The sequence below is a fragment of the Nerophis lumbriciformis genome, linkage group LG25 (assembly GCF_033978685.3).
Source record: "Nerophis lumbriciformis linkage group LG25, RoL_Nlum_v2.1, whole genome shotgun sequence".
Classification (NCBI taxonomy): domain Eukaryota; kingdom Metazoa; phylum Chordata; class Actinopteri; order Syngnathiformes; family Syngnathidae; genus Nerophis; species Nerophis lumbriciformis.
This window is the reverse complement of record NC_084572.2, coordinates 28,824,713-28,952,720: the sequence shown is the minus strand read 5'-3', so window position 1 is coordinate 28,952,720 and position 128,008 is coordinate 28,824,713. Positions and strand designations below refer to the sequence as shown.

At 39.4% G+C, this 128,008-nt stretch overlaps 3 protein-coding genes across 7 annotated transcripts; 1 reads left to right on the top strand and 2 right to left on the bottom strand.

Moving 5' to 3' along the window:
* Positions 1-23,620: 23,620 nt before the first annotated feature.
* arfip1 (ADP-ribosylation factor interacting protein 1 (arfaptin 1)) lies at positions 23,621-49,071 on the bottom strand. Of its 3 annotated transcripts, XM_061984132.2 has the most exons (10): positions 48,744-49,062; positions 40,664-40,941; positions 38,146-38,250; positions 35,252-35,360; positions 34,693-34,794; positions 31,572-31,684; positions 31,237-31,458; positions 31,018-31,175; positions 24,494-24,668; positions 23,621-24,392 (listed from the first exon to the last, which is right to left on the bottom strand). In XM_061984132.2, the coding sequence occupies exons 2-10, from the start codon at positions 40,937-40,939 to the stop codon at positions 24,237-24,239; spliced, it is 1,416 nt and encodes a 471-aa protein (XP_061840116.1). In that variant the 5' UTR covers positions 40,940-40,941; positions 48,744-49,062; the 3' UTR covers positions 23,621-24,236. The 3 variants fall into 3 exon arrangements, with proteins under 3 accessions (XP_061840116.1, XP_061840117.1, XP_061840118.1); XM_061984133.2 differs by lacking the exon at positions 34,693-34,794 and having other exon boundaries at positions 48,744-49,071; XM_061984134.2 differs by lacking the exon at positions 40,664-40,941 and having other exon boundaries at positions 48,744-49,061.
* An 8-nt stretch (positions 49,072-49,079) lies between these two features.
* Positions 49,080-92,686, top strand: fam193a (family with sequence similarity 193 member A). 2 transcript variants are annotated; one of them, XM_061984130.1, is made up of 23 exons: positions 49,080-49,639; positions 52,886-52,957; positions 57,003-57,248; positions 65,144-65,319; positions 65,391-65,558; positions 65,814-66,060; positions 66,144-66,268; positions 69,009-69,156; positions 70,330-70,404; positions 70,482-70,556; positions 70,629-70,738; positions 70,810-71,052; positions 71,141-71,297; positions 74,672-74,791; positions 74,892-75,173; positions 75,291-75,522; positions 78,597-78,944; positions 79,381-79,666; positions 79,751-79,937; positions 82,483-82,722; positions 82,794-83,661; positions 88,561-88,642; positions 92,324-92,686. In XM_061984130.1, the coding sequence occupies exons 1-23, from the start codon at positions 49,430-49,432 to the stop codon at positions 92,415-92,417; spliced, it is 4,791 nt and encodes a 1,596-aa protein (XP_061840114.1). In that variant the 5' UTR covers positions 49,080-49,429; the 3' UTR covers positions 92,418-92,686. The 2 variants fall into 2 exon arrangements, with proteins under 2 accessions (XP_061840114.1, XP_061840115.1); XM_061984131.2 differs by having other exon boundaries at positions 49,081-49,639; positions 78,597-78,896.
* A 17,589-nt stretch (positions 92,687-110,275) lies between these two features.
* On the bottom strand, positions 110,276-125,072 carry tnip2 (TNFAIP3 interacting protein 2). Of its 2 annotated transcripts, none has more exons than XM_061984124.1 (6): positions 124,409-125,072; positions 116,414-116,713; positions 115,044-115,130; positions 114,708-114,971; positions 110,963-111,073; positions 110,276-110,890 (listed from the first exon to the last, which is right to left on the bottom strand). In XM_061984124.1, exons 1-6 carry the CDS (start codon positions 124,700-124,702, stop codon positions 110,627-110,629), a joined length of 1,320 nt encoding a protein of 439 aa, XP_061840108.1. In that variant the 5' UTR covers positions 124,703-125,072; the 3' UTR covers positions 110,276-110,626. The 2 variants fall into 2 exon arrangements, with proteins under 2 accessions (XP_061840108.1, XP_061840110.1); XM_061984126.1 differs by having other exon boundaries at positions 110,276-110,887; positions 124,409-125,071.
* Positions 125,073-128,008: the final 2,936 nt, after the last annotated feature.

Genomic DNA, 128,008 nt, shown 5'->3' with positions numbered 1-128,008 from the left:
CTCCTGATGAGTAGAAAAGGGTCTTAGCTCAAATTAGGACAGACGGTTGATCGGATTCAAAACAAACAAATGCGTGGCCTTCTTTTCATTATTTGTCGACCTGGAAAAAACTCATATGTACAATTCAAAAATTGACCTAAAATGTGTTAGCATTCTTAGGAATTATCTGATATACCTGACATAAAGAACAAGAACCATCGAAGCAGCACATCACTATTACAGACCTCTTTTTGGGACAGGCTGTTTCTTTTCAGTCCTTTTGGACATTTAATAATTTCAGAAAAAGTGTGTCAATATGACTTTCTTATATATTCCCAAAAAAAAACAACGTATTCATTGAAAAACTAGCTAACGAAAAGGCCACACCTCAACAGTATGGCCTCATAAGAACCAGCGTCCTCTATAGTGTACATTTGTTTGTGGTCCATTTCTTTTGTCAGAAACAAATTATTTAAAAAAATAAACCTACTATTAATTTTCACGAATGTCCACAGCAGAGGACACTGGATCTTCAGAGGATATGCAGGCTCCATAACGTAAACATGTGATTAATCCAATACTTGTAATGATGGGTAGTTCGACCAAAAATATTGGTACTGATACCAAGGTTCCTGATACTAGTAGTGATTAAATATTGACAAATTTTGGGCGAGATATAGATTTGACAAAGTCTTAATATTGACATTGTGTTGGCAGAAACTACTCCTTCCTTCCGCCTGTCATTATGAATTTCAAATTTAGTTTTTACTAAACTGGCATTTTTGTTGCTTTATCTACAAACTCATGAGGAACAGCGTCCTCTGCAGTTGACATTTATTTTAGAAAAAGCCTTGTCCTTTGCAGAAAACGCTGGGTCTAGGGATGGGTACTGTTCACATTTAAATCGATATCCCATAATGCACCTGTGTGAACCTGTTTCTATGTTTTATTTATTTATTTATTTATTTTTTATCGTGCTCTGTTTGTGTTGTGTTGTGTTTGCTCGTTTCTCTTGTGTTATCTTTTAACCTGCCTATTGTAAAGCACTTTGGCCACCCCTGTGGTAAATTTTAAATGTGCTTTATAAATAAAGTTGATTTGATTTGATATGGTACCAAATCTTGGTAACTGGGAATCGAAATCCGTACTCAACGTTTTTGACTGGAAAATCTAAGTTTTTCGTAACATTTACCGTAAAAATGAGCTGATTATGATAACTGATGTTCAGTTGTTGTATCTTGTTTTATCACATCTACAGTATTTTAGTGTAAAATCAGTCATTATGGTATTTGATTTAACATTGGTATGTATCTATTATTTCCCTTTAACACAACATCAGTATCATTATTGGTATTGGTGATATCAATCTCTGTTTTCCTTGCTTCATATCATTGAGAAAATCTGAAGAATCTCCAATCACTGATAAATTCTCAAAGACTGATTATTACTCCACCTGAGGGTTTCTCGGGGGCTACCAAAGACCACACTTTGAGAACTAGGTACTCGGTAAAATGTCATTTTTTATGTGTGATATCTATTCCAACAAACTGGAGTCTCATACAAGATTTACGCAGGCAACGTTGACATAAAAAGTGTGGGAAGTAAAAGAAAACCAGACTGAGCGATGAGATGAGACACCGTCTCCAGGACTATGGATCAAAACCAAGCTCCGGTTCTTCTCACCTTTGTTCTTTTGTGACGGCGCCTGATCGGGTGATGTTTTGGGCTCCCGGTTGTCACTCAAGCAATGTGAGCCTGCCGCCCAAAGTTAGCTTCAGACAAATATTCAGGAAGCTAAGTTTTTCTCGGCCCGCACAGCAATAACATAAACACACACCGGGACGCTCAGCTTCAACCTGGCTTAAGGCCTTGTACGCATCCTGAGCTTGTGGTGCAGGTGTGCTTGTAGTCAAAGGTGCTGGCATGGAGCAGGTGTCGCCATGGAGACGAGATCCAGGAAAGGCAAAGGGAATGCAAACATGTTTGTATGGCGGCTTGTTTGCCCCAGGGGACAGAGACACTGACATGGACACACAACTGAACACTGAAAGTATACATACATCACTCATTTTTATCTACACTGATGCTCCTGATGTCTGAGTGCTACTTCCTCTTATCCGTTTTCACTAACAAGTTTTCAACAAAGGGGATGTTTCTTCATGTAACTTGGTAAGCATGTCTGAAACAAATAAACCATACTAAGGATGGAACGGTTTATACTGGTTGACCTGACACCGTAAGGTTTGTGTTTCTGATTATTTTGGAGCGTAGGGCCTGTGACAGAATCACAGATTTGAACCAAAAAAACAGAATGTACTATTAAAAGTAGCGGAAAGTAGCGGGAATTGACTTAATATGGGACTCGTGCACCTCCTCACAAATAATTACGACCAAGCTCCCTGCCTGCCTCCAGGACTTACTCAGTCCTCGAAGTAGCCACCTAAGCGCAAGTGTGTGAAGACTTCAAAGAGCTGAACGGTCCCCAAATTACTTGTACGTATCAGGTGATATGTTTTTTTATTTTTTTCCCCAAAAATGTAATCCCTACTTGTGGTCCAACACCAGAAGTAATAACAATACAAACTATAAAAAAAATTATAATAGTAATCGATATCAGATGATGTGAAAAAAGTATATTGTGATGATTAGGGATGCACTAAAATCCAAACTCTTGGCCGAAATAGAAAACTGAAAATGAGGGAGCCAAGGCGAAAACCCAAACACGGAGAGAAGTTATGCCAATTATTACTACCTTTGCATTATGGCTATGACTGTGTACGGACCTCACTAAAATCAAGGCATTATAATTGCACACATTCATATTCAGCTTTCACTGAATGAAACAATCATAACATTATGAAAACATTTATTTACCACTCGATTCATCATTTTTTAAAATTGATATAGAAAAAAATAAATAATTTTGCCAAAGTATCTATTTGGTTGGATTTAGGGTTGCCATACATTTTCTTTAACTAGATCGATTAACATTCTGTGTTTTTTGTTAGTAACACTTTTTAAATCCTTATTTTAGGCCAACCCTGCAGTCAAGAGAAGCTTTAGTAACCTGTAACCGGTTTTATCATAGTTCATCTACCCAATAATATATTATGAGAATTAGAGATGTCCGATAATGGCTTTTTTGCAGATATCCGATATTCTGATATTGTCCAACTCTTAATTACCGATTCCGATATCAACCGATACCGATATATACAAGGTTTTCCAAAATAAATCAACTCAAGTTATGAAAAAAAATGCCAACATGGCACTGCCATATTTATTATTGAAGTCACAAAGTGCATTATTTTTTTTAACATGCCTCAAAACAGCAGCTTGGAATTTGGGACATGCTCTCCCTGAGAGAGCATGAGGAGGTTGAGGTGGGCGGGGTTGGGGGCGGGGGGTGTATATTGTAGCGTCCCGGAAGAGTTAGTGCTACAAGGGGTTCTGGGTATTTGTTCTGTTGTGTTTATGTTGTGTTACGGTGCGGATGTTCTCCCGAAATGTGTTTGTCATTCTTGTTTGGTGTGGGTTCACAGTGTGGCGCATATTTGTAAGTGTTAAAGTTGTTTATACGGCCACCCTCAGTGTGACCTGTATGGCTGTTGACCAAGTATGAATTGCATTCACTTGTGTGTGTGAAAAGCTGTAGATGTTATGTGATTGGGCCGGCACGCAAAGGCAGTGCCTTTAAGGTTTATTGGCGCTCTGTACTTCTCCTCACGTCCGTGTACCACTCCCTACAGCGGAGTTTTAAAAAGTCAGAAATTTTACTTTTTGAAACTGATACCGATAATTTCCGATAATACATTTTAAAGCATTTATCGGCCGATAATATCGACAGTCCGATATTATCGGACATCTCTCATGAGAATCTATGGAGGTTCATTTGTGTCTTTATCACAAAAGCTTTTTTCGGATACAGAATTTATGTCAATTAATTTTTTGCATTTCAATTTTGTGAACTGAATTTTTTTAACTTTAAATTATGCTGACAATTTCATTGGATACGGAGTTGTGATCAAAACGTGTATTTATAAAAAATAATTTTGTAAAAATGTTTTGGACACTCGGGTGAAGAGAGGGGCGGAGCTTTCTACCGATCACCACCTGGTGGTGAGTTGGCTGCGATGGTGGGGGAGGATGCCGGACAGACCTGGCAGGCCCAAACGCATTGTGAGGGTTTGCTGGGAACGTCTAGCAGAGTCTCCTGTCAGAGAGAGTTTCAATTCCCACCTCCGGAAGAACTTTGAACATGTCACGAGGGAGGCGCTGGACATTGAGTCCGAGTGGACGATGTTCCGTACCTCTGTTGTCGGGGCGGCCGATTGGAGCTGTGGCCGCAGGGTAGTTGGTGCCTGTCGTGGCGGTAATCCTAGAACCCGTTGGTGGACACCGGCGGTGAGGGATGCCGTCAAGCTGAAGAAGGAGTCCTATCGGGTTCTTTTGGCTCATGGGACTCCTGACGCAGCAGACAGGTACCGACAGGCCAAGCGGTGTGCGGCTTCAGCGGTCGCGGAGGCAAAAACTCGGACATGGGAGGAGTTCGGTGAGACCATGGAAAAAGACTTCCGGACGGCTTCGAAGCAATTCTGGACCACCATCCGCCGCCTCAGGAAGGGGAAGCAGTGCAGTGTCAACACCGTGTATGGTGGGGATGGTGCTCTGTTGACCTCGACTGCGGATGTTGTGGATCGGTGGAGAGAATACTTCGAAGACCTCCTCAATCCTACCAGCACGTCTTCCTATGAGGAAGCAGGGCCTGGGGAATCTGTGGTGGGCTCTCCTATTTCTGGGGCTGAGGTTGCCGAGGTAGTTAAAAAGCTCCTCGGTGGCAAGGCCCCGGGGGTGGATGAGATCCGCCCGGAGTTCCTTAAGGCTCTGGATGTTGTGGGGCTGTCTTGGTTGACAAGACTCTGCAACATCGCGTGGACATCGGGGGCGGTACCTCTGGATTGGCAGACCGGGGTGGTGGTTCCTCTCTTTAAGAAGGGGAACCGGAGGGTGTGTTCCAACTATCGTGGGATCACACTCCTCAGCCTTCCCGGTAAGGTCTATTCAGGTGTACTGGAGAGGAGGCTACGCCGGATAGTCGAACCTCGGATTCAGGAGGAACAGTGTGGTTTTCGTCCTGGTCGTGGAACTGTGGACCAGCTCCATACTCTCGGCAGGGTCCTTGAGGGTGCATGGGAGTTTGCCCAACCAGTCTACATGTGCTTTGTGGACTTGGAGAAGGCATTCGACCGTGTACCCCGGGAAGTCCTGTGGGGAGTGCTCAGAGAGTATGGGGTAACGGACTGTCTTATTGTGGCGGTTCGCTCCCTGTATAATCGGTGTCAGAGCTTGGTCCGCATTGCCGGCAGTAAGTCGGACACGTTTCCAGTGAGGGTTGGACTCCGCCAGGGCTGCCCTTTGTCACCGATTCTGTTCATAACCTTTATGGACAGAATTTCTAGGCGCAGTCAGGGCGTTGAGGGTATCTGGTTTGGTGGCTGCAGGATTAGGTCTCTGCTTTTTGCAGATGATGTGGTCCTGATGGCTTCATCTGGCCAAGATCTTCAGCTCTCACTGGATCGGTTCGCAGCCGAGTGTGAAGCGACTGGGATGAGAATCAGCACCTCCAAATCCGAGTCCATGGTTCTCGCCCGGAAAAGGGTGGAGTGCCATCTCCGGGTTGGGGAGGAGATCTTGCCCCAAGTGGAGGAGTTCAAGTACCTCGGAGTCTTGTTCACGAGTGAGGGAAGAGTGGGTCGTGAGATCGACAGGCGGATCGGTGCGGCATCTTCAGTAATGCGGACGCTGTATCGATCCGTTGTGGTGAAGAAGGAGCTGAGCCAGAAGGCAAAGCTCTCGATTTACCGGTCGATCTACGTTCCCATCCTCACCTATGGTCATGAGCTTTGGGTCATGACCGAAAGGACAAGATCACGGGTACAAGCGGCCGAAATGAGTTTCCTCCGCCGGGTGGCGGGGCTCTCCCTTAGAGATAGGGTGAGAAGCTCTGCCATCCGGGGGGAGCTCAAAGTAAAGCCGCTGCTCCTCCATATCGAGAGGAGCCAGATGAGGTGGTTCGGGCATCTGGTCAGGATGCCACCCGAACGCCTCCCTCGGGAGGTGTTTCGGGCACGTCCGACCGGTAGGAGGCCACGGGGAAGACCCAGGACACGTTGGGAAGACTATGTCTCCCGGCTGGCCTGGGAACGCCTCGGGATCCACCGGGAGGAGCTGGACGAAGTGGCTGGGGAGAGGGAAGTCTGGCCTCCCTGCTTAGGCTGCTGCCCCCGCGACCCGACCTCGGATAAGCGGAAGAAGATGGATGGATGGATGGATGGATTTTGTAAAAATAGTGTTTTAAATGAAACACGTGAGCTGTAAAGACTCTGAGTGGTTCCCCATCAACAGCGGGGTCAGGCAAGGCTGTGTTGCCGCACCAGAACTATTTAACTGTGTCATCGACCACCTGATGTCCAGAGTCTGTGTGCGAGTCCCCGGGGTGTCACTTGGAAACTACACCCTAAAGGACCTCGAATACGCCGATGACACCACCCTGTTCAGTGAGACCGCTGACCAGCTCAGGGAGGCCCTCGGTGTGTTTGATGAGGAGACCAAACAGCTCGGCCTGAAAATCAGCTGGTCCAAAACCGAACTCATGCATATCGGCGATGGACCAGACCCACCACTCTTCTTATTTGAGGATACCCCTGTCCACTTTGTCCCTACCTTCAGATACCTCGGCTCGACAGTCACCAACACCGGCGACCTCAAACGAGAGGTGGACCGCCGTCGCGCCCTTGCAGCCTCCGTCATGCAGTCCTTGTGGAGACTGCATGACCGGCACATATCTCGGGACACCAAGTTGAGGGTCTACAATTCCTCTGTCATCTCTGTCCTTCTGTACGGCTCGGAAACATGGCCGCTGAATAACATCCTGGCGGCCAGGCTAGATGGCTTTGATTCCAGAGCCCTCAGGAGGATAGAAGGCATCACGTGGAGCCAGCATGTCACCAACAAGACCCTAAGAGAGCTAACCCAACAGCTCCCAGCCTCTCGCCTCGCAGCAATGCGGCGAGTGCGCTGGTATGGCCATGTCATCCGCCTGCCGGGGGAACACCCCACGCGCAAAATCCTGGACTTCAACCCGCAGCGAGCTGGCTGGAGACGCCCTAGAGGCGCCCCCAGGACTCGCTGGCTGGATGTATTAGCCCAGGACCTTAAGGCCTGCAATGTGACTATGGCACAAGCTCAACACCTTGCCCACAACAGACCCAGATGGAGAGACCTGGTTGCTATGGTCGGCTCTACGCGCCCTGAAGTGCAAGAGGACTAAGTAAGTAAGTAAGTAAGTGTTTTAAAAATCAATGTGTAGAAAAATGTGCAGAAAAAATTAACTGAAAATGTAACATGTAACACATTACTTTAGTCTTAATTTACCATAAATGGGATGGATTGATTGGCAACACTAAATTGGCCCTACTGTGTGAATGTGAGTGTCTGTCTATATGTGTTGGCCCTGCCATGAGGTGGCGACTTGTCCAGGATGTGCCCCGCCTACCGCCCGAATGCAGCTGAGATAGGCTCCAGCACCCCCCGCGATCCCAAAAGGGACAAGCGGTAGAAAAAATGGATGGATGGATGGAGGGTTTTTCAGTTATGAAGCAACAAATATTTCTACATTGAATTTTTCTGCACTGAATTTTTCTGCATTGAATTTTTTACAATCAATTTTAAAACACTGATTTTCTAAACACTGTATTTTAACAAATCAAACTTTTAAACACAGTAATTTTGCGCGACAATTTTTTTCGATTAAACATTTTGTTTTAAATTGAGTTCGCAAAATTCAAACGGAAAAAAATCAGTAACATAAATTCTGTGCAAAAAAAAAAGCTTTTGTAATAAAGACACAAATTAATCACTATAAGAATCATGTTGAAATCTAAAATAGATTATGAATCAAATCGTCACCCCCAAGAATCAGAATCGAATCGGAAGGTGCCCAAAGATCCCCACCTCCATTAAACCCGACATGGGAAAGTCGAAAACTTAACTTTGGGCCATTGTTGTCCAAAACAATTTGGTGGCAGAAAATTCAGTGCATCAATATTTTTTTTGCAAATATCCCCCAGCTCTAATTTGAGCTTGGAGAAATTGGACCATGTGAACAAATTCTGCTAATCAAAAGCTGTTATATCAATTTTTTTCCAAAATGAGTTATAATTTTCAAAAATCGATTTAAAATAAAAAAAATTTAAGAATCCATTTTAAAAAATATGTTTCATAGGCCTTTTCCATGCAACCAGAAGGAGCTTTTCTAACCTGTTACCTGTTTTGAAAACATTTCATTATAATTATTATACTAAATCAGCGGTTCTCAAACGTTTTCACTAGAGATGTTCGATAATATCGGGCTGCCGATATTATCGGCCGATAAATGCTTTAAAATGTAATATCGGAAATTATCGGTATCGGTTTCAAAAAGTAAAATGTATTACTTTTTAAAACGCCGCTGTGTACACGGACGTAGGGAGAAGTACAGAGCGCCAATAAACCTTAAAGGCACTGCCTTTGCGTGCCGGCCCAATCACATAATATCTACGGCTTTTCACACACACAAGTGAATGCAAATCACACTTGGTCAACAGCCATACAGGTCACACTGTGGGTGGCCTTATAAACAACTTTAACACTGTTACAAATATGCGCCACACTGTGAACCCACACCAAACAAGAATGACAAACACATTTCGGGAGAACATCCGCTCCGTAACACAAAATAAACACAACAGAACAAATACCCAGAACCCCTTGCAGCACTAACTCTTCCGGGACGCTACAATATACACCCCCTGCTAACCCCCCCCCCCCCCCCCCCCCAACACACACCTCAACCCCCCCCCCCCCCCCCCCCCCAACCCCGCCCACCTCAACCTCCTCATGCTCTCTCAGGGAGAGCATGTCCCAAATACCAAGCAGCTGTATTGAGGCCTTTTTAAAAAAAATAATGCACTTTGTGACTTCAATAATAAATATGGCAGTGCCATGTTGGCATTTTTTTCCATAACTTGAGTTGATTTATTTTGGAAAACCTTGTTACATTGTTTAATGCATCCAGCGGGGCATCACAACAAAATTAGTGTTAATTCCACGACTGTACATATCGGTATCGGTTGATATCGGAATCGGTAATTATAAGTTGGACAATATCGGAATATCGGATATCGGCAAAAAAGCCATTATCGGACATCTCTAGTTTTCACCAAAAACCACCTCAGAAAACAATTGGCTCTCCAAGTACCGCCATCATGACCAACGTTAAAATACAGTAGGCCTAAGTATTCATTAAAAGCAAGACAGAGATTTTATTTAACAAGTATAGTTAACATTTTTGCCAACTGTAACATTACACACTTTGAACAGTAACACTGAGTTTGAATATAGGAAAATAAAACACTGTGCTTCAATCAAGTGATTCTTTGGCGTACCCCTAGATGGAGACTACGTACAACTTGTGGTACACGTGTCACAGTTTCAGGATCCCACATCGATTCTGAATCGGATCGAATCGTTAGGTGCCCAAAGATTCACACCCCTATTTTTTCTGGACAAGCCTATCACATTTTGTTCACAGAAGAATTTCATTTTCTTTAAGATCCTGACCTACTGTAGATCAGTGTTTTTCAACCTTTTTTGAGCCAAGGCACATTTTTTGCGTTGAAAAAATCCGGAGGCACACCACCAGCAGAAATCATAAACTCAGTTGACAGTTAAAAGTCATTGTCGCAATTGTTGGATATGACTTTAAAGCATAACCAAGCATGCATCAATATAGCTCTTGTCTCAAAGTAGGTGTACTGTCACCACCTGTCACCTGTTTTAGTTCTTGTGTTGCGCTCCTATTTTGGTGGCTTTTCCTCTTTTGTTGGTATTTTCCTGTAGCAGTTTCATGTCTTATATATCCCGCATCTACTTTGTTTTAGCAATCAAGAATATTTCATTTGTTTTTATCCTTCTTTGTGGGGACATTGTTGATTGTCATGTCATGTATCGCAGTGGTCCCCAACCACCGGGCCGCGGCCCAGTACCAATCGGTCCGAGGACCGGTACCGGCACAAGAAAAAAATAAATAAATAAATAAAAAATAAAAAATAAAAAAATGTTTTTATTTTTTTTATTAAATCAACATAAAAACACAATATAGACACTATATATCAATGTATATCAATACAGTCTGCAGGGATACAGTGCGTAAGCACACATGATTGTATTTCTTTATAAAAAAAAAAATTATTAAAAAAATCCCCCCCCCCGGTCCGCGCGACAAATTTTCAAGCGTTGACCGGTCCGCAGCTACAAAAAGGTTGGGGACCACTGATGTATCGGATGTACATTGTGGACGCCGTCTTTGCTCCACAGTAAGTCTTTGCTGTCGTCCAGCATTCTGTTTTTGTTTACTTTGTAGCCAGTTCAGTTTTCCTTTCGTTCTGCATAGCCTTCTCTAAGCTTCAATGCCTTTTCTTAAGGGCACTCACCTTGTGTTTATTTTTGGTTTAAGCATAAGACACCTTTTTACCTGCATTTACAAAGCAATTAGCTACCGGCTGCCAACTACTGATATGGAAGAGTATTACACGGTTACTCTGCCGAGCTCTAGACACTCAACAACAACACATCATTTGCAGACTATAATTCCTGGTTTGCAAAAAAAATTTTTAACCCAAATATGTGGAATTAGATAATCTCCCACGGCACACCAGACTGTATCTCACGGCACACTAGTGTGTCGCGGCACAGTGGTTGAAAAACACTGCTGTAGATGATAGTCGCTCATGTCACCGTTGATAAATGTTTAAGCCATTTTTTATCTACTAGAGTGTTTGGGCGGTAAAAGTGAGTTGGGAGGTCTGAAAGCCACTTGCCTCCTTTGTTACTTTTTTCATTTTGAGCCGTTTGTCCACCAGCACTGGTCAAAACTGTATTCATAAGACTGATTTCCAGGCAATAAAGAACACTCCAGTGGTACCAAGTTGGCAGCGACTATTCAGCCCCCAACCCAGATCCCACACATAAATCAAGCCCCCCCACCCCGGTATCTTCCTCCTTAGGATGACGTCAGAGGATTGAGTTTTCCGTGTTGCTCTCAGCCTCCACAGCAACCGGGCCGACTCCAACCTCCGCCCACTCGTGACCCGACCTACGGAGAAGCTTCTTTTTTTTTTCTTCTACGGAGGTATTGTTCCTCTACGCTTGAATGGGATGCCCTCTAACTCATCTCAGCAGGCGTAAAATAGTGTACAAAAGCCAAAGGGAAGACGGGCTCTGAGGTCCCAAACAGGCACAGAGTCGTAAAAAGCTTAAAGGTTGCATTCGGTGCATTGAGTTCGGCTCGCAGTGACAATATAAAATACAACTTTTTTCGCCAATAGTAACTGCAAGAACATTGGACGACAATAACAAAAGTCGTAATTAAGGCTAATTGCATTCAACAAAAGCCGTGGCCTCGAATGCTGCATCAGACTTTCACCTATTAGTATCTTTAAACGTCCCTATACAGTAGAATTAATATCATACTTTCTACAATTTTTCACTTACCTTGTTTGCGATAATATTTTTAAAATACACAACTTTAAAAAAGCCAATTATTTTAAATTACCAGTAAGACCATCAAAAAAACTGAAGATCGCTAGTAGCGTAGCGTAGAAAGTGCGTAAAAAGGAATTAGTTTCCAAAAAAAATTTAATCTGGTGACTTCTCAAGTAAATAATTACTTTTTTCAGTTGTTTACAAAACAATTTACAGTAAAAAAAAACATACTCTAAAAGTTCGTACACAATCACGATTATCCGATTTAAAAAATACAAAAACCTTTAGTGACACTTTTGAATAAGATATTTGTTCGTTAATATGTTAAGTCGACAGGCCAGGTTTAATGAATGAATTATTATTTAATAAATGTATTTAATTTATTTAAAAATGTAATGAATAAATACGAAAAAAGTTCATACAAATGCATCTATTTGCGATTTATTTATTGATTTTAATGTAGTGAAACCATTTTTATTAGTTGGTTGTTAGTTTGTTTACATAAAAAGTTTACAGAGTAAGTAAAAAAGCCTTCGTACATAAAACTACTTTTTCAAAATGGGATTACGCCTTAATGTTAACTGTCAGGCGATTAGTTAGTTGCTTATGTTTACATGTCACGTAGTAAACAATTGCAATGCAAAAAGTTTAGACAAATACATACATTTGCAATTATTAAAAATTTTTTTTTTACATAATTTTGATAATTGCAAAGTGATTGATTTGTTGCAAGCTGTATGATCACACACAACATTTAAAGAGTAAGTAACAATCATTTTTTAATCAAAAGGTTTGTACAAATGTGTGCTCTGTACCGAGGATGTCGTTGTGGCTTGTGCAGCCCTTTGAGACACTTGTGATTTAGGTCTATATAAATAAACATTGATTGATTGATTGATTGATTGATTGATTGATTGAAATTAATTTGCGATCTTTTAAAAACAAAAATCTGGCTACTTTAATTGTCAAATGATTAGTTGCTCTGTTGTTTGTTTGTTGACATGTAACGTTTGCAGAGGAAGTAGCAAAGCATTTCTACGTAAAAAGTTCGGACTAAATCCTGAACTGAACAATTTTTTTAAAATCTGGCAACTCCTTAATGTTAATTGTCAGGCAATTAGTTAGTTGCTTAGTTCTTTAAATGCAAAGTTTACAGAAAAGGTAGCAAATAGTTGCTCTGCAAAAAGTTCGGACAATACATACATTTACAATTAATTTTTTTCTATATCATTGAATTAATTGTCAAGTGACTGATTCGTAGTTAACTGTTTGTTCACATATAACATCAAATATCAAGTAGCAAAGCATTTCTACGTAAAGGTTCGAACTAAATCCTGAATTGTACATTTTGTTAAAAATCTGATTACGCCTTCATATTTATTGTCAGGCAATTACATTCAAAGAGTACGCAGCAAATAGTTTCAATGGAAATAAATAAATACAGGGTTGTACTTGTATAGCGCTTTTCTACCTTCAAGGTACTCAAAGCGCTTTGACACTACTTCCACATTTACCCATTCACACACACATTCACACACTGATGGAGGGAGCTGCCATGCAAGGCGCTAACCAGCACCCATCAGGAGCAAGGGTGAAGTGTCTTGCTCAGGACACAACGGACATGACGAGGTTGGTACTAGGTGGGGATTGAACCAGGGACCCTCGGGTCGCGCACGGCCACTCTTCCACTGCGCCACGCCGTCCCCAATACTGAATTTAATGCATTTTGGAATTTTTTGTGACGTCTTCATGTTAATTGTCAGGTGATTAGTTAGTTGCTTAGTTGTTTAAATGTGAAGTTTACAAAGCAGTTAGGAAATAGATGCTTTGCAAAAAGTTCGGACAAATACATACCGGTACATTTGCGATTTCTTTTTTTATACAATTTCATTCATTGTCAAGTGATTGATTCGGAGTTAGCTGTTAGTCCATGTAAAACATCAAATATTAAGTAGCAAAACATTTCTACGTAAAAAGTTTGGACTAAATCCCGAATTGTACAATTTTTTTAAAATCTGGTGACACTTTCATGTTAATTGTCAGGCAATTATTTAATTGCTTAGTTGTTTAAATGTAAACATTACAGAGCAGGCAGTAAATAGTTGCTATGCGAAAAGTTCGGACAAATACATTCATTAATTTGCAATTTCTTTTTTTATATCATTGAATTCATTGTCAAGGGATTGATTCGGAGTTAGCGGTTTGTTCACATATAACATCAAATATCAGGTAGCAGAGCATTTCTATGTAAAAAGTTCGGCAACAATCCTGAATTATATATATTTTTTATTCTGGTGACGCTTTCATGTTAAAAGTCAGGCAATTATTTAGCTGTTGTTTACAGAGCAGGCAGCAAATAGTAGCCATGCGAAAAGTTCAGACAAATACATAAATTTGCAATTTTTTTTTCATATCATTTAATTAATTGTCAAGTGATTCATCCATAGTTAGCTGTTTGTTTATATATAATATCAAATATCACGTAGCAAAACATTTCTATGTAAAAAGTTCTGACTAAATCCTGAATTGTACAATTGTTTAAAAATCTGGTGACGCTTTCATATTAATTGTCAGGCAATTATTTAGTTGCTTAGTTGTTCACATGTAAAGTTTACGTAGCAAATGCTTGCTATGTGAAAAGTTCGGACAAATACATTTGAATTTTATTTATTTTTTTAAATATAACTTCCTTAACTGTCAAGTAATTGATTTGTGTTAGCTGTTTTTTTCACATATAACATTCAAAGACTCAGCATTAAATTATTTCTACGTAAAAAGTTCGGACTAAATCCTGAATTGAATGATTTTTTTTAAATTATTTAGTGACGCTGTAATGTTAATTGTCAGGCGATTAGTTGGTTGCTTAGTTGTTTAAATGTAAAGTTTACAGAGCAGGTAGCAAATAGTTGCTATGCGAAAAGTTCAGACGAATACATACATTTGCAATTTCTTATTTTCTCTATCATTTCATTAATTATCAAGTGATTGATTTGTAGTTAGCTGTTTGTTCACGTATAACATCAAATATCAGGTACGTAGCAAATGATTGCTACGCGAAAAGTTCAGACAGATATGTACATTTGCAATTCATTTATTTTTTAAATATAATTTCATTGATGGTCAAGTGATTGATTCGTAGTTAGCTGTTTGTTCACAAATATCATTTAAAGAGTAAGCGGCAAAGAATTTCTACATAAAAAGTTCGGAATAAACTTGAATTGAATGATTTATTTTTAATTTAGTGATGTAATGTTAATTGTCAGGCGATGAGTTAGTTGCTTAGTTGTTTAAATGTAAAGTTTGCAGAGAAGCAAAAAGTTCGGACAAATACATACGTTTGCAATTTAGGTTTTTTATTTAATTGAACTAATTGTCAAGTGATTGATTCGTTGTTGCTTGTTCACGTATAACATCAAATATTAAGTAGCAAAAAATGTATATGTAAAAAGTTTGTACGAAATCCGGAATTGAACTTTTTTTTTATTTATTTATTTAATTTGGACTAAATCCGTAATTGTAATTTCCATGTTAACTGTCAGGCAATTATTTAGTTGCTTAGTTGTTTACATGGGAAGTTTACAGAGCAAGTAGCATATAATTGCTATGCGAAAATTTCGGAAAAATACATACATTTGCGATTTTTTTTATTTTAAATGATAATTGCATTAATTGTCAAGTGATTGATTTATAGTTAGCTGTTTGTTCACGTGTAACATTCAAAGAGTAAGTAGCAAAGCATTTCTATGCAAAAAGTTCAGACTAAATCCTGAATTGTACAATTTTGTTCACATCTGGTGATGCTTTCACGTTAATTGTCAGGCGATTAGTTAGTTGCTTAGTTGTTCACATGTAGCGTTTACAGCGCAATAATTGATATGGGAAAAGTTCGGACAAACAGATACATTTGCAAGTTACTTAAAATAATATATTATTGAATTAATTGCCAATTTATTGATCAGGAGTTAGCTGTTCACATACAACATTTAGAGATTAAGTAACAATCGTTATGATTAAAAAGTTCGTACACAATCATGGCTAATCGTCAGCTCATTCACGAATTGGTTAGTTGTTTTACACGACTTAGTTAGTTGTTTTAGGGGTGTGACTCTTTGGTCACCTAACGATTCCACCCCATTCCAATTCCTGTGGTGACGATTCATTTCAGAACGGATTCTCCAATTAAACAGATTCTTTGACCGTATAATAAATATAATGAAACTTTTTCAAAACAGGTTACAGGTTAAGGAAAGCTCCTTCTGATCACATAGTGATGGCTTAAAACAGGGGTCCCCAAACGGGGGCCGCATTGGATTAAAAAAAAATTGGGCCGGAGGCCAGGCTATATGTATATATAAAAATCTGTGTCATCCTCAAGCTCAGGTCCTCTACCAGAGGCCTGGGAGTTTGAGAGTTCAGCGCAGTATCTTGGCTGTTCCTAGGACTGCGCTCTTCTGGACTGAGGCTTCAGATGCTGTCCCTGGGATCTGTTGTAACCACTCTCTAAGATTGGGGGTTACTGCTCCGAGCGCCCCCACTACCACGGGGACCACGCTAGCCATGACCTTGCACACACACATTATATATATATATATATATATATATATATATATATATATATATATATATATATATATATATATATATATATATATATATATATATATATATTAGAGATGTCCGATAATATCGGACTGCTGATATTATCGACCGATAAATGCTTTAAAATGTAATATCGGAAATTATCGGTATCGGTTTCAAAATTATCGGTATCGGTTTCAAAAAGTAAAATTTATGACTTTTTAAAACGCCGCTGTGTACACGGACGTAGGGAGAAGTACAGAGCGCCAATAAACCTTAAAGGCACTGCCTGTGCATGCCGGCTCAGTCACATAATATCTGCGGCTTTTCACACACACAAGTGAATGCAAGGCATACTTGGTCAACAGCCATACAGGTCACACTGAGGGTGGCCGAATAAACAACTTTAACACTGTTACAAATATGCGCCACACTGTGAACCCACACCAAACAAGAATGAAAAACACATTTCGGGAGAACATCCGCACCGTAACACAACATAAACACAACAGAACAAATACCCAGAACCCCTTGCAGCACTAACTCTTCCGGGACGCTACAATATACACCCCCCAACCCCCCACCCCCACCCAACAAAACCCCGCCCACCTCAACTTCCTCATGTCCCAAATTCTAAGCTGCTGTTTTGAGGCATGTTAAAAAAAAGAATGCACTTTGTGACTTCAATAATAAATATGGCAGTGCCATGTTGGCATTTTTTTCCATAACTTGGGTTGATTTATTTTGGAAAACCTTGTTACATTGTTTAATGCATCCAGCGGGGATAACAACAAAATTAGGCATAATAATGTGCTAATTCCACGACTGTATATATCGGTATCCGTTGATATCGGTATCGGTAATTAAGAGTTGGACAACATCGGATATCGGCAAAAAAGCCATTATCGGACTTTTCTAATATATATATATATATATATATATATATATATATATATATATATATATATATATATATATATATATATATATATAAATATAAATATATATATATATATATATATATATATATATATATATATATATATATATATATACATACATATATATATATATATATATATATGTGTATATATTCCGAGCGCGATGATGTCACATTATCAATGGGAAAGTGCATTTTTAGACAATATGATTTGCCTGAGCGGCTAGGAGACACTGAGAGTAACAAGCGGTAGAAAATGGATAAGAAAGGACAGATTTTAAAAAAAATTAAAAATTAGAAATATATATATATGTATATATATATTTTTTTTTTTTACTTGGGACTTCCCGCGGGCCGGACTTTGGCCGCTGGCAGGCCGGTTCCGGCCCGCGGGCCGTAGTTTGGTGACCACTGGCCTAAAACATCTCTTTAAAAAGTGATTCAGATTTAAAACTTTTTTTTTTTTTTTTCAAATCATTGTTTGAAACTTATGAATCGATTTAGAATCATTTTGTGCACCCCTATTTGTTTACATGTAAAATTTACATTTATATAAGCAAATATTTACCACATACAACAAAAACATTTAGTCACTAGCTTTTTTCATAGTCATGCGATTAGTTAGCTGTTTTTTTTTTTACACGTAGCGTTTGCCGAGCAAGTTGCAAATCATCTACACAAAACAACATATCAAACTAACAAACTTTGTGAGTTAAGAAAAAACAAAAAACAAATAAACAAATGAATACATTCACTTATTTTTCTATGTTGCTATTACGTTTGCGTACAAAACTACCCAAATATGAACCTAAAATCTAGATTTAACATGTCATAAGGAGATTTATATAGTGTACTTATTGTGATAAGTACTTAGTGGACTAATTAAATGTTTTATTAACAACTAATCCATTTTAACGGCAGCATCAAGTCAAATGAGATGGACCTCATCTATTAGTGCAACAGGAACCAATTAAATCATGGTGGACCTCCACTGCATTGCAGAGCCTCGTCTCCGAGGGTCCATACGCAGACAGTGGGACGACTTTCACGGACTCCTGAGAACCGCACATCCCCGGGCCCCTGGCCGGTGACGCAGCCTCACTTACCGGGCAGGATGCGAGGGCTTCAGTCGGGACACGTACTCCGCTCCGACGCCGTTAAGACTAACTATCAGTCCTGGTCCTGGTCTTGGTCCGAGTCGTGGTGGTGGGGTGCCGGTGGCGGCGAGGAGGAGACGCTCTCCCGGCGAAGATGACCTGCGCGCCGCCGCTGTCAGAGTGCGAGTCCTCGCTCAGAAGGCGCGAGAAGGAGACGCAGAAGAGGACGTGCTTGCCTTGCGTGCTCGTTCACGACAGGGCCGGCGTCAGGTGGGGAGGCGCGCTCCCGTTGGAGGTCACGTGGGGTGTTCAGGCACACTCGGGAAAAGGCGTAATGTATGGCTCTTTGAAGGAAGCCGGGTTTTGAGCCGTTCGCCGTTCAAAAATGTTGGTCTTTTTAACAACAAAACAATCTCTAGTAGCCGTTGTAAGATAATATGTGGATCAGTATCATTTAAATGTACACAATTAGAACCGTATTGGTCAGAATTATTGAAAATACTGGCAATAATTGTATTTATTCTTTGTTTTTTGTTTTGTGGTCCACAATCCCCACTATTTATGTAGCATTTTAATAATAGAGATCAAACTGCGGTACATGTGCCACTAGTGGTACCACAAGATTAAAGTACAGTGTTTTGTTTTCCTATGTTCACACACAGTGTTACTGTTCCAACTGTGTGTAGTGTTACAGTGGCCAAAAATATTATAAAATATGTGCCTTGTTTTTAAATGAATACTTTGGCCTACGACACCACCATATTTTAATGTTGGTCATTATGGCGGTACTTGGAGAGCCACGTTTTTTCTGAGGTGGTACTTTAAAACTTTTTTGACAAACCACTGCTATAGATAACAATTATACAAATAACAAGTAAGAATACAATGTTAATGTATGTATAAGTGTAAATAAAATTAGAGTAAAAATTAGGGTTAGATTTTGCCTCCTCCCTCACTTGAAGTGATAGTGAAGAACACACTACTAAGTTCATAGGTCCAAAAAAGAAAGAGATGATAGATTATTATCTGCTCACAGATGCTACCTGGTGGTTGTTTGAGCACACACACCACCTAGTCCTGGATAGTCTCACTCCTTAATGCCTCAGGCACACGCAGGATTCTCACAGGTATGAGGTAAAAAAAAGAAAAATACAACCTTATCTACTGTATGTTGGCTCTCCTGAGTTACTAGCTATACCTACGATGATTTTGTCTGTATGTATCACGGTTTTACCCATTTCCTTCTCCACTGTGCACAAGTCTGCATTTATATGGACAAAACCCAAAACCAGTGAAGTTGGCACATTGTGTAAATCGTAAATAAAAACAGAATACAATTATTTGCAAATCATTTTCAACTTATATTCAATTGATTAAACTGCAAAGACAAGATATTAAATTTTTGAACTGAGAAACTTTTTTTTTTTTTTTTTTTGCAAATAATCATTAACTTAGAATTTAAAGGCAGCAACACATTGCAAACAAGTTGTCACAGGGGCATTTTTACCACTGTGTTACATGGCCTTTCCTTTTAACAACATTCAGTAAACGTTTGTGAACTGAGGAGCCCAATTTTTGAAGCTTTTCAGGTGGAATTCTTTCCCATTCTTGCTTGATGTACAGCTTAAGTTGTTCAACAGTCCGGGGTTCTCCGTAGTGGTATTTTAGGCTTCATAATGCGCCACACATTTTCAATGGGAGACAGGTCTGGACTACAGGCAGGCCAGTCTAGTACCTGCACCCTTTTACAATGAAGCTACGCTGTTGTAACACGTGGCTTGGCATTCTCTTGCTGAAATAAGCAGGGGCGTCCATGATAACGTTGCTTGGATGGCAACATTTGTTGCTCCAAAACCTGTATGTACCTTTCAGCATTAATGGTGCCTTCACAGATGTGTAAGTTACCCATGTCTTGGGCACTAATACACCCCCATACCATCACAGATGCTGGCGTTTGAACTTTGCGCCTATAACAATACGGATGGTTCTTTTCCTCCTTGGTCCGGAGGACACGACGTCCACAGTTTCCAACAATTTGAAACGTGGACTCGTCAGACCACAGAACACTTTTCCACTTTGCATTAGTCCATCTTCGATGAGCTCGGGCCCAGCGTTTTTGGGTGTTGTTGATAAATGGCTTTGGCTTTGCATAGTAAGAGTTTTAACTTGCACTTACAGCTGTAGCGACAAACTGTAGTTGTTGACAGTGGTTTTCTGAAGTGTTCCTGAGCCCATGTGGTGATATCCTTTACACACTGATGCCGGTTTTTGATCGAGGGTCACGGGCATTCAATGTTGGTTTTCAGCCTTGCTGCATACGTGCAGGGATTTCTCCAGATACTCTGAACCTTTTAATATTACGGACCGTCGATGGTGAAATCTCTAAATTCCTTGCAATAGCTGGTTGAGAAATGTTGTTCTTAAACAATTTGCTCATGCATTTGTTGACAAAGTGGTGACCCTCGCCCCATCCTTGTTTGTGAATGACTGAGCATTTCATGGAAGCTGCTTTTATACCCAATCATGGCACCCACCTGTTCCCAATTAGCCTGTTCACCTGTGGGATGTTCCAAATAAGTGTTTGATGAGCATTTTCTCAACTTTCTCAGTTCTTTTTGCCACTTGTTCCACCAAATTCCAAATGTGCTAATATTTACAAAAAATAACAAAGTTTTCTAGTTCAAACGTTAAGTATCTTGTCTTTGCAATCTATTAAATTAAATATAGGTTGAAAAGGATTTGAAAATCATTGTATTGTTTTTATTTACCATTTACACAAGGTGCCAACTTCACTGGTTTTTGGGTTTTGTACATAATTTTTTTTCAAAACAATCACAATAACTGCACACACTACCACCTTTTTTTTTTTTTTTAAAGAGTTTATTTTCCCAAATATGTTGCACAACATTCAGAACATATTTTCCTTTTAAAAATTCAACATTTGTCATATTTCTTTTGCAAAAGTCATACTTGTACATGCCAGCACAATGTAACTCTCAGAAAATGGGAACATTAAACAGAGACTACGGCGCAAACTAGGCAAATAACAAATATATATTGAATACATCATTTTTTTGTAAGAAATTGGGAGTGTCTTGCAAAGGTTCACACTCACAAACTGTAAAAGTTAGCGATATGCAAAGTACAATTCAGCAAGCAAGGTCTGACTTGCAAGTTATAAATACTAATGTCGAATGAGTTTGCTTTAAAAATATACATTATTTAACTAGCCTAATCAATGATCAAGTATTAGCAGCTTAACAAAAGAGGCTGGTTTGTCAAAGTTCCCCAAAAATATCCCTCCATACAATGAATTTGGTGTTTATATAACAACAATAAAAATAAACCTTGTAAAGTTAAGTGTTGTTTGGAGTGTTTCATGACTTCAATCAAGCTTCTCCCCCTCGTATAGCAAATATATCGTCATTTAGTTTGGAGAGGATGGAGAAACTTTGGAAGTCAAGGCACGTTTTGTCAGAATCAAGATCAGTCCTTCATTCACTCGAGATAAATAGGAGAATTCATACTTCCGCCCAGTTTGTTCTATAACAAGATTGTAAACAAACAAGGAGAATGTCATTCCTCTGAACAGCTATTGATTACGAGTGTCACATTTATTATAAACAGCCGGCGATACGACTTTTAATGGATATTTTGTAGAGATTGGTCTTAAAAAAAACAAACAGGTCTGTAAGAAAAAAAACCTGAAGTCCCAGTTTGGTGTCTTAATGACCACGTAAGCATATACAGTACAGGCCAAAAGCCTTTCAATACGTTTTCTTTATTTTCACGACTACTTACATTGTAGATTGTCACTGAAGGCATCAAAACTACGAATGAACACATGTGGAGTTATGTACTTAACAAAAAAAAAAAGGTGAAATAACAGAAAAAATGTTTTATTTTCTAGTTTCTTCAAAAAAAGCCACCTTTTGCTCTGATTACTGCTTTGCACACTCTTAATGAGCTTCAAGCACACCTGTGAAGTGAAAACCCTTTCAGGTGACTACCTCTCGAAGCCCATCGAGAGAATGCCAAGAGTGTGCAAAACAGTAATCAAAGCAAAGGGTGGCGATTTTGAAGAAACTAGAGTATAAAACATGCTTTCAGTTATTTCACCTTTTTTTTGTTAAGTATATAACTCCACATGTGTTCATTCATAGTTTTGATGCCTTCAGTGACAATCTACAATGTAAATAGTCATGAAAATAAAGAAAACGCATTGAATGAGAAGGTGTGTCCAAGCTTTTGGCCTGTACTGAATATTAGCCAAGGAATTTGCTTTGCAGTCGGGGTGTTCTACTTTCTCGATACTACGCTATACCAACAGATCGTAGGGTACACCCTGTATTGAACAACGACAAAAACTGGCCATTTTGAGAGAAGCAAACATCCGTTGTTTGGTCTGTTTATTACAATGTAGGAGTGTTACAGCATAGCATAGCGGAAGCAATTAAACAAGGAAGCTAGCTTTGCATTTGTACATTAATACTTATCAAATAAACTATAAAGAAAATGCATTCAGTGATTTAATTACAGGAGTGCTGGAAGAAGGAGGTGTTAACAGCTCTATTATTTCCTTGTTTACCGTCTCTGTGGTATGCTACACTAACTGGGATATAACCTAGTATTTTGAAAGAAGTATACTGAAAAAAAAAAACCTGTCCTATTTGCATTTACTGAACCCTTAATTGGAATATTACACAGCAGCAAAACTTGCTGTCCATAGCAAGGTTAGCGTAGCTTAGCCTAGCGAAAAAGCTGTAGTCAAATGGCAGCTAGCTTGATATTTGGACAAAGAAAATGTGCAGATTGGCGAGTTTTAGGAGCGATGCCACGTTATTCAGGGGATTTCCTTGACTGAGCTAGGCTAACTGGTAGCCTTGTCGTATGTACAGTGGAGGCCGAAAGTTTGGACACACCTTCACATTCAATTAGTTTTCTTTATTTTTATGACTACCGTATTTTTCGGACTATAAGTCGCAGTTTTTTTCATAGTTTACGCGATTTATATATGTTTTTTTCCTTCTTTATTATGCATTTTCGGCAGGTGCGACTTATACTCCGAAAAATACGGTATTTACATTGTAGATTGTCACTGAAGGCATCAAAACTATGAATGAACACATGTGGAGTTATGTACTTAACAAAAAAAAAAAAAGGTGAAATAACTGAAAACATGCTTTATATTCTAGTTTCTTCAAAATAGCCACCCTTTGCTCTTATTACTGCTTTGCACACTCTTGGCATTCTCTCGATGAGCTTCAAGAGGTAGTCACCTGAAATGGTTTTCTCTTCAAAAGGTGTACTTGAAGCTCATCGAGAGAATGCCAAGAGTGTGCAAAGCAGTAATCAGAGCAAAGGGTGGCTATTTTGAAGAAACTAGAATATAAAACATGTTTTCGGTTATTTCACCTTTTTTTTGTTAAGTACATAACTCCACATGTGTTCATTCATAGTTTTGATGCCTTCAGTGACAATCTACAATGTAAATAGTCATGAAAATAAAGAAAACGTGCATTGAATGAGAAGGCGTGTCCAAACTTTTGGCCTGCACTGTATCTCAAAATATATATTTTCTTTGTATACAGAGATTGTTGTTTTACCGATAAAACTAAACATGAGTGGTTTACTGCCACAATGGACCGTAAATTTAACTGACCGTTTTCCGATGAATTACCGCGAGGGCCAAGAGAGGTCAGGTTGTAGAAGAATTGTGTGGAATGTTAAGAATTGTCTCAACTAAAAGGAGAAATATTTCGATCCAGACACAACTCGTACGCCTTGCTGGGCGATGACATTCATACGCTGGATCGTAAAAAGGCATTTGATGAGGCATTTTCCTGCCGTTCAACCAATTTGTCAAACAAGATCAAAGTGCAATTCCCAAGATTGTATATTAGTGAAATTGATTCGAGCTTTGTTTTTGCTCTCCCCCCACAGGAAAATCTTCCTTAGAAAGATTTACAATTGCCAACGTTTGAAAGGCCATCATGACAGGAGAGTTGAGGGGTGCTGGTCCCTGTAGTTTCAGTTATAGTTTGGACAAATTTGTCGTCTTAGTGTCCCTCGAGCCAAGATGGCTGGTCCCCACCGGGCATTTTCAACTTGATGTGGAACTGCTGGAGTGTTTGTTCCAGCTGCTGCTGGTTGCCAGAGTAGTAGGCGGAGATGGCGTTGTGGAACAGGATCAGCTGGTTGTGCAATACCTTCACCTGAGGGAGATAAAACGAAACAACAACAACAAAAACGGTCAGATCTGATAAGCGATGCTTGAATGGAGAGCGGGGACAAAACGAGTGCTTTCTTCACCGACCTTGTTCTCTTCCAGGAACTTGAGCTTGACGCAGACGTCGTTTCGCATCTTCTCGTACTTCTCGCGGTAGGTCTGGAACATCTGCTGCGACTGTTCGATCTTGGGCATGCTGGTGGTGTCGCGGGGGCCCAAATTGAGCTCTTCCAAGTCCGTGCGGTACGCGTCGTACTCCACCCTGGCGGGAGTTTGCAGAGAAACTTGAAGTTTACGCTGCGAACTCTGACGACAATCTCATCAATTCACAATTTTTAACGTTAGATATTCTTTGTCCTCCTGAAATTTCAATGCCCCTGATAGCCATACTTGCCAACCCTCCCGATTTTATCGGGAGAGTCCCGAATTTCAGTGCCCCTCCCGAAAATCCCCCGGGGCAACCATTCTCCCGATTTCCACCCGGACATCAATATTGGGGGCGTGCCTTAAAAGCACTGCCTTTAGCGTCCTCTCTCACCTGAAAAGGAGACTATTACCGTACAGTGACGTGCGGTCACTGGAGGCAGGTGAGGCAGGGCCTCACCTGACATCATGGAAAGAAAAAAAATGTAAAAAGAAAAAAAATTAAATTGTTATATGTATCCAGTGATTATACTATAAAGTTATTTTCCGTTTAACTTCGCCAGTTTTAGATTATTTTTATTCAAAATCGCTGAATTTTCACATTTGCCGTTCAAATACTGAGAAGAGACGGTGCGGTGATCAGCAGCCAGTTGAGGCACGTCACTCAGTTGTGCCTCAACATGGATTGCGCAACGACTCGGCTAACTGCTGGTCTGCTGTGCAGTGAGATCGTATTGCTATATGAATTATATTATACATTTCCATAGTTTAGTTAGCTGAGGTATATAATGTACAGTGTATTTTGTCAACAACTGTATGTGTGTAACATATTTCTTGTGCTGAGCGATCATAAAACTGCTGCGAAGACGCACTGTGTGAGGCTCGCGTAATCCCGCCTCCTGGTGCCGGTTATTGCACCTCCGCCGCAGACTGCACCCCCCGACGGGAGCGCCACACCAACCAAAGCCCACACCCAAACCCTCCACGTGCAAGACCGAATCCACCCAAAAAAAGTCACTTAACAAGAAGCCAAAAAGTGCAAAAACAACATTGCTCGCGCCGGAGGAGCCGTGAACGACTGCAGGGACACAACATTAGGTACACCTGCAGACTGCAGCACGGATTTCATATTTCATTCATTCACAACTCCTCCAACACGAACACCACTGTTCCCGCACTTATAAGTAAAGGTAAGACCATAATAACGTTTTTTTATTAAATGTGCTTTTTTGTGTGCTACAGTTTGTATGTGTAAAGTTAAAGTTAAGTTAAAGTAGCAATGATTGTCACACACATACTAGGTGTGGTGAAATTTGTCCTCTGCATTTGACCCATCCCCTTGATCACCCCCTGGGATGTGAGGGGAGCAGTGGGCAGCAGCGGCGCCGCGCCCGGGAATAATTTTTGGTGATTAAACCCCCAATTCCAACCCTTGATGCTGAGTGCCAAGCAGGGAAATATGCTGGTTTGAGCTTTTAAACATAACCCGTTAACTGCTGCCAATCAAATGGTGAATAAGATACTCTTTAGGGTTCATATGTTTGTAAATCTGACTGTGATGAAGTCAGTGCCTCACCAGTCATGAACCTCACCGCACGTCACTGGACTATTATATATGTCTCCGTTATCCATAGGTTTATCTATAACCCATAAAGTAGGCATGCACGGAGCTATTTCTCAGCGTGTGTTTATTCAAGCCGGCACGATAATACACTGACACACAACATCCGGATTCCCATCATGCATTGCTTCAAAACTACGGCAAGTAGTAATGTCCAAAAACATAACAGAGAAGAAGCAGAAGAACGAAGAAGAGACAGACATGGCGACGACGAGTAAGAAGAAGAAGTACGCTTGCAAGTTCCAAAATGATTGGAAAAAATAATTTTTGTTCATCCAGGACAGCTCGAAGAGGAAGGGGTATGCTGCCTGCAAATTTTGTAGATCAGACTTTTCCATTGAACACGGTGGCCAAACGGATATACTCATTCATTAAATACTTGAAAATATATACCCCCCCATCTCCCAAATTCGGAGGTCTTAAGGTTGGCAAGTACGCTGATAGCTAAATTCAAGAAAACCTGGTAATATCTCATTAATTATGCAACTTTTACTCTAACTGCATTAGAGATCAAACGATATACAATATTTTCTGGACCATAGGGCGCACCAGGTTAAAAGGCACACTGCCGATGAGCGGGTCTATTTTCATACAAAAGGCGCATTAAAGGGGTCATATTATGATTTTTTTCTAAATGTAAAACATTTCCTTGTGATCTACATAACATGTAATGGTGTTTATTTGGTCAAAATGTTGCCTTGATTATGTTTTACAGATCTTCAAGCCGCTTTCTGACAGTCGCTTCAGGATGCATCGTTTTGTCGGCGGTCTTATTCACGTGGCTCACCTTCGGCAGCGTCTTCACCCCGTCATCTTTGTTGTAGCGGTGTAGCATGCAAGGACGGGAGTGGAAGAAGTGTCAAGAGATGGAGCTAACTGTTTTAATGAGATTCAGAATTTACTTAAATCAACAACGGAGCAGCATCTCCTCATCCGTGGCTCACTAGTGAAAAAACGTTCCGTGGTTGAATTATGTAAACCCACTACACCGGTAGTTTTAAGCGCTTCCATATCGAGATATGAGTTAGAACATTATGCTACTTTATATTATAAATGGCAACAGCAGAGGATGAATGTCCCATAAGAAGATAGCGAAAAAGAAGAAGCTTATTGACTACAGTATCGGCACAGACTACAATGGCGGACGTGCGCAAATTTTCAGGACTTATGCAGATCTCAAATACACATCAGCAGGTACCAGAAGGTAAGAAAAGTTGGTTTTGTATAATATTGTGAAACAAAACTGCAGATATTATGACTGCTAATGCGTGCCATTTTGCGGTCCTTATACACACACACCATAGTAGTACTTGTATCTCTGACTATGGTCGCCGTAATGGGCCGACAATCCATCAAGCGGTGCGAGAGACAGCGAGAGAGAGAGAGACAGAGAGAGAGAGAGAGAGAGAGAGACAGAGACAAAGACAGAGAGAGACACACACACCAATGCGGCGCTATCATATACCGTATTTTTCGGAGTATAAGTCGCACCTTACTATAAGTCGCACCTTCCAAAAATGCATAATAAAGAAGAAAAAAAACATATATAAAGATATAAGTCGCACTGGAGCCCGGCCAAACTATGCAAAAGAAACTGCGACTTATAGTCCGAAAAATACGGTAATTAAATATACAATCTATATATAGCCAACATTTTTAGAAATAATTAAATATAAAACTCAACACATTGAGTCAGTTAAAGTGGTAAATCTGCCAAGAGTTAATCAATAGTCAGTATACAAGTGTGCAGCTTTTTAAATATCACAAAATGCTTTTCTTTTTGAGGAAGCTATATTGTGTGTTTTGTTGATGGTTTTTGCAACAGCTGAATGAGCAGCACAGTTACAGTATACATAAATATTTATAAACGAATTAGACATCTTTGTTGTTCCTATCCAAATCCCTAAAATAACCTAAGCAGCATTTAGAAGTCGAAAAAATTAGAGCCAATAAATATGTGTACGCTTTATTATCTGATTAGCGGACTAATTGTTAAGATAAACGTTTACTAATAGACTATCAAAATAATTGTTAGTTGCAGCCCCAGTTCACATTACTAAAAAAATTTGATTTCTAATGTGAATGCAATCTGACCCTAATGCAGACATGACGTGGCACGCACTGCCCTGTTTACAGGTAAAAATGGCTTTAAATTTAAGTCACTCCGTACAGGCGCATTTTTGGCAATTTCAAGGATTTTGTGCAATCGAAGTCAACATGAACCTGAATCGAATAATTGCGCAAAGACGATTAAGAAAGAAGAGGACAAGTATTTTGACCCCCGCAGTTTTACAGGATATTTTGCTTCAAAGTCTGCTTGAAAAGCGTGTATGTGGGTGAGCAGTCGAAGACAAGAGTGGTGGATGTTTCAGGTGAGTTCCTAAAACATATTATTCTCACCTGTCTGTTGTCAACCATTTATTTTATAACTGTATTTTGGCGAATAAGTTTGACGCTTGTCGCTTTTTTGGTGACATTGTGGTTTGATGAAAGCATTCAAATTGACGATGCATCGCATATATATATATATATATATATACACGATTTATTTCCACATACGAAAGAGTTCTTGGTCGGATATGAAAAATTCTGAATTGCACTGTTCACATGGACATGAAAAAATCCGATACAGGTCGCATATGGACCAAAAAAATCGTAATACAACCTGCAGTGGGAACAAGGCTTAAATCAGATACAGTACAGGCCATAAGTTTGGACACACCTTTTCATTTCAATGCGTTTTCAAAACTATGACACCTGTGAAGTGAAAACCATTTCAGGTGACTACCTCTTGAAGCTCATCGATAGAATGCCAAGAGTGTGCAAAGCAGTAATCATAGCAAAGGGTGGCTATTTTGAAGAAACTAGAATATAAAACATGTTTTAAGTTATTTCACCTTTTTTTGTGAAGTACATAACTCCACATGTGTTCATTCATAGTTTTGATGCCTTCAGTGACAATCTACAATGTAAATAGTCATGAAAATAAAGAAAACCCATTGAATGAGAAGGTGTGTCCAAACTTTTGGCCTGTACTGTATATATGCGATGTGATATCAGTCTGAACGCTCCGGTCGCATTCATACGGCCAAAACGTCATCAAGTAGCGAAAAGCATCATAAACAAATAGTTAACTTATGAGCAGAAAACAAACAAAAATTATATGTTTTAAAGGGGAACATTATCACCAGACCTATGTAAGCGTCAATATATACCTTGATGTTGCAGAAAAAAGACCATATATTTTTTTAACCGATTTCCGAACTCTAAATGGGTGATTTTTGGCGAATTAAACACCTTTCTAATATTCGCTCTCGGAGCGATGACGTCACAACGTGGCGTCACATCGGGAAGCAATCCGCCATTTTCTCAAACACCGAGTCAAATCAGCTCTGTTATTTTCCGTTTTTTCGACTGTTTTCCGTACCTTGGAGACATCATGCCTCGTCGGTGTGTTGTCGGAGGGTGTAACAACACGAACAGGGACGGATTAAAGTTGCACCAGTGGCCCAAAGATGCGAAAGTGGCAAGAAATTGGACGTTTGTTCCGCACACTTTACCGACGAAAGCTATGCTACGACAGAGATGGCAAGAATGTGTGGATATCCTGCGACACTCAAAGCAGATGCATTTCCAACGATAAAGTCAAAGAAATCTGCCGCCAGACCCCCATTGAATCTGCCGGAGTGTGTGAGCAATTCAGGGACAAAGGACCTCGGTAGCACGGCGGCAGTTTGTTCCCGCAGACGAGCGAGCTATCGACCCTAGCTTCCCTGGCCTGCTGACATCAACTCCAAAACTGGACAGATCAGCTTTCAGGAAAAGAGCGCGGATGAGGGTATGTCTACAGAATATATTAATTGATGAAAACTGGGCTGTCTGCACTCTCAAAGTGCATGTTGTTGCCAAATGTATTTCATATGCTGTAAACCTAGTTCATAGTTGTTAGTTTCCTTTAATGCCAAACAAACACATACCAATCGTTGGTTAGAAGGCGATCGCCAAATTCGTCCTCGCTTTCTCCCGTGTCGCTGGCTGTCGTGTCGTCATACGGTTCAAACCGATATGGCTCAATAGCTTCAGTTTCTTCTTCAATTTCGTTTCCGCTACCTGCCTCCACACTACAACCATCCGTTTCAATACATTCGTAATCTGTTGAATCGCTTAAACCGCTGAAATCCGAGTCTGAATCCGAGCTAATGTCGCTATAGCTTGCTGTTCTATGCGCCATGTTTGTTTGAGTTGGCATCACTGTGTGACGTCACAGGAAAATGGACAGGTGTATATAACGATGGTTAAAATCAGGCACGTTGAAGCTTTTTTTAGGGATATTGCGTGATGGGTAAAATTTTGAAAAAAACTTCGAAAAATAAAATAAGCCACTGGGAACTGATTTTTAATGGTTTTAACCCTTCTGAAATTGTGATAATGTTCCCCTTTAAGAACTCACGTCAACGTTCCACCACTCCTGTTACCGACTGCTCACCCACACACTCATCAGAGCAGCAAAAATGCTTGCCCTCTTCCTTCTTAATCTTGATTGAACAAAATCCTTGAAATTGCCACAAATGCACCAGGACTAGGACCTACTAGAATTGAAGCCATGATTACTTCTGTCCGTGCTTCAGTCTACATGCGGGTCAGGTTGCATTCACATTAGACATCGCAGTTTTTTGGTCATGTGAGCGACTACATAAGATCGGATTTGACAAAAACTAAAAAATCTGAAGGAGACATTCTACCCTGCAGTGTGAACGTCGCCTAAATGGAGTTTCTTTTGCTGAAGGACGGAAACATTACACACGGGTCAAAAATAAACTGTACATGCAATATCAGTCGGCGTTACCTTGCAATTTCGTATTGTTTGATGTTGATCATGGTGTCCTCGATGGTTTTTTCGACGAGTGTGTTCACACTGGAGATGAAGAAGTTGATGGCGCCCAGCAAAGTATCCCCGTTTTTGGACAAAAGCTTTTGAGTGTCAGCGTTGTACCCAAACTCTTCCTGAATAATAGAAAATATGACTGAGTACTACCTCACCAATTATTTCAATAAGCACACTTACGTGAAGTTCTGGTGTCTTGAGACTGAGGTCTGCAAAGGCGTCGCCGAGCTGCCTCTGTGTCTGCATGACCTGCGACAGCTGAGTGGCCAGAGTCTGCGCTAGCTTGATTACGTTCTGGTACTTCCTTTTGTTATCGCGGAGGACTTCGATCTGGGCCTCCAGCTCCAGATCCACGGTTCTTGAACCCCGACCCAGCTTCTCTGACAGAATCTGCCTGGTGCACTGAAAGAGGTTCTCCCATATAAGTACTGGCGCGGTCGTAGACGCACACAATGGAACTGAAACTGCAGCTGGCGTAGAAGGACAAAACAATCAATCAGTATCAGTAGTCTTACTTTATATGTGTTGATGCTCCACTTTCGAACAAGGTCCAGTTTCTCCATGGCTGGGTTCTTCATGTCATCTGACAGGACCAAAGCTCCACTGGTTGGCTGCATATTCGGAGGGCCTGGAAGATGAATACAAATCATTCACTTAGGGAGTGACATATAGACAGATTTAGGCAGGTAGAGGGCGCAGGTGAACAAAAAGTATTTAAATCAAGACAGACATTGAAGTACAATGATCAGTAGTAGTAAAAGTCACAATCAAAGCCATAACAGATTACAGAGCCCGGAAACTGACTGGGAAAAAAAAAAATCCCCCTTCCCAAAACTGCCATAAATGTATTTACTGTATGTCTCGTTCAGCTTGATAAGCTCTATGTAACTTTCCTTGGGACCCAGCAAGAAGTACCGTGATGCTACAAGCTATTAATAGCAACGATTGCTGTGCTAAAAAGCTTCTCTATTACTAGTCCGAAACAGTGAGAATAACATTTGTTCATAAATATGCTGAAAACTTGTTGCCATCCAGTTTAAAGCTAACCTTTTTAACCAATACAAATATATCTTGCTAATTTAAGCCAGTGTACCATTACCTCGACACATTTGTCAACTGACTTATTGCTAGTTTATGTTGGATACATATGCAAAAATTAAACAGTACAACATTAAGTATACGTTGTTTACCGCACGTTTCAAGACAAACGTAAGCTTGAGTGAGGATGCTGATGTTAGCATCTCTTTTTAAAAACTACAGTTCCTTCTGTTGATTTTATATTAAAGAGTCTGTTTGCAACTTGTTTGACAGCATTGTTTAAACCTTTGGCTAGCTTATGTTACTATTAGTGGTTTCACAGAACATAAACATTGTGTATTTTTGAAATGTTGATATTTACTAATACTGTATATATTATTAAATTATATCGAATAAAAATTGCTCATTGGGCCGAGAATTTTTTCTGGCGTTTCTGGTCTGTCATATTCACCGCTGGGTTTTCATGGCCGAGCAGCTGTATCTAAGCCATACATCACCAAGTCCAATGCAAAGCGTGAGATGCAGTGGTGTAAAGCACGTTGCCACTGGACTCTAGAGCAGTGGAGACGCGTTCTCTGGACTGATGAATCACGCTTTTCCATCTGGCAATCTGATGGACCAGTCTGGGTTTGGAGGTTGTCAGGAGAACGCTACATTTCGGACTACATTGTGCCGAGTGTGAAATTTGGTAGAGGAGGAATTATGGTGTGGGGTTGGTTTTTCAGGAGTTGGGCTTGGCCCCTAAGTTCCGGTGAAAGGAACTTTGAATGCTCCAGGATACCAAAACATTTTGGACAATTCCATGGGATGGCACTTCCAGTTCATATGTGAGTAAAGGCAGGTGGCCAAATACTTTTGGCAATATAGTGTATGTACAAGCAGGGAACACGTGCACCAACTGTACACAAAAGCAGTCCCAAAGAAACAACTAACAATTTGCAGTTATGTTGTTGGTACGATAGGATATACACTTAAAACCTTTTTTTTCCATATGTGCGGATTATAATTTTTCATTTAAACGGGAAGATATAAACATCCCATCAGTCGGCATCCAAGTAAGAGCAGACATTGTACAGTAAGTGATTGTTGTATTATGTTCGCAGTTTGTATTTCTTGTTTAGCACTTAGCAATAGTGCTACATGATGCTTAGTGTTTCACTAAAGCTGGGTTTGTATAGCATGCATATTCTAAAACTTGTAGATTATCTTCTGTACATTCAGGTCTGTAAAATATAAGTTTCTGGATCATCACATCTCCCAAAGTATTGGCTCTCATGAAGTCTGCCATGATTAGTTGCAGTTGTTATTGTTGAAGGAAATGGCGAACGTTGTGATGCGTCTGTGAAATCCGCGTAAATATTACATGTTATTATGAATGTGCCAGTTACAGTATATATACAAATATATATATATATTTTACAATTCTGGAGGTTTTTGGATGTTTTTTAGAGCGTTTTATAGGCGTAATAGAGCGACTCCTATTGACTCCATTGTTAGCTGACTTTTACTAATGCTTATTTACAATTTAGAATGCTGAAAAAACAAAAAACAAAACATGTGTTTCTTGTTTTACATAGGGATTGTGAATAATAGGCACAATTCCAAAAAACAGTGCAGTTCCCCTTAACTCTAAAGGCCTTAGTGGCCACATGCGTGGACAGCACCTTTTAGCTCTTATTTCCAAAATTGTTTACACTACTGAATTGGGGTCTTATGGCCGCTTATGTGGACACTTATACTGGTGGTGTCAGAAGAGTATAACATAGAATGGAATTTGGGGAAAAAAGTGTAAAAATAAAAATGAGCATGTCTCTACACATAAAGTACACGTTTGTGTACTCATGGACTAAGTACATCATATCAAAAGATGATTCTTAGTTTTTATTCTAGTTAGGGTCCAATAAGCCCAAATAGCAAAGAGAAATAAAAAAAGCATGTAAACAAACAGCTTGGGCCTTAAGAGGTTAAAGTATGTTTAACAACTACTATGACATGACACAAGGAAATGTATCATTCTTAATTATCAATATCCTGCTGAGAACCAAAGTTCAGTGCATCTGTTTTTGGTCCATTTTTTGTCAGAGATGCATGTCTAGGAAAAAAAATACCTTGGTTACGCAAAACATAAATGTCCGATGCAGAGGACGCTCGCCCTAGGGAGATTACGTAGTTTGATCTCTTCAGGGTGATTTCTAGCTACATTTAGTCAGTTTCTGAGCTCACTTTGGCAAGGACAAATAGGCTGCAAGCAAGCCACCAGCACCAAATAAGTTTGAAGGTTGCCTCCCCAAGGTTCACTAAAAGTTACGGCGTCTATCGAGGGAAATTACGCCAAGAGGTAAATACTGATCATTAGCCATTGCAGAGAAGATAACTACTTCAACAAGCCCAGTCTTGTGCAAAGGATCGCGAGCCATTAGGTTGAGGGGAAAAAAGTGAAGTGAATCATATTTATTTTCTCTAGTGAAGGTAAAAGCTTTGATTTGGAATAAAGCCAAGCCTGTGGCGAGAAATAGAAGGGGTAAGAAACCCAAGGGAAGTATGGTAGTAGGTGTTATGTGGGCCTTTATCTGGTCTTGGGTCCGTCGCCGTGGGTACCTGTCTCCGCCTGACTTTCGCTGGAAGAGCGCGCCAGGCGGCCAGCAACAGCCGAGCTGGGAGGTACAGGCGTCACGGGGGACGCGGGGAGGCTTGTTGACCCTGGGAGATAGTCAGAATCAACATTCATCAAAGTTCAGGAGCGCAAGGGATCACTCCTCAAAAACGCCGATAACCCCCCGGGCCCCCACACACAGACACCCCTACGTATGTTTTCTTGTCGTGAGGACGGCGCTGCATTGCGAGAACAAAAGGCGACTTCGGTCACTGACGATAACATGGAAAACAGCCATGGCAACGCCGTCTCACCTCTCCGCAGAGGGATTGTTATTTGCATTTCTAACAGCGGGCACAAGGATGATGAGGAGGATGAAAAGCAGTGGAGGACAACGGAGTAAAGATGAGAAGAGGCTCATTAAATTCAAATGACGTCCGCCTTTAGAAATTGAAACAAAGCAGACTGTGGACTTTTTTTTCTTCATACGGTGTAAGCGACCTGAAAAATGTGTTCTTTGACAATATTAATTTAACAGTGATTTTTTTTTAAATTTTGTTTTACCTTTGTGTGGTCCTGATTCAACAATGCCTTCTGACGTTGAAGCAAAGTTGCTGGCGGGCACGAAAGACTCTGGAAAATCTGTGACTCCCGGATCCCCGGAGTAAGAGTCCTACAAAAATAAATCATAGTAATAGTTACAGTCTTGTAATAAATCTAGTAAAAGAATAGCTGAAAATGCAGCGATCACACTGTTGTATCATACCTGGCTTATTTTGTGATTGCTGCAGCCTTTAGAAAGTTGCAGCAAAAGCTGCAATATTTTGAGGCTTATTCTTCTTCTTTCAATAAAATTTAATGTTTTTGTAAATTAAAAAGCACAGGATTTAAAAACATTTTTTTTATTGATGTTTTGCTTGTTTTACACCACAAAAGGCTAAAAGCAGACAATAAATGACAGTAACAGCACATACTTTGTACTGTTTTAATTAATTCTAACTAATAATTGTAATCATTTATTTTAATTACAGAAAGAAATACCAGTGTTTGTCCATTCTAAACATTCCTTTATGTTCCAACACATTTACCCTGCACGTTAAGAGCATTTGTGAACTGTTGAGAGTGATCAGTAGCACTCATTTTTCTTGGTAAATTTAGACTTAGACTTCCTATTTATTGTTATTATTCAAATTTGAACTTTACAGTACAGATAAGAACAACATTTCATTTCATTAGCTCATGGTAGTGCAGGATAAAAAAGCAATAAGGTGCATATATAAATAAATAAATAGGTTACTGTACAGATAAATACATTGCACTTTTTCACATGATCAAATGAGAGACAATGAGAGCTTATCATCAAACTTCAACATCTCTAACATGTAAATACTGCCTCTTCAATAGATCAGCATTGCAAATGAAAGTCTGTTCTTGTCTCTCCCTGAATATATAAAAGGTTAAATGAATACCCAAATATATGTTAAATAGGAAGTAAATGTTTATACAGTAGGTCAAGTTGTATTTTTGCCTCATTCCTGCAAGAATCCTGCAGGAAGGACAAGCTGCAGTGTGCTCAAACAACCACCAGGTAGCATTTGTGTGCAGATAATACCCTATCATCTTTCTTTTTCGGGTTTATCATCAGGTAGGTAGTGCATTCTTCACTCACCCTTAAAGTGAGAGATGAGGCAAAAACTAACCCAGACCCACTGTATACAGCATTACCCAGAAGGCTTAGCACCGTAGACAGGAACCGAAAGTGGGTCTGAGCTACGCCGAGGATGACAATTGTGGCGTTTGTGCAATAAATAATTGATATATTGTTAAGTTTTTTTGTTCCTGCTTTGTCTACACAACAAACATAAGTGTTCATTAGAGAGTTGATGCGCGCTCAATTGGTGAAAATGTGTCAAAATTGGCCAAAAATATTTGGGGGAAAGTTGCAGGAATGGGATAATTTTATTAATGATCCAGAAGGGACTTTACATGCTAATGTTAATGTATACAATATTTTACCTGCAGGCGGGGGCAGGCCTTTATTTAGACTAATTTTTGGAATAACATTACCAATATACATAGTTTATTTCAGGTTAATAAAATATAAATGAATATACAGTAAAATACCTTTAATGTCCACACCCCTTGGACTGGCTTGCTCACATCGACATGACTGAAGCTGAAAAAATAGCCATTGGTTGCATTTACTTTCGCCAGAGACCGTTAAAGTAAAATGTGCGATAAATAACTTTCCAACCTCTCGAGGCACTGAGTTTCTCAGCTGTCATCCATAAGGGCCGTTGCGGTACTCAGTTGTAATACACTTTTCCACCACTTGTGGCAGTAACGACATCCATCCATTAATTTTCTACCGACCTCAAACAAACAGAATAAGTCTGGAGCTAAAGTCGTACAGAAGTTTCCTAATTTCCTAAGTGCAAAAATTATGACTAAAGTGGTGAAGCTGTCTTTTCATTTGCACTTTAATTTTATTGACAGTTTATTCAAAAAACGTGATATATTACTTATTATTAATTTTGTTAGAATGTATTATTTTTTGCACTGTGTAATTGTATATAAAAAAAATGTTCATCAGTTTTTGAGTCCTTTTTTGCAGTATATTTAATTTTTTTTTCTGTAATCAGTCCTTGAAGATAGTCTTTGTGATTAACACAAGCTTTCATATCATTTGACACGGTGTATCCTGTTAAACTGTAAGTAGGTTAGATAGAATTACGTAATACCATAAAAATCTAAACTAATATGTCTAATTCAGTGTCAGTATTCGATTGGGCCACGGGCCCCTTTGTTGTGGAAAAGTTAGACCCAGAAGTCAAAAAGGTTAAGAACCCATTTAAAACATGCGATAAGACTTTCAATTCATCTTGGAAACCATTTTCCTGCCTCTCTAGCTGCTGATTTGAGTGGCAACAATGTTAAAATGTTTAGCAACCTCGCATCCACAAACCCGCAACAACAAACACTTATGACACTTATGGGCTTTCTGCTCCGCCGCTCCCAGTCTGTGGAACGCTCTCCCTGACCACCTGAGGGCACCACAGACTGTGGATGCTTTTAAAAAAGGCTTAAAAACCCTTCTTTTAAAAAAAGCCTTTTTTAGATCTATGCATACTAGTTTTAACTATTTTGCTGTTCTAGTTTTCATTTATTTTTTATATCTTTGTTTTTCTAATACACTGTAGCACTTTGAGGTTGTTTACTCAATGTAAAGTGCTTTTTACAAATAAAATCTATTATTATTATTATTATTATTATTATTATAAATGTAATATAAAAAATTGCTGTTGACATTGACGGTATTAGATTTTTTTTTTAATCAGTCAACAGTCAGAAATTTTGAATACAAATTATGAAATATTGTTTTTTATTTTATTTAGAAAATACTGTGTGTGATCAAGGGGTGGTAGTGGTAGTGGCAGTAGATGATTTGAGGACCTCACCCTACGGAACACACTCCCTGGGCTCTCATCCAGGTCGCCGTTGCTGGTCACGGCGATCTCGGCGGCGGCTGAACTCCTCTGGGATTCCTCCGCCATGGCGCTCTCCTGAGAAATGGAGAGATTCCAGCCTTTTTAGTTTCAACATCCCAAAGGTGATTACCAGCAGGGAAGGGAGAACTTAAGAGCCACAATCCGATCACAACTGCCTTGGGCTGCCATCTTGTGGACGCTGCAACGACACGGACTGATCGAGAGATCGATATAATTCAAAATATCCATATTTTCTTGAAGACGTAAACAAGAGCATGACTAAAGGACAAACAACGCCCACCTGGAACAAAAGTTAAAGATACGTGTCGCCTTCCACATGTTGATGGTGGCGTGACAGCTTGGGGCATGTTTACTCTGTTAACCAAGGACCCTGAAGACTCAGTCAGGTCCAATGTCAGTTTCTGTGCTTTAGCTAAATAACTCGCAGTGTGTAAACAAAAATGTTTCCCATTTGATTGTCTGGGAGTCAAAGCAAAAGAACCGCAAAGACTTGAGAAGCAAGGCTAGAGTCACTGATAATAAAAAAGGATTCCTATGTGTGAGACAAACACATTAACTGCCGTTGTGGCGTCATGTGAGCAACACATAAATACTTTAAAAGGCAATAAGACGCCTGCATGCCGGCAGGAGGGCAGCAGAGGCGCTGACAGGTTCATTTATCCAACCAGCCCATAGCAGATAAGACGACTTTGTGCACCGTAATCCTCTCAGATGCAAAGTGTTACCTGGTCGTTGCACGCACTCACGCATTAGACTGCAATTAAATTCCTCTGAGCAGCAGCAGCGGTGTATGCTTTACTGACATTCTCTTTCTATTGGCATTGATTTAAGAGCGACAGTGCTTCCTATACATTCAGTTATTTGTGGTGGCTTATCACAAATACATTTGGACTGCTACAAATAGATTTGGGGCTGTAAACACATAAATGGGACTGTCTCTGAATTTAGCTTGTCGTTCTTACTCCATACAGCAGATGGCAATGTAACTGTTTCTTAACACACATCATCTCACCTAATCTGCCAGAGGATAAGAAGACTTAGCACTAGTAGTCTGTTTTGCCAAGTATTGTTTTTCCAAATAGCGAGAAATCTAGCAACGTTTTCTGCTCTTACATTTTTTGCATACGAACATGAATGCGCATACTTGCCAACCTTGAGACCTTCGAATTCGGGAGATTGGGGGGCGGGGGGGGGGGGGGTTTGGGGGGTAGTGGGGGTGTATATTGTAGCCAGGAAGAGTTAGGGATGCAAGGGATTCTGGGTATTTGTTCTGTTGTGTTTATGTCGTGTTACGGTGCGGATGTTCTCCCAAAATGTGTTTGTCATTCTTGTTTGGTGTGGGTTCACAGTGTGGCGCATATTTGTAACAGTGTTAAAGTTGTTTATACGGCCACCCTCAGTGTGACCAATGTTCAGAGTTTACTACACACAAATATTGAAAGATACAACACAAAACTTATGGGTTAAAACATAACCAACTAGTATAATGCACCTGTCATTGTTTTTACATCTATAATTAGCCACAAGAATGTAGAAAGTTCCAGATTTTACAGTATTTGGAATTAACTCAGTTGTCATTTTGATTTAAAAAGAGTAAACACAGTTGTTTGCCAATAAATAGCTTCACACAACCATTAAGCATGAGTGGAAGAAATGTTTTTGTGTTATCCTTCATATTCTCTGAAGAATGGCCAAGAAATCATAAATTCTCCCAGGTTATGTAAACTTTTGAGCACAACTGTACGCCCAGGTCCAACTGTATGTTTTTTTTTGTTTAAATTAAACTGATTTCACGGTGTATAAGTACTTTTGGACCACATTCAACAATACCGTTATTTTGGTCAGAATAACCATGATATGACATTTTCATGTCCTAATTTCTCTAGTTCAAATCATGTTGCTTATATGGCTCTTATTTATTGCTGTTGGAAGCATTTTGTGTCGGAGAGCAGGAAGAAGGGCTTCTTTGCTGCATGACTTGGCTTTGTCTTACACACTCAAACAACACATAACTTTATACGATAAATACAAAACATTGTTGCTAAAAATCAACAATGCCAGATTAGCCGGCAATTACATCATTAAAACCATGGATCATCCCCACATAGAAGCCAAGCATAAGACTGTGTGATAGGACCATGCTGGGTATTTGAGTCATTTTTTTGTAGAAACCATAGTTATGATAATAGTACTACATTGTCATGTCACACAGACTTACCACTGAGAAATACCAGAATACAACAAAAGATCACCAAAAGCGACACTGTCGTACTTCTACAACCACTAGCAAGGTACACCACTACACACTGTCTGAAGCTAGAAACGCCACTGATTGTATGAGGAAAGAGATTATGGCGTCAGAGAGGAGAGACCACCACCACAGCAGCAGGAACAGCAAATAATGCTCAGCAACAGGAAGAGGAAGCGCTCAAACAGGTTGATTGTCCAAAGTGAAGGTAAACGTCACCTTTGCTTCAGTGGCATCATCTCCACCTTCCTCGGGAGAGTCCCCAGTGTCATTGTTATCTACACTGGCGGCTTCACTGCCGCTCTCAACATCCTCACCGTCGCTTATGTCGATTTCGTACAGCCCGTCATCCCTGGACGCGCTATCGTCACTATCGTCAACATTTGGCTGCGGCAAGCCACTGTTCAAACTCTCCTCGGGCTCCTGACAAGCCATCTCTTGAGACTCCTCGGCTGACGTCTTCCCCGATTGTGTGTCAAGACTACCCTCAGACATGCCTGAAAACAAGAGACATGAGATTTATGAATGGGTCCTTGTGCTTGACCATACCCGACTGGGCTCGCCTTGCTCCCAAGTGTCATCTGTACGAGGATCCAAATGTTTTAGTCTGCCACAAAATGTGCATCAACACTCTCAAAGAATACATTTGTCCACAATTACCCACTAAAGTGGAAACCTCTGACATATTAATCTGTTCCAGGGTCAAATTGTAACTCGTATGCAACTTTTATTTTCTGTACAGGTAGTGTTTTAGACCAGTGGCCATTTTTTGGCCCGCAGCTCCAGTTTTGTTGGTTTACAGCAAATTGTCTAATTTAAAATCAAAACACACAACAGTCAAATTTAGAGGTGTACAAAAAAATTGACTCATTTGAATTGTGATTCTTATTCATCCCGATTCATACATTTTAAAAATCTAAGATAAAAAAAATAAATAAAATAAAATAAAATATATATATATATATATATATATATATATATATATATATATATATATATATATATATATATATATATATATATTTTATTTTATTTTATTTATTTTATTATATATATATATATATATATATATATATATATATATATATATATAATATTATATAGATTTTATATATTATATAGATTTTTGAAATGTATGAATCGATTTAGGGGTTACAGGTAAAAAAAATATTTGTATTAAAAAAAATAAATAAATAAAAAAAAATTATATATATATATAATTGTTTTATTTTAATATATATATATATATATTAAAATAAAAAAATTATATATATATATAATTTTTTTTTTTTTACCTGTAACCGTTTTTTTTTTTTAAGTTAAAGTTAAAGTTAAAGTTAAAGTACCAATGATTGTCACACACACACTAGGTGTGGCGAGATTATTCTCTGCATTTGACCCATCACCCTTGATCACCCCCTGGGAGGTGAGGGGAGCAGTGGGCAGCAGCGGTGGCTGCGCCCGGGAATCATTTTGGTGATTTAACCCCCAATTCCAACCCTTGATGCTGAGTGCCAAGCAGGGAGGTAATGGGTCCCATTTTTATAGTCTTTGGTATGACTCGTTAAAGTTAACACATTGCAAGAATCGATTTGAATCGAGAAGCGATTCTGAATCAAATTGACACACCAGGAATCTGATTGAATTATTAGGTACCCAATTATTCACACCACTGGTAAAAACTAAGCAGAAATTTCGCAAGATTTATTAAAAATGAAAAAAACAAAAAAAACACATATTTATATTATATATCTACGTATTCAGACCCTTTGCTCAATACTCAAAACATCCCCGCACCATGATGCCGCCACCACCATGCTTTACTGTAGGGATGGTATTGGCCTGGTGATGAGCGATGCTTGGTTTCCTCCAAACATGATGCTTGGCTTTCATGCCAAAGAGGTTAATCTTTGTCTCATCACACCAGAGAATTTAGTTTATCATTGTCTGACAAGCGGTAGAAAATGCATGGATGGGATTGTCTGAGAGTCTTTCAGGTGCATTTTGTCCAACTTTTTACTAAGAAATGGCTTCCATTTGGCCCCTCATGGTTGTCCTTCTGGAAGGTTCTCCTCTCTCCACAGAGGAATGTTGTAGCTCTGACAGAGTGACCATCGGGTTCTTGGTCACCTCCCCGACTAGACTAAGATGAATGCAGCAAAGAACAGAGACATCCTGGATGAAAACCAATGCTTCCCATCCAACATGATGGAGCTTGAGAAGTGCTGCAAAGAGGAATGTGTGAAACTGCCCAAAAATAGATTCGTATTCAAAAAGACTTGAGGCTGTATTTGCTTCTGAAGGTGCATCAACAAAGTATTGAGCAAAGGGTCTGAATACTTACGCACATGTGATTTTTGAGTTTTTTTATTTTTAATACATTTGCAAAAAATGTCTACATTTCAGTTTTTTTCTGTCAATCATTTCTCATCATTAGCAATAAAATGAGCTTTTTTTATTTTAGAAAATGGCTTCAATGAAACAAAGAGTGTAAGATTTAAAGGGGTGTGAATACTTTTCGTACCCACTGTACAACACAAAACTGACACAAAGTTTTGTCTTTAAATATGTCTGTTTTTAGTACTTTTTTTTAATTTATTTTTTTTACAAAATATCAAAAATGGTACTCACGCACTTAGACCTTTTAGTATTGTGGTGGAAAAAGTTTAGACACCTTTGCCTTACTTATACATCCTGTATAAAATTGTATTTTGCGGTCCTCTCCAAGGTTTCTCATTGTCATCCCACTGGGTTGAGTTTTTCCTTTCCCTGATGTGGTATCTGAACCGAGGATGTCGTTGTGGCTTGTGCAGCCCTTTGAGACACTTGTGATTTAGGGCTATATAAATAAACATTGATTGATTGATTGATTGATTGATATTTGAAATTGAACTTGTCCTAAACGTACCTTGCTTTTGTGCAAGACTAAGATATTCAAATACTACTGAGTAAGACTGCTAATCGCTCGCTGGCAGCTAGCACGCTAATCGCAAGCTGGCCACCAGTGCAATAATCGCTAACCGGCAGCTAGCACTGCTAATCGCTAGCAACTATCTGTGGTTATATTAAATGCTAACATGAATATAATATATTTATTTTTCATGTTTTTATTTCAAGCCTTAAAGGTACAGTGATAGTGTGTTTATAACCTACTATAGTGTTTCAAAAGAATGTTAATGTGTATAATTAATGAAAAAATTGCAGGGGGAATACAAAAAACAATATTAAAAAAAAAAAAATCTTAACCTTTTTACAACCCCCCTGCAGTACCTCTGTGGACCCCCTAGGGGTAGGACACCCTGTTAAAGACCTCTATCCTAGAAATTAAAAAAAATGTTTACAACCTTCTAAATATGTATTTTAACATAATTACAGCCCTCTAAAAGTTAAATAACATCCATATAGTCACATTTACACCCAATTCACCCAATATAGCATCTTAGCGTATGTTCTACTGTACATTACCGTAATTAGGCCCGGAGGATTTTTCAAGCGTTATTGCTACGGCCGTTGCCCAGCAACTAAAACACAACCACTACGTGGAAATATTTTGTCACATCCTGGGTAATTCCTCTAAGTTATAACTGGGCTTCCATGTGCTGAAACCACGGGGTTAAGTCGCTCTTTCAAAAGATGATCATCCTGACGGTCGCAGATGCAACCATTGGCCGTGTTGTTAGCATTGCATGTCATTCCACATTGCTCACACCAAAAGGCTCACCCATGCCATGAGGGATTGCTGCTGCCGAACATGAAGTTTTTCCTTGCCCTTATGTGGGCTTTGTACCGAGTATGTCGTTGTGGCTTGTGCAGCCCTTTGAGACACTTGTGATTTAGGGCTATATAAATAAACATTGATTGATTGATTGATGATGAAGTAACCAAACAGGAGTTCATCTCCACTTAGCATTGCCTGGGCAGCTTCTGATAGCATTACGTCTCGTCTTATGACAACGCCCACGTCAAAGCGCCACCACTCCGGAGATGTGTTATTGATGAGGCAGGGGTCGAAAATGAAGGCCATCAGAAAGTCGCTCTGGCAAAAGTTGCCACAATGAAGTTGTCGCCCAGATTAGCCGCTGTGTTGCTGTTAGCATTGTTAACCTGTTCAGTGAATATCTTTATCGATACACAACATAATTTTAGAAAATAAGACACAAACTTCTATGTATTACATGTAAGACAAACATACTGTATTGGCGAACGTTAAAGGTCATGGGGACCCAAAATAGTCTCAGTCCATAGTGTTACAAAAAGTCACAATTTTGTATTTTATTTCAATGCTTAAATATCTATAGATCAAATTCGTATCCATCTGTTGACCTAAAGTTAGATTTTTAAAAAAAAATGTTTTATGCCCTTTTGTCAAAACCCTCTTTTTTTCATAGGAAACATTCACAATTTGCAATATTCCCCCCCCAAAAATGACCAAAGTGGAAAGCTGTAAAATATGGTAAATAATTCAAAAAAACATTGCTTTTGGTTCTTTATGATTTTTGGAGCAATGACAATTTAAAAAAATCTGACTAAAAAAGGTATCGGGGATCCAAAAAGCCCCCACTCAAAATAGGGTTAAAATAATTCTTACAGCAATATATATTATTTTTTACATTCAACGCTTAAATCTCAAGATCGTGGGTGTCAAACTTGCTTTAAACACTTAACAACGGCGTGGCGAAGTTGGTAGAGTGGCCGTGCCAGCAATCGGAGGGTTGCTGGTTACTGGGGTTCAATCCCCACCTTCTACCATCCTAGTCACGTCCGTTGTGTCCTTGGGCAAGACACTTCACCCCTTGCTCCTGATGGCTGCTGGTTAGCGCCTTGCATGGCAGCTCCCGCCATCAGTGTGTGAATGTGTGTGTGAATGGGTAAATGTGGAAATACTGTCAAAGCGCTTTGAGTACCTTGAAGGTAGAAAAGCGCTATACAAGTATAACCCATTTATCATTTATTTATAACAATAACCTACTAAGTGGCCCCGGCCGAGTCATACCAAAGACTATAAAAATGGGACCCATTGCCTCCCTGCTTGGCACTCAGCATCAAGGGTTGGAATTGGGGGTTAAATCACCAAAAATGAGTCCCGGGCGCGGCCGCAGCTGCTGCCCACTGCTCCCCTCACCTCCCAGGGGGTGAACAAGGGGATGGGTCAAATGCAGAGGATAAATTTCGCCACACCTAGTGTGTGTGTGACAATCATTGGTACTTTAACTTTAACTTAAAAGGAATATGTTACAAATGCTTAATAAAGTGTAACAAAATAGTGCACAGTGCGAGAATGTAAACAGAGAAACCTGAGAATAATTATTTTTGTAGGTTTAGTACCAGGAAGTTATGTGATCTGTGTAACATCTAATTTGGTCTGTTATCTAAGTATGAAAATTAATTTATGTTATACACTAATTAGTTAAATATCATTGGACCAAATTATTATTTAATAATAGCAAATTTGTTATATTTTGTTATTTATTTTATTTATAAAGTCCTGCACTTTAGTTCATACCTGTTTTTTTCTGTACATCCGAATAGGGAACGGACGAGGGTTTAAAAGAAAAGTGGAAAGCAGCGAGGGACCAGGGTCCGTTTGAAAAAATCCGAAAAACTGTCATAATGTCGAGGTGACTTTTCCGGTTTTACACACAATTTATTCGCTTCCTGCAGCACTCTTTTTGCTGTCTCTTCTCACTTTATGCAAAAAATCGACAGCGAGACAGCAAGATAATACTGTTACGCAATTGGCTGTTTACCAGACCGCGAGTGCCTTTGTTCATGCAACAAACCAGGCTTCATTCTTTACGGGCTCTTCCAACCCCCCCTCCAAAAAAAATAAAAAAATAAAATATATATATATATATATATATATATATATATATATATATATATATATATATATATATTGCCAAAAGTATTTGGCCATCCATCCAATGCTAAGCGTCGGATGCAGTGGTGTACAACACGTCGCCACTGGACTCTAGAGCAGTGGAGACGTGTTCTCTGGAGTGATGAATCACGCTTTTCCATCTGGCAATCTGATGGACCAGTCCGGGTTTGGAGGTTGTGAGATTGTGCTGAGTGTGAAATTTGGTGGAGGAGGAATTATGGTGTGGGCCCTTAGTTCCAGTGAAAGGAACTTTGAATGCTCCAGGACACCAAAACATTTTGAACAATTCCATGCTCCCAACCTTGTGGGAACAGTTTGGAGCGGGCCCCTTCCTCTTCCAACATGACTGTGCACCATTGCACAAAGCACGGTTCATAAAGACATGGATGACAGAGTCTGGTGTGGATGAACATGACTGGCCCGCACAGAGTCCTGACCTGAACCCGATAGAATACCTTTGGGATGAATTCGAATGGAGACTGAGAGCCAGGCCTTCTAGACCTCACCAATGCGTTTTTGGAAGACTGGTCGAAAAATCCTATAAACACACTCCGCAACCTAGTGGACAGCCTTCCCAGAAGAGTTGAAGCTGTATTAGCTGCAAAAGGTGGCCCAACATCATATTGAACCCTATGGGTTAGGAATGGGATGGCACTTCAAGTTCATATGAGAGTCAAGGCTAGTGGCCAAATACGTTTGGCAATATATATATATATATATATATATATATATATATACATATATATATATATATATATACATACATATATATATATCTCTCTATTAGGGGTGTAACGGTACACAAAAATGTCGGTTCGGTACGTACCTCGGTTTAGAGGTCACGGTTCGGTTCATTTTCGGTACAGTAAGAAAACAACAAAATATACATTTTTTGGTTATTTATTTACCAAATTTGTAAACAATGGCTTTATCCTTTTAACATTGGGAACACTAATAATTCTGCCCACGTTAATCAACATTAAACTGCCTCAAGTTGTTGCTCAGATTAAGTGAAATTACATAACTTTTCTTCTACATTTAAAAGTGCAACATTAAACAGTTTCAAGTCAACTCATCATACTTAATTTATTACAGCATTTGGGAAGCCTGTAGTTGATTTTTATTATGTAAATGTTATATTTTTATCAACATGTGATAGGAGGGACCCTGCCATTCAAAACTAGGCTGCTACATTACTAATGACTAATGTAACTATAGCTGAAAAAATAGTACAATAGCAATAGGAGACTATTCATCCCTGAACACCATGGAGTTCATGTAGGCTTTATGATGCACTTATATTATTATATCAACTATCAGAGACAGAAACTCTTCATTTAACATAATGTCCTTTTTTTTTTTTTTGCTGCTTCAACACAGCTCAATCAACACAGAAAAAGGTAAAGTGAAATAACAGACAGACAGGGCTTTGCTGTCCGTAACACACAAGAGTGAACATAACACACAAGGGTGAAGTGTCTTGCTCAAGGACACAACGGACGTGACAAGGTTGGTAGAAGGTGGAGATTGAACCAGGAACCCTCAGGTTACTGGCACGGCCACTCTCCCAACTGCGCCACACCGTCCCCGTCCCACATGTCTATCGCGATATATTTTGCTATTGTTTTATCGGCCCAGCTCTAGTCAGTGTCAATAATGCAACATGTTCTCATGACATTACACCGGTTTGCTCTTTTATTACACTTTTTAATGTTTTTTGGGAATTGAAAAAAAAAAGTGACACGGGCCGTTAAAAAGTTAGCAGCTGGCCACAAATGTCCCCCAGGCCGCACTTTAGACACCCCTGGTCTTGATCATCTTTCCACAATTCAGTTTGCATGCTTCGTAATGACATTTTGGAAGAAATCCAAAAATAATATTCCAGCAAAATTAAAAAAACACTAAACGTGGGTTAGGGTTAGGTGTGTGTGTGGGCAGCAACTTCCTGGGTTTGATTTCCAAAGTACAATACGTGCAAGTGATTGTTTACATTGTTTAAGGTGACGTGGCAAAAGCGTACACAATAGCATGTTATTAACGCTTTTCCGTTGTGGTTGCTGAACGTCATCACACACTGCAATGTAACGCACACCGGAAGTAGCTGGCACTCACGTCTGATATTTTATTATCAACGAAATGGGCGAACTTTATTCACGATAGTATAAGTCACCATGTTTTCTCTGGGTTACGTTTTTTGTATTACAAACAGTTTTGTTGTCAAGTGTGTCGTTCACGATCCTGACTTCCGCCGTTGACGCGTAGCTTAGCTAGCCGCCTGCTAAAGCTAGCAAGCTAAACTGCTGCAGCGTCGCAGGCGAGTTTGTCAAAACTTCACCCCAAAAAGGGCATTCATGTCGGTACATTTTTTTTATAAAAATGGAAGGAAATAAATACATAAATAAAAGTAGTTAACAATACCTGTGTGCGGCCGTGGCTAACTTTTTAGCCGATTGTCGTAAAAACGGGCAAAGCAGGCGTCCTTCTTGGGTGTGGCAGCAGTTACTTGGTTTTAATGCAAAAAATCCGCAGTGGATTTGTGGAAACAACGATTGTCCTCCTCAGCAAAATTGCAACACTTTGGCGTTTGCGACCCGGAAAAAGTGATCCAGCACCACCGACCACCAGGGCCCTTCGCTTGACATCATCTGTTGCGTGCGCTCTCCCCCTGCTGTCACAATTGGCCGCTTGCAACTTTTGTCCTCAATTTATCTACTTCGGCGTTTTTTTTTTTCGTCAACTTTACAAACACGAACACATGCGCTATTCTGTCGCCCAAAAAAAAAAAATACAAATACCCAGCCCCGTTCAAGTTCGTTGCGGGTCCCGCGTAAAGAACTACATTACCCAGAACCCTCCTCGTTCCGGACGCACGTTGACGTCATCACGCAAGTGGAAGCCAAGTGGAGGCAGCAACAGCCGGCAGCCATATTGCTCAGTCAAGTCGGCTTCTGCACTTTGCTTGGGTGTCTTTTTTTTCCTCCCCCCTTAAATCGCCTCCTTGCATTTAAAAAAAAAAGAACACCACAAATATTCCACTTGAGAAACCCTCACACTTCTGCCGAGCCTGGACAGCACGTTGTCTCGGATAAAAAAACAACAACATAATGAGTCCAACCGATGCTAAACGAGGGGCTAAACGCAGGAAGAACAAGCGGGGCGGTGGCAGTAGCTGCAGTGCTGTCTGCAATAGCAGCAACGGCGTCGGCAAGGCCGGCCTTCCCTCGGCCCTCGGCTGCGTTGGAGCTCCGACACCTGCCGGCTTCCTAACACCTGCCGGCGGAGGTATCGTCAACGTGGGCTCCATTAACGGAGAGGTAAGCCGGGGGGATGTCAAAGCGGGGGACGTTATCAAGCAATCTGCCGTGGGCCCCAAACTGATGGGAGGAAGGCAGCTAGCTAACTTGCCTCTGGGGCATTTTTTATGTCCACCAAAACCTTCCCTTTAAAGCTTATTTTCTTACGCTTCGTCTGCTAACAAACTGTACCAATTTTGGGCTTAACGCTACCGTAAACATTACAGTGGGACCGACGAGACTACCTTGCCACAGTTAGCTTAAGTTCTTAGCTGCGCCTACATCTACTTATACAACATACAACACATTGTTATACACTCTAGTGTACTTCGTGGGGACTTTGCTACAAAACTACACGTTGAGGAATAAAATAGTGTTTTCTTACCACTACAATCCCTAAGATAAACACCAATGCTAACTAATAATGCTAACTGCTACTCTTGTGTGGGCCTTGGCTCTCTTCTCACTAAGGTTTGACCTGACAATGTTTATTATTGCTACTTTTGAGTTTTTAATGCCTAAAACACATCACCCTCACAATCACAAAGTCATACAAATGTCACACTGACTGCATCTACTATACGTAATGGAAATGAACATTTTAAGATTACACCTGCTTTCAAAAGGCTGCAGCCCCAAAAGGTAAATAATAGGAATGATAACAAATACTAACAGGAGTGCTAACTCCTGTTTGTTTTTAACTCCATTAGAACACAGGTGGCTGTGTATATGTGAACAATTTAAAATTAGATCTTTTTTAGGTGTGTGTGAGCATTGTCGCCAATGTTTTAGTTTGCTACAAAACTACACATTGAAGAATAAAATAGTGTTTTCTTACCACTACAATCCCAAAGATAAACACCAATGCTAACTGCTACTCTCTTGTGTGGACCTTGGCTCTCTTCTCACTAAGGTTTGACCTGACAATGTTCTTTATTGCTACTTTTGAGTTTTTATGCATAAAACACATCACCCTCACAACCACAAAGTGGTACAAATGTCACACTGACTGCATCTACTATACATAATGGAAATGAACATTTTAAGATTACACCTGCTTTCAAAAGGCCGCAGCCCCAAAAGGTAAATAATAGGAATGATAACAAATACTAACAGGAGTGCTAACTCCTGTATGTTTTTTAACTCCATTAGAACACAGGTGGCTGTGTATGTGTGAACAATTTCAAATTAGATTTTTTTAGGTGTGTGTGAGCATTGTCACCAATGTTTTAGTTTGCTACAAAACTACACGTTGAAGAATAAAATAGTGTTTTCTTACCACTGCAATCCCAAAGATAAACACCAATGCTAGCTAATAATGCTAACTGCCACACTCTTGTGTGGCCCTTGGCTCTCTTCTCACTAAGGTTTGACCTGACAGTGTTCATTATTGCTACTTTTGAGTTTTTATGCATAAAACACATCACCCTCACAACCACAAAGTGGTACAAATGTCACACTGACTGCATCCACTATACGTAATGTAAAGGAACATTTTCAAAAGGCTGTAGCCCCAAAAGGTAAATAATAGGAATGATAACAAATACCAACAGGAGTGCTAACTCCAGTTTGTTTTTTAACTCCACCATTAGAACACAGGTGGCTGTGCATACGTGAACAATTTAAAATTAGATTTTTTTTTTAGGTGTGTGTGAGCATTGTCGCCAACGTTTTAGTTAAGAAAATAGTCTCAAAAGTTGCCAGAAGTTCCTAAATGATGTCATCTTTTTAGCATAATAGGCCATTTCGTGTGCACTTGTTCAGAGGGCGTAAACCTGTTTCGCTTATACCGCCTTCTCCTCCGATTTCATATCAACATTGCAATAAAAGTGACTGTTGCAACTAGGGTTGTACGTTACACCGGTACTAATAAAGTACCGCGGTATTAATTAATTTAAAAAAAAGTAGTACCGTGCATCCGGAAAGTATTCACAGAGCTTCACTTTTTCCACATTTTGTTTTTACACTACTTAGCCTTATTCCAAAATGGAATTAATTCATTTTTGACCTCAACATTCTACACAGAATACCTTATAATGACAATGTGAAAAGTTGTTCATTTTTTATTTTTGCAAATTTATTAAAAATAAAACACTTTTACATAAGCATTCACAGCCTTTGCTCAATACTTTGTTGATGCACCCTCCGCAGCGATTACAGCCTCAAGTATTTTGAATACGATGCCACAAGCTTGGAACACCAATTTTTGGGCAGTTTCGCCCATTCATCTTTGCAGCACCTCTCCAGCTCCATTTGGTTGGATGGGAAGCATCGGTTTTCATCCGGGATGTCTCCACCAATCCATCAATCAGGCCTGTATGGTATAGTAGCCAGATGGTAAAAGGTGGCCAAAATGCACCTGAAAGACTCTCAGACCATAAGAAACACAATTCTGTGGTCTGATGAGACAAAGATTAAACTCTTTGGATTGAATGCCAGGTGTCATGTTTGGAGGAAACCAGGCACCTCTCATCACCAGGCCAAAAACATCCCTACAGTGAAGCATGGTGGTGGCAGCATCATGGTGTGAGGATGTTGTTCAGCGTCAGGAACTGGGAGACTAGTCAGGATAGAGGGAAAGATGAATGCAGAAATGTACAGCGACATCCTGCATGAAAACCAAATTTTTCCATCCAGCTTGATGGAGCTTGAGAGGTGCTGCAAAGAGGAATGGGCAAAATTGCCCAAAGATAGGTATGCCAAGCTTGTGGCATCGTATTCAAAAATACTTTATGCTGTAATTGCTGCCAAAGGTGCATCAAAAAAGTGTTGAGCAAAGGGTCTGAATACTTAATATATGTCATTTTGTTTTTTTAAAAACTTATTTCCTCTTCATCGACCGTGTTTGTAGGTTGCATATTCAGATAAGGCAAGCAGAAAAATTTATTTTGTGAATGTGGTGTTTTTCCAGACTTCGTAACTGGAGTGCTATAGCTCAGCTGTGACGTCATTCCCAGCTTACATAGTAAATTGGAACGCACCATTAGTCAGCGACGCCATCACGACGCCCATGTCTTTTAAAGACACGTCCCTAAGGTCCGTCTCTCCTGGTAGCCTGGCTATGTTGGCGTTTGCTTGTTTCTGTGTTTGAACGTTGCTGCTCGCAAGCCCCTGTCGTCTTGGGTAACACAACAAGACATTAAACAGATGGTCTAAGATAATACACCCTTTAAAAAGTAGCTGCAATTGTATGCTTTCTACCTTAAATTGGCAAATACTTTTCTGTGTGAATATTATTTAACTTTTATATTTATTGTTATCATGCAGCTTAAAGCAAACAGCATCACGCCACAGTTCACAGAAGGACCGGTGAACGCTGACTTCTCTGGAGTTCTTCAGGTACGTTTGTTTTGTATGTTTAGTCAGTCTGCAAAGCAAGCTTGCATCTTAAAGGGGAACTGCAGTTTTTTTGGACTTTTGCCTATCATTCACAACTACATTTTCTTCTTTTTTTTTATGCATTCTCACTTGTGAATAAACATTAGCAAAAGTCAGCTTACAATGGAAGACAATTAGAGTCGCTCTATTCCGCTTATACAGCGCTCAAAAGCCTCTGTTTTATATAAATGCTGTAAGTATATATGTAATGTAGTAACATTAACATTCATAATAACATGTAATAATTACATATTTTGTTTATTTTAAGCGTACGGTGACGTATTAATTTCACAGACGCATCACAACTTTTGTTATTCCCTTCAACAACAACTACTAATCATGACAAACTTCATGAGGGACAACAAAGACTATGTTGGGACAAATGATGATCCAAAAACTTGTATTTTTGAGCCTGAATATAAAGAGGATGATCTACAAGTTTTAGAAACTGAGCGATAAACAGACCCAGCAAGTAGCACGATTGTTAAGTGCTAAACAAGAAATACATACGGTACTACGAACATAAAAAAAAACAATCACTTACTGTACAATGACTGCTCTCACTGTGTTGCTTGATGGGATGTTTATATCTTCCCGTTTTGGTTAGGATTTAATCATAATCCACCCAGAAATAAAAAATCTGGGTATAAATTGAATGTCACAGTTGACCAACTTCTTGGATTATGTCCATGACCTTCTACTATCCAGGGGAGTTGTTTTATGTTTTATAATCTAAAATTCACTTTTACCAACTCATGGGTGATGCAGAAACTCACCGGCTCAATATGTCAATATAGCAGCTAAAGCACCACCAAAAGTAAGTTTGTCTACATTAGCTCTTAAAATAACAATATCGCTCATACTTTGTTAATATTCAGGTCACGACCTGTAAATGGAGTATAGTTGGCGATTTTTGTATTTTTTTTTAGAAGGCTTTATGGGCGGAATAGTGCACTCCCATCAACTGTATTGTTAGCCAACTCGCAATTGCCGTATTTTACCACTTATGTGTTCATGCCTACCATAGGCATTGTAAATGATATGCAAAATTTAAAAAGTGCAATTCCACTTTAAATTGTTCCTTCATAGAAATGTGTATTTGTGTATGATTGCTAGAAGAGGATCAAGTTGCGTGGTCATTGCCGCAATATTTTAGAAAAATGTTGGCACTCAATCAATTGTTGTGTAGTGTATGTGTGTTTTGTTTATAGCAGCACACTTTATAGGGTCTCAATAGCAACACTGGCTGCGTCAGGGCTATCGAAGCTTTAAATCCGAAGGATGCAGGCACCTACTTTTCCCTGTAGTTCCTTGACTTAACGCACAGGCAATGCTTTAAGGCACTTTTTAACATTCTTTACTGTCACAAAATTGTAAAAAGAAGTAAACCAGTGTTCATTTGTGACTTAAGAGTAAATATACTGTAAGGTTGCGTGAAATGAATAGTATACATTTGGCCAACGGTAGAGATTTTAATAATATAGTGGTAATATATGTCGATGATACATTCGAGCTTTGTCGTGCAAATTTGACAGTGACCAGTGGACGAACGACGCAATGTAGCGTTCTCGTTAGAGGCTAACATCTCTCCACGGTGCAAAGCCACTTCTAAATCGGCAATCCTCACCTCTGTGGCGGCAAATAAACGTTTGTTTCTTACAAGTATCATCCCTGTGGGAAGAAGTATAGCTAAACATGCAACACCACACAACGTAGGAGGATATGCTAACCGCTAAACTGGAGCTCTTGAATGTAAACAGAGGTGGGCAGATCGATACAAAGTACAGATCTATTACTGTTTGGATCTCATATTTTTTATTATCAAAACATCTTATCGTTTTTGTTATTGTTTACAAACTCAGGAAATAGGTTTTTGAAAACACGAAGTTAAGGGCAAAAACTTAATGATTTGGGTCAGAGGCAATAGTAGGAAATAGTTTAGATATTTGTTTGATATTGCCAACCGCCATACGTTTTTTTTGGATTGGAATCACCAATACTTCCCCTTTAACTCCTTGGTATTGGTTCAATACCGACATTTGTTGAATCATCCAAAACTAATGTAAAGTATCCAAACAGAAGAATAAGCGCTTATCACATTTTGACAGACGTGTAGATGGAAACACGTCACCAGCTATTAATAGTAAATTAGCACTTAGATTAATAATTGTTTTGAAAAAACAAAACTGTAAATGACGCAATATGTTGCAGCATACATCAGTAGCCAAATTAGGAGACTTTGTAACCCATTTTGAAATGGTTCTATTATCATTTATATGCCAAATAATATACTGTGATAAATATTGTCATATAGATTTTAAGCCGTATCGCCCATGCCTAATATACTGTATATATTCTTCTAACACTGCTTGTTGACGCTACTGCTCTTTCTTTGGGAATAAGGTGACAATTGGTCTGTTCCAGGGTTAAACCGTCACCATAAAGCATGTCTTAAAGGGAAACATTATCACAATTTCAGAAGGGTTAAAACCATTAAAAATCAGTTCCCAGTGGCTTATTTTATTTTTCGAAGTTTTTTTCAAAATTTTACCCATCACGCAATATCCCTAAAAAAAGCTTCAAAGTGCCTGATTTTAACCATTGTTATAAACACCCGTCCATTTTCCTGTGACGTCACACAGTGATGCCAATACAAATAAACATGGCGGATAGAACAGCAAGATATAGCGACATTAGCTCGGATTCAGACTCGGATTTCAGCGGCTTAAGCGATTCAACAGATTACGCATGTATTGAAACGGATGGTTGTAGTGTGGAGGCAGGTAGCGAAAACGAAATTGAAGAAGGAAACTGAAGCTATTGAGCCACATCGGTTTGAACCGTATGCAAGCGAAACCGACGAAAACGACACGACAGCCAGCGACACGGGAGAAAGCAAGGACGAATTCGGCGATCGCCTTCTAACCAACGATTGGTATGTGTTTGTTTGGCATTAAAGGAAACTAACAACTATGAACTAGGTTTACAGCATATGGAATACATTTGGCAACAACATGCACTTTGAGAGTGCAGACAGCCCATTTCAGGCGCCCTAAGAACATATATTTTTCCACGATTTCAGCACTCAGGTTAACCATACCTAAATAGACACAAAATACTGCATTACACAAGACTACTCGAATGATTGAAAAAAATAAATGTTTTTAAGCTAAATTATTGGTAAACACAGTTTATGTATAATCATTTACGTGAAACCGCGAGTAATGAATAAAGTTTTCATCAATTAATATATTCTGTAGAAATACCCTCATCCGCTCTCTTTTCCTGAAAGCTGATCTGTCCAGTTTTGGAGTTGATGTCAGCAGGCCAGGGAAGCTAGGGTCTTTATCGTTGGAAATGCATCTGCTTTGAGTGTCGCGGGATATCCACACATTCTTGCCATCTCTGTCGTAGCATAGCTTTCGTCGGTAAAGTGTGCGGAACAAACGACTGACCATTTCGCCGGCTTTCCCCGCAGCCTCGTATTTTGAACAAATTCCGTCCAATTTCTTGCCACTTTCGCATCTTTGGGCCACTGGTGCAACTTGAATCCGTCTCTGTTCGTGTTGTTACACCCTCCGACAACACACCGACGAAAGTGAGAAAATGGTGGATTGCTTCCCGATGTGATGTCACAACGTGACGTCATCGCTCCGAGAACGAATAATAGAAAGGCGTTTAATTCGCCAAAATTCACCCATTTAGAGTTCGGAAATCGGTTAAAAAAATATATGGTCTTTTTTCTGCAACATCAAGGTATATATTGACGCTTACATAGGTCTGGTGATAATGTTCCCCTTTAACCATACAGGTTGTGTTTGAAGTCACACTGTGATGCATTATCAATGAGTCTGTGTGTACGATGGTAAACATGCTATACTTGGCTTACTTCTTGGTCTTCTCCCTCTTTTACCGCTGCTTCAATTTCCAAATGAATGTGTTTGCTAACACACGCGTCCACTCTTGTTCACTCTGCCATCTCCTGGAATCCACCCCCCTCCCGTAGACTCCGTTCACGTTCGGCTTGAACCAGCGGGCTCCGTACACCGCCGGCGACCGCTGCCTCCTGTGCCGATGCGAGCGCAGCAAAGACGCCCTCCGTCCATCGGAGGCGGGCGGCCCCGACCAGAACGGCGTGTCGGAAGGCGGCCAGACGCCCAGCGCCCTCCAGCTGCCCCTGTGGGTGTGCTCTGACTGCAGACGCACCGTGGAGAAGGAGGACCGACACCCTGCGCTGGAGCAGTCGCTGGGGGTGAGTCACCTGATGGCAGGGCTCTGGTTGCTTATACATTCCACCGCTTTTCCTGCTTCCAAGTAAAGAAAGTAGTAATACCTCTCGAAGCTTATAAGGCTCTACCACAAAGCGTTTTAGCTGAATGACGATGAATATAAACAAGAAACACGACTCAGCTTGTCTTTATTTTTTAAAGTAATCATTTGACGGGCAAAACATTTTAGATCATAAAACTTTAACTTTTTTTAACCCAAAAACTTTGTGTTGGGGATATTACGATAGATCTTTTCATCTTGTCGAAACTGTAAATACAGATGCAGTTTACATAGTCTTTTAGGGCAGGGATCCCCAACCTTTTTCCCATCAGGGACCGGTTTAATTTATGCATTATTGTGCAGATAAAAACAGCAAAAAAAGAGGACTAAAAATTAGCCTGTGGCTACCATCTGACACATTAACATTTGATATGTCCATTAATGCAGTGGTCCCCAACCACCGGGCCGTGGATTGATTGGTACCGGGCCGCACAAGAATAAAAAAAATAAATAAATAAATAAAAAACATTTTTTTATTTTTATTAAACCAACATAAAAAACACAAGATACACTTACAATTAGTGCACCAACCCAAAAAACCTCCCTCCCCCATTTACACTCATTCACACTCATTCGTACAAAAGGGTTGTTTCTTTCTGTTATTAATATTTCTGGTTCCTACATTATATATCAATATAGAGCCATACAGTCTGCAGGGATACAGTCCGTAAGCACACATGATTGGAATTTTTTATGACAAAAAAAATAAAATAATAAATACACCCCCAAACCCCACACCCCCACCGGTCCGTGGGACAAATTTTCAAGCGTTGAGCGGTGCACAGTTACAAAAAGGTTGGGGACCACTGTATTAATGTTCCATATATCCCCTGTACTATAACAAAGGAGTTGTAATATACATCTATTAATAAGCTTATTGGTGTGTTTAGTGGGACAGGCGAAAGTTAAGTCGGAGAAAAATGCGGAAGTTTATAAATTAATTATTGTTTCTGTGCGGCCCGGTAGCAAATGTGCTACAGACCGGTGGTTGGGGACCACTGTTTTAGGATTTACTCTCACTAGGCCTGTCCGAATGTGAATTTAACACCCGTGTACGTTGGCTTGTGTGAGCAGCTTATTTTGGTACGAGTGCAAGCCACGGTTTACAGCGCTGTGAAACCGGATGTTGTGATGACGTAAGCAATACACACAGGATTGTCTAGAGCAGGGGCATGTCTACGATGTGGACGTACTTGAATGTATCCAAAATATACCCACGGACAGTGATCTACAAAATGTGTAATGTGCAAATATTAAGAGAACAGTGGTGCTCTTTCAAGGAGAGAGAGTGCAGCTCTATGGATAACGGGAAGGAAGTCTGACGTCAGGCTCGCTGCAGCTCTCGCTGTTAACGTCGCGTACATGGAGCAACAATTAATAAACGGTGCAAAAAATATAGGGTAGTACTAATTAATAAGAACTCTAAATTGTTTTTAAATGTATACATTTTTTTAGCCTTTTTAAAGTAAATATATGCATCATTGTAGATTATGCAAACTATTTGATGATGTCATGTTGACCACGCCACAGGTATGTTGGCAATCTAAGGGAAAACCCTTCATGCATTCGGACGTTGGTCCATTCACCCGCCATCACTTTATAATACAACACTGTTACTGCCAACTTTACTGCATTTGTTAAACAGACGGGTATTATTGATGACTGGCTCGAGGAGCGATCGCACCGATTGTAATGAGCAATGAAGTCGGGCCCGCAGTGTGCCGGGTCGAAGTGCTCACACTAGCCAAACATACGTGACGTTAGGTGTCAAGTGGGCACCAAGCATGGCCCGCTTCTGCGAGTGCGTCCTCGAGGCTAAACCGGCCTTGTGTCAAATCCATGTGCTGCTGAAGTGAGAATGTTGTCCAGCCATTTGAAAGACATGTCAGAGGTTGCCTGCTGATAACGGCTCTGGCTTGTGACGCATATGCTATGACGACCCGGTCACATAAAGAGCCTCTTTATGTTCTATAGCTGATGCCGTGTAGCCACAGTGAGGGTCCTCGGAACTAATAATAGCAGCACCAAATCTTGTGATTCAGGTTTTTTTCAGTGGAGCATAATGTGTCTATTCTTTTAAGATGTGATGTTGGTTGTATGCCTAGTGGCTACCAATTTAAACGCTCTATACTGATATTAAAACAAATGAAAAATGCCATGATTTTTTAAATAAAAAATACTGTATAAACAGATTTGCTCCACAGTGACACTGGGTCTATTTATTTCTACTATGTAGCAGTAAAATTTACATCTGCGGTTGACATAAATCATCCAAATGTCTCCTATAGTGTGTGGTTTAAAAGAGCAAAACAACACAGTGATCTTTAACAGTGCCACCTGTGGCTTTAGGTAGACGACTGAAAATGTAGTTTATTTTGAACTCCAAAAGATGGTCGCAGCTGTATTGGAAGTATTCATGAGTGGTCAGTAGGGGTGGGCGATACGGCCTGAAATCTATATTGCAATATATAGTGCAGCTTCCTGCTATAACGATATATATATTAGGGCTGCATACAACTAATCGATTAAAATCGATTATAAAAATAGTTGCCGATTAATTTAGTCATCGATTCGTTGGATCTATGCTATGCGCAGAGGCAATTTAATTTTTTACATTTTTAAATTGTTTAAATGTTTTTATTTTTAGAAACCTTTATTTATAAACTGCAACATGTACAAACAGCTGAGAAACAATAATCAAAATAAGTATGGTGCCAGTATGCTGGTTTTTTCCAATAAAATACTGGAAAGGATAGAAATTTAGTTTGTCTCTTTTATCCGATTATTAATCGATTAATCGAAGTAATAATCGACAGATTAATGGATTATCAAATTAATCGTTTGTTGCAGCCCTAATATATATATCACAATATTTGGTAATATAAGTATTTCAAAACAGGCTACAAAGGCCTAACAAAACATATGGCCTCAAAATAAAATCTCCCGTTATTTTGCAAAAAAAATTTGATTTACGATTTTATTTTTATTTAATACAAGTGATCAGAGATCATTCGAGATGTTTTGCTTTTTTTTGATCAAAAACTAGATGTTTGAAATTACACCGCATCTCCCTCTTAACAAAATTAAAATTTGTATAATGTTCTTTTTAGACCAAATATATATTGTACTTTTTATGGAATATTTTTTAAAGAACTGAATTAAGGAAGGCAATCTGGGAGGCAAAATTCTGTCTTGAATAAAATACTTTTTTGAACAAAAATTTAGTATCTTACATTGCATGCAAATGAATATTAATCTCCAACATTGACATGAATAAAGTGCAAACTTAACTTATCTGTCTTGCATAAGATACTTCTGTAAATAAAAATGTAGCATTGCATATTGCATGCAAATAAACTAATAATCAATAAAGAGTACCGTATTTTCAAGACTATAAGGCGCACTTAAAATCCTTTCATTCTCTCAAAGGTAAAACATTGGAAGGACTCTATAGTTTTAGTAAGTGGATAAAAGCAGGCTTTTCCATACGTGCACCACATCTTGGCAATGTGCCGAGCGCCCGCTTTAGGGATCGCTCTGCATTGTGCTTCTTTCTCATCAAACATGGTACTTTGTGTAAATTCCACCTCAGTAAGCTGCTTTTTAGCGGTAGTTTGTTGTTGTTGCGGTCTCGTGTGCCTCGTAAAGAGTTGCATTTTCCCCCCCTCGGCTCCATGTTTTGTTTTCAGACGCTGGAATAAGTTTGTTGTGCTGCTGTCTTTTTTTAAACAAACTTTGCGGCGTGCAGTCACTTCTTCCACGCCTGTCGCCGCAAATCAAACCCAGTGACGACTTTCTTTGGAAGTCTGTCTCACAATGCTGTTAGCAGTAGCCTCGATTTGCTAAGTGTGTGAATATCCGCTCAGGAAGTAAAGGGGAGGGCGGAAGCTACGCAAGCTCCTGGGGGCAAAAAATATGCTGGAGCAATAGGAGAAAAAACATATTTTTTTTATTTTTCACATCTTCTGCGACAAAAACTCGGTTTATCCGATAAAATCAATTTATCGCCAGGCTTACTTTCTGCTATAACATTCCAGGTTCTAGCTACTCTTCTGTTAAAAGGGGATAAACACTTATTCGCCTATTGTTTGGCTGCTTTATATTTGTTTGGGCGATACTACAAATTTGGATATCGATCCGAAACAAAGTTGTTCCTGGAGCAGTATTGTTGATATCAATGCTGATATTGATACTTTACATTTTCAAGATGATTGAATAATTAAATTTTTGATCACAGTCATAATCAGACAAAATAACAGAATGACAGTGTAACAATATCAATTATTTAAATTATTTCCTACCATTGGCTCTATTTTAAAGGCCTACTGAAATGCGATTTTCTTATTTAAACGGGGATAGCAGGTCCATTCTATGTGTCATACTTGATCATTTCGCGATATTGCCATATTTTTGCTGAAAGGATTTAGTAGAGAACATCGACGATAAAGTTCGCAACTTTTGGTCGCTGATAAAAAAGCCTTGCCTCTACCGGAAGTAGCAGACGAGTAGCGTGACGTCACAGGTTGTGGAGCTCCTCACATCTGCACATTCTTTACAATCATGGCCACCAGCAGCAAGAGCGATTCAGACCGAGAAAGCGACGATTTCCCCATTAATTTGAGCGAGGATGAAAGATTTGTGGATGAGGAAAGTGAGAGTGAAGGACTAGAGGGCAATGGGAGTGATTCAGATAGGGAAGATGCTGTGAGAGGCGGGTGGGACCTGATATTCAGCTGGGAATGACTAAAACAGTAAATAAACACTAGACATATATATACTCTATTAGCCACAACACAACCAGGCTTATATTTAATATGCCACAAATTAATCCCGCATAACAAACACCTCCCCCCTCCCGTCCATATAACCCGCCAATACAACTCAAACACCTGCACAACACACTCAATCCCACAGCCCAAAGTACCGTTCACCTCCCCAAAGTTCATACAGCACATATATTTCCCCAAAGTTACGTACGTGACATGCACATAGCGGCACGCACGTACGGGCAAGCGATCAAATGTTTGGAAGCGTACTCAAGATACCGTGTCTGCGTATCCAACTCAAAGTCCTCCTGGTAAGAGTCTCTGTTGTCCCAGTTCTCCACAGGCCAATGGTAAAGCTTGACTGTCATCTTTCGGGAATGTAAACAATGAAACACCGGCCGTGTTTGTGTTGCTGCAGTCGGCCGCAATACACCGCTTCCCTCCTACAGCTTTCTTCTTTGCTGTCTCCATTGTTCATTGAACAAATTGCAAAAGATTCACCAACACAGATGTCCAGAATACTGTGGAATTTTGCGATGAAACAGACGACTTAATAGCTGGCCACCATGCTGTCTCAAAATGTCCTCTACAATCCGCGACGTCACGCGCTGACGTCATCATACCGAGATGTTTTCAGCAGGATGTGTCACGCGAAATTTAAAATTGCACTTTAGTAAACTAACCCCGGAAAAGGGTGGAGTGCCATCTCCGGGTTGGGGAGGAGATCTTGCCCCAAGTGGAGGAGTTCAAGTACCTTGGAGTCTTGTTCACGAGTGAGGGAAGAGTGGATCGTGAGATCGACAGGCGGATCGGTGCGGCGTCTTCAGTAATGCGGACGCTGTATCGATCCGTTGTGGTGAAGAAGGAGCTGAGCCGGAAGGCAAAGCTCTCAATTTACCGGTCGATCTACGTTCCCATCCTCACCTATGGTCATGAGCTTTGGGTTATGACCGAAAGGACAAGATCACGGGTACAAGCGGCCGAAATGAGTTTCCTCCGCTGGGTGGCGGGGCTCTCCCTTAGAGATAGGGTGAGAAGCTCTGTCATCCGGGGGGAGCTCAAAGTAAAGCCGCTGCTCCTCCACATCGAGAGGAGCCAGATGAGGTGGTTCGGGCATCTGGTCAGGATGCCACCCGAGCGCCTCCCTAAGGAGGTGTTTAGGGCATGTCCGACCGGTAGGAGGCCACGAGGAAGACCCAGGACACGTTGGGAAGACTATGTCTCCCGGCTGGCCTGGGAACGCCTCGGGATCCCCCGGGAGGAGCTGGACGAAGTGGCTGGGGAGGGGGAAGTCTGGGCTTCCCTGCTTAGGCTGCTGCCCCCGCGACCCGACCTCGGATAAGCGGAAGAAGATGGATGGATGGATGGATAAACTAACCCGGCCGTATTGGCATGTGTTGCATTGTTAAGATTTCATCATTGATATATAAACTATCAGACTGCGTGGTCGGTAGTAGTGGGTTTCAGTAGGCCTTTGAGTCCTTTAGTTTTAGCCTTTAAAGCCATACCCATGGACTTATTTCCTGAGTTTGTAAACAAAATATAATATATATACAGTCGCGATCAAAAGTTTACATACACTTGTAAAGAACATAATGTCATGGCTGTCTTGAGTTTCCAATACTTTCTACAACTCTTATTTTTTTGTGATAGAGTGATTGGAGCACATACTTGTTGGTCACAAAAAACATTCATAAAGTTTGGTTCTTTTATGAATTTATTATGGGTCTACTGAGAATGTGACTAAATCTGCTGGGTGAAAAGTATACATACAGCAATGTTAATATTTGGTTACATGTCCCTTGGCAAGTTTCACTGCAATAAGGCACTTTTGGTAGCCATCCACAAGCTTCTGGTTGAATTTATGACCACTCCTCTTGACAAAATTGGTGCAGTTCAGCTAAATGTATTGGTTTTCTGACATGGACTTGTTTCTTCAGCATTGTCCACACATTTAAGTCAGGACTTTGGGAAGGCCATTCTAAAACCTTAATTCTAGCCTGATTTAGCCATTCCTTCACCACTTTTGACGTGTGTTTGGGGTCATTGTCCTGTTGGAACACCCAACTGCGCCCAAGACCCAACCTCTGGGCTGATGATTTTAGGTTGTCCTGAAGAATTTGGAGGTAATCCTTCTTTTTCATTGTCCCATTTAAAGCACCAGTTTCATTGGCAGCAAAACAGGCCCAGAGCATACTACCACCACCATATTTTTGTCAAGAGGAGTGGTCAAAAATTCAACCAGAAGCTTGTGGATGGCTACCAAAAGCGCCTTTTAGCAGTGAAACTTGCCAAGTGTAACCAAATATTAACCTTGCTGTATGTATACTTTTGACCCAGCAGATTTGGTCACATTCTCAGTAGACCCATAATAAATTCATAAATGAACCAAACTTCATGAATGTTTTTTGTGACCAACAAGTATGTGCTCCAATCACTCTATAACAAAAAAAGAGTTGTAGAAATGATTGGAAACTCAAGACAGCCATGACATTATATTCTTTACAAGTGTATGTAAACTTTTGATCGCGACTGTATGTATAACAAAAACGACAATATTTTTTATAGTAAAAATATCGACCTAACCGATGTGGTATCGAACTGATCTCATACTACTTGGTATCGTTACGAGTGGTGTGAATCTTCGGGCACCTAACGATTCGATCCAATTCTGATTCCTTGGATGACTATTCAATTCAGAATCTATTCTCGCAAACTTTTTCAAGACATGTTAGATAAGCTTCTTCTAGTTCTATGGAGATGGCTTCAGAAATTATATTTAAAACATTTGGGAAAAAAATTGTTTGTCTACTCGGCTGTATGTGTAAAAGTATCCGCGTTTCACTTGTCATGTGTTAATATTGCCGACTGAGCACTTTGCTTCTTACCACTATTACATTGGATCTGTTGCTGCTTTGTTGTGCATTACCTGTTGATTCATGACCATTGCCAGTAATGCACCCCAAGTCATTATTAAAGTGTTTGTACTCCATTTATCATCCATTAAATGAGAAAAATATTAAAAACTGAGTGATTTTGTTTACCCTCGCAGAGCCAGGACTTCCTTTTACACATGCCCGTGGGTAACGGAAGCCTGGGCCAGGATGCAGCTACAGGCGACAGACTAACCACCGGCGCACCCACCCTGCCCATGCTCCCCGTGCCCGACCTCGCTGCGCCGATCGCCGTCGACACGGCATGCGGCTGCGAAGCATGCAACGAGAGGCGGTACGTTCAGAGTGACTTGTCTAAAATTCCCCTCCGAATTTGTCCGAACCGCATTTCCTTCGAATCGGCAGAGAGATCTCGGCTGAGTCAGAACGGGAGTCTCAGCAGCTGCAGAACCACTGGTCAGAGGTCCGCTACCTGGTCCGCTGCATCTACCGCCAGGCTGGAACGCCGCTGGCAGATGACCACGACCAGCCCCTGGAGAGGGACAAGGAGAGCATGAAGGAGCTGGTAGACAGGTAGACTCATACTTGTCTTACTGTGTTTGTCCACAAGGGGTCCCTCTGACACCATTAAACAGTAACAGAGCCTTATACAATCTGGAACGGTTTCTTTCTTTTGTCCCATGCATGCTTGAAGTACTTGACTTGTCTGCAATTATAATCATTCATTCCATTGATATGAATCTAGGGGAAAAACATTATGCACATAAACCTATACAAGAAGCTCATATTTTCTTTTATATTGTACTAAAACTATTATTTTGCATTTAGACTCTGTGAGAAGGACCCCTACCAACTGTACCAGCGTCTAGAGCAGCAGGCCCGCGAATACGTGCTGGAGATGAGAGTACGGCTCCTCAAGCACCTCACGGCGGGCTCCAAAACGCCGGGACCCGCCGCGCTGCCGCCTGCTTCCCCTGGTCCTCCTCAGGCCCACCAGTTCATCTCCCTCCTCTTGGAGGAGTACAGCGCCCTCTGCCAGGCTGCCCACACCATCAGCGGCTTCCTGCTCACCCTGGTCAGTGATTATTTATATGCACTGCTCCCCACACCATTTAAAGGAAACATGGCAATTTGTCTCAATCCTGTTTCTTCCCTCAGGAGAATGAGCACCTCCAGAAATTCCATGTGACGTGGGAGCTGCACAACAAGCACCTTTTCGAGAATCTGGTCTTCTCGGAACCAATCCTGCACAGCTGCTTGCCTGCACTGGTTGCAAAGCTGAAGTAGGTTTTTGCCATAAAAGTTCGTCACATAATTTAAGTTGAACTAGCCATTGCTTGTTTGACTTTGGCAAGAAACATTAGGACCATTGCTAATATGATATTCTCCATTTTTGTATATTTTTTTTATTGTTTTCAAATAATATTTTATACTTATCTAACAGTTTTGTTGACTGTTAAAGGTCCCGGGGACCAAAAAGGTTTGTTATTCTAGTGTTAAAAGTCATATTTTTTTTTACTTTCAACGCTTAAATATCTATAGATCAACTTCAGCTCTATATGTTCACATAAAGTTTTATTTTTTACGTTTTATGCCGTTTTTCTCAAAACCCTCTGTTTTTAATAGGAAAAACACAAAATATGCAATACCCCCCCCCCCCCCCCCCCCCTTCCAAAAAATATTTAAAGCGAAATATTTATGTGACGTAATTGGAACTCTATATTATACTAAATAATACTTAACATTGATTTTGAGTCATTTTTATTTTTTGAGCAATGACAGACTAAAGGTTTTGGGGTTCCAAAAAGGCCCCCACTCATAAGTGTTGAAAATAGGTTACATATCAAATATATATTATTTTTACTTTGAACGCTCAATTCTCAGATCCATCAATCAATTATAAGTTTTTATAATTTCTTTGAGCAATGACCTTTTAAAGTAAAAAAAAAAAAAAAAAACTTGCCTACATGGCAGCTTTATGTTATTGGCGTCAATATTGCAACATTTTCTCGTTACAATACACGCGTTTGCTTTTTATTCTACTTTTTAATTTAAATAAAACATTTTTTGGGTTAATATTGTATTTAAAAAGTGTTGCGGTTTGTTGAAAAATTAGCTGCGAACCTCAAATGGCCCCCACGCCAAACATTGGACACCCTAGTTAAACAAGATTTCGTCGTGATAGAATTTGACATGTTTAGACCCATCGGAAGAAGACTGCAGACGACAGTTAAAATATGTCTAGGTAAAATATTCTATCTATTATACATAAGTCTTGTCTGATCAGAAGAAACTGAAAAGTGTGGCAACAAGAGGACATAAACCTTTTTGAGCAACTGAAAAAGCACAGCACAGACCTCTGCCGGCCCCTATCTCCCAATAGTAAATAATCCTTTAAAAAAGTCCTGAATCCAGACGGTGATACGGATCACCCTCAAAATCGAATCACTTGTTCCTTAGCCCATTTCTGACATTTCCTGAAAGTTTCATCGAAATCCGCACGTAACCTTTGAGATTTTAAAAGTGGAATAGAATAAATGGTGTGAACGCTGTTGTCAGTCATCCACTCTTTTGTATATGTGGGTGAAGGTGTGGAAGCGCACATACACACCCAGAGAAATGGAACCTGGTAACGTGAACATAAAGTGGTCCAGATCACCCTTCAAGTCAAATCAGTTGTCCTTTCTTCCATTTCAGGCATTTTCTGAAAATGTCATGAAACTTTTTTTTTTTGCCTGTGACTTTTTGAGTTGTTTTGCGAAGTGTCAGCAGAGGTAATAAGAAAGCTTTGGTACATGCTCAAATCTTTCGTCTGGTTGCTAACAATCTAAAATTTGAGAAAAAAATTTAAAATATGCATTTTTTAGTTACTATGGTAGAATCCATTCTAATAATGCTTTTATTTTTGAAGCCTTCTTCCCCCTGAAAGGGGAAGTCACTGTAACCAGGTTTTAGTGTTGCGTAACACAAATATGTATTGATATTTTACTTGTATTATACCACTAAGACTTAAAAGTAGATACTGCATGGCAAATTACAGTAGTGTTTTAATTATTTAAAGTTAAAACTAGTACTAATTAATTATATTTATTCAAAGAAATACCACAAAAGGCCTCTGTTATTGTCCGCTGTCTGCCATGTCGTCCACAAGTTGCAGACGCTCTGTGTATTTTTTACTCTTGAAACGTGTTTGTCCATCGTAAACACTATTTTATGTTCCCCGCTTGTTTATTATTTAACCTTTATTTAACCAAGAAAGTCCGATTGACATTTAAAAAAACAAAAATACAGTTTCTTTTTCGAGGGAGTCCTGGCCAAGAGGAAGGTAAAGAGCATTTGTAAACTGTTCAGAGTTATCTATAGCACTAGGTAGTGTTGGTAAATGGCAGACAATGAGAAATTAAATGATCATCACGCGTCAATATCTCTGTCATGTAAATGCTGCCTTTTGGCCCGATTGGCATTGCAAATGAAAATACTTTCTTGATTGTGTTAGTCAGAATAATGTAGGTTAAATTGATATATGAATACATGTAAACTAGGATGTGAGGATGCCAGTGTGTTGCCTAATGTTTATATACTACGTCACTCTCAAGACTTGGCGTCGTAGACAGGAACTGAAAGTAGGTTTGAGTGACGCGGGAGAACAACCATTGTGCCATTTGGGCAATAAAGAGTTTATATATTATTACACATTAGTCTTCTTGTTTTTTCTCCACAATAATTATGATTTGACAGATGACGTTGACAAATTGAATCAAATGACTCAGACAAATTCAATTGGTGAAAATGACGCAGATTGGCCAAAATGTGCGGTGAAAGGCTTTGGGCAAAGTTACAAGGCCACGTATGATTGGTGGAGATTGGTTTAATTTGCGAGAGACTGTCATGTTGACAAACAGGCCAATTTTTCCAAAAAAGTAACCTTTTTTTGAATTTGATCTCAACATTGCTTTTTAGTCATGGTGGGTCAGGACTCGTTGACATAAACGGGACTAACATTTTAATGTGATTTTTTTCCAGACATGGCTCCACCTCCCACGACACGTACAACGAAGACATGTATGGGACCTTGTTGGTGAGCTACCAGCACCTGCAGCAGGAAATGGCGTCTGTGGCCGCCCAATGGCAGGACTGCGAGAAGAGGATCGATGACTATGTCGACGAACAGGTTCGGTGTTCAACCAAAAAGTAGGGCTGGACAATTAGTCTAAATTTGATCTTGCTTCCCATGATCATGAAAATATTGTACTCGAAAAAATGGATAAATGTGCCATGCATTGCAATTCCTGAGTTGAAACAGATGAGTGAGTGTATGGGTGGGGAAAAGTTTGATATCGCACAATGTTTGCTACTTTTTGACACAACGCTAGTCTGCCTACCGTAATAAAAAAAATAAAAGTAAGGCATATGATTTCTGCGTTAACGTAACTGCGGACAAAATCATGAATTGGCCAATTAAATGGAATATGCTGTTAAACACAGAAATGTACATAAATGTGAATTAAATGCTGTCATTTTGAGGAGAAGGAACATTTGTTTGGGAAAATAATACTAACCTGTGACCGCTCATTCCCCTGCCCTGAAAAGTGTCAAAACGGCCTTTTGAAACATCGACTAAACTACGAAGCTAAAGCTAGCAAGATCAATTCATACACCCACAACACATGTCACCTGCATCAATGTAAGAGCAACGTACAAAACTGCAGTCGCAAACTTGAGAGGCTCTTCTTTTTTTTTTTTAAATAGCCTCATGCCGTCTCTCTACTCAGCACACTTTCCCCCTTTAAAATAACAGCGCTATGCGCAAAATCCACATTGTACTTAAAGTACTTATTGGTATGTACATTTACAAAATTACTATGCTTTGTCTTAAAATACTGGTCAAAATTGTCCAAAGGTGTATTGCAGCAATACATGTGCGGATTTGTACATTTAATTACAGATATTTTATAAAATTGTATTTGTGACACAAAAAGCGCACACTTTCTGTGAATAAGTGTAACAAGAGTGTAAAAAGTTTAACAGAATTGAAAAAATATATATATATATTTTTTTATATTGCTATTTTAATGTATTGTTATTTTTTTTTAACTTGTTGTTGTTTTTGTCTTACTAATTTCTATCCGGTTATTCTTTTAAATTATATTCAAAGTTGAGTTTAGGTGGTACAATAAATACTTATGTTTTTAAATGAATGAACAGTCGTACCATTAATCAGGGTTTCAATATCAATCAAAATAATTGTGATTATTATTTTTGCTATAATCGTCCAGCCCTACTGTATGTGTGTATCTATATATTATTAATACCTTGGCTGACATATATTGTCTTTGTTCTGAAGTTACTCTTCAAAGTGGAAGGTCAGAGTTTCACCAACCAAAGAACGGAGTCGCATAAGTCATTAGTCGGCAAAAACGTAAGCTTTCCAATGAATTTTTATGACCGATTTGAGCTGAAAGTGCGTTTATTGAACTGCCGGTCTCTCTCACATAGACTTTAAAGACGAAGCAGCGAATGCTAAAAGAAGACTGGGAGTTGTTCAAGCAGCGTCGATACAGAGAAGAGCAGGTAGGACGCGCATACACCAACGTGCACCCAACATGGAGGGCTGAATGGTGTCATATTGTTTGGTCTTCATAGTTACCCAACAATAAGAAGCTGGCGTGTGGAGACAACTTCACAGACACCATGAGGATGCTGTCGTCACGCCTGAGCATTCCCGACTGTCCCAACTGTAATTATCGGAGAAGGTGAGTTTTTATTTCCTCATCTGGACATGAACGCCTCCGGCAGGGATAACAACAACGTAACGCTTCTGCAGGTGCACGTGCGACGACTGCAGCCTCTCCCACATCCTTACGTGCGGCATCATGGACTCGCCCATCTCCGAGGACCTCCACATCAAGCTGCCTCTGCAAGGGGAACCCTCCCAGGACTACATGGCCGAGGTGCACCCGCCCAGCCTCTCCTCGGGCAGCTCGGCATCGGGCTCCAACTCCAGCTCTCCCATCACCATCCAGCAGCATCCCAGACTCCTCTTGCCCGCCGGGGAAAACAACACCTTGTAAGTACGCCCAGACACCCTAAAAGCTCACGGTTGGGTATGATTTGTGAACACGCTTCTTTATTTCAATTTCCCGCTGGTCTGCCAGCGTCAGCGATGACGACGAAGTGCCTCCCATGCCCACTAAGTTTGGGGACATCTACCCAGTGTTACCAATTGGCTACGAGGACAACCGTTTGACTGCAGTGAATGGACACCGCGGCGACATGAACGGGGGCGGAGTCAACATGGCACAGAAGGCAGAGGTGAGTTAGCTCAATTCCTGAGTAAGTTTTTTTGAATAAGTGACAAACAGTGACAGAGCTCCACATTTTGTTTTACGATGTGTAGCGAAGCCTGCCTCTTTTTTTTCTCCCTTTTCCGGGGGGTTCTGTGGAGTGGCAGACATGTACATGGGGCTGCTACATACAACAATACCAGTGGAACCTCGATTTACAAACTTAACCGGTTCTTAAAGGGGAACATTATCACCAGACCTATGTAAGCGTCAATATATACCTTGATGTTGCAGAAAAAAGACCTTTTTTTTTTTTTAACCGATTTCCGAACTCTAAATGGGTGAATTTTGGCAAATTAAATATTCGCTCTCGGAGCGATGACGTCACAACGTGACGTCGCATCAGGAAGCAATCCGCCATTTTCTCAAACACCGGGTCAAAACAGCTCTGTTATTTTCCGTTTTTTTCAACTGTTTTCCGTACCTTGGAGACATCATGACTTGTCGGTGTGTTGTCGGAGGGTGTAACAACACGAACAGGGACGGATTCAAGTTGCACCAGTGGCCCAAAGATGCGAAAGTGGCAAGAAATTGGACGTTTGTTCCGCACACTTTACCGACGAAAGCTATGCTACGGCAGAGATGGCAAGAATGTGTGGATATCCTGCGACACTCAAAGCAGATGCATTTCCAACGATAAAGTCAAAGAAATCTGCCGCCAGACCCCCATTGAATCTGCCGTAGTGTGTGAGCAATTCAGGGACAAAGGACCTCGTTAGCACGGCAAGCAATGGCGGCAGTTTGTTCCCGCAGACGAGCGAGCTAAACCCCCCTGGATGTCTTGGCTCAAACCGTCCCAAGATGATCAAGAGAAGAATATCGACCCTAGCTTCCCTGGCCTGCTGACATGAGGGTATGTCTGCAGAATACATTAATTGATGAAAATTGGGCTGTCTGCACTCTCAAAGTGCATGTTGTTGCCAAATGTATTTCATATGCTGTAAACCTAGTTCATAGTTGTTAGTTTCCTTTAATGCCAAACAAACACTTACCAATCGTTGGTTAGAAGGCGATCGCCGAATTCGTCCTCGCTTTCTCCCGTGTCGCTGGCTGTTGTGTCGTTTTCGTCGGTTTCGCTTGCTTGCATACGGTTCAAACCGATATGGCTCAATAGCTTCAGTTTCTTCTTCAATTTCATTTTCGCTACCTGCCTCCACACTACAACCATCCGTTTCAATACATTCGTAATCTGTTGAATCGCTTAAGCCGCTGAAATCCGAGTCTGAATCCGAGCTAGTGTCGCTATAGCTTGCTGTTCTTTCCGCCATGTTTGTTTGTGTTGGCTTCACTATGTGACGTCACAGGAAAATGGACGGGTGGTTAAAATCAGGCACTTTGAAGCTTTTTTTAGGGATATTGCGTGATGGGTAAAATTTTGAAAAAAACTTCGAAAAATATAATAAGCCACTGGGAACTGATTTTTAATGGTTTTAACAATTCTGAAATTGTGATAATGTTCCCTTTTAAACAGGATTCGTGAATCAAAGTTCGAATAGTGAAGCACATTTCTCCTTAAACAATATAAATATGAAAAATGGGTTCCAGTCTCAACAAAAGTCCATATTTTAGTGAATTAATCAATCAATCAATCAATCAATCAATGTTTACTTATATAGCCCTATATCACGAGTGTCTCAAAGGGCTGCACAAGCCACAACGTGCAACGTAGTGAAGGTTTGTACACTTTGAACACAATATAAAGTGCTATACAGTACTGCAGGGGTGTCAAACTCATTTTAGCTCAGGGGCCGCATGGAGGAAGATTTGTGCACAGGCGCAGGCCCGACTATTAAAATCATGGCATTAAAACTAAAAAATAGAGACAACTTCAGATTGTTTTCTTTGTCTTACTTTGACCAAAAATAGAACAAACACATTCTGAAAATATTACAATAAAAATGTAGAAATAAATACCGGCAGCGGTAAAGTTTAGTTAGATCCATGAAGGAAAGAAGAAAGTGAATGAATGTTTATAACTGAATAAATTTACATGTGCATAAAAATGTGTTTTCTTTTTGTATTATTTTTTTATTGAATTAAGTAACGTTTATGACAACCTTTTTCCAAAACACAATACACACAATATAGAATGTGAGCTATAACAGGATAATGCACACATTTATCATTTGTTTTCAAAACAGTTACAAAAAAGTGGGACCCCATTTTTATGACTTGATGGGGTCCCTGGGAATGATGGAGTATTGGTGCGTGCAAAACAGCAGCAGGCGGCTGTGGCCTGCGGGCCGGTTCTAATACTAATTAAATATCCCGGGGGCCATAGATAATTCATTTCCGCGGGCCTTGACTTTGACACCCCTGCAGTACTGTATATCAAACAAACATAATGATGGATCAATTTCCATTTAATAACAAGCCAAAACAACGACACAGTGCTGTCCTGTATGTGCTGCTCCGCTAACACATGCACACACAGAGAAATCCCATCGGTGCCCTCGCAAGCGATCAGAAATCACAAAAATCCTTACCTTTAACGACCATATTGCTACAATAATAAACATTAAAAAAAAGTAAAGTCTACTTACATTAACATATGTCAAAGGAGGATCTGATGAGAAAGAAGCAGACAGAAGGGGGAGAACAAAGGGGGCAGGGCGAGGGGCTGTATGTGCTGTTGGAAAAAGCGCCGCTGAACGAGAGGCAGCTCTTTTCCTTTGGCATTTTTTTCCAGGAAGGTCTGTTCTGGTCACAATTTAAACTTGTTGTGGTATGAAGCCTGTGGTATGAAGTCGATTTTTCCATACTCGCGAGCGCCATTAATGTACTCCTCGCAAATAGTCTTTTTTTAAAACTCCACAGCGATTCCCTCCTCCTTTCCACAATGGTCTATTGTCTTTTTGGAACACATATTGAGTTGGCAAAATGGACAAAACTTGTCAAAAGACAGAAAAACACAGAGAAGGCACACACTGAAGCGCTGAGAAGTGACTAGTAGTGTACAGTACTGCGCAGCAAGTGACGTGGAGGGCTCCGCCTTTCCAAAAATGCTGCTCCTTGCGGCAAAAAATGGCTGCAGAAGTGATACAAAATAAATGAATGAAGCGTTTGTACACAGATAAATTGTTTGCACACAAAGGCATATTTGGCTCCATCTAAAAGTTCCTAAATCAAAAAGCAAATGAGGGTCTTATAAATCGAAGTAAGGCCAGGTCGGAGGCGGTAGGGATCATGAAAACAAGTGAAGATGATAGATTTTCATAAAGAGGCATTAGGCGCACACATTAGTATTAGAACACCATTAAGAAGTCATAATAAAGGACTTTTATTGTGATTAAGGGTAAATAAATGTTCCTTTGTGCGCCATGCACCTTTTTTCTGCCACAGTCTCCTCGCGTTAGCAGCAGCAGTAGCTCGTCAGAGGGTGACGAGGAGGAGGGCAGACCGCAGGGGGAGCTTTCTTCTAGAAAGATGAATAGTCCGCCACCTTCTTACAACCACCAGCAGGTACCGTTTTCTAAACTTCCATCTTAGTTTTTTTTTGTATTGCACCAAATACATTTTACATTTTTCTCCCCCTCCCCAAAATCTGTGTGGGCACTTAAAGGTCCAGCAAGTCCAGCACGCCTGCGAGTGCCATGTGTGCAACCAGGACCCCGCCGCCTGCGCCTTGGGGCCCGCCGCTTGCCTGCCCTCCAGCCGACTCCACTCGGCGCCGTCCCCCGAGGTCGGGCACCAGTTCTTCGTAGACAACAAAACGCCCCCCGCACACCCGGCCCTCCACCTCTATCCGCACATCCACGGCCACCTGCCGCTTCACAACTTCTCCCGGCCCCTGCTGCACCCAACGCTCTACCCCCCTAGCTCCTCCCCTCTCACGCACAACAAGGTGAGGATGGTTACCTGTACGTTGTGGATGTCAACCACCTTGTGTTAAAATGTGTTTATTTTCCCTTTAGTCAGATCCTACTAACAGTTTGCTCTCTGAATCTTCTTCCTTTCTAAGCCCTTGCCTACAAACCCCACAACAAACCATTCGGCGGCCAAGCAGCCGGCTTTCAGCCCCACGCTACCCGAGCACGTCTACCAGAACTGCTTCAATGGCGGAGGCGAGGCCGGTAGTGCGGGCGACTGGAACAGCTCGCTGCAGTGCCTCTCGCTCAAGTTTGAGAACCTCTGGGACGCGGCCGTGATGAAGAGCTGGAATCCATCTATGCTGCTGCCCGAGTCGTTGCCAGGTGAACCATGCGGATTTGGCTTTTTTCAAATGAACAAAACAAAACAAAAAATTATTGAATTTATTTATTTATTTATTTATTTATATACATATTTTTTTAATTTGTGGCAAATGCTGCAGCCTGATTGGTGGTTGTCGTCTATGGCACGGCTTCCCTGACCAACTTTTCTACTGCAGAGGGGCCTGGGGCCCACCCAAATATTTACACTAAATTTTTATCATATTCAATAATTATATCCAACCTACTTACAGTTTACAACCTTGTCAAATGATATGAAACACAATATTTATTTAACACATAAACCTTAGGCTTATGTTAAACTGATTAGAAAAATTAGTACTAACCAAATATATTGCATAAGAAAGGACTCATAAGTAACTAACGAAAAATTAATGCACATACAATTAAGTTGTGCTAACATAAACTAAATTGACAATGAGTATGTTTCCTAACCAAACTGTCAATAAAATTAAAGTGCAAATGAAAATACAGCTTCACTACTTTATTCATAATTATTGCTCTTAAGAAACTGTAACTTTAGCTCCAGACTTCTTATGTTTGTTTAAGATTGTCATTACTGCAACAAGTGGTGGAAAAGTGTACTGTAGCAGCCCATACGGACCATAGCCGATAAAACAAATTTTTGGGCGGCTTTTTAGGGAGTGCTCGCAGCCCTAAAAATGTTGAGAAACACTGGTCTATGGCACTACAGTCACGAGACAAGAGGAGGCCACACCCAAGGTGTTACCCTCCTACTCCTGAACTGCTGCACACAAAAGACTGAACCCTTTTGCAAAGCAGACTGTGTTACTTTCCCAAAAAGTACACCACACTGTGGCGATGCCATTAAACCCCAACATTTGACCCTCATATATCGGATAGACTTGACATTTCTCACACAGTTCAATGCAATCTACAGAATGCCTGCTGTAACTTAAGGGTGTTTAGCCGAATTACGAGGACATTTGGTACAACCCTGACAAGCGTACTTGTGTAAAACTAGAAAAAAACACGGCGGCCAGTAAACCTACCTACCTAACTACAGTGGAACCTCGATTTACGAACTTAATTAGTTCTTGAACAGGGTTTGTAAATTGAAAAGTTGTATAGTAAAGCATCTGTTTCTATAAGAAACAATGTAAACATTAATGGTTTGCAGCTTTGACAAAAGTCCATATTTTAGTGAAGGTTTGTACACTTCAAACACAATATAAAGTGCTATATAGTACTGTATATCAAACAAACATATTTAATTTAATTATATTTAATAAGCCAAAACAACAAGCTGAACTGTGATGTATTCTCTGCTCTGCCAACACACGCACACACAAACAGGAGTCACTTTTGGTGACTTCCCCAAACGATCAGAAAACAAAAGAATCCCTAACTATGACATCCATATTGCTACAATGATAAACATTTAAAAAAGTAACTTTAACATTAACGAAGGAGGAGCTGAAGAGAACGAACCAGACGCAAAGGAGAGAAGGTGGGGATCGGGAGGAGGGTCCGGGCATGTGGCTTGAAAGAGGCTCTACTTGCTTTTCTCTACTGTGAAAAGTCTGCTTCGATGATTCTTCCATACTTGTGAGTAGAGATGTCCGATAATGGCTTTTTTGCCGATATTGTCCAACTCTTAATTACCGATTCCGATATCAACCGATACTGATATATACAGTCGTGGAATTAACACATTATTATGCCTAATTTTGTTGTGATGCCCCGCTGGATGCATTAAACAATGTAGCAAGGTTTTCCAAAATAAATCAACTCAAGTTATGGAAAAAAAATGCCAACATGGCACTGCCATATTTATTTACTTTAAGTCACAAAGTGCATTATTTTTTTTTAACATGCCTCAAAACAGCAGCTCGGAATTTGGGACATGCTCTCCCTGAGATAGCATGAAGAGGTTGAGGTGGGCGGGGTTGGGAGGAGACGGGGTTGAGGTGGGGGGGAGTAGCGGGGGGTGTATATTGTAGCGTCCCAAAAGAGTTAGTGCTGCAAGGGGTTCTGGGTATTTGTTCTGTTGTGTTTATGTTGTGTTACGGTGCGGATGTTCTCCCGAAATGTGTTTGTCATTCTTGTTTGGTGTGGGTTCACAGTGTGGCGCATATTTGTAACAGTGTTAAAGTTGTTTATACGTCCACCCTCAGTGTGACCTGTATGGCTGTAGACCAAGTATGCCTTGCATTCACTTGTGTGAAAAGCCGTAGATATTATGTGATTGGGCTGGCACGCAAAGGCAGTGCCTTTAAGGCACGCCCCCAATATTGTTGTCTGGGTGGAAATCGGGAGAAATTCGGGAGAATGGTTGCCCCGGGAGATTTTCGGGAGGGGCACTGAAATTCGGGAGTCTCCCGGGAAAATCGGGAGGGTTGGCAAGTATGACTGGGAGACGCAACTGCTCTGTACTTCTCCCTACGTCCGTGTACCACTCTGTACAGCGGCGTTTTAAAAAGTCATACATTTTTACTTTTTGAAACCGAAACCGGTACCGATAATTTCCGATATTACATTTTAAAGCATTTATCGGACATCTCTACTTGTGAGCGTAATTAATGTATTCCTCGTTTTTTAACTCCCTCTTCTTTCCATGCTGGTCTGTTGTTAGCAAAATGGCCAGCTTGTCAAAAGGGGGAAAAAACACAAAAGGCACACAGGCTGAGGAGTGTCCTGTGCAGCAAATGACCTGGAGGGCTTTGCCTCCGCTGTGCCCTGCGTTTTGCCTGCAGGCGGGACACGAAATGAATGACTAAATGAAGCGTTTGTACACAGAGACATGGTACGCACACAGGCATATTTGGCTGCAACTAAAAGGTCGTAAATGGAAAAGATTGCAAATAGAGGGGTTCATAAATCGAGGTTCCACTGTGTCGGTAAGTCTTTTAGCATTTGTCTAATGATATTTGAGGATATCCGTATACATGTATGCTAGCATTTCTAAAGCATGTTTAACACAGGGTGCGCCACAAATGTATTTTACATTCATGTGAAAAAAGTAGAAGACATTTTATTTTTGAAGAAATGTCACACCTGATTAATGCGTCACTGTACGTGTGTCCCCTCCGCAGGTGACATGCTCGGGCCGCCCCTCGCCGACGTTCCGCTTCCCCCGACGCCTGCAGGCCCGCCGGCAGACCACCCCTCACTACCCAGCCCGGCGCCCCCTTCCTCGTCCTCGTCGCCCTACTTGTCGTTGTCCTCCTCGTCCTCGTGCTCCTCCTCGGGCGCCAAGGAGCAGAAGAAGAGCGGCGCCAAGAAGAAGTGTCTCTACAACTTCCAAGATGCCTTCATGGAGACCAACCGGGTGGCCATGGCGACCTCGGCGTCCATGTCGTCTGTGTCCTGCACTGCCACCACTGTCCAGTCAAGTAATAACCTACCTATCCACCTTGCACCTAAAAGTCCCAACTCTTTAGGTAATCTAGCAAGGCTCACTAAAGGAAGTCTAAAGCTGTTTTTTTTGTGCGAACAATAACAGGATGTGTCAAACCTTCAAGCCACCACATGTTTTTTTTTTGTCATATTAAGCCTGAACGTGGTTGCCTGACATTTCAGGGTTGCTGTCGTTCGGCTGTTGCTAGGCGACCGACTGTCAACTTTGCATGTCAAAACCCAGTAACCCTTCACACATATTAACATGTTACTTCCCCCGCTTGGCACTTTTGTCAGAGTACAGTACTAAATCTTGGACACGTCACGGTTTAGCCTTTCAGTACCACTTGGAAAGTAGTCGTCAAAACTCTGCTGACTAATATCTTTCTAGAAATGTCTCTCACTTTGGCAAGACGTGGAACCTTTCCACTTGTTTATCTATGTGTTAAGAATGCTAATGTGTCCTAATGTATCACCCAGATGACGTGTTTCACTGCTTGAGTAAAGAGGACCACAGGCAGGCCTCGCCAGTCGGCGCCCAAAACACCGCCACAGCGCTGAGTTCCCTCCCGCCACTCTCCGGCCCTTCCCTACCTCCAGCGCCCGCAGCTCACCTCCCCGCCATGGGTCCACAGTCCTTTCCCAAAATAGCCGCACCGGCCCCGGACCGGGGAGAGGCCCACCAGGGTCTGTGCCTCCCCCCGGCCGAGCCCTCCATCTCCTCCTCGGCAGACTGTCCGCTCAGTGCCCCGCCCAGTGTCTGCAGGTTGGCCCGCCTGGCACTCTTGGATCATAGTATAATTTGCATGATTCATTTCTGTGGAACCAACATTCTTCTATGCCCCTTTAGTGATCCTGAATGCGAAGGCCACCGCTGTGAGGGGAGCAGAGCGTACGAGCACCCGCCGTACGACGGAGAGGAGAGCCAGGATGAGGACAGCTGCTCGGAACACAGCTCCTCCACGTCCACGTCCACCAACCAGAAGGAAGGAAAATACTGTGACTGCTGCTACTGCGAGTTCTTCGGGCATGGCGGGGTAAGACAGAACATCATGATTTTCCCTACATGTAATGATCGTGGCCAGCCGCCACAGCAAAATAAAAGCCGCCCCACCTTAACAATGTTTTGGTTTTTTTACGCAAAAACTCATTTTAAGGGGAACTACACTTTTTTTTTTTTTCCTATCATTCACAGTCCTTAGGTAAGACAAGAATACAAATGTTTGTCTTTTTTATGCATTCTAAATCGTAAATAAGTGCTAGCAAAAGTCAGCTCACAACGTAGCCCATAGAGTCGCTCTACTCCGCCTATAAGCACTCTAAAAACATCCAAAAACCTAATCGTTTAATATACATACTGTAAGTGTATTCCTAATGTAGTAACATTCATAATAACATGTTATATTTTGCATATTTTGCTCATTTATCACAACATAACAACAACAACATTACTGATCATGACAGACTTCATGAGAGCCAACAACAATTACTTTGGCACAAATGATGATCAAGAACCTTACATTTTCTAGATTTTAATACAAGGAGGATGAGCTAACTGTTTTAGAAGCTATGTGCTAAACATATTGCACTTTAGTAAAACACTCAGTATCATGTAACAGTATTGCTAAGTGCCAAACCAGGTATACAAACTATAAACATAATAAAACCATCACTTACTGTACAATGTCTGCTTTCATTGGGATGCCGACTGTTGGAATGATCATATAATCCTGTTAAGATAAAGTAATTAATCATAATCCTCACACAGGTTTTTAAAAAATTAAATAAAAAGACGTGGCGCAAAAGAGCGTCTTTCCGTGTCTTTCTCACCATCTCTGGGTATAAGTTGAATGTTAAAGTTGACCAACATCCTGGTTAATGTCTCCATCCGTCTACTATCCAGGTGAGTGGCAGGATATATAATCTAGGATTAACTTTCACCAACTCAGAGGCCATGGAGCACCAGCAACTCAGTATGTCAATACTTTAGCTGCATGTGCTTGTTAGCGCTCTGTGATCATGGCACCGCTAAAAATAGTTTGTCTGCCTTAGCGCTTATAATAACAATAGTGCTAATACTTGGTTAATATTTAGGTAAGGAGATGTAAATTAAGTATTGTTGGTGGTTTTTGGAAGGCTTTACGGGCGGAATAGTGTACTCCCAAATTAGCATGCATAAAAAAATGAAATACAAGTGGAATTGTGAATCATGGGCAAAATTCCCCAAAAAGTGCCGTTCCCCTTTAATGTAGTTAATTGTTTAAGCACAACATAATTGTATGTAAATTCATTTATTAATATTTTTTTTAATTTATATTTTATTTTGTTTTGCAGTATATTTGCTTTGTACTTATTTTTCTAATCAACCTGACCTAAGCCTTGATAATAATATTTCTGCTTAACACATGGTTTTACATAATTTGACAAAGTTGCAAACTGTAATTATGTTAGATATAATTATGAAGAGTAAAATTACTATTTTAGCGTTAGTATTTAAGCGAGCGCCTCTGTAGTGGAAAAGTAGGGCCCCAAGGTCAAAAAGGTTAAGAGCCCCTGACATACACGCAGTACAAATGTCAACACTTGGCACCATCAGAAAAAAGCTTAGGACTAGAGATGTCCGATATTATCGGCCGATAAATGCTTTAAAATATAATATCGGAAATGATCGGTATCGGTTTAAACCTCCCGATTTTCCCGGGAGACTCCCGAATTTCAGTGCTCCTCCCGAATTTCAGTGATCCTCCCGAATTTCAGTGCCCCTCCCGAAAATCTCCCGGGGCAACCATTTCCGATTTCCACCGGACAACATTATTGGGGGCGTGCCTTAAAGGCACTGCATTTAGCGTCCTCTACGACCTGTCGTCACGTCCACTTTTCCTCCATACAAACAGCGTGCCGGTCCAGTCACATAATAAATGCGGCTTTTACACACACATGAGTGAATGCAATGCATGCTTGAATAACAGCCATACAGGTCACACTTAGGGTGGCCGTATAAACAACTTTAACACTGTTACAAATATGCGCCACACTCTGAACCCACACCAAACAAGAATGACAAACACATTTCGGGAGAATTTCCGCACCGTAACACAACATAAACACAACAGAACAAATACCCAGAACCCCTTGCAGCACTAACCCCGCCCACCTAATACATATAGCAGTGCCATGTTGGCACTTTTTTCCATAACTGGAGTTGAAGTTGTTCTCTTATTTTGGAAAACCTTGTTTTTGATTGATTGATTGAAACGTATATTAGTAGATTGCACAGTACAGTACATATTCTGTACAATTGACCACTAAAGGGTACCACCTGAATAAGTTTTTCAACTTGTTTAAGACGGGGTCCACGTTAATCAATTCATGGTAAAGTTACATTGTTTAATGCATCCAGCGGGGCATCACAACAAAATTAGGCATGTGTTAATTCCACGACTGTATATATCGGTATCGGTTGATATCGGAGTCGGTAATTAAGAGTTGGACAATATCGGATATCGGCAAAAAAGCCATTATCGGACATCTCTACTTAGGACTGTTCTCTTGATGGTTTTGCACCATTTTTTTTAACCCCAGCCTCCGGCGGCTCCGACGAGTCGAAACTATGCAGAGATGCGGGAGAAGCTGCGCTTGCGCCTGACAAAGCGCAAGGAGGAGCAACCAAAGCGGGAGGAGCAGCAGCCTGTGCTGGAGCGGGACAACGGAGTGGAGGACCACCGGCGAGTGGAGGACCTGCTGCAGTTCATCAACAGCGCCGACAACAAACCCGCCACCAGTTCCAAAGCGGCCAAGCGGGCGAGGCATAAACAAAAGAAGGTAACAGTCACCTTTTTGGATTTCGAACCGCTGGGTCACGATGTTAAAAGTGTGTGTCTGTGTGTTTTAAGATGGAGGAGAAGGCACGTCTGGAGGCCGAGGCCCGTGACCGAGAGGAGCTCGTGCTGCAAGAGGAGCAGCGGCGGCGGCAGGAAGAGGAAGAGGCGGCGCTTCAGCAGGAACTCCTGAGGCTGCAGCAGCTACAGCAACACTGCGCTACCAAGAAGAAAAAGAAAGACAAAGCCAAGGAGAACACGGCGCCCCCTCAGAACAACCCACAGCCCCTCAAGCAGACAGCCCAGAACGTCCTCGACCATCTTCAGAACGTAAAGTCGCAGCTGCTCCAAAACCTCATCTGCCTGCCGGACCAGAGGGATGCCAGGTTTGAGCACAGCCCGAAACGCAGCAGCGAGAGAGGCTTCTGCGCTCAGGCCAACAACGCGGCCAACCTCCACCACCACAACGCCGACATCAACAACAAAGTCAAGGCCAAGCAGGCGGCGAAAGTCATCACGTGCGAGCCCCCGTTTAAGAAGGACCCGGAATTACCCAAGAGCTCAGAGACGACGGTCAAGCTTGCCAACGGCGTCGCCTCCAGCGGCACAGCGGACACCAAAGCACCGCACACCAGGCCTGTTGAGGCGCCCGCTCATCTGCCTCCTCCCCCTGCAACGACCATCACGGAAGCACGCAGAGAGGAAAGGAACAACAGAAGTGCCAGCGGGAAGAGGCAGCAGCAAGCCATGACGCACACCAAGGAAGAGCGGAGAAGTCCGCCCGTGTCCAACTCCTCGCCGTCACCTCCCCCTCCGAACCCCACCTCCCACTCTGAACAGACAGAGCAGAACGGTAAACCTCCCAGCGCCGAGTCCCCACAACCCAAAGGCAAAACAAAGAAGAACAAGAAGAAGAAGGGGGAGAAGATGAACACCTCTATAGGTTGGTATCCCACCATGACGCTCTTGACAACATCAGATATGTCACTGAGACACCTTTTGTACATTTAAAGATGCTAAACGCAATTCAATAGAGGTCATTTCATGCTAAGCTGATTGAACAAAACATTCACATTTTTGTAATCTCAGGGCATTCAGTAGATTGCAACTGGACTGTTTGATTTGTCGTGGAAGCCTCTCATCCAAGTAGGCATAATCTGTTCATGCTTATAGGAATTTGTCTACGACAAAGTTCATTAACCGATTTTTCCGACTAATCGTTGCACCCCTAATGGCAGGCGCATTCACGGACATCACAAGTCCGAACAGCAATGCAAGACACAAGCAGGTTGTTACATTATGCCAGGGCTGTCCAAACTTTTTCCACTGAGGGCTTCACACTGAAAAATCTAAGCATGCTGGGACCATTTTGATATTTTTCATTTTCAAAACCAATACAATATACCGGTATAGATTATTTTAACCTTTAAGGCTCGGGGACCCGCAAGGGTCTCAGTCAAATAATAAAAAATAAAAAAATCATATACTACTTTTTTAAAATTTAACTCTTAAATCTCTTAATCAACTTCAGGTCTGTATATATATATATATATATATATATATATATATATATATATATATATATATATATATATATATATATATATATATATATATATATATATATATATATATATATATATATATATATATATATATATATATATATATATATATATGTGTGTGTGTGTTTTATGCCGTTTTTGTCAAAAACCTGTTTTTTATGGCAAAAACACAACGCGCAATATTTTTCCCCCCCAAAACATTTCAAAGTGCAATATTTAATGTGAAGTTATTGGAGCCTTCAATAATTCAAATCACCATTGATTTTTATTCATTATTTTTTGAGCAATGATCGTTTGAAAAATAAAAATAAAAATCCCACTAAAAATCTTGGTGATCCAAAAGGGGCCCACTCCATCCATCCATTTTCTACCGCTTGTCCCTTTTGGGGTCACGGGGGGGGGGGGCTTATCTCAGCTCATAAGTGTTAAAATCAGGTGATATATATATATATATATATATATATGTATGTACCGGGTATATATGTGTGTGTATATATATATATATATATATTTTTTTTTTTTTTTTACTTTCAATGCTTAAGTCTCTAGATCAACTTCAAATCTATTGTTTTTTAAAAAAAAAAAGTTTGTTTTATGGCTTTTTTCCTCAATTTTTCTTTTATTTTTCTATGGCATACACAGAAAATAAGCAGTGTTTTCTCAAAAAAAATGTTTAAAGTAGAATATTTGACGTGATGTATTTAGAGCCTTGATTTGGTCAATAAGTCATACCATTGATTGATTTATTTTTATTTTTATTTATTATTTTTTTTAGCAATGGCAGCTTTGTGTTATTAGTCATCATTGCAACTTTTTCTCATTACATTTCACCTCGTTGCTTTATATTCCACTCTTTTTTTAGAACGTTCCGATCGTTAAAAAATTAGCTGCAGGCCGCAAGTGGTCGTCACGCCACATTTAGGACACCCCTGGTCACCGCTCAACAGCACACGGCAGATATTTGAAGGTTTTTCAAAAAAGTAATGCAACAATTACTTTCCCCTGTAACTAATTACATTTTATGAAGGACTAATTCCGATACTAATTCAGTTACCTTTGTTGAAGGTATTTATTCTGGATGGGGGTCTTGAACTCACGATTCGATTTGATTCCGATTCTTATGTTGACGATTAGATTCTTGGTTCAAACCGATTCTTGCAATATTATTTGGTGTATAAATAATAATACAACTTTTTCAAAACAGGTTGCAGATTAAAAAATATATATTTTGGCGGCTGGCGTATGACTTATTTGTGCAACAGCTAAACTAAAAAATGTATTTTGAAAAATCGATTCTTGAAAACTTTGGATTGATTCGGAACCCCAAACATAAAAAAAATAAATACAAAAAAGTAAAAAAAAACTTTACTTTTATTAATTTGTCCAAAACTGATTTTAGGTCAAACAAATAAATCAGTGTCATATGTAATCATCTGTATTTTATTAGTACAATATGCAGAGTCAATAAACATTTAAAAAGCTGCACTTTGGAATCACTCTGTAGTTTGTCCTTAAATAACCTCCATAGTTCAATCTGATTAGCTGCGAAGAGCTTGAGGCAATGCTATGACATCATTGTTTATCTATCAATAATCTGCCCTATTGATCTCGCGGGGGGGAAAAAGTCACAATTTGAGCAACCGATAAACAGATAGATGCTCAGATAGATCTTGTGGCTTACCCCAAGTGTCTGTTTTGGGACCAAAACTATTTAATCTGTATATAAAGGACATCAGTAAAAGCACAAAATACCTTAAATTAATCCTATTCGCAGATGACACCACTGCATTCTGCTCAGGGGGAAACACACAGGAAGTCCTCAAAACGGTGCGGGTACAAATGAACAAACTAAAGAAATGTTTTAATGAAAACAGATTATCCTTGAATGTAAGTAAAACTAAAATAATGCTATTTGGAAAAGGTAAGGAAAATAGTCAAACACAAATAGAAATAGATGGTGGACACATCGAGACAGGACAAGAAAAAACATTTTTAGGAGGTATAATAGATGATAAAGTGAGCTGGAAACCACGTATCAAGCACATAAAACAAAGTGACGAGAAATATTGCAATATTGAAATGAGACAAAAATAACTTCTGAATCAAAAGTCACTCCATACTGTCTACTGTTCATTGGTGTTACCATACCTGAGTTACTGTGTGGAGATATAGGATAACAATTACCGTATTCAAGTACACTTTGCTCGCTAACAGTACTTTAGAAAAGAACAGTCAGAAGAATACCTACGGCTGGGTACAGAGAACATACAGTGCATCTGAAACGTATTCACAACGCTTCACTTTTCCAAAATGGAACTAATTCATTTTTGGGGCCTCTAAATTCTACCCCAAAATGACAAGTTTTTAAGAGCTTTTTGAAATGTATTTAAAAGAAAAAAACAACAACAACTAAGAAATCATATGTACATAAGTATTTAGACCCTTTGATGCACCTTTGGCGACAAGACCTTTTGAATACGATGCCACAAGCATGGCACACCTATCTTTGGCCAGTACCACCCATTCCTCTTTGTAGCACCTCTCAAGCTCCTTCGGGTTAGATGGGAAGCATTGATGCGCAGCCATTTATGGATCTCTCCAGAGATGTTCAATTTGATTCAAGTCTGGACTCTGGCTCGGCCACTCAAGGACATTTCCAGAGTTGTCTTAAAGCCATTCTTTTGATAACTTGGCTGTGTGCTTAGGGCCGCTGTCATGCTGAAAGATGAACCATCAAGAGTGCTCTGGAACAGGTTTTCACCCAGGATGTCTCTGTACATTGCTGCATTCATATTTCCCTCTATCTTGACTATTCTCCTAGTTCCTGCATTGAAAACCATCCCCACAGCATGATGCTGCCACCGCCATGCTTCACTGTAGGGATGGTATTGGCCTGGTAATGAGCGGTGCCTGGTTTCCTCCAAACATGGTGCCTGGCGTTCACGCCGAAGAGTTCAAACCTTGTGTCATCAGACCAGAGAATTTAGTTTTTCATGGTCTGAGAGGTTTCCGTCTGGCCACTACACCCTACCATACAGGCCTGATTGGTGGATTGCTGCAGAGATGGTTGTCCTTCTGGAAGGTTTCCCCAGATTTGTGCTTTGAGACAATCGTGTCTTGACGGTCTACCGACAATTCCTTCGACTTCATTCTTGGGTTGTGCTCTGACATGCACTGTCAAGTGTGGGACCTTACATATGGACAGGTGTGTGCCTTTTCAAATCATGTTCAATCAAATGAATTTACCACAGGTGGGCTCCAATTAGGCTGTAGGAATATCTCAAGGATGCTCGGTTGAAAAAGGATGCACCTGTGCTCACTTTTGAGCTTCATGGCAAAGACTGTGAACACTTATGTACATGTGATTTCATGACATTTGCAAAAATGTCTGGTACTTTCCGGATGCACTGTACGAATGCATTCTAAAATATTGTAACTAACCGATTTTGTACCTTTTTCAAACTGCAAAAACATGTGTACAAAGGAAACAACAATGGGCTGTCCTAAAATGGACAACGGTCCTTCTCAACAAAAGAAGATCAATACAATTTTAGGAATATTATATACAGGCACAACTTTGAATGCATTTACTGTATCAGTATGTGGGATTCAACTACAGATTGGATTAAATGAAACAATGTGCTAATATGAGCCAGTTTAGGAAACCGTACAAGCAGATGGTGTTTACAAATAATTCAAAAGAGCTGTTGAAGTAAAGTGTTTGCTATCATATACTCATTATGGGACTGGGGTAGAATAAGAACACCTTCTGCTTTATACCACTGAACTCTTTGAATAATTTATTTCTTATTTCTCTATTCTGTCTGGTCAAGACAGACAGCGGGGGTTCTGTCCAAGGTTTCCCTCCGTTGCCAAGGGCTTGCTCATGTAGGGTTCAGTTGGGTTTTTTTAAATTATTTTTCTGCTGATTATGATACAGAGGTGAGACCAGACTAGCGGTTGGTTAATCAGTGGAGAAAAATGTGTTCTAGTTGTGACATTTTAACATGCTTCAAATTAAATTGAATAGAAATGTCGTTATTATAACGTTAGTGTTACAAATATTTAGTAGTTTTATCCTCTTCCTGTTAATGAGCTTCTATAGACGTGCTGAACGGGGAGAGACGCGACACTAAAGCCCTCTGGACTTTCCAAACCAGACCTAGCTCATTTCTACTTCCTCAAACGGCTCGAGGCTTTTTATTTAGGGGCCCAATGAATATAAATTCTCACAATTTTCTATGCAATTAAAAAAAAAGTTGACGCTTGTGTTTTAGATGATGTGTTCCTACCCAAAGACATCGATCTGGATAGCACTGAAATGGACGAGACGGAACGCGAAGTGGAATATTTCAAAAGGTATGTTGAAAATTTTCATTTTTCTGTCAAGCGTCATATCCTGCGTGTCTTCAAGCACACTTTCTATGATTTGATGTATGAGGAGTAGTGATCTTCTTTGACAAAACGCGGGCACTGAAGGCGTACTGCAGCTTAAAGGTCCCCTATTATGCAAAAGTCACTTTTTTTTTAATCTTTTTTTTTTAGGGTGATCATCTTCACTTGTTTGCTCCATTTTGGAGAGAAGAGATGCTCTAATGCTCGCTTTTGCAGGCTTTTTCATGACGACATGAAAAAAAAGCATCTTTCTCGTGGATATATGTAAAACAAATCAGGCTTCGCTACACATCTTAAAATAATTTCCGCTAACTCGGTCAGTTACAGATTACAGGGTTTTGAGTTTGATCAGTTAGTTTTTCCACATGCTAACCTAGTGTGACATTGCTGTTAAAATGGGAGTGTAATGTTAGCGCTGTGGACCGCCCCTAAGCAAAACAAATTCGGAGGTTATCAAAGTGCTTTTATCAATCACGGTTTTTCCGTCATTTTGATTTAAAACGGTAAGACTTTTGGGAGCTTTACCGGGATTATCATAATTACGGTTTATTGTTCCACCCCTCAAGTACACAATAGAACTGTCATAGACAAACACAGCTCATTAGAATTAAAGCTATGTACACACCAAACCCCATATTCCCAGCAGAGTTTACTAAAAGCTCTTTTTAACCGTCTAAATGTCAGCATCAAGGCAAGAACGCTTCCCATACACTATTGAGGTACATGTCAGACTTATTTCAAATGGTTTAAAAATTATGTAATATGGGACTTTTAAGCACGTTAGTTTTCGTGGCATCTGGTTTACTTTTTTTTTTTTTTTTTAGGTACAATTGTATTTGTAAACTCTAGAGCAGGGATGTCCAAACTTTTTTCACCGAGGGCTGCATAAGGAAAAGTCAAAGTATACAGGGGCAATTTAGATATTTTATTTTGTAAAAAAACAAAAATGCTGAAAACACATTTATTACATACAGACAGAAAATGTAGTGTCATGTTTGTGTTATAGGTGACAACGTGTACTATCATTAGTTCTTACAGGGGTGTCCAAAGTGCGGCCACTTGCGGACCAAAGCTCGAGTTTCATTGGCCCGCAACATAATGGCAGAAAAAACAACAAAAAGATGTACCGTAATGTAATGAGAAAAAATCTTAAATTTCGATAATGATAAACAATTTGTCACTTATAACACAAGGCTGACGCTAACTTTTGATGTGTCTGTTGCATGGTTGTAGCATTTTTTTTGTACAAAAGAAAACAATATTAAAATGTCCCCCACATACTTTTTGTATTAATTTTATATTGGTATGAATTTTTCAGCTTTTTTTTTGGGCCAACAGAACTTGAGCTGCGAGCATAATTATAAAATATATATATATATATATATATATATATATATATATATATTAAAATGTCCCCCACATACTTTTTATATTAATTTGTATTTAATTTATATTTTGTATGAATTTTTCAGGTTTTTTTTTGTGGGCCACCAAAACTCAAGCTGCGTGCATAATTATAAAAAAAAATATCCGAATGTCACCACATACTTTTTGTATTAATTGTATATTTGATATATTTTCAGTGTTTTTTGTGTGTGTGTGGGCCAACAAAACTCGATCTCTGGGCAGAATTATTTTTAAAAATATATCAAACTGTCCCCAAATACCTTTTTGTATTTATTTAATTTAAAAATATATATAATTTGGTGGGCCAACAAAGCTAGAGCTGCAGTCATAACTATACAAAATGTTCCTACATACTCTTTATATTAATTTTATATTTTGTATGAATTTTTCACCTTTTTTTTTCTTTTTCTTTTTTGTGGGACAACATAACTCGAGCTGCAGGCATAGTTATGAAAAAAATATCAGAATGTCCCCAAATACTTTTTGTATTCGTTTGTAAAAATATTATATTTTGTATACATTTTTCAGATTTTTTTTTTAATAAAAATTTTTTTTTAAATTCGGTCTTAATTATAAAAAAGTATATATCAAAATGTCCCCACTTTTTTTGTATTCATTTGTATTTATTTTATGATTTTTTTTTTTTTTTACTTTTTTTGTGAGCCAACAAAACTCGAGCTGCATGCATAGTTATAAAAAAAAAATATCAAAATGGCACCACATGCTTTTTGTATTAATTGTATATTTGGTATGAATTTGTAAAAAAAAAGTTATTTTTTTGTGGGCCAACAAAACTTGATTTGTGGGCATAATTGTTCAAAAATATATATCAAAATGTCCCCACATACCTTTTGTATTAATATTATATTTTGTATGAATTGTTCAGCCTTTTTGTTGTTGTGGGCCAACAAAACTCAAGCTGTGGGCATAGTTATGAAAAAAAATATCAGAATGTCCCCCCAAAATTTTTTTATTCATTTGTACCAATATTTTGTGTTAATTTTTCCAATTTTTTATTTTGTGACCAGCAAAATTCAAGCTGCGGTCATAATAATAAAAAAATATATATCAAAATGTCCCCACATTGTTTTTATATGTATTTGTATTTATTTTATATGACATTTTTTTAAATTGGGGGGGCCAACCAAACTTCAGCTTCGGGCATCATTATAAAAAAAAAAAAAATCAAAATCAAAATATCCCTAGATACTTTTTGTATACATTTTTTTTTTTTTAATTCTTCATGTTTTTTTTTTTGTTTTTTTTTGTGGGCCAAGCTGCGGTCCTAATTATAAATGGCCCCCGTGCCGCACTACTTTAATATTTTGTATGAATTTTTGAAAAATTGGGGGGGGGCCAACAAAACTCGAGCTTCGGGCATCATTATAAAACAATAAAAAATATCCCTAGATACTTTTTGTATTAACTATTTTTTTATGAATTTTTAATGGGTTTTTTTCTCTTTTTTTGTGGGCCAAGCTGCGGTCCTAATTATAAAAAAAAAAAAAAAAAAAATTTTTTTTTTTTTTGTGGCGTGATTTGTTTGTAAAAATTATTACATATTTTCTATACATTTTTCAGTTTCTTTTTTATTTTGTGGACCAACAAAATTTGAGCTGTGGTCTTGATTATAAAAAAGTATATATCAAAATGTCCCCACTTTTTTGTATTTATTTTATATGATTTTATTTATTTTGTAACTTTTTTTTATTATAAAAAATGTCACCACATGCTTTTTGTATTAATTGTATATTTGGTATGACTTTTTTTAGTTTTTATATGTATTTGTATTTATTTTATATGAATTTTAACACATTTTTGGGGGGCCAACAAAACTCGAGCTTTATAAAAAATCCAAAAAAAAATCAATCAAAATATCCCTAGATACTTTTTGTATTAATTGTATATTTGGTATGACTTTTTTTTGTTTTTATATGTATTTGTATTTATTTTATATGAATTTTAACACATTTTTGGGGGGCCAACAAAACTCGAGCTTCGGGCATCATTATAAAAATTAAAAAAAATCAATCAAAATATCCCTAGATACTTTTTTTATTAATTCATTTTTTATGAATTTTTCTGGGGGGTTTTTCTTTTTTTTTTTTGTGGGCTGCAGTCCTAATTATAAATGCCCCCTGTGTCGCACTTTGGATATCCCTGCTGTAGAAATAGCAGGAAAGGAAGTCTGCATAGAAGAGTTGCTAACATGTGACGTTGACGTCTTGGTGTGTGCAGGTTCTGCTTGGACTCTGCGCGGCAAACGCGTCAGCGGCTGTCCATCAACTGGTCCAACTTTAGTCTGAAGAAGGCCACCTTTGCGGCGCACTGAGGTCGCCGAGCCAAGACGCGCGCGTGCACACATGAAAACGGGCGCCTGGGCGTTCCTTTTCCCGCAACAACCCCCCCTCCCCCACCCCACGCCAACCCGACTGTTCGCTCCCGCTGTGCCCGAATCACACCCGACGCTGCCTTGCTTCGTTTTCCTTGCCGCGCGGCTCCGACGGGACCCGTACGGACCTGCTGAACTAAGAACACAAAACGGGAAGAATTGGAAAAAAAAATGCCACTGTTGAATAAAATGTCCTGGCGTGCTTGTGATGTTTTAGTCGGCCATTTCTTTTTGACTGAACAAGCCATGGTCTGAAATGATTAAAGCGAGAGAGAAAAATGACAAATCTATAATTATTATTAATTAAAAGTTGTATTTGACATATTGTGGCTTATTATCCCGTCACTTCTCAGCACGGCAACATTCACTTTGACAAAAAGGTGCTTAGTCAGCTGGTCTCCACCCCTTGACCCCCGACCCCAACTTGATACTTGACAATGTTCTTTTTATTGTTTCTGTTTAAGAAAATGTACCAGTTACCAATTTTTATTTTTATTTTTTTTTTGACGTTGCGTAGCCAGCTTGTTTGAGAAGACTTCAAGAATGAAAGAAGAAGCGAGTACTCACTATCAATGAGTCATAGAGTGTGTGATGTATTAACACTGAAGCTACTTTTAACATATTGTTAAGTAATATTGAATCATGTCTTTCTTTTTGAAAGATGGAATACAGTAGTATGGCAGGAGCACGTCTTCTTGTGTCCAGTCTTATTTCCTACACACCGCGCCTCCAATTTTATTGAAATAGTGGTTTGGCAGCAAATGTTGCCGTGTACGATAAGACATGGATCATTTTATGTATTTTATTTCACTTTTTTTTTAATTCATTGAAAAAAAAAAAAGGATATTAAATAATTACCCAAAAAATAATTCATTACAAATGTAATACATTTGAATTAACAAGGATTTTTTGGGGGGGAAATAATTGGGTAAAAAATACAGGAAATTAAAATGGACAAATCAAAATTTGTTTACAGAGCATAACAATAAAATACCATACCATACCATACCAACTTTATTTATAAAGCCCTTTAAAGACAAGCACAGTTGAAAAACAAAGGGCTGTACACCACAAAGAAATGGAGGCAAAGGACAGACTAAAAAATAACATTTAAAACAGAAATAAAAATACACATTTAAAAAGCAAATATAAAGTTAAAGTTAAAGTACCAATGTCACACACACACTAGGTGTGGCGAGATTATTCTCTGCATTTGACCCATCACCCTTGATCACCCCCTGGGATGTGAGGGGAGCAGTGGGCAGCAGCGGTGGCTGCGCCCGGGAATCATTTTGGTGATTTAACCCCCAATTCCAACCCTTGATGCTGAGTGCCAAGCAGGGAGGTAATGGGTCCCATTTTTATAGTCTTTGGTATGACTCGGCCGGCGTTTGAACTCCCAACCTACCGATCTCAGGACGGACACTCTAACCACTAGGCCACTGAGACTGACATACAATATTTACACTGTATGTATATGTGATTGGATAGACAGTTGTTTGCGTTATGTATGTGAACAGACAGGCAGGTTATATACAGTACGTATTGTACCCTAAGAACAGTTTGTTAGATAAAAACAGTTTAAAAGTTAAAAACAGTTCAAAAAGTTAAAAGCTAAAAACAGTTCAAAGTCTCATGCTGGGTTAAAAGCCAGTGAATAAAAATGGGTTTTAAGAAGGGTCTTAAAAATAATAAATAGTAAATAATCATTCCAAATAAAATTCATCCATCCATCCATTTTCTACCGCTTGTCCCAAATAAAATAAATTAAGTAATAAAAACAATGAGCCAATTGTTTATTTTTGTATAACTAAAATTGTGGATGTTGTCTGTCTTATCTGTGTTGGCCCTGCGATGAGGTGGCGACTTGTCCAGACAGTACCCCTCCTTCCGCCCGAATGCAGCTGAGATAGGCTCCAGCACCCCCCGCGACCCCAAAAAGGGACAAGCGGTAGAAAATGGATGTATGGATGGAAAATTGCATGATTTTTTATTTTTTTTAAACCAAAGAGTACTTAATGCTAACATTCCTGATATCACATTAAAATGAACAAAACAAGTGAGCAAAACAATCAGTTTGTTTTCACATAACAAAAAAATTGCAGAAAATAATGCAGTACTTATTTAAGATACATTACATTTAAAACAATAAAAGTGCCCATTTCCACACAAAATATAAAAAAACAGTACCATGAAAGTTTGATATTTTGCATTAAAATCAAGGAAAATTTTGTGAGGAAATAGTTAAAACAATTCAAATTAAGTACAGTTTTATTTTTTAACAAATTATTTTGAATTACTGTAATTTATATATATACATATATATATATATATATATATATATATATATATATATATATATATATATATATATATATATATATATAAAATTAAATATAGATATCTTGAGGTAATTACTGTGTTGCTGATGCTATACATTTGCATGTAGAAGGTGCTGGAATGAGTGTGACGGCCGTTTTTGTTTCTTTGTGTAATACGAAAAGTTGCTGACGCAGATTTTGTTGTACAGTTGAGTTTCCGGTGGCGCCATTGAAAGGGAAAGTTGATGATCTGATGAAATCAAGGCCAGTCCCTCGCTGGCTGCCGACAATGAGGTCATGTAGATAAAGAGGATGCACTTCTTTGGCTCGGGCACACGTCTCAATACTGCGTCTTTACTTTGTCCATTCACACCCACCTCCGACCTACACATGTAATGAACACTTGTTTGTCCATTCACTGACACAAAATGCAAACACACATGTCCATAGCGCTGTCATTGCATACTCATACATATTTCTATCTATTAATTTTTCCACATTATGTTTGTCCATTCAGAGAGACACACGTGTCCATTCACATGTTATGTTATCTATCAGTCCATTTACAGCCACATGTAATGTGCGCATGTGTCTATCCATTCACATATATACATATTGTAATCATCGTTGTTCGTTTACATTCACACATAATGTAAGCGTGTGTCCATTCTCATACACACACTATGCAAACACTTGTTTACATACAATACGTACTGTATATAACCTGCCTGTCTGTTCACATACATAACGCAAACAACTGTCTATCCAATCACATATACATACAGTGTAAATATTGTATGTCAGTCCAGTCACATATACATTATGCAAACATCCATCAGTCCATTTACAACTACAAACCCCGTTGTCATATGAGTTGGGAAATTGTGTTAGATGTAAATATAAACGGAATACAATGATTTGCAAATCCTTTTCAACCCATATTCAGTTGAATATGCTACAAAGACAACATATTTGATGTTCAAACTGATAAACTTTTTTTTTTTTTTTTGCAAATAATCATTAACTTTAGAATTTGATGCCAGCAACACGTGACAAAGAAGTTGGGAAAGGTGGCAATAAATACTGATAAAGTTGAGGAATGCTCATCAAACACTTATTTGGAACATCCCACAGGTGAACAGGCAAATTGGGAACAGGTGGGTGCCATGATTGGGTATAAAAGTAGATTCCATGAAATGCTCAGTCATTCACAAACAAGGATGGGGCGAGGGTCACCACTTTGTCAACAAATGCGTGAGCAAATTGTTGAACAGTTTAAGAAAAACCTTCCTCAACCAGCTATTGCAAGGAATTTAGGGATTTCACCATCTATGGTCCATAATATCATCAAAGGGTTCAGAGAATCTGGAGAAATCACTGCACGTAAGCAGCTAAGCCCCTGACCTTCGATCCCTCAGGCTGTACTGCATCAACAAGCGACAATAAAAACTTTAATCTTACCCCGAACCTAAATAATAAATATAACTCGTTTGAGATGCTTACTATGAGGTTTGTCACACCGCTGCCTCTCCACCTGGCTGTTATCTACCGCCCCCCAGGACCCAATTCGGACTTCATCAGTGAATTTTCAGAGTTCGTTGCTGATTTAGTGACGCACGCCGACAATATAATCATAATGGGGGACTTTAATATCCATATGAATACCCCATCGGACCCTCAGTGCATGGCGCTCCAGACTATAATTGATAGCTGTGGTCTTACACAAATAATAAATGAACCTACGCATCGCAACGGAAATACGATAGATCTAGTGCTGGTCAGGGGTGTCACCACCTCCAAAGTTACGATACTCCCGTATACTAAAGTAATGTCCGATCATTACCTTATAAAATTCGAAGTTCTGACTCATTGTCAACAAACTAATAATAATAACTACTATAGCAGCCGCAACATTAATGCTGCCACAACGATGACTCTTGCTGGCCTACTGCCTTCGGTAATGGCACCATTCCCAAACTATGTCGGCTCTATTGATAACCTCACTAACAACTTTAACGACGCCCTGCGCGACACCATTGATAGTATAGCACCGCTAAAGCTTAAAAGAGCCCCTAAAAGGCGCACCCCATGGTTTACAGAAGAAACTAGAGCCCATAAATTATCATGTAGAAAGCTGGAACGCAAATGGCGCGCTACTAAACTTGAGGTTTTCCATCAAGCATGGAGTGATAGTTTAACAACTTATAAACACATGCTTAAAGCTAAATATTACTCAAATCTCATCCACCTCAACAAAAATGATCCGAAATTTTTGTTTAGTACAGTAGCATCGCTAACCCAACAAGGGACTCCTCCCAGTAGCTCCACCCACTCAGCAGATGATTTTATGAATTTCTTTAATAAGAAAATTGAACTCATTAGAAAGGAGATTAAAGACAATGCATCGCAGCTACAACTGGGTTCTATTAACACAGATACGACTGTATCTACGAAGGATACCGCCCTCCAAAATAGTTTCTCTCTCTTTGATGAAATAACATTAGAGGAATTGTTAAGATGTGTCAATGGGACAAAACAAACAACATGTTTACTTGACCCATTTCCTGGGAAACTTATTAAGGAGCTTTTTGTATTATTAGGTCCATCAGTGCTAAATATTATAAACTTATCACTTTCCTCTGGCACTGTTCCACTAGCATTCAAAAAAGCGGTTATTCATCCTTTGCTCAAAAGACCTAACCTCGATCCTGACCTCATGGTAAACTACCGGCCGGTGTCCCACCTTCCGTTTATCTCGAAAATCCTCGAAAAAATTGTCGCACAGCAGCTAAATGAACACTTGGTGTCTAACAATCTCTGTGAACCTTTTCAATCCGGTTTCAGGGCAAATCACTCTACGGAGACAGCCCTCGCAAAAATGACTAATGATCTACTGCTAACGATGGATTCTGATGCGTCATCTATGTTGCTGCTTCTTGATCTTAGCGCTGCTTTCGATACCGTCGATCATAATATTTTATTAGAGCGTATCAAAACACGTATTGGTATGTCAGACTTAGCCTTGTCGTGGTTTAACTCTTATCTTACTGACAGGATGCAATGCGTCTCCCATAACAATGTGACCTCGGACTATGTTAAGGTAACGTGCGGAGTCCCCCAAGGTTCGGTTCTTGGCCCTGCACTCTTTAGTATTTACATGCTGCCGCTAGGCGACATCATACGCAAATACGGTGTTAGCTTTCATTGCTATGCTGATGACACCCAACTCTACATGCCCCTAAAGCTGACCAACACGCCGGATTGTAGTCAGCTGGAGGCGTGTCTTAATGAAATTAAACAATGGATGTCCGCTAACTTCTTGCAACTCAACACTAAGAAAACGGAAATGCTGATTATCGGTCCTGCTAAACACCGACATTTATTTGATAATACCACCTTAACATTTGACAACCAAACAATTACACAAAGCGACTCAGTAAAGAATCTGGGTATTATCTTCGACCCAACTCTCTCCTTTGAGTCACACATTAAGAGTGTTACTAAAACGGCCTTCTTTCATCTCCGTAATATCGCTAAAATTCGTTCCATTTTGTCCACTAGCGACGCTGAGATCATTATTCATGCGTTCGTTACGTCTCGTCTCGATTACTGTAACGTATTATTTTCGGGTCTCCCTATGTCTAGCATTAAAAGATTACAGTTGGTACAAAATGCGGCTGCTAGACTTTTGACAAGAACAAGAAAGTTTGATCATATTACGCCTATACTGGCTCACCTGCACTGGCTTCCTGTGCACTTAAGATGCGACTTTAAGGTTTTACTACTTACGTATAAAATACTACACGGTCTAGCTCCAGCCTATCTTACCGATTGTATTGTACCATATGTCCCGGCAAGAAATCTGCGTTCAAAGAACTCCGGCTTATTAGTGATTCCCAGAGCCCAAAAAAAGTCTGCGGGCTGTAGAGCGTTTTCTATTCGGGCTCCAGCACTATGGAATGCCCTCCCGGTAACAATTAGAGATGCTACCTCAGTAGAAACATTTAAGTCCCATCTCAAAACTCATTTGTATACTCTAGCCTTTGAATAGCCCCCCTTTTTTTAGACCAGTTGATCTGCCGTTTCTTTTCTTTTCTCCTCTGCTCCCCCCTATCCCTTGTGGAGGGGAAGACACACAGATCCGGTGGCCATCTTTTCTTTTCTCCTCTGCTCCCCCCTATCCCTTGTGGAGGGGAAGACACACAGATCCGGTGGCCATGGATGGGGTGCTGGCTGTCCGGGGTCGGGACCCGGGGTGGACCGCTCGCCTGTATATTGGTTGGGAACATCTCTGCGCTGCTGACCCGTCTCCGCTCGGGATGGTTTCCTGCTGACCCCACTGTGGACTGGACTCTTACTGTTATGCTGGATCCACTATGGACTGGACTCTCACAATATTATGTTAGACCCACTCGACATCCATTGCATTCGGTCTCCCTAGAGGGGGGGGGGGGGGGTTACCCACATATGCGGTCCTCTCCAAGGTTTCTCATAGTCATTCACATCGACGTCCCACTGGGTTGAGTTTTTCCTTGCCCTTATGTGGGCTATACCGAGGATGTCGTTGTGGCTTGTGCAGCCCTTTGAGACACTTGTGATTTAGGGCTATATAAATAAACATTGATTGATTGATTGATTGACATCAGTGTGTAAAGGATATCACCACATGGGCTCAGGAACACTTCAGAAACCCACTGTCAGTAACTACAGTTGTTCGCTACATCTGTAAGTGCAAGTTAAAACTCTCCTATGCAAGGCGGAAACCGTTTATCAACAACACCCAGAAACGCCGTCGGCTTCGCTGGGCCTGAGCTCATCTAAGATGGACTGATACAAAGTGAAAAAGTGTTCTGTGGTCTGACGAGTCCACATTTCAAATTGTTTTTGGAAACTGTGGACGTCGTGTCCTCCGGACCAAAGAGGAAAAGAACCATCCGGATTGTTATAGGCGCAAAGTTGAAAAGCCAGCATCTGTGGGGATGTATTAGTGCCCAAGACATGGTTAACTTACACATCTGTGAAGGCGCCATTAATGCTGAAAGGTACATACAGGTTTTGGAGCAACATATGTTGCCATCCAAGCAACGTTACCATGGACGCCCCTGCTTATTTCAGCAAGACAATGCCAAGCCACGTGTTACATCAACGTGGCTTCATAGTAAAAGAGTGCGGGTACTAGACTGGCCTGCCTGAAAATGTGTGGCGCATTATGAAGCCTAAAATACCACAACGGAGACCCCCGGACTGTTGAACAACTTAAGCTGTACATCAAGCAAGAATGGGTAAGAATTCCACCTGAGAAGCTTAAAAAATGTGTCTCCTCAGTTCCCAAATGTTTACTGAGTGTTGTTAAAAGGAAAGGCCATGTAACACAGTGGTGAACATGCCCTTTCCCAACTACTTTGGCACGTGTTGCAGCCATGAAATTCTAAGTTAATTATTATTTGCAAAAAACAAATAAATGAGTTATGAGTTTGAACATCAAATATGTTGTCTTCGTAGTGCATTCAACTGAATATGGGTTGAAAAGGATTTGCAAATCATTGTATTCCGTTTATATTTACATCTAACACAATTTCCCAACTCATATGGAAACGGGGTTTGTACATATAATGTGCGCATTTGTCTATCCATTCACATATATACATATTGTAATAATCGTTGTTCATTTACATTCACACATAATGTAAGCGTGTGTCCATTCTCATACACACACTTGTTTACATACAATACGTACTGTATATAACCTGCCTGTCTGTTCACATACATAACGCAAACAACTGTCTATCCAACCACAGCCAAACATAATGTATTTGTTTGTCTTTTCACACATCGTAGGTGTGTTTGTCCACTCACATACATAATAATAATGTACACACAATGCAAACATTTGTCCGTTTACGTACGTACCAAGTCTGTATGTATGTTTACGTACACGCTTTAATGTGGAAATGTATGTGAATAGATTTGTCCATTCACACACACACACACACACACACACACACACACACACACACACACACACACACACACACACACACACACACACACACACACACACACACCTGTCTCTCCATTCTCTCACCCACACACACACACACACACCGAGTAACCGTCTGTATGTTAGAATTAGGCGCACAATATGCCGGTCCATTCACGTACAGGAATGTGAATGACTTTTTGAAAAAGGTTGCTACATTTGTAAAGTCAAGGGTGAAATTAGTAAAAACGAGAGTAAAGTCAAAGGTAAGATGGAGGAAGTGATGTGTGTACGTCACGGTGGCTGCTTCCTATTTTAAAGGTCTCTGTGCTCAAAAGTTATTTCAATATGAAAAAATGACTTTGATGACTGAGGTCAACGTGGAAAGTGTGTTTCCTGCAGACACACACACACACACACACACACACACACACACACACACTGAAGAAGACAAAAGGTTGTTAGAAGGACACCGCAGCAAACCTGACTCTCAGCTTCTGAATGAATGGTCCTTAATGATGTCACTTTTTCCCCACTCAATCAAATGTGCAAACCTCACAAAATACCAGAGGTTCATAATGAATTTATGTCTTTATCTTATTCATTGAAGGTCAAATTCTTATGAGTAAAATATCAGCAAAAAGGTTGACTATATATATATATATATATATATTTGTACTTTCAAAATGTTCTATCAAGCATGACGCCATATTTGTTAACATTTTATTGTTTGTTTGTCTGGGCTTTCTGCTTAGGCTGCTGCCCCCGCGACCCGCCTTTGGATAAGCGGATAAAGTCGGATAGAAGGATGGATGTTCTATTTATTTCGATTAATGCGTTTTTCAATTTTTTTTAAAATAAAGAAAATGCTGAAATCTTAAAAAAAAAAAAAAAAAGTGTTCAATAAAATATTAAATACATTAATACAATAATCCTGGATCTGCACTTTGATGGTTTTGATTTACTTTTTTTTTTTTACATTTTATTCTTTGTTCTATTTTATTTTCACGATATAAACCCATTACAGTTAATGCGTTTTTCATTGAGAAATTAAAAGAAAATGCAAAAATCTTTTTAAAAAAAAGTGTTGAATTAAATAAAACACTATAATTTTTTTTTTTACATTTTATTGTTTATTGTTTCTATCTATTTAATATTTGTGCGTTTTTCGTTGAGAAATGACAAAATACTTGGGGAAAAAAATGTAATGAATAAAATAAAGCCTGCACAGAAATATAACATGTAATTGAAAAAGGGAAAATAATGAATAAGTTAATCCTGGACCTGCACTTTCATAGTTTTAATTATTTATTGTACGTTTTATTGTTTGTTTATTTTCTTTATTTTCATATAAATATAATTCATGTGTTTTTAATTGAGGAAAATGCTGAAATCTTAAAAAACACACAAATAAATATAACATGTAGATATATAAAAAAGTTAAACTAATAAATAAAATAAATGAATAAAATGCCCTTTAATAGTTTTGATTGATTTGTTTACATGTTTTTCTTGTTTTTATTTCTTTAAAAAAAATAAAAGTTAAAATGTATTTAATGAAATAAAACAAGCACATAAATATTACCTGTAGTTAAAAAAGTTAAATTAATGAATAAAATAATGCTAGATCTTCATTAATAGTTAAACATTGTGTGCTATTCGATAAATTGATAAATTGTGTGAAATATTTCAAGCAAAACAAGAAAACATTACAAAATAAAATACTTCCTAGATAAACATGATAATAATAAATTATCATGTAATATAATATTAATAATTTTTGTCTATCCATTCACATATATACATATTGTAATCATCGTTGTTCGTTTACATTCACACATAATGTACGCGTGTGTCCATTGTCATACACACACGATGCAAACACTTGTTTACATACAATACATACTGTATATAACCTGCCTGTCTGGTCACATACGTAATGCAAACAACTGTCTATCCAATCACATATACTGTACATATAATGTAAATACTGTATGTCAGTCCAGTCACATATACACTATGCAAACATCTATCAGTCCATTTACAACCACATACAATGTGCGCATTTGTCTATCCATTCACATATATACATATTGTAATCATCGTTGTTCGTTTACATTCACACATAATGTATGCGTGTGTCCATTCTCATACACACACGATGCAAACACTTGCCCACATACATACAATACATAACGCAAACAACTGTCTTTCCAACCACAGCCAAACATAATGTATTTGTTTATCCTTTCACATATCGTAAGTGTGTTTGTCCTCTCACATACATAATAGTAATGTAAACATGTACTTTCCCTCACACACAATGCAAACATTTGTCCGTTTACGTACCTACATAGCCTGTATGAATGTTTACGTACGCGCATAATGTTTAAATGTATGTGAATAGATTTACATTTGTCCATTCACATACACAAACACACATACTGTATCTGTCTCTCCATTCTCTCCCCCACACACATACCGAGTAGCCGTCTGTATGTTAGAATCAGGCACACAATCTGTCGGTCCATTCACGTACAGGAATGTGATATATGTGATCATATTAATAATAGTAACAATACCGCTTGTGGAGGGAGAGTGTGATCAGCGCGCCCGCAGGAGCAAAGGTCACCGCCTATGTCGATGGTGTTGAGGGCGGAGCACCACCGGATAGGGGCGGGGCATGTGCGGACGGCGAGACACAGCTGGCAGGTGATTAGATTACACAGATGGTACGTGGTAATCTAATCATCTGTTGTCTTTAACAGTGAGCGGCCGGGAGCAGAGAAAGAGAGAGAGAGGATACGGACGTGGCTGAGAGGTCACGTTCTACTGGAGAAAAAACTTGTTTTAAAACAATTGTTCATTAAAACCTTGGTAAAACCTGCACGCTTGGCTCTTGCGGTGTGACTTCCACACCGCTTAATATTTATGACCATCAATATACAATACAATATACACATTATTATTAATTATAATACTACTACCGAAATATCTTAATTTGTTACACTTTTAGCACAACATTTTGGCACAATTTATTATACTGCATATATATTGTTACTTTTTTCGAGCAGACATTTTTGAAAGCAAAAATAAGTCAAATATGTGCAGGAGGCGTACCTAATGTATTGTCCAAAGACGACATGGAATATTCTTATGCAGTTTTATATTTTTTATAAAAAAAAATTAAAAAAGGAAATCTGCAAGTCGTGCGTCTTGTAAAACTTCCATCCTCCATGTTGACTTTTCAGCATTTAAAGGCTTAAACATCCTTCAAATGTCACTTTTTTTCCTTTTTTTTAAACCCAAAACAAAAATAAGCTTGTGTGACTTTAACAGCATTCTCCATCTAATTAAAACTTTTTCTTTTTGGGGGTGGGTGGGGATTTCCCTGGATGATGTGGAAATTCCCATTCTTTTAGGATGAAAGCGTGGATAATAAAGTGTCACAGTTCAACTTACTGGTGTTTAAAAAAAAAAAAAAAAAAAAAAAACACTCCACGGGGGACTCGTGACCTTTTTTTGGATGTTTATTTCAATAATCCCCACTCACTGGTGCGTGTGTGTGTGTGTGTGTGTGTGCGTGTGTGTGTGTTCTTGTATGCCTGCCCTTCTTGAGACATGAAGAAGGAAACGTATCTTCCATATGAGGAGGTGTGAACAAGTGATGACCTAAATCATGGTCCCAATAACATTGCATGTAATAGAGAATGTCTCATTTGTACCCCTGGTGGTGAAATCTATCAAAATTAGGGTGGTCCCAGAAAGGAGGGATTTTTCAAATTGACTGTGTGTCGCTTTTAAAAGTGCTCCCCCTCTGGTCAACATATGAAATAACAAGTGTGTGTAAGAAATTGAAATGCGCCCCCTTTGACCAAAATTAATTTAATATAAACAAATAAATATGTTTTTAGAGACATGCTGTAATAACTTGAAGTAAATCATGAAGATTAAAAAACAATTACAAACAAAAAAATACAAATGAAGTCAAATCAGTCTTTTTCTCACAATGTGTCGACTTTTTTCTTATAGAATTGGGAACAGTTTCTCATATTCTTTCTGTTTCTGTAATCTTGCAATATTTTCTCGTAAAATTAGTACTTTTTTTTTTAATGTAAAATGAGTACTTTTTAATGCAAAATGGTGACATTTGTCATATCATATTCGGACTTTTATCACAATATTGCCATTTATGTTGTTCTTGTAAAGTAGTGACATATTTCGAGTAAAATCATGTCATAATTTTGCCGAAGAAAATCCAGATTATTATTATAATATTGCCAACATTTTTAAGTAGGGATGTCCGATAATGGCTTTTTTGCCGATATCCGATATTCCGATGTTGTCCAACTCTTAATTACCGATACCGATATCAACCAATACTGATATCAACCGATACCGATATATACAGTCGTGGAATTAACACATTATTATGCCTAATATGGTGAAGATAAGGTCCTTTTTTTTTTTAATTAATAAAACAAAATAAGATAAATAAATTAAAAACATTTTATTGAATAAAAAAGAAAGTAAAGCAATATAAAAACAGTTACATAGAAACTAGTAATTAATGAAAATGAGTAAAATTAACTATTAAAGGTTAGTACTATTAGTGGACCAGCAGCACGCAGACTGTATTGATATATATTGATATATAATGTAGGAACCACAATATTAATAACAGAAAGAAACAACCCTTTTGTGTTAATGAGTGTGAATGAGTGTAAATGGGGGAGGGTTTTTGTTGGGTTAGTGCACTAATTGTAAGTGTATCTTGTGGTTTTTTTTTTATGTTGATTTATTTAAAAATAATAATAAAATAAAATAAAAACAAAAACGATACCAAAAACAAAAAAAACAATACCGATAATTTCCGATATTACATTTTAAAGCATTTATCGGACATCTCTATTTTTAAGTTTTCTTTTCAAATTGTGGACTTTTGTTGAGTAACATGTGTACTCTTTTCATAAAATTGCCAACATTTTAAGCTTTTCTTGTAAAATTGCGACTGTTATTGAGTAAAATTCCAACTTTTATCATAATATTGCACAAATAATTTTTTTGGACTTGCTTTGAGTAAAATGACGACTTTTATTATAATACTGCCAAAATTCTAAGTTTTTCTTGTGAAATTGTGACCTTTTTCCTGTGAAATTCCAACTCATTGTTCACAACAAGCTATTTTATATTTGCATAGTGTGTATATATTATTAATGTTGTAAATACACTTCTTTATGTATCTAGAAAGGCTGGTCCTAAAGAGGTAGGCATTTTTCTCAGGTCTCAAGAAGGTAACAAATACAAGACTGTGTGTGTGTGTGTGTGTGTGTGTGTGTGTGTGTGTGTGTGTGTGTGTGTGTGTGTGTGTGTGTGTGTGTGTGTGTGGTGGGGAAGAAGAGGGCGGAGCTTCAGTCACTTTTGATCCACCGACATAAAAGGGTGTGCTGTGGGGGCAATCCCCCCCATTTTAAGGCCTTTTTTTTTTTTTTTTTTTACAGCACTTATCTTTAAATGACACATGAATTGTGATAATGACTTTGTGGCCACTTACAGACTGCATGCTGTGGTGTAAACAGGTATGTCACTTGAGGTTCAAATACATGTTTGCTTCAAAAAAGGTGGCTAATGCTAAGTTAGCATGCAGCCTTTTTTAGCAGACATACTTTTATATTATCCTTTGTCCGTTGTTTGTGCCCCAAAGCATATACATTACAACACAATTTAATTTAAATAATCTGTGCTATATAATTTAATTACTTATTTGTGTACATAGTTAGCATGAAACCACACTTAGCCTAGCTGCGTGTTAGCTTAGCGCCATTTTACACCAGGAATACTTCTCCAATATCCGCTGTTTTTTTTTTTAAAATATAAAATGTGTATGTTGTTATAATAAATTACTTGATAACAGCCTTAGTCTTGCTTTATGGACGTTCTTTGCATTTAGTGGACTTTAACCATGGTTTGTGTATGTAGTTAGCATGAGACAACAGCTAAATGTCTGTTAGCTTAGCCTCATTGTTAGTTTCCAACATTTAGTGTTTTTTGTTATCATTAATCTACATAATAACAGCCCTGGTAGTTTAATAGAAGTATTACATTATCACATTTATTAGCAATATGTGGAGGTTAACCGTGAATCTACTGTATGTACATAATTAGCAAAAAAAACACACCTAGCTGTCTGTTAGCTTATCTTAGCTTCTGTTTATAAAAAAAAAAGAGTACTGTTATTTTCTAGCATTTATGCGTTTAAAATTGACTTAATTGCACCTTTTCTTGTCTTTGAGCTTAGCTAAGCTTAGCTGTTTGCATAATTAATAGCAAAAATATATTATTTGTTTTGTATTACATTGCAGGTTATATCCGAAGTCAAGGAATGTGTGCTATTATCCGCTATATAGTATCATTTTATTTGTATTTGTTATAATTTTTTAAATATATATATATATATACATATATATATATATATATATATATATATATATAGTGTATATATATATATATATATATATATATATATATATATATATATATATATATATGTGTATGTAATAATATATATATATATATATATTAGGGCTGAAACTAACGATTAATTTGATAATCGTTTAATCTGTCGATTATTCATTCTATTAATCGATTGATAATTGGATAAAAGAGACAAACTACATTTCTATCCTTTCCAGTATTTTATTGAAAACAAAACAGCATACTGGCACCATACTTATTTTGATTATTGTTTCTCAGCTGTTTGTAAATGTTGCAGTTTATAAATAAAGGTTTATTAAAAAAAAAAAAAAAAATTAAAAAAAATAAATAAAAAATAAATACAAATAAAAAGCCTCTGCGCATGCGCATAGCATAGATCCAACGAATTGATGACTAAATTAATCGGCAACTATTTTTATAATCGATTTTAATCGATTTAATCGATTAGTTGTTGCAGCTCTAATATATATATATATATATATATATATATATATATATATATATATATATATATATATATATATATATATATATATACACATATATATGTATGCATATATATAAACATAGTTTTCTTTATTTAAAACAATATATATCTTTTTAAAATATGTCCATATATGCATATATACTATATATATATATATATATATATATATATATATATATATACATATATATATATATATATATATACATATATATATATATATATATATATATATATATATATATATATATATATATATATATATATATATATATATATATATATATATATATATATAGGTAGGTGTGTGTGTGTGTTCTGTTTGTGCCACTTCAAAGGTTATTTAATAATAGTAATGCTAACAATACATATCAAGAATAGTAGCATAGGTCACACAAAAAAATACTTGTTGTGTTACGTGGCCTACTTCCTGTTTGAGTTGGGGATGTCCGACTTCCTGCTCTTACTGCACCAAACCCGTGACGACTGATTCACACGACTGATTCACGCCCTGGCGCTGATACTCGACACCTTGCTACTTTACTCTTCTTGTCCCTTTGTCGCCCTGAGCCAGCGAGCGTACTCCTCAGGCGGGCGTGATCACCTTACAGCAGACAGACAAACAACAGCTGGGAATGCTAACATGTCATCAGGCCCGTTGAGGCGGCGATGAGGACAGGGGCTTTCCCACAACAAAACAAACATGTTTTACGAATACCCAATTTAAAAACATACATGTCATTGTCGCATATTAAATGATCTTAGTTGTATTGAGAAAAAAAAAGAGATTGCGTCATATAAATTCTGCTTAGTAACAAGCAGCAAGTCTACGTTTCTGCACTTACAAGCTAGATTCATTTTTATTTGCGCCGCATTTAATCTCGCTTGCAACAAATGGCAATCTTTAAGCATAAGAATTTTTAAGCATAAGAAGAGCTGATTGACTTAAAAATATGTAATGTATATTTTCATTTATATGTATATATATATATATATATATATATATATATATATATATATATATATATATATATATATATATATATAGTACATTTTCCATGTTTGCAGATGTGTATTATACATATATTTTTAAAAAGTAAAATATACAGTATGTATATATTTTACTTAAGATTCTTTCCATACTTATTTCCAAATTTTCAGACTTTTATTATACATATATTTAAATAAAGTTGAATATACAGTATGTATATATTTTAATAGAAAAATTTACAATACACATTTCCTAGTTTTTAGATGTGTATTATACATATATTTAAATAACTTTTATTGTACAGTATGTATATATACAATTAATATGAAAATTAGAATTATTTAAAAAAAAGATATATATATGTACTATATTAAAATGTATTAAAATGTATCTTGAATTTTATATATATATATATATATATATATATATATATATATATATATATATATATATATATATATATATATATATATATATATTAAAATGTATTAAAATGTATCTTGAATTATATATATATATATATATATATATATATATATATATATATATATATATATATATATATATATATATATATATATTTAGGTAATATTAATATATTTAGTTTATTAAAATTAGACGGTGCATTTTCCATGTTTTCCAAGTGTATTATACATATATTTAAATAAAGTTTAATGTACAGTATGTATATATTTTAATAAAAAATATACAGTACCAAATTAGGCATTTTTTAAGAAGAATGGCTTATTGACTCAGCAATATCTACCGTATATTTTCAATTAGAATATATATAATTTATATTTAAAAATATGTACCATATTAAACATGTATTAATATATATTTAATTCATTTAATATTTACTTGATTAAAAATTAGACAGTACATTTTCCTAGTTTTAAGTCGTTTATTACACATATATGAAAATAAAGTTTATTACACAGTATGTATATACTTTAATAAAAAATATACAGCACATATTTCAAAGTTTTTAGACTATTTAAAATACAAAAATTAAACAAATCTTGTTCAAGCAATGTTGCAGATAGTAAACCATCAGAACGGGAAACAACTGATCCTTTCAAAATATTTTATTACAAAAATAGTTGACCAATTTAAAGACACAGTAACAACAGTACCACAGGTTCCAAAATATCTGTATTATTTATACACTAGTAAATAAATACATTTGTATAGATATATTTTTTAATTCTCAATTCATCTAACCAGTACAAGAATAGCTTTTCTGCAGGGGGTTTATTTCAAATAATACATTTGACAGAGTTGAATAAATAAACATATATTTGGTGTATATAAATATAAATATATATATATATATATATATATATATATATATATATATATATAAATATATATATATATAAATATAAATATATATATATATATATATATATATATATAAATATATATATATATATATATATATATACATATATATATATATATATATATATATATATATTTATATATATATATATATCTTTTGGAATAAATTCTTATTAGCTCAAAAGATTTCTAGCACCAACTTGATTTTGTGATTCAACACAGAAGCTTATGTTTCTACGGCACTGTGCAAAAGTCTGGGGCCACGATTGAACAGAAAATTCCAAATTACCTCCACCAAGGCCGAATTGTGCCGTATTCGTGTTTTGTTGGACTACTTCCTAGTTCCTAGAGAATAGGACAGTTTACTGGTGGGTGGCCCAGGACTTGTGCAAAGTAGCCAACCTGCCACGGTTTCATTTTGGCAATACGTAAGAAAGTCTTGTCCTTCTGACACGTTGAGGTATATGATGATCCGTTACATCCACAGGACGTCACCCGAGTCTTTGTGCTCCAAAAAACGAGGTCTTTGCCTCATAGCGTGGCGCACTCTTCGCAGTGGTTGAGATACTCGGCGGCGGCGTCCTCGTTGAACGTGGCGAGGCAGCGCGGGCACTGTAGGTCTGATAGTTGTGCGTTTAAGGCGGGGTTCTGTGTTGTCGAGGAAGGGGCTGGCTGGCGTTGCGTGGCGGACTTGTTTGTCCTCACCACGTGCTCCACGGTGTCCCTGTGCCGCCGCGAGGACACCCGGTGTCCGATGTGGACGTGACACAGAGGCACGTCCCTGCTCGCTCCCTGCTAACCATGGCAGATTTTAGCACAAAGCCAGCGATAAAAACCACGGGGAGGGTATGGTTGTGATTATGTCACCTCGTTGTGTCGCTTCAGCTGACAGATCTGCTCTTTCAGGTCCTGGATCTGACCCTGCGCTCGCTCGCGGTCTGCACGCTCCGACTTAAAGTCCTCTGTGTAGATGACCACCTGAAGACCACAAATAATAGATCAAAGTGTGTACCAAATCATTAGCATTGCGATATTAGCATGCTAGCTTTTTTGCAAATTGTACATGTATACACCTCAACCTCAAATATTTTGTTACTTGACAAATGATACCTGATAGTATATGTAATACCTGTAATACAGTATATTTTGGTACTTGACGCATGTTACAGTTAGAAGTAGAGATGTCCGATAATGGCTTTTTGTCCAACTCTTAATTACCGATTCCGATATCAACCGATACCGATATATACAGTCGTGGAATTAACACATTATTATGCCTAATTTTGTTGTGATGCCCCGCTGGATGCATTAAACAATGTAACAAGGGTTTCCAAAATAAATCAACTCAAGTTATGGAAAAAAATACCAACATGGCACTGCCATATTTATTATTGAAGTTACAAAGTGCATTATTTTTTTTAACATGCCTCAAAACAGCAGCTTGGAATTTGGGACATGCTCTCCCTGAGAGAGCATGAGGAGGTTGAGGTGGGCGGGGTTGAGGTGGCGGGCGAGGGGTAGGGGATAGCTGGGGGTGTATATTGTAGCGTCCCGAAAGAGTTAGTGCTGCAAGGGGTTCTGGTATTTGTTCTGTTGTGTTTATGTTGTGTTACGGTGCGGTTGTTCTCCCGAAATGTGTTTGTCATTCTTGTTTGGTGTGAGTTCACAGTGTGGCACATATTTGTAACAGTGTTAAAGTTGTTTATACGGCCACCCCCAGTGTGACCTGTACGGCTGTTGACCAAGTATGGTTGCATTCACTTGTGTGTGTGAAAAGCCATAGATATTATGTGACTGGGCCGGCACGCAAAGGCAGTGCCTTTAAGGTTTATTGGCGCTCTGTACTTCTCCACTCCGTACACGGCGTTTTAAAAAGTCATACGTTTTACTTTTTGAAACCGATACCGATAATTTCCGATATTACATTTTAAAGCATTTATCGGCCGATAATATCGGCAGTCCGATATTATCGGACATCTCTAATTTGAACCTTTTTATCTGAATTTTTTTGGCGCCACCCTGATCCCTTTGCTTAAACATGGTTAAAAAAATAAATAAAAACAATTCTGAAAAACGTTTACTTTTGTTTAGCTTTCTTTTCTTTTATTCCAGCACTTCTTACCTATTCCCTTGTTAACAAAAAAATTCAAAATTCTGCAAAAAATGAGGTACAGTGCTGTAAAGTGCTGACAATCGGCAATGACCCTTCAACAGGGTGTGAAACCGTTAGGAGGTAAACGGATAAAAAAAGAAGCGATTCTGCAAAAATGAACGTCTGCCCAATAATCAATCCTTTTCTTAATATTTGAGGGAGATTTTTTTACTTTTGTTTGGTGACTTTTTAAAACTGCAGAGAGAACGCAGGCTTCCTTCAGACGCACACTGGTGAGAAGGCTTCTCCCTCGGGGGATTATGACTAAACACTGAGTCACATGCACGTCACTAATTAGATGACGAGTCATAAAGCGGCAATACTGACGAAATCCAAGAAATTATTTAAAAAATGCTTTAAGTGTTAATCACCGCTCTGCAAGGTTTCAACACTCTCTGCGCTGGACGCTTTTAACAAATCAGAAGCATTTGTACACGGTTAAAACAATTGATCTTTTATAAATATTTCAGAAATAATGTATCAACAAGCTTTTCTATGACTCTCACCTGTGTTTTTTCTAAAAAATTGTGTACAATTTCATCAACAATCATATTTTATAATTTTGTTTATGGAGTGATATACCTAACTAATGCCATCATCTGACATACATGTACTCAAATTTATCATTACCATTCGCAAAAAATCTAAATAACTTCAATAATCAATAATTGTGTTATTATTGTTATTGCTATAAAAAAGTATTTTAATTTATTAAAAAAAAAAAAAATTGAACACTGCTAACCAGTAGTCACAACAACACTTCCTCATTATGCACCAATGACGATTACGCCGAGGTTGCATTCACAAACCCTCGGAATTATGAGCACCAACATTACAACAACATGTAAGTCCTTTTTTGCACGTTCTTAAATGTACTGTACTGCTTCAATAATTTTCCTAATTTTTATTTCTTATGTTTGACTTAAATTCCACAAATAATATTTCTTTAATTACAAAAATGTACATGTTTTCCATTTTTTTTAAGTCCGAAACTGTTTTTAAAAGTACTGATTTGGTACAAGTGCGGGTTAAAAGTACATAACACTGAGGTGTATACCTGATAAATTATCTAAAAAAAAGCCAGCATGCTAATGTGAGCATGTGTCAAGTACCAAAATATATTACTCTGAAATGTGTCCCTGAAAAATGTGTTTAAAATGCTAGCATGCAAACGATAACATGCATTGAGTACCAACATATAACTGGAGGTGTATACCTACAAAAGTAGCTAAAAAAAAAAAAAAAAAGCTAAATGCTAGCTTTTTTTTTTGGAATGGGGGGGGCACAGGTCCGGTGGCCATGAATGAAGTGCTGGCTGTCCAGAGTCGGGACCCGGGGTGGACCGCTCGCCTGTGCATCGGTTGGGGACATCTCTGCGCTGCTGACCCGTCTCCGCTCGGGATGGTCTCCTGCTGGCCCCACTATGGACTGGACTCTCACTATTATGTTAGATCCACTATGGACTGGACTTTCACAATATTACGCTGGAACAGACCTGGGCAAATTAAGGCCCGGGGGCCACATGCGGCCTGTTAAGCTTTTCAATCTGGCCCGCCGGACATTCCCAAATATATTTTTTAAGATCTTTAAGATGTAAAGTGTAGATGCCATTATGATGTGCAGTGATGTTTTCTAATGACCGTAAGTCTTGAACTATACAAAGTATTTCAATGGTTGGAATCTGCGCTTTTGGATAATATACCAGTTACTATGGTCATCTAATTAGTTACTATGGTCATCTACGTCACAGCAGCTCAGACGAGGCACCGAGCAGTGTGGGTGGGAAGCGTTTCCACAGACGCGGAAGGAGATTTTCACAATAAAGTTCTAAAGCTTAGTGATGTATCAGATGTATCAGATTGTAGGTGGGTTTATTTTGCACCCTTCGCGTTCATATTTCACTGTTTGTTGCATTTTTGTCGCGTTTCACTCGATTATAAAATATGTAGATGGAAAGGGGGTGTGACATTCATATGTTGTCAATATTCAGTGTTTTATCTTTAATAGAAAAATGTAAAATTCCATTACGTTTTTTAAGGCGGTCTGTCATAACGTTTTTAGCATTCAATCGGACATTATTGTGTGTTCCTAAAAATAGATATACCGGCCCCCAGACACATTTTTTTCTCTAAATGTGGCCCCCGAGTCAAAATAATTGCCCAGGCCTGCGCTGGACCCACTCGACGTCCATTGCATCCGGTCTCCACATCTGCGGTCCTCTCCAAGGTTTCTCATTGTCATTCACATTGACATCCCACTGGGTTGTGAGTTTTTCCTTGCCTTTATGTGGGATCTGAACCGAGGATGTCGTTGTGGCTTGTGCAGCCCTTTGAGACACTTGTGATTTAGGGCTATATAAATAAACATTGATTGATTGATTGACCTTTTTTGCTAATTTTGCAGGTACACACCTCAGCCTCAAATATTTAGTTACTTGACGGTGTGAAGCTCTGCACCCACCTGCTGCTCCAGAGTCTGGATGCGCTCTCCGTCGTTTCGACGTACTTCCTCCATTTCTCTCTTCAGCCGCGCGCACTCGCTCATCTTGTCCTCCAGCGAGCCGTTGAGCCTGGCGATCTCGTGGTGGAGCAAGCCGCTGCTGGCCGAGCCCCGGCCGGGAAGCGGACCCTGGCCCGCGCCCGTCTTCAGGCGCTGGCCCAGTCCTCGGATGTAGTCCTCCCTGCTGGAGTCGTACTTCTGCCACTGCGTGTTCAGACCCTGGACCTGCAAGCGCACGTTGTTGTTTTAAGCCGCACAACACCTGGTGTTTTGATTGTGTGGACCTTGTGTTCTTACGTAGGTGACGCGCTGCTTTAACTGCCGATTCTCCTCCTGAAGCTGACGCATTTGGGCGTCCACGAACCTGTCAGGTGATGCCGGCAGCTGCGTTGGAAAGAGGAAGGAAGCATGAAGCCCAAAGTAAAACGTGCCAGGTCAGACCATATTCAAGACTCTTTTCTCAGATGTGTCATGCAAGTTATTCCTCGGTCCTCACCCATAGAACACTAATACTTTGAGGTAGGGCCATGTCACGATACACGATATATATCTCGATATTTTGCCTTAGCCTTGAATGAACACTTGATGCATATAATCACAGCAGTATGATGAATCTATGTGTCTACATTAAAACATTCTTGTTCATACTGCATTAATATATGCTACTTTTAAGCTTTCATGCAGAGAGGGAAATCACAACTAAGTAAATTGACAAAAAGTGTATTTATTAAACAGTTATTAAGCAGTGGCACAAACATTCATCTCATTTCAAAACAGAAAGTGCAAGATTGTCAGAGACATTTAAAAAAAACAAGCTATTAGTGCACTTTTGTGCATGATGTCACTAAGATGACATATCAAAACAACACTAAATTAAAGTGCACTTTTTGTACAGAACGCCACTACAATAGTTTAAAACAAATAAAGTGCACTTTTGTGCATGATGTCACACAAGATATTTCAATAAGTGTCAAATAAAAATGAGCTGCATAATAGGAAATCAAATAGTGTATGTCCTTCGCTATGTGGTAGCTTACTGCGCACGTTATCTCCTTGACTATTTTTTTCATACAGTGTTTATGTGGAAATGGTTGCTTGGGCATTTCGTGGGTGCGGCACCTAACGGAGATGTTGACATGCGGAGTAAGCACTTTTTATTCTCTAGCGGGTGACTTTTCAAATGATTCTACATATTAGCAGTAATGCTACTTTTTGTAGCAACGCTTTTGCCCCACAGTGGACAAATTACGGTTGTCTGTTCGACATATTCCCGCTTGAAGCCAAACCACCGCCAGACAATGGACCCCCTGCTGTTTTTCTTGGGAATTAATTCTTCCTTCATTTGTTACCAGATTCGCACCTTCTCTCTCTCATATTACCACTCGCACCACAGCTAACGTTACCCATGCCGTACCTCTCTGTTCCACGAGGGCGTATACGTATGTGACGTATGTAAGAAGGTGCGCTTGTTTTAAGTCTCTGTGAGAAGGAGAGACAAGAAAGAGTGAGAAACGCCTGGAGTGTAATGCCCGCAGCTAAAAGCAACTGAGTGATAATGTATACCCGAATATCACGATAAAGGCATTTTTTATATCGCACAGAGACAAACCCGTGATATATCGAGTATATTCGATAAATCGCCCAGCCCTACTTTGAGGCTCACCCACCTTCTTAGTCTGCTGCTGAGCCCCTTCCTGAGCGTCTCCCTCGCCAGTCTTGGTCCTCTCCATCCTGGCCAGCAGCTGTCGACACACTTTCACGGTGGTCCCCAACTGGCCCCTCAGCTGCTCGGCCTCCTCGGCCAGCGAGGTGCACAGCACGGCCCGGGTGGCCTCCGAGCGCTCCCTCTCGCCCAGGGCCACACGCAGCCTTTGGATCTCGCTGTCTTTCTCGTGATCGGGCCCGCTCTGGACTCTCTCCAGGTCCAGGTCCTTCTCTCGGAGCTGCGTGGTCAGCCTCTGGATCTCCTGGGAGATGTACAGTACCAGGTGGGTTTTATACACACGCGAGCTAAAATCTACGTGCAAACCATTTAATGTATATACTGGTAGGGATGGGTACCGTTCACAATTGAACTGATACGGTACCAATTCGCGGTACCTCGGAATCGATACCGGTACTCAACGCTACCAATTTTCTGTACTTTTTTGTGTGTTAACTAGAGATGTCCGATAATGGCTTTTTTGCCGATATCCGATATTCCAATATTGTCCAACTCTTAATTATCGATTCCGATATCAACCGATACCGATATATACAGTCGTGGAATTAACACATTATTATGCCTACTTTTTCCTGGAAAGCAATTATTTGCATAATCCTGCTAAGCATAATACCTGAGATTTAATAATAATAATACCTGTGATTTATATAGCGCTTTTCTAAGTACCCAAAGTCGCTTTACATGTAGAACCTATCATTCATTCACACCTGGTGGTGGTAAGCTACTTTCATAGCCACAGCTGCCCTGGTAGACTGACGGAAGCGTGGCTGCAATTTGCGCCAACGGCCCCTCCGACCACCACCTATCATCATCATTCAGTTCACCGGTGTGAGTGGCACCGGGGGCAAAGGGTGAAGTGTCCCGCCCAAGGACACAACAGCAGCGATTTTTGGATGGTAAGAGGCGGGGAGCGAACCTGCAACCCTCAGGTTTCTGGCACGGTTGCTCTACCCACTACGCCATGCCGCAGCATGAGGCTAAACATTGTCCACCTTTATACCAGTCAAAAGTTTAGAGACACTTTTCCATGCCAATGAATGAGAAAGTGTCTCCAAACCTTTGGTTGGTACTCCATCCACCATCACATTGGTGCTTTACCCTCTAAAATGAGTGAAATTGGGCAAATTATAACAAAAACAGGAGCAAGCGGTAGAAAATGGATGGATGGATAACAAAAACAAACATTCTGCATCCACATCAAAATTAATGGTATAATTTCCTAGACTCTGCAATGTTTTATGGAATGGTAATTAAATTTTTTTTTTAATTTTTTTTTTTAAATTGCACAATATTTGTAATTATTGTTTATTGAATGGATCCCCATTAGCTGACGCCAAGGCGACTGCTAGTCTTCCTGGGGTCCATATAGGACAGGGGTCGGCAACCCGCGGCTTTAGAGCCGCCCTAGTGGCTCTCTGGAGCTTTTTAAAAAATGTATGAAAAATGGAAAAAGATGAGGGGAAAAAAATCTATTTTTTGTTTTAATATGGTTTCTGTAGGAGGACAAACATGACACAAGCCTCCCTAATTGTTATAAAGCACATTGTTTATATTAAACATGCTTCAATGATTCGAGTATTTGGCGAGCGCCGTTTTGTCCTACTAATTATGGCGGTCCTTGAACTTTCCGTAGTTTGTTTACATGTATAACATTTCTAGCAACTTCTAGGACGTGTTTTATGCCACTTCTTTTTCTGTCTCATTTTGTCCACCAAACTTTTAAGTTTGTGCATGAATGCACAAAGGTGAGTTTTGTTGATGTTATTGACTTGTGTGGAGTGATAATCAGACATATTTGGTCACTGCATGACTGCAAGCTAATCGATGCTAACATGCTATTTAGGCTAGCTATATGTACATATTGCGTCATTATGCCTCATTTGTAGCTATATTTGAAGTAATTTAGTTTCTTTTAAGTCCTTAATTCAATTTATATCTCATGACACACTATCTCTATGTAATATGGCTTTTAATTTTTTGCGGCTCCAGACAGATTTGTTTTTGTATTTTTGGTCCAATATGGCTCTTTCAACATTTTGGGTTGCCGACCCCTGATATAGGAGCATACAAAATAATAATGATAAATGATAAATGGGTTGTACTTGTATAGCGCTTTTCTACCTTCAAGGTACTCAAAGCGCTTTGACACTACTTCCACATTTACCCATTCACACACACATTCACACACTGATGGAGGGAGCTGCCATGCAAGGCGCTACCAGCACCCATCAGGAGCAAGGGTGAAGTGTCTTGCTCAGGACACAACGGACATGACGAGGTTGGTACTAGGTGGGGATTGGTAAATAAAAATGGCATTAAGTTGTGTGGGTTTTTAATATGTATTTCCATCCATTTTCTACCGCTTATTCCCTTCGGGGTCGCGGGGGGCGCTGGAGCCTATCTCAGCTACAATCGGGCGGAAAGCGGGGTACACCCTGGACAAGTCGCCAACTCATCGCAGATATGTATTTCTCTTTTTCAATGTAATCCTGCAAATATACGAACACGCAAAATGACTGTTTTGCTAAAAAAAAAAATCCTGACTGTAGGTGAGCACCGAAATCCCCAAAATAACAAGATGTGAACGGTGCCTTGTTTTGGAACTAAATGAATGCGGACATCTGCCACAAGTGCTTAATGGTGATATTGTGCAAGTACCGTTTTGTGAGTAATGTAGCGTCCTGTCCGAAGCATTTGTTGTGTTAGCGAGCAAGAATAGGCAAAGAGCGGCCTTCTGGGAATCTTTGCAGAAGCGCACTGAGCGAGTCAACTCTGCAAAGTGTCTTGCAAATCAAAATGAAACCGCTTCAAAATGAGAAGTAGGTGTGGCGTCGAGCTCGTCAAGGAAGGAAGAAGCCGATTACATAGTTGGTGCTCATCCAGAAGACATTTGGCATTCATCCGGACGGGGGATTTTTCAGCTTGGGTGGAAGCCTTAATTAGTTTAGCAGGATCAGACAAACACATTTACACTGGGCTTTACGGAAGGGTGTGATGTGGGACTAGAAAATAGCAATTTTAGCGGGATTCTGCAAATAATTACCGTATTTTTCGGACTATAAGTCACTTTTTTTTTTTCATAGTTTGGCCGGGGGTGCGACTTATGTGTGAAATTATTAACACATTACCGTAAAATATCAAATAATATTATTTATCTCATTCACGTAAGAGACTAGACGTATAAGATTTCATGGGATTTAGCGATTAGGAGTGACAGATTGTTTGGTAAACATATAGCATGTTCTATATGTTATAGTTATTTGAATGACTCTTACCTTAATATGTTACGTTAACATACCAGGCATGTTTTCAGTTGGTTATTTATGCCTCATATAACATACACTTATTCAGCCTGTTGTTCATTATTCTTTATTTATTTTAAATTGCCTTTCAAATATCTATTCTTGGTGTTGGGTTTTATCAAATAAATTTCCCCAAAAAATGCGACTTATACTCAAGTGCGACTTATATATGTTTTTTTCTTCTTTATTATGCATTTTCGGCCGGTGCAACTTATACTCCGGAGCGACTTATACTCGGAAAAATACGGTAGGTGTTTGAAGGGTGGGGCATTGATCTAGTCGAGGAAGGAAGAACCTGGATTCGATTTTTGATGCTTATCCAGATAAAAGGTGCACATTTTATCCAACGTGGCTTGGGTATTTTATAGAATTACACAAATATTGTGCGAAATATATATTTTTTTTTAAATTACCGTTCCATAAAACTTTGCAGAGTCTAAGAAAGTATACCATTAATTGTGAAGTGGATGCAGAATATTTGTTTTTTTTAGAGATGTCCGATAATATCGGCCGATAAATGCTTTAAAATGTAATATCGGAAATTATCGGTATCGGTTTCAAAAAGTAAAATTAATGACTTTTTAAAACGCCGCTGTACGGAGCAGTACATATCCAGTAAAACATTGACGTAGGCCTTAGTATACTCTGGACTGAAGCGGTGTGCCTCCATTGTTTTTATAGCTGTTGTTTTGAGGCATGTTTAAAAATAAATAAAAAATAATGCACTTTGTGAAAGTCAAAGTATAGTATTTCCCATAGTTGTAATGGGTATCAGGATTATCTCAGGGAGAGCATGTCCCAAATTCCAAGCTGCTGTTTTGAGGCATGTTAAAAAAAAAAAATGCACTTTGTGACTTCAATAATAAATATGGCAGTGCCATGTTGGCACTTTTTTCCATAAATGGAGTTGAAGTTGTTCTCTTATTTTGGAAAACCTTGTTTTTGATTGATTGATTGAAACGTGTATTAGTAGATTGCACAGTACAGTACATATTCCGTACAATTGACCACTAAATGGTAACACCCGAATAAGTTTTTCAACTTGTCGGGGTCCACGTTAATCAATTCATGGTAAAGTTACATTGTTTAATGCATCCAGCGGGGCATCACAACAAAATTAGGCATAATAATGTGTTAATTCCACGACTGTATATATCGGTATCGGTTGATCTTGGAATCGGTAATTAAGAGTTGGACAATATCGGAATATCGGATATCGGCAAAAAAGACATTACCGGACATCTTTAGTTTTTGTTATCCATCCATCCATTTTCTACCACTTGTCCCTGTTTTTGTTATAATTTGCCCAATTTCACTCATTTTAGAGAGTAAAGCACCAATGTGCAGATGGTGGATGGAGTACCAACCAAAAGTTTGGAGACACTTTCTCATTCATTGGCATGAAAAGGTGTCTCTAAACTTTTGACTGGCATAAAAGGTGGACAATTTTAAAGCTGGTCCCAATAGAGGATTGTTCAGCCTCATGCTTAGCAGGATTATGCAAATAATTGCTTTCCAGGAAACTTTTGCAGGGGGCGGGGCATCAAGCTCGTCTGGGAAAAAAGAAGCGTTCATTTTTTTTAATTTTTAATTTTCAAAACCAAAACAATATATAATTATTTTTTAACCTTTAGGGCTCCCCTTAATTTTAGTTCTGGGGACCCGTAAGGATTGTCATCATAAAAATGTTAAAAATAAGTCATATATTAATTTTAAAAATAGTATTCAACGCTTAAATCTCTAGATCCACTTCAGGTCTGTCGATATAAAGTTTTTTTTTTGTTTTTTTTTACTGATTTATGGCTTTTTGTCAAAACCATGTTTTTATGGCAAAAACACAAAATGTGCAAACCCCCCCCCCCCCCCCCCAAAAAAAAGAAGTGGAATATTTACCCGGTAGTATGAAGTAATTGGAGCCCTAAAAGGGTCAATAATAATAACACCTTTGATTTTAATTACAATTATTTGGTGTCCAAAAGTGATAAAACATGAGTCAAACATTTTGTTTTTTACTTTCAACGCTTAAGTCCCGAGATCAACTTCATATTTATCCGTTGATTATAAGTTTTTATAATTTTTTTGGTTTGTTTTAGGTCCTTTTTGCCAAAGAAAACTTAGTCTTTTATTAGGAAAACACACAAAATATGCACTATTTCCCTCCAAAAAATTCCAAGTGGAATATTTGATGTGTAGTAAGTGGAGCCTTGAATATGTCAATAATTCATTAAAACATTGATTTTGACTCATTATTATTTTTGGGCAATGATAGTTTTAAAGAAAAAAGTCTGTTATTAGTCAACATTGCAACTTTTTCTCGGTACATTTCACCTGTTTGCTCTTTTATTTCACTTTGTTTTTGTTGTTTTAATCGTATTTTTAGAATGTGCTGTTAAAAACACTTTTGGACAACCGTCATTTAAAAGTTTAGAGAGGTCAAATTAAATTCACCTGTAGTTCACGTTGGGTTTACCCTGAAATTTTTCAGAAGAAAACTTGTTTTGAATGGTGTATTCAGAAAGTACAATAAATGATAAATGGGTTGTACTTGTATAGCGCTTTTCTACCTTCAAGGTACTCAAAGCGCTTTGACACTACTTCCACATTTACCCATTCACACACACATTCACACACTGATGGAGGGAGCTGCCATGCAAGGCGCTAACCAGCACCCATCAGGAGCAAGGGTGAAGTGTCTTGCTCAGGACACAACGGACATGACGAGGTTGGTACTAGGTGGGGATTGAACCAGGGACCCTCGGGTCGCGCACGGCCACTCTTCCACTGCGCCACGCCGTAGTAGTCAAAAGTTTGGAGACGCCTTCTAATTTATGTCAAACTGTCTCCTAACCAGGGCCGCCCCTCTCAATATGCAGATCAGCCGCTGTAAACTGAAGCGTGTGTACAATATTACTAACCCCTTCCTGCTCTGTCACTGATAAGTATTTAAACACTAATTTCCCCGAACGATTGACCAATCCCCTTACAGCTAGTCTTGTACAGCAGTTGTCCAATCCCAGGTCGAAGTTGTATTTATGTTTTACTGTTTTATTCTGCACTAAAAACATCATCATTGAACAATTTGTTGACTGATTGTTATTTATTACTCCGGTACTCTTGTCTTGTTCTGTATATTGTACAGTATTTTGTATAGTGTTTTGTATATTGTATAGGATTGCTTATTATTTTTATTGGATAGTAGTCTGTTTATTTCAATTCTTAGTTTTATCTTTATTACCTCTTGTGTAATTTATTTTTATCCCATATTTGTTCCCACTACTGCACCTTAAATTGGAGTCCTTAATCTCGTTATATGCAAATATAATGACAATAAAGTCAATTCTCTTCTATTCTATTTATTTCATATGAATTTATTCTAGTACAAAACATGCACCGAATCAAATTAAAGTTTGCTTAAAGTGGTATATATTTTTTTATATATAAAAAAAGAAATAATAAAAAAACAGTATAAAAATAATTTCACAATCTAAAAAAATTGTGGGGGTTCTAAATTAAATTAAATTTAACCAAGTCCGTACTCCACAAACATGTGTTCCAGCTGAACAATCCAAAAGGAGCAGGTGCGTTATGTGGACAAACTGACGCTAATTGGGGAATATTTTTATGAAATGCTATCCTCTTTATTTACTAGCGACATCGAACCGTTGCCCCAAGTAATTTAATATGATGTCATTTCATTTAATGAACCGTATTTTTCGGAGTATAAGTCGCTCCGGAGTATAAGTCGCACCGGTCGAAAATGCATAATAAAGAAGGAAAAAAACATATATAAGTCGCACTGGAGTATAAGTCGCATTTTTGGGGGAAATTTATTTGATAAAACCCAACACCAAGAATATACATTTGAAAGGCAATTTAAAATAAATAAAGAATAGTGAACAACAGGCTGAATAAGTGTACGTTATATGAGGCATAAATAACCAACTGAGAACGTGCCTGGTATGTTAACACAGGGGCGCCGCTAGGGATTTTGGGCCCCATGAAAAGAATCTTTACAGGGCCCCCAACACAGTGTCATTATTTTTTCTGTATTATAATTTCATCATCATTAGGGGCCTCTCTGGGCCCCCCTCCATCATGGGCCCCTAGAATCCGTCTCCTTTAACCCCCCTTTTCGGCGCCCCTGTGTTAACATAACATATTATGGTAAGAGTCATTCAAATAACTATAACATATAGAACATGCTATACGTTTACCAAACAATCTGTCACTCCTAATCACTAAATATATATTTTATATTATTTATTATTATTACTGTCTATTGTGGGCGAACTGTGGTGCTGAACTTCCCCCAGGGATCAATAAAGTACTTATATTCTATTCTAAATCCCATGAAATATTATACGTCCAGTCTCTTACGTGAATGGGCTAAATAATTTTATTTGATATTTTACGGTAATGTGTTAATAATTTCACACATAAGTCGCTCCTGAGTATAAGTCGTTAAAGTCCGAAAAATACGGTAATATATTGTCTTATTTACAAGTAGGCTCGACTTCCGGGTTTGGTCACGTGAAAACACTCAAGCCTGGCGTGTACTTATTAGTGCAAACCCAAAATATGCAAATTAAAGTAAGCGAAGCTCTTTGAAAGTATGATTATTATTACAAAATATGCACCTCAGCTTGTCTGGACGCTTTGAACTCCGTCTCGTTCCTCTTCTGTTTCAGTTTGCAGATCTCCTGACACAAACTCTCCAGCAAGGACTTGGACGGCCCGACCACCACAGATTGGTTGTCGCCCACCGTCACGCACGTCCTCTCGTGGCCGGCCAGCCTGGCCTTGAGCTCGGCTATGATGTTGTCCTTGAGGGCGAGCTGCTTCTCCAGGAGCTCCATCTCCTCCCTGCACTCATGGTACAAAGTGTTGAGGGTGCTGTAGCTCCGCTTCTTGTCCGCGCTGTCGTGATCCATGTCGGGGCTCCGGCGTCGGGTGTCTCGGGGTGGTCGTTTAACGGCACTATTGTCTTTTAGTCATCCGGCACTTGACGAGTATATCCGGGGAGCAGCGCCGCGTGTTGTTAGGTCTGGCTCACCACTCGTTGACAATAATATAACCAAGCGGGGGATTTCCTGGGGAACTTCCCCGCGGACTTTTTTGAGATTCGTCAAAGCGAGCACAGTGTGTCTCCTAGACTCGACGTCGGCCGCCATTGTGAGGTAAACGTTTATTGTCAACACCAAAATTAAGACATAAAACCTTAAATGGTGGCAACAAAAAGTTTAAGCAAGCGAGGAGGCTCTCCACTACTAAGCATTGCTTTGGTGCGTTCACCGGCGGTCGTAAAACCAACATTCAAGCGAAAAGACTCTTACAAAAAATATCTTAACAAAATGGTTTTCAGTTTAAAACTGCTGCACTCAAGTTAAAACATAAAAATGGCATGCAGTTATCACACAGAACATTAAATATTGAGTCACTGAACCAGTGCCAGTGTAATTTACGCAGTTTCCACATGTGCGCAAACGCAGCATCAAGACAAATTACCCAACTGTCATTTGTTAGAATATAATATAATGCACAAGTTAAAAGTACCAATGATTGTCACACACACACTAGGTGTGGGGGAATTTTTCCTCTCCAATTGACCCATCAACCTGGGAGGTGAGAGGAGCAGTGAGCAACAGCGGTGGCTGCGCCCGGGAATACTTTTTTGGTGAATTAACCCCCAATTCCAACCCTTGATGCTGAGTGCCAAACAGGGAGGTAATGGGCCCCATTTTTATAGTCTTTGGTATGACTCGGCCAGGGTTTGAACTCACAACCTACAGATCTTAGGCGGACACTCTAACCACAAGGCCACTGAGCAAGTTAGTGCATGTGCCTCACAATACGAAGATCCTGAGTTCAATCCCGGGCTCGGGATCTTTCTGTGTGGAATTTGCATGTTCTCCCCGTGACTGCGTGGGTTCCCTCCGGGTACTATGGGTTCCTCCCACCTCCAAATACATGCACGTAGGGATAGATTGATTGGCAACACTAAATTGACCCTAGTGTGTGAATGTTGTCTGTCTATCTGTGTTGGCTCTGGGATGAGGTGGCGACTCGTCCATGGTGTACCCCGCCTTGCGCCTGAATGCAGCTGAGATAGGCTCCAGCATCCCCCCCGACCCGAAAGGGACAAGCGGTAAAAAATGGATGCATGGACTTCCCCGCAAACTTTCTTGAGATTCGTCAAAGCGAGCACAGTGTGTCTCCTAGACTCGACGTCGGCCGCCATTGTGAGGTAAACGTTTATTGTCAACACCAAAATTAAGACATAAAACCTTAAATGGTGGCAACAAAACGTTTAAGCAAGCGAGGAAGCTCTCCATTACTAAGCATTGCTTTGGTGCGTTCACTGGCGGTCGTAAAACCAACATTCAAGCGAAAAGACTCTTACAAAAAATATCTTAACAAAATGGTGTTCAGCTTAAAACTGCTGCACTCAAGTTAAAAACGTAAAAACGGCATGCAGTTATTACACAGAACATTAAACATTGAGTCACTGAACCAGTGCCAGTGTAATTTACGCAATTTCCACATGTGCACAAACGCAGCATCAAGACAAATTACCCAACTGTCATTTATTAGACTAGAATGCACAGGGGTTAAGTTAAAAGTACCAATGATTGTCACACACACTAGGTGTGGGGGAATTTGTCCTCTCCATTTGACCCATCCCCTTGTTCACCCCCTGGGAGGTGAGAGGAGCAGTGAGCAGCAGCGGTGGCCACACCCAGGAATCATTTTTGGTGAATTAACCCCCAATTCCAACCCTTGATGCGTAGTGCCAAGCAGGGAGGTAATGGGTCCCATTTTTATAGTTTTTGGTATGACTCGGCCAGGGTTTGAACTCCCGACCTACCGATCTCAGGGCGGACACTCTAACCGCAAGGACACTGAGCAAGTTAGTGCATGTGCCTCGGGATCTTTCATGTGGAGTTTGCATCTTCTCCCCATGACTGCGTAGGTTCCCTCCGGGTACTCTGGCTTCCTTCCACCAACAAAGACATGCACCTGGGGATAGATTGATTGGCAACACTAAATTGGCCCTAGTGTGTGCATGTGAGTGTGAATGTTGTCTGTCTATCTGTGTTGACCCTGTGATGAGGTGGCGACTCGTCCTCCAGGGTGTACACCGCCTTGTGCCTGAATGTAGCTGAGATAGGCTCCAGTACCCCCCGCGACCCAGAAAGGGACAAGCAGTAGAAAATGGATGGATGGATGGAATGCTTTGTAATTAACATGAGAGCATGAGGAAAATACAAGTGTCCACTCTGTCGTTGAAATACCATATAAACAGGAATTAACATATTAAAAATAAATACATAAATGCCAGTACGAACAGCAGCGCAATAGTGGAAAACGGTGTAAGCTATTGGATAGGATAGGATAACCTTTATTTATCCCACAAATGGGAAATTACGTGGTTGCAGTGCAGATACAAAAAGTCCACATAAAATGAGGTACAAACACACAAAAACAATAGGGAAAAATTAAAGAAAACAAAAGACATAAAATACATTAAAAGAGAACAGAGCTGATGCGACCAGCGCCATTTCCACATACAGCATGGTGGCCTCGACAGGGGTGGGGGGAGCACGGCCAGAGACCTGAACAGACCCAACAAAGCAACCGAGAGAGCCGACTCGGCTGCCCACTAGCTTTCAGCCAATGTCCGGGCTGCGTGGATAAGCGAGAATCCGTCCCAGGACTTAGTGAGGCTTGTCCATAACAACGCACAACGCCAGCTCCGCACCCAGTCTTTTCTTCCGCATCTCCCCCGATCTCTCCACGCGAACTGCGGTGTGGCAGAGAGCTGGTCTCAGTTGCTAACATGGCCATGGCCAAAAGGTTTCCCCGAGGCCGATCCAAAAGTCCACAAAAAAGCAACACAAAAGTGCCACCCCTGGTTGCGCAGTCCCAAAGGGGCCAGAACCAAAAGGCAAACACATGAAAACTAAAGGGAAACCTCAAGAACACAAAGGACATACAAGAGTACAGAGCTCCTACAACCAGCAGCCGCTACAGCGGCGCTATCTTGAAAAAAAAAATTTGGGACAGATTCAATATCCTAATGGCCCTGATGGTATCCAAATGGTAAAAAGCAGTTTTTACTCTGTTTGTTGTGGTCTTGTGTGACCCAAATCTCTTCCCTGATGGCAGCAGCTTGAGCAGGCGCTGACTAGAGTGAGGATTTTCTTTGCTCTATCGAGGCAACAGGATCGACAGTGTCC

What these genes read in the sequence shown, in the direction of transcription:
- arfip1 (XM_061984132.2), bottom strand. Translation starts at nt 40,939, where the DNA reads ATGTCTGAGGGTAGTCTTGACACACAATCGGGGAAGACGTCAGCCGAG. An exon ending in CGAAAGTCAGGCGGAGACAG is followed by an intron (nt 31,685 to 34,692) that starts GTACCCACGGCG and finishes TTCATCTTCCAG; the next exon opens with GCCCTCCGAATATGCAGCCA. An exon ending in AGTTCCTGGAAGAGAACAAG is followed by an intron (nt 24,393 to 24,493) that starts GTCGGTGAAGAA and finishes TATCTCCCTCAG; the next exon opens with GTGAAGGTATTGCACAACCA.
- fam193a (XM_061984130.1), top strand. Translation starts at nt 49,430, where the DNA reads ATGAGTCCAACCGATGCTAAACGAGGGGCTAAACGCAGGAAGAACAAG. An exon ending in AGTCATTAGTCGGCAAAAAC is followed by an intron (nt 70,405 to 70,481) that starts GTAAGCTTTCCA and finishes TCTCTCACATAG; the next exon opens with ACTTTAAAGACGAAGCAGCG. An exon ending in CTTCTTACAACCACCAGCAG is followed by an intron (nt 74,792 to 74,891) that starts GTACCGTTTTCT and finishes GGGCACTTAAAG; the next exon opens with GTCCAGCAAGTCCAGCACGC.
- tnip2 (XM_061984124.1), bottom strand. Translation starts at nt 124,702, where the DNA reads ATGGATCACGACAGCGCGGACAAGAAGCGGAGCTACAGCACCCTCAAC. An exon ending in CTCAGCAGCAGACTAAGAAG is followed by an intron (nt 115,131 to 116,413) that starts GTGGGTGAGCCT and finishes TTTCCAACGCAG; the next exon opens with CTGCCGGCATCACCTGACAG. An exon ending in TCCAGACTCTGGAGCAGCAG is followed by an intron (nt 111,074 to 114,707) that starts GTGGGTGCAGAG and finishes TGTGGTCTTCAG; the next exon opens with GTGGTCATCTACACAGAGGA.